Genomic DNA, 144,179 nt, shown 5'->3' on the forward strand with positions numbered 1-144,179 from the left:
ACAATAGTATACCCGAAGTATTGTGACAAGAGTACAAGAGAAGTAATGTACTATGACAAGAAATTATATATACAAAATTTCTTTAATGAAAAAGGACTTCAGATGTAATCAACATACATACAATGATACAAAAGCAGCAAATACAGTGATCATATACATCACTGACAACGTCTCTATGTGCTTCACCGACTACGTGGTGTGATGGCCTGTGAACTGGATGAAGCATTCGGAGCAGACAACAGAACTGGAGCGGATAGGGGACGGGTGGTACCACAAAGACTACTATCTATGCTGTTTCCTTCTTGACCGAGGACATCTGGGTTCCTGGTCATACAAACAGGTTGACATGAGGACAACATAACCTGAGTAAGAGGGGAGGCCACGTTGACCACAGGGGTCACAGGGATTTACTTACAAAAAGTTGAAAATCAAACAACAGTCAAACAGCAAAAAGATGTGGTGTCGGACAAAGTTAGAAGGCAAATTGACCCAACCTGGTTTTTGCCAGTCGTGTACAGTGTCCGGTAACGGACGGATGCGGAAATACGCTTTCGGAAAGCTTCGGATGGCTTTGGTTTGCATGTTTGCGTTCGTTATCGCTTACGGAATGAACAACATTTGTTCGCGCGATCCAACGCATTTTAGCGAATAACAGTAACCTTTCGTCACACTTTGTAAATCATTCGCAACAAATAGTTCCCCTACGTTTACCTTTCGTTATATTTCAAATTGTGTAACAAATTTTCAAACAGTTTCGGTCAATTTTAGCCAGAATTGACAAAATTATCCAATTCGCCAGGCTGCGTTTGATGGATTCGCCTATGTGTGAGGAGGCCTTAAGAAGGATGACAGATGGATTAAAAACACAGAATGATCTGAAATGCTTGTCATAAATGTTATAAGTTATGAGCCAATTGTTTATGGAATCATTGTACTTTGTTTGTGCTGAGGGATCTCTGCCCATTTGTCTATCTCTCTTTCAATTTTATTATCTAAACTATTCAAAGAATAAAGAGGGTTTTTTGCCATCAAAAACTTCAGTTAGATAACTAGATATAACCCTAAAAATAATTTTGGCTGTTAGCTGACCCGGGTAGTTTTAGGACGTCCATTTACCTGCAACACCTTTTGTTCTATTGACCTGAAGCTTCACACAGTTGTTCAGGACCATCAGATAATTAAGGTAGACAACGGTACATGATCCTTAATACAAATTATGGCACTTGGTTGACTTTGTTTGGTTAAAGTTTTAGTCCAAATTTGGAGTTTTAGCCTTATCTCAAAAATAATTCCTTCAGTTGACTTGATACTTCACACAAGTGTTAAGGTCCATCAAACAATGAAGTTTGACATCTCTGTCATCTTAATACAAATTAAGGCCCCTGATTGACTAAGGAAGTTTGGTAAAGTTTTGTTTGAACCGTGGCACTTTTTACTGTATCTCAAAAACTGTTCTTACAATTGATTTGATACTTCCCTAGCACTCAGATCAATCCGGCAATTAAGTTAGACAACTCTATGTCATCCTTTATACAAATTATGGCCCCTGGTTGACATAGAAAGTTGTGTTAATTTTTTCAGCAGGTTTGTGCATTTTGTCATATCTCAAAAATTGTTTTATGTTGCACTGACTAATACTTCAACTTATTGTTTAAGGCCACAAAACAATTATGTTAGTTAACTCCATAAATAATGATCCTCAATACCAGTTACAGCAGTCTAATGGGATGTTGTCTTTTAGTCTGTCTCTCTGTCTGTTCATCCCATGTTTATTTGGATATGTTTTCTTTAAATAAAAAACATAAAAAATACAGGTTATAATGGCTATTTTCAAAGAAGGAAAATCCACAATAACAAGAAATGTAGGAGTGTCCATCCATCCATATTCATTATTTATTTATTTATTTATTTATTTATTTATTTATTTATTTATTTATTTATTTATTTATTTATTTATTTATTTATTCATTCATTCATTCATTCATTCATTCATTCATTCATTCATTCATTCATTCATTCATTCATTCATTCATTCATTCATTCATTCATTCATTCATTCATTCATTCATTCATTTATTTATTTATTGATAAGTTTATTATTGATAAGTTTATTAATTCATTAATTTTATTCATTAATTAAATGTATGTAATGATTTTTATGCTCTGTGGAATATGTATTCATGAGTTTATTTTCACTTCCCTGTAAACCGTTCATAACCATTATACAACCCTCAAGATGTTACCTATACTTAATTGAAAATCCACAGAAGTGAAAATTAAACGGTATCAATTTTTATCACACCCGTGACCACGCCCCCCGTGAATAGCTCCCATAGTTGACAATAGAGGGCGCTGCGCTCAGACTACACACCTTGACAGGTACGACTAGCGGCCATTTTACAAAGTATTGGAAGTTTTAGAGCCGTGTTACACTGGATTTATTGTGTATTTATATGGACATACGTCGGTTTAGGAATTAATATACATACTTTGGTCCTTCATTGGGCTGCTGAAGCTGGCATTTGTATTTTTGGTGGGTATTAACGTCAATTATTTATTGTCCTAATTGGGACATTGACCCGCTAAAATTGAACGAAATGTCAAATGAAATTCCATATAAAGGACATGTAAATATTTGGTAATTTTGATCATTTTAAGCGATGACAACACAAGCCACTATTTTCGCTTAAGTATTTAAGTATTTCTGACAAATCTGGATATGAATAATGGTTAACTAAAGCGTGTTAATCGAGTTTAAATGAAAATAGTGTACATGTGGAAATGACTATGAAGGGGTGCAACTCCTGGCGCTAATGTGAAAGTGAAAGTAGAAGTAGGATTAGGTGTCGACAAATGTTAATTTATCTCCACTTGTTTCTCTGTTATTGTCTGTTAGGTATTATTGAATAAGAATCTATTCTTAATCTGAAAATGTGCTATTAAAACTTTGATTTTTAAAGCAAAAAAGATAATTAACATTTATTTATTCTAATTTCTATTGCTGTCAATCCTCTGCATCGCTGCAGACCAATGAGTGGTCTTAAAACACTTTTAAACCACAGTTGTATAAACCCTGATACATTCATCAGAACTTAAAAAATGCATAACTTTTGACATTGTTGGTTCCTGTGTTGTAAACAGGATGTTGCACATATAAAAGTATGACATATATACAGGAACTGACAGACCTGACCCAAGAAATACATGTATACTCTAATATTCTGCAGGGTTCAAGATCCCAAACTTTTTATTGCAGACTCCAGGACCAGGGATATTTTCTCTTTTTGGTCCTCATTTCAATGTTGACTTAATTGGAAGTTTGGCTAAATCTCTCAGTTAGGTAACCCCTAGTTCCATCAAGCTAAATTGTAGCTTGTGATAAAAAAACACCCTGTATTTTTAGGGAGCCTGGTTTTTTTTCCAGGAAAATATAGCCTATAATTTCAGGTCAATTGTACAAAATAATGTATATCATGTGATTTTACATAAGCATTGGTGATGTTGTAATCTTTGCCAGTGTCATATTTCGCTTTGACTTTAGACTGTTCTGTTCCTGAAAAAAAGATCAGGTGTTTTAATCATGTGTTTATAGAACTCGAAAGTTGGCTGTAACTCCAACCTGTATATAAATATTATATACCATAGATTAAACGTTGGATGGATGTTGATTAAGACATCTAACACAAACATGTCCCATCACTCTGGTCAAAAAGGTTTGTTGATATTAAAAGTAAACAGTGTATATATCATTGTAAGTATATATAATTGAGATTTTTTGTTCAAGTTCATGTAGGATTATCATTTTGTTGAAATACTTCAGGAATTTATTTAAGAGCCTTCAAGTGATATTGTTTGTATCATTATTTAATACCCGAGTCTATGTTATGGAAATTGAAATAAAAATTCAATTCGAATTTCAGTAAGTCTTGAAACACTAAAACAATTGTGACATAATTGAATCTTTCTTTAGCAATTGTTATATTGAAAAGAATGGGGTGTGTGTATAGTTGGGGGATGCCCATTGACCGGTCACTTGTTTGTTTGGTTTAACTATTCAGCCGAGTGTGATCTAATATATTCAGTTTTGAAGAGTACTACCATGTTGTGGAACATAATAATATCCGACATGGTTTGATAAGCACCCTTTGTGGAAGGTCTAAGGCTTCGCCAGTATTCAAATTTCAGCCTTATCCACTTTACAAAGAGTTGCAGGAGATTAATGCCATTTACACACAAAACTGTAAACACTGAGCCAACTTCTTTAAATAGACTTACAAGGCACTATAGTAAAGCTTTATTGCGTACCAGTATTTCAATTAACGCTGCATTGCATTCACTCATTGATATTGAATTCACCTGTCATGAATTAACAGAGTTGAAACATTCCACAGTTTGGTGACCTTAAAATGTAGAGTTTAAATAATAATAAATGTTACAATGCTACTGTACTTGGATCAAATCTGAATTTCTTGAAGAGACACAGAGATCATCTATTGTTGTGTGTGAATAATAGATTGTGGTAATCAATGTTTTGACTGATAACATTTAAGAAGATATTTTAGTTTCACTTGTGATTAGTGTACCATGTTCACATAATTGTTATACCATTTGATTAATTATTGATTTAATGTTTCAGGGAAACTAGATCCTTGCAATTTCTTACATGTCAATAAGTGAATCAAAGTTTTTAGGAAATACAAGAAGAGTTGCGGAAATACTAGACAATTCATATCGTATGTCCATTGCATACTTCAATAACCTATTGAAATATACCATACTGAAATTGAACTTAAAAGAATTGTTAATAGCCATAAGATGAGACCAATGCCCATGAGGTGCCCCATGACACCAATGCCCTTGACGTGCTCTTTGGGACCAATGCCCTTGAGGTTCCCCGTGAGACTCATGCCCATGAGGTTCCCCATGAGTCCAATGCCCATGAGGTTCCCCATGAGAATAATGCCCTTAAGGTGTTCCGTGAGACCGAATGCCTTTGAGATGCACAATGAGACCAATGCCCTTGAGGTGCTCTGTGGGACCAATGCCCTTGAGGTGCTCTGTGGGACCAATGCCCTTGAGGTGCTCGGTGGGACCAATGCCATAGAAGTTCCCCATGAGACCAATGCCCTTGAGGTTCCCCATGAGAATAATGCCCTTGAGGTTCCCCATGAGACCAATGCCATTGAGGTTCCCCATGAGACCAATACCCTTGAGGTTCCCCATGAGAATAATGCCCTTGAGGTTTCCCTTGAGACTAATGCCCTTGTGGTGCTTGGAGAGACCCAATGCCTTAGAGATGCCCCATGAGACCAAGTTCCTTCAGGTGCTCTATGGGACGAATGCCAATGAGTTTCCCCATGAGACCAATGCCCATGAGAATAATGCCCTTAAGGTTCCCCATGAGGCCAATGCCCTTGAGGCTTGGCATGAGACCAATGCCCTTAAGGTTTCCCATGAGAATAATGCCCTTGAGGTGTTACGTGAGACCCAATGCCTTTGAGATGCCCCATGAGACCAATGCCTTTGAGATGCCCTTGAGGTGCTCTGTGGGACCAATGCCTTTGAGATGTCCCATTAGACCAATGCCCTTGAGGTGCTCTGTGGAACCAATGCCTTTGAGGTGCTCTGTGGGACCAATGCCTTTAAGTGATATGTGGGACTGCCTTTAAGGTGCTCTATGGGATCAATGCTGTTGAGGTTCCCCATGAGACCAATGCCATTGAGATGCCCAATGAGATCATTGGCCTTGAGGTGCTCTGTGTGACCAGTTCCCTTGAGGTGTTCCGTGGGACCAATGCCTTTGAGGTTCTCTGTGAGACCCAATGCCTTTGAGGTGTCCCATGAGATCAATGTCCTTGAGGTGCCCCATGAGATGAATGCCCTTGAAGTGCTCTGTGTGACCAATGCCCTTGAGGTGGTCTGTGGGACCAATGTCTTTGAGGTTCTCCTTGAGACCCAATGCCTTTGAGGTGCCCAATGAGACCAATGCTTTTGAGATGCCCCATTAGACCAATGCCCTTTATGTGCTCTGTGGAACCAATGCCTTAAAGGTGCTCCTTGAGTCCAAAGCCTTTTGTGTGCTCAATTAGACTAATGCTGTTGAGATTCTCTGTGAGACCATAGCCCATGTTCTGTATTTGTTGCCAGGTGTTTAATATATCAATGTTTTTAACTTTAAACTTTGGCACTTATTTAAAATATCTTAATACCCTCATGAAACAACTATATTGATTTTTTGAACTTTGCTGGAATGTAAACATTCTAGTTCATATTAATTATAATTTCATTACATATTGCTTCAAAAAAATAAATGCTTCAGTTTGAAGTGCATGTGTTGCGGTTAAGGTTAGGAACATTTGTTTGATGTGCATCACATTTTAATTTGTATGTTTTCAGTCCCAATGCCAGTGTAGGGGAGAGAAACGTGACAATGTCGACTCGGGACGTTCAGAATTTCGAGTCTGGCAGGATTAATGCCCTGCGAGATGAACGAGTCTACATACAAAAGAAAACTTTTACAAAATGGGCGAATGCTTTCTTGGAAAAGGTAAATCTTTCGTAGTATAGGAAAGAAGCTTGAACACATTTGTTCAAGCCATCATTTAATTTGGGAAGACATGTTGTGGCAATACAAACTGTACCAAGGTGATGTCATCAGAGCCTGACCGGTCTCCTGTAGCCGAGGTTAATCCTCCGGTCTCACTTCAATGGTGTGTTACACAAAGTGCTAAAAAATTTGGCCTTCAGTTTCACCAAAAGCCTTCTGAATGGGAATATGCCTGAGTTATAATTGCAGAGACATGAGCGCAAACACCAAGACATTTGATCCCTTCTCTGTTTCAATAAGGGAACAACGTGTCTGGGTACACATACTGAACTGTACTGGCACATTTAATATATAACAATCATATCAAGATCACTTTCTTTGTTGAATTTTCATACCTCTTTATGTAGTTTTGAATAAATATGCCTTAAACACATACAATTATTTGCACAAGTAAACATAGGCTTTTCACTTGGATTGAAGGTGATATTGGTGTGAAATTTAGCGTGACAGACTGCATATGGAATGTGATGGTCACATGGTTAATAACACAAAAATGTCTAAACGAATAGTTTTGAATTTTTTAAATGAAAATAAAATGAAAATAACTGGCAAAAAGAGTTGGTTACAAGTATCCCTCCAGTTTTTGAAGGACGCATGATAATAGCTATGCTGAAATAACAAACCAATTATATATCATGAACTATGGCTGAATATGCCAAATACTGTACTGTCATTTATTGCAATTTATTGCTTTTAATTTTCATAATAACATAAACCAGCCATGATAAGAAAACTGTTTAAGGGTCTTCGACAGTGCATAATTGAGTTTTGAAACCCCAAAATGAAAACTTTTTAAAAGTTCATGTTTTATGTAGTTGTGAGGAACAATTTGTTTCATTAGTAACACTAACATCCTTTGCGACATGTTTTGGGGTAATGAGGAGTTGACCAAATTAACAAATGCAGATTTTGGATCAAAAAGCATATACACATTTTTTTGTCGGAAAAGTTGGATATTAAATATTATTATACCCAATCCACAATGTCTTGTGGGTTTTTGATGATATCTGTTCAAATATTAAAGATATCCATTAAAATATTGAAAGATAGTGGAAAAAAATAATTTTCCTGGTTACAAAAATGCAAATATCTTTCTCAAAAATTCTTATTCATTTTGTAAAAATACAAATGCTTTTTGATTGCAAATCTGATAAAATAATCTTTTGTAGAGTTTGCTCACATTCTAATTACACCTACAGATTTAGCAATGGATGTATGTATTATGCTTGCTAATAATTGAACCTCAAAACTAAACAAAAAATAAAAAAATAAGCATTTTTTGTTTTGGTCCTCAAAATGACTTTTGCACTGTGGAAGGCCCTTAACTTGAATAAGGATAACAAATCCAAGACTATTAGCTCAAATGCACAAACCATTAATGTTAAAGTTATTGTCTGTTACCACTTAGAAATTATTAAACATTAAAAAATAAACAGTAATAAATGCTTATGAACACTACAGTGTTTTAAAAATGATGGTTATGAAACAGAAAGCTGTTATCAACTTGGGAGGAACTTTATAATGATTAAAGGAAAAATCATCTTTCAAAAACATATTGCTATAAATCGATATTATATATCATGCTGAAATTCGTTATCGTCGGACAGATTATCGATATTTATCAATATATATGGACATATCATGGACAGATTATCGATATTTATCAATATATATGGACATATCGTGGACAGATTATCGATATATTGTTGCAGCCTTAGCCTGAGCCTAGTGAATGTTTGTTGACCAGCAAAATATGAAAGAATACATCATAACAGTTGTTAAAATACCTTTTTGACCTTGTGTTTTGATATTTGCTACAAAAGTTATGATCATTTGATGTTTCTCTTCTTGTATTTTGACTAAATATGTGGAAATTATTTGTTCTGAATATTTAAGAGGTGTTCATTATATAGGCATAAAAAGTGGTGAAATGATGTTTGCTTATTGACAATTGTGTTTCTATCTAGTCACTTATTGCCTACTGTCCACTCTGCCCCCTTAAGACAATAGAGTGATCGATCTGGTCATTTTATACGCTACACTGTGTGATGGCATGTGCCACTGCTCCAACAGCGTCACTAATTTATGACAGTTAAATATCAAAAGTAAACATTAGTTATGATACATTTGGTATGCAATAACCCACGGGCACTTACTCGTTTGTGTGTTATCTATATGGCTTAAATGCTTCTCGAATGATTACAGCATTTTCAATCAGTAATGAATTTCTCATGGGTGACCCATATAAACAGAGATTTATTTCATTGCATATAAAGGTAAATAGTCAACCTATTGGATCAAAAACCAATGATAATCAGTGCCTACTGAATAAAATATTTCATGACCATAGTAGTATTCCAAAGTGGCAGAGTTACCAGCAGTGCGATACAAGGTTTCACTGAAATAATGTGTCATGAATGTTCCTGTATTACATGTGTTCCGTTGTTTTTCTTATGTCAAAGGGTGACTTTCTACAGATATTTCTCTGTTAAACATATTGTTTGAAGTTTTTTGTTGATAACAGTAACATCCATGTTCAAATTGTGAATGACAGAGTAGGAAGGGATCAAAACAAGTTTTCTTTTGGGGAAGAGCTTTTTTTGCTTACTGGAAAAAGCAACTTCAAACAATTGATTTGTAGACAAAATTTAATGCCAAAGAAATGGGACCATGAAACTTCACCAGTTATTCAAATGTCACTGTAAAAATATGTTATTACTGCATATAAAAGTAATAAAGTATTATGTAAAACTGACATTTTACTGTCATAATTAATGTTTCTGCTTTTAACATTATCTTGTGGCTTGAAGGTTTTATTTGACACAACATGATCAGTTATATTTTCATCCTCGTCAAAACTGTAAGAAATTAAATTTTGTTTTGAGGCTTAGATGTTTTATATAAGCTGGTCTTCAGGTTTTTGTCTGCTGAAGAAATTAATTTTAAAGCAAAATGTGGACAAAGTATTTTGTGCCAGGCTTTCATACGTTTTTTGGTTATAGCAGGTGCACTGTGTTAATTCGATCTCCTACCTTATGAAATGTGAATATTGACGGTTGATGAAGATTACTCACTGTTCAATGGGCTAGGCAAGCTGTTGCCAAATTGTCAAAGCCTGATCATCTCAAGAATAGTCCATGGAAATCCATAATGTCTTTAACACATTCACACCTGCACTATTAATCGATTTAATTGCAACTTAAAAGTGGGATTATTGTTATAAAAAGTAAATGTATGTTGATGATAAATGTTGTCCAGAAAAAGAATGTCTTGGTCATGTTTAGCTTGTCTTTCTAGGTATTGTTGTAGCTTTTACGTCAAAACTGTCATCGTCGTTGTTGTTGTTGTGTTGATGTGTCAATGCATTAATATGAAACTTGGTCCACATGTTCACTATGATGATATGCCCAGCTCAGGCTATAAATGTATACCTTGTGTTCGGTGGACATTCATTCCACTAGCTTGGATCTGCATGCAGTACTTTTGTTGGGTTAATAGTTTTACTTTTAAAGGCTTCATCATTTCAAATAGTCATGTTGTAAACTAATAGCAGTCTGATGTGCTTTAAAAATTGAATTATGCTTCATTGACCATCAGTCAGTCAATATTATAAAACAAAGAAAACCTTAGAACCTGCAATGGTTTCTTTTAAGAGTGAAAAATGTCAAATGCTCAGAATAAAATGCTTAAGAAGACATTGTGACAAGAAATCAATGTGAACAGTGTCAAGCGTGACAAAATGCCTGGACCATTGAAGAGATTACATTTGCGGTATCGATCAAATCAGCCTCACCGTGACCACAACTGCATTAGGAATTAAGCATGAGTTCATGCAATCAGATGTTGACAGCCAATGATTTCATTGTCATCATGTCAGCATATGTTTTATTGATAATTGAGCTTGCAGTAAATAATTAGTTAATCTTGTTTAATTGTGAAGACCATGAAAACGACTGGTTACGAAAAACTGTGGCATGAAACATAAGAACTGGTTATTAAAATTTGAATCAACACATGCTGTGTTGTTGCATTAAGTTACAAAAGCTCACCGGTTGAAAAATGGTCTGTGTCTGGATGTTTATTCTACTGACAGTCCTGTATCCCTAGTAATTGTGCGGATCTCCGATGTCAGATAAGGACTTCCCCCGACCCTGTCGACTGTGGAATTCCCCTCACTGCACGTCACATTGTCTTCTTGCCCTGTCCATAATACATGAAATAATTAATCATTCCATTCTTAAAATGATCATTTCATGATACCTCGTAACAGATTGATCTGTTTTTGATCAAGTAAAATGTAGCTTTTGTTAATAGTTCTATGTATTATTTCATCTTCCTGATTTGTTAATTTAGTGAGGTTGACCTTTACCTACATTTTTCATGGTTACTTTTTTAATTTATTTTAATAAATCTATCATATTTTGATCTGCTTTTTATTCTTAATCAAATATTTGATTTCAATTTGAACTGTCAGCAGAAATTTAACTTTTAAATTTGAAAAATGTTTGGTAAAGTGTATTGGAGTTATGCGCAAGATTGTACTGATGAATGGAAAGCCTCGATATTGTCAATAGTCATACCGATTATCTGAATAAACATTCAGTTGAAGAGATAATTAGTATAGTAACTTGATGTATAACAGCTCAATATTTGAACATGATTCATTTAATGTGAGGAAAGGGTGATCTTGGTTTATCATAAACTTTGAAGTAACTTTTGTACGATAGTAGTCCTGAAGGCTACTGGTGTTTGATCCATGATAAATACCCACCACAATGTCTGCTATTTCAACAATTCTTCCTTTCAAAATGAGAGAATCTTTGCAAAAGTCTCTTGGTCATATATAGGAATGGATGGTGATATTGTATTGGTGCCTTCGATCTAAGTACTGTATGACCTATCATAGCTGTTGGTCTTAAGCTGTATTCAGACTATAAGTATCTATCATATATTTTCGGTACTGATAGAAAAATCCGACTAGAGGGCACGCGTGTGAGCCAGTAACGACATGATTGATATTTTTTCTTGCATATCTAACATTGCCAATTTGTGGAAACATCGACATAGAGAACACACTTTTGTACATTTTACCAAAAAGCGTGTGCCATGCTGTTTACTGACATCATAAAGCGCAGTAATTTTAAAACACTATTGGCGTCAAATAGTTCCTCTAAAAATCACATTTATATGATTATCTATTTTAGATTTTAATTAAAAGTCTTGCTTGCAAACTTGTTTATTTGATTGCTCTTAATTAAAATGGCATAGTATACTTTTCATAAACCATACAGTAAAAGAAATAACACAGGGGTGTAGGACGTTTTTTTCCAGCACTGGTCACACGATCTGAAATACACGTCCAGTATGCAAGAATGTCCTAACATAGCCGTTGGTCTTAAAGCTGTATTCAGACTGTCGCTTGCAATAAAAGCCTAAGCTTGCAAATTGCAATCTATATTAGCTTTGTTTATGAACAATTTGACAACCATATTTCTGATATTCTTAGCTTTCTAAAATATGTTTTGAGTATTTCAATTGGTGATCGGCTGCATTTTTTTTTAAACTTTCACATTTATTTTTTCATATCACACTGTTATAAGTTCCTTGCCTTTAGGTGTCAAGAATATCATCTTCAGAGACAAGGTTTGACATAGATGAAAATATGTGTGTATTAAACTTGTGGTTTGGCAATAAATCGTAAACACATTCCCTGGGGCTCTTATGTTTCATGTTTGCAAGCTGATTATAATATATCAGTAAAGATCTATATGATATCTTGGTATTATCTCTATTTAAAACCTAAACACACAATAACTGTTGAAAGTTGTTATAATAGAAGAGATCTTCACCATATATAATGTATACTGCAGTGTTACGCTACGTTGGTTCATTGTGATCTTGTAAACAAGTGTCCCGGGCGTAATATAATGAAATATAAACTGGCGTATTGCTAAAAAAATGCTTCTAAGCAAAGTGTCAAATTTCTAGCCCTGAATTTTAGATAAGACTTGTAAGGAATTTTCGCTATTGAGAGTAAATATAAATGAACGTAGAGGAAGTGTATTTGCTATTGCTTGATCTTGTATTCTGGTCGACATGCTCTTGTATGTTACTCTCGTATATTATTGTATTAAGGGTAAAAGTTGATTCTGAACAAGTTTGTCATACAAGAATCTGTATTTACTAGTTTTTTCTATGGCCTCTTAACCTGTAATTTGTTAAATCTTGTAGTAATTTTTGAAAATGTGTTTTCATTTTGTATGAGACAATACAGTTATCAGTGTATGTATCCGTGCATGCTGATACAAAATTTTCTGATATGATACAGATACTTGAACTCAAATGCATATATAGACAAATACAAGAAAAACTAGAATAGTTATATTTTGAGTAGCCATTTTGTTTCCAAAAATTATAAGTAACTATTGAAATTTTGAAGGACAGTTGTAGTTTTTCGTTTTTTTAAACTAATTTTTAAATCAATGCTTTAACCACTTCTGTTGTTATTCTTACTACCATGTCACGCCACTGTTATATTCTCTCCTAGTATTGTTGTGGGTGACATTGTCAGAACAAAATCTCCATTCCCTTTAGTGTGCCTCGTTTGTCGTCGTTACACTTTCCATTGTTGTCACTGCAGCTTCCTTGTCTTTGTCAGTGACCAATCAATGTTTGAGACTTTTGTTATGGTCTTTTGTTTCGATTGATCATCAATAATAGTTTAGTGCGATTATACATGAAGTACACTATGTTTCTCTTGTTGAATATTAAAGAAATGTTCATATAATCGTACAGTCAGCACAATTTTGTTCACGTTCATGACATGCATACAATTAGGACGTGGCTAATTGATAAACACAAATACACAAATGTTTTTTCCTGCTGCAGTTTACTAAGAGATGCAAACGAATTATTCTTGTCAGATGGAATGCTTATGTAAATGATGACAATGCGCACACATAAAGCATATGGGTTTTTTTGCATACTCATGATATTATGTAAACTAAAACATTAATGCTCTTCTATGAAATAGACCTGAATGAACAGTAAAGCTGCACTCTCACACATTGAATGTTTTTTGACAATTTTTGCAAAATTAGTAATGGTTTAAGTCTTAAAACATCAGTGTTCCATCTTATATCATTGGTTTTGCAGATATTTATGCAAAAATTTGCTCTTTCCAAGACAAAAAATAAGTTATTAAAATAGTCAATCTGTGAGACTGCAGCTTTAAAGGATGAAAATAAAAAAAACCCATCTTGTCAGTATTAAAACCCTGTGATGTTGTATAAAAATGTATTGTTTCTTACTTTTATTAATATCTTTAATATGCCTAATACACGCCGGGTAATCTTTGGAACCATAACATTTTGTTATGTGTGGAAAATGCTCCAACGTGTCTCTCGTTATAGTGCCAATGAGTGGAATATGGATGTAAACAGTGAGTATGGTTTCTTATTTTTTATTTTTAGAGGTTTATACGAGTAAATTTAAAAAATTTGGAGAATGTAGTTCCACATAGGATTATGGCCATGAGTTGTTCTAAAGGTAAAAGTTCTGAATAAAATTTAAAATTATTTTTTTCTCGACATGAATATACCCGCCTCTTTTTCCCTTTAAAGACACCCATCTGAAAATATATAAACACAATCGTTAGATTTTTGCCTTATAATACCTGGAAATACAGAATTGGAATTACGACGATCATTTGCTTTTAAGTATTAATTTATTAGACACAAAATGAACCTTAAAGTCCGCGAAGCAGTGTGGTAGTTGGTCATACTTTAAAAAGATCAAAAATGATATTAATTCAGTTAATTGTTAATTTTCATGTTATGAAATTGCTTCAGTTTTTTCACAATTCGTTTCCTACTAAATTACTATTCATGAGCACCACAACCTATTCATTGGCACCACAACGTTCAGAAAATCGAGCGTAGTGCAGCAAGTATAACAAATAAAGTTCTAAAATTTGTAACGCGGCAACCATTTGTCAATAAAAAAGCCACACACATGTATAGAAAATGCTTAAACCTAAGGTATGTGAACAATTCTCACGAAAATCAAGATTTTTACGTTGTCAACACTAACGTCTAGCAAGTTATGTAAGTTCTAGACGATCAGATATTTAATTTTATTAAGAACTTTTACCTTTAGAACAACTCATGGCCATTCCTATGTGGAACTACATCCATATTCCACTCATTGGCACTATAACGGAAGACGCGTTGGAGCATTTTCAACACATAACAAAATGTTATGGCTCCAATGATTACCCGGCGTGTAATAGTATCATAACAACTTTATATGTCTATTTTCACATAACAAGTAAAACTTTTGATTTGAAAAAAAGTAAAAATTTTGTGGTTGTTCCTATGTCATTGCTGCAAAATTCATCTGCAATTAAACACGGGAATGTTTTTTAACTAGTTTTTCACATAGTGGTTGGTTAATAGAATGACAAACGTCCTTGTTCGGGCAGGTGGGCAGGCGGCCGGGCGGCGTCAAACTCACCTATGAAACTGAATAATTTCAGTAAGGGTTGACATATCTTGACCAAACTTGGTCAATAGAAAGTGTTTATAAATACCTTTCATGTGATTGTGTTTGGGGTCCCTAGAGTCAAGGTCAAGGTCACTGTTACTAAGAATAGAAAAATGGTTAATTAACTGAATAACTTTGGTTTGGGTTGACATATCTTGACTCAACTTTGTATAAAGGAAAGGTTTATGAATACCTTTCATGGGATTGTGTTTGCGGTCCTTAGGGTCAGGGTCAAGACTTATGTTACTAAAAATAGAAAAACAGTTGAAACTGAATAACATTAGTTAGGGTTGACATATCTTGACCAAACTTGGTATAAAGGAAAAGTTTATGGAGACCTTTCATAGGATTGCCTTTGGGGTCCCTAGGGACAAGGTAAAGGTCAGTGTTACTTAAAATAGAAAAATGAATGCGTATAGGGCTTCTAGGGTCAAAGTCACTGTTACTAAAAATAGAAGAATGGTTGAAACTAAATAACTTTAGTCAGGGTTCACATATCTTGACCAAGCTTGGTATGGGTGGCGTCAAACTCACCAATGAAACTGAATAATTTCAGTAAGGGTTGACATATCTTGACCAAACTTGGTCTATAGGAATAGTTTGTGAACAAGTTCCTTTAAAATCATTTTCATTTTCCAGCAACAGAGTTTGATGATTTACTAAAATCACTGATGATAACAATATCTATATGTGCCGTCAGACAAAGTAACATAATCATCTTTATTAATTGATTAACTTTTCCCTTTAATATTCATTTCCACTCTTATGCATGCTTCCTGTCTTCTGTGTATATCCTCTAACCAATTCGGTATGTTCTTATACATACATACAACACACAACAAATCAACTTAATTATAATTCTCACAATACAGGCTGAAGTTCTTCTGTCAATCATTGAAAACCTGGTTTTGTCGCATTGCAGCATTTCTTGTTTTAAATAATTTCACTGATACTGTTTATGCATTACGTAATTTTGGTTTACTGAAAAAACATCAGCAAATAAAACGTTGTTTTACAAATGATAACGGATCTGTTTAAAGTTTTGACGGAATAATGGGACAGTATAGTCTCAGCCATTTTGTAGCGTCTGCTTGTGTATCGATACACAATAAAAAAAAGAAGTCATTTTGTAGCGTCTGCTTGTGTATCGATACACAATATACATTTTGTAGGGTGTGCTTGTGTATCGATACACAATATACACAATAATGATGGCAAATATCTATACAGTATTGATATTCTCTGCATCGTCTCAGCCCCATTAATATTCATGCAAATTTTAATTTTGATTGACCAATTCCTGCCAGTACTCATTAAATCAAGCAGGCAGTCCCAAGATTCATAACACATCATGGAACTTGGATACATTACCCCTTAAGTAATGGTCAGTGTTTGCTCTCATGCTATTTCATGCTGTATAAGGGGTTAATCCAGATCAAAAGATCTCAAAGAACAGTCTTAAAATAAATTTTGGAGGGAGTCAGGAATGGTGGGTTGGAGTTTTGGTAGCTTTGCTTCATTACCTTATTTATGATAGTCGGTTTGACATTTTGCTGTTATGGGTTTGCTTCGTCTGGCATCAATGTCACTCTTTCATTTATGAATGAGTTTCAGACTGAGCCATACCGCGAAATAGTGATTTTGTTAAAGCTGCACTCTCACATATTGACCATTTTGACAGCTTTTTGTCTTGGAATGAGCCAATTTCTTTTGTGTAAATGTGTGGAAATCACTGATATCAGACTGCTGACAAAGACAGAATGGCAGTTTTTTTTTGTATTTTTGTTCAAAAATTGATGTTTAATGGCATTACTAACGCTAAGAAAAATAAAAGTTTTGGTAGTAATTTTAAACTATTGAAATCTGTTCTATTGTGAGTTATTTTGCATAACTAAATTGAAGGAAATGATGCCTAAATAAGTTGATGGATTTATATTAGCTTTGCCTAAAATCTGTATTATAAACGTATCAATACTTTATTAAAATACAAAAGTTTACTTTGTATATCCTTTGTTTATTTCAGGCACGTCTGGAGATCCACGACCTGTTCAAGGACCTGGCGGACGGCAAGATTCTCATGAAGCTGTTGGAGATTATCTCCGGGGAGAACCTGGGCAAGCCTAACAAGGGAATCCTCCGTGTACAGAAGGCGGAGAACATCAACAGATGCCTCACTTTCCTCAGGACTAAGGTACGACTGCCCATCTAGGGATTGAGTTGGCTTAAACAAGGTATATTGGTCTGCAGGACATTAAAAAGTCTTTCAATCAGTGTCCAATGACTAACATTTTAGGACATAATATTTAAGCAAAGTTCAAGAAATCTGTGTGATCCAGATGGTCTGGTAAAATTTGAGTGGGTTTGGTAAAAAACTTTACATGTTGCCAAATGTACTATACACAGAACAAATAAAAAAACAAAAAAGTATGCAGAGCAAGTTTTAGGTCTTGCAAGAAGTGTAAGTCAGTAGTCTGGTTGCTTCTCTGGAATTAGTACTCAACTTCAGACATATCAGCTTATAGCTGTCTCATCCATCAAGTTAACTTAATTGTATTAACTAAATATGACTGTAAATTTCATATTCGGAGCAGTATTTCTTGACATTAAAGGTAGTGTGTTTTTTCTGCTTCAGGTGTATTTTGAGAACATTGGAGCTGAGGACATCATGGACGGAAACTCACGTCTCATTCTGGGCCTCATCTGGACCATCATTCTGCGCTTCCAGATCCAGGAGATCGAGATTGAAGTGGTATGTACATATATGGTAAATGGTTCATTCAGGTTTGGTGCCTGAGGTGCTCTATATATCCAGGTCTGAGCCTGAAATGGCAGAGAGAAGGTAGGATCGGAATATATACTTTGAAAAGTTCATTTGAATTCAGTTCTAAAATCCAGGAACAAAGATATAAGATGACTTTTTGTATTTGTATGTGTATGTAAATGTATATATGTTTGCAATACGCTGGTGGCATATATAGCAATAAAATTGGTCATAAGCTTTGTAAACTGGCTGACATAGCCAGCTTTCTTCTTAAATAGACACACAGATATGTTAAGAAAATAATCTGGCAACATTGCTCATTACAATTCACAATGTTGTGTTTTAGGATGAGGATGATGAAAGCAGTGAGAAAAGGTCGGCTAAGGATGCCTTGTTACTCTGGTGCCAGAGGAAAACTGCCGGGTAAATATCAGTGCGATGTAACCTAATTCTTCTGAGTTTGTAGACAGTAGGATCCATGTAATAGTTGATGTCTTCATAAGTATCCGGTCTCAAATATCTATCTTGTTGTACTGTATTTCTAATGGGATGTGACCTATTGCAACATTCTTTTGAAGTTTTATAGTTAAACTCATTTCAATGTTATTTCATTTGTAAACATTCCTTTAATGCAAATGCTATTCTTAAATATTAACCAGGAAAAGGTAACAGCTATTTCCATCTTTTAAATCATATGTATTCATGGCAGTGGAAAATATTATGTTTCAGTTATAATCAAAGCAATTTTAAGGATCATCAGAATTTATGTATATATGTATAAAAAAATATCAGTGTTATAATTGCTGCCATGTTCTATCTTCTTATAACCATGACTGTGCATACTAATGACAGTTTGTATGTTTAACTGTTTCAGACGGTAAAGGGTTTATAGAGTTTTTGCTAACCAACTTTGCATAACATGCTTATCTACGTAATTGTAAATCTTTTCCCCTTATAAATAATATGTGCCTTCCTTCATGTATTGCTAGCTGCATTATATCACTCCCCTCTTGTACGCCTACATCAACCAATCCCGAAATTGCTACAAACAAATTTCGCTACATTACCCTGCATATTTTGAAATGTTGCTCTCTTTTTTAAATTGCATCATTCTGATATCTGGTGAAGTAATTTGTTTTATATATGTTCACTTTCTAACACATTTGAAATTCTAGGTGCTCTTTATTAGGATTTTTAATCCTCCGGTTGTTGGCCTGCAGTATGTGAGATTTATGAAATAATCTCACATTCCTTAAATTGAATAACTGATGAAATACTGTAAAAACATGCTGTCAAAACACACTTGAACAGTTTAATTTAAGAACCTCTTTAATTTGTAAAAGGCCCCACTTGAGTGTGAAGTTATCTGTGGCCCCACCTTATTCAGGGATAAATGCTTCAATATGCTTGCCCATACTCATGTTATCTAAATGGTAATGCTATCTTAAATTGATAAACCGTATTGAAAGAGGCGCAGGGTTCTGTTAGAAGTTTCGGAGTTCTTGAAGTAGTTTCACAGTTACATTTTCTCTGTACAGTCTGTCAAGTTCAACCCACAACTCTGCCCATGATGATAATTATCTTCATTGGAAATGATTTTGACATGAACCAGTGATGTAAACATGTAAATTATTCATTATGTAATGTAAAACAGACATGATGTCATTTGAGTTTTGCATGAGAAAATATTTGTGTTGTTATTTATGATTTAATATAGAAGTTTTATAATTCAGAAAACGCACATTTGATTGATAACATTTAAATAGGAATGTGAAACCTATTAAAACTCATTAGTAGCATTTGTAAAGCATGTTTGCAGCTTGGGTCCGTCTTGGTTGTCAATATTGCGTCGTTTATCATACTTACTCATGATAACTGCAGGGAAACAGGGGTACATTCATACAGTCGGTTACACTGAACCGATTGGCATGCAGAACAGATATGTAATCTTCACATGAAAAGCTCATTTTAAAAGTTTGTCACCTCATTGTTTAATATCAACACCAAGGTTTAATGAAAACATTGGGATTTTTCCCCCACATTGACATTAAAGCTGTGGAAAGAGACATCTCTGTAAGGCGCTTAATTTAGGTTGATACACTTTTTTCAGTGCAAAACAAATTTTTTTAATGCATTATCATGTTTAACACATTTGACTTAAATGATAAAAACAAAAAAAGCATATGATATAAGTACAGATAGTGTTAAATGAGTGAAACATGATAATGCTTTAATTTTTGTTTTGTTTTGCAACAACCTAAATTGTGCACCTTTAAGACAAGGTTATGTTTCCTGTGGGCTCCAGATTTCCTACCTACAAGGTTCTGAAGTCCAGGGCCCCGTTTTGATAAAGATCGTGAGGCTTAAGATTGTAACTGTCCAGGCGTAACTGTTCCTTTGGCATAAGCTGCATTTTTATAAAAATATTGTAAGGACATTTATCACATGGATTCAGCCTGAACACGAGCACTCTTAAGCAGCGTAAGGTTTAAGACTAACCTATCTTATTGAAATGGGGCCCAGGATGGAGAGTTTTTACTTTTTGACCATTGTACATTTGTTAAGATTTTTTTTTGCTCGGACCTTTGCATCAAAACCAGTAGAAAGTATCTCGAAATAAATATAAATGTTTTTTTGCATTAAAAACAGTAGAAAGTATCTTGAAATAAATATAAATATTTTTGGAAACCAATTTAAAAAGGGATCTTGGCCCCTTTACACTTCTTTGAGCATGAACCCCACATACTCAAACAGACCTAAAGCGATTTTTCCATATTGACAATTATGATCATTAGAACCGCTGTGCATAGTTTGAAGTGAAACCTGTATGGCTTATGTTTCTTTCTCAAGTTGTTTAGCATATATTTAGCAAGACTATTATATTTATATTAAAGTTAAAAAATACACTAGAGTGTAAGATAACAGTAACAAATGTTAATTCATGTGAACTGCTCTCACTGATACAGCTGGACATTCTGATGCTTGGGATGTGTTGGCTACTGTGGTCAGCCAGCTGTGATCCCTCCTTGACTTTCTCCTAGGCAACCCTGGAACCCAGCACGCCAACATAAGACCCTTGTGTGGCAACGAGTCTGTTCATTCCCTTCACACTCTCACTTTCCTTTGCTACTAAACCCTTGCATGGCAACTGCAGTCTATTCTTTGCTCATGCCATGCCACCATGGTTATTTATACATCTGATGTCTTAGGTATTTAAAATTTTCACATATTTGTAAGAAGGTGTAAAGTTTAATGTGATGCATTGCATTAAATACAATTTATTATTCATATCTCAGGTTTTCTTTTCTATGCTTCAACTAGTGTGCGTAAAAGTTGATGTATTTCTTCAGAACACAGAGAAGTCTTAACTTTTAATATTCTCATAAATAAACACTTAAGGGATTCATACTTAAGTAAAACCATACCATCACAATTCATCAATAAGTAGCTGCATTCATGAATTGTTGACATAGTTAACTGCTAGACAATTACTTAACTGAGGATCATTTTATAAAGTACAAATAAATCTTTTGCCGATTGTAAGGTATCTGGTTTGACACAGAAGGCCAGGGCTGTGTTTTACTGCTTTTGTGTTTGTTCAGCCAGTTTGAAATGTTTTTTGTTCACTGTGAACTAGTTATGAATCCTTGATGTATATATATGGTTATCTTTATTTTGGGGAATGTCTGTAATGTATTACTTAGTCCTGCCTCACCTGTCAAAATTCTACCTCAAAATCTTGATTCATTGGCATTTTGTGTAGTAGCTTGTTTTCATATAAAAGTTGAGACAGCAATATTAAACTGTTTCAGCCATTCAATTAAAGTGAGGGAAATATGATGACAGATTAATTGATTTGAGTTCATTTTCTAATAATTTTGCTGACCTATTTATAGCCATTTATATAAGCCTACCTGCGTGAAGTAAAAAAAAGAAAGAAAATTCATGTTTTGCTAGTAAATTCTACTGTCACTGGAGATTGTTTATCTAAATTTAATATGGGTTGTTTTCGAAATTAAATACAGTTGTCTGTTCAACTTGTCTTATTCGGTTCATTCCGGCTTAAGAAATTGAGTTAAATATGACACATAAATGTAATTAGGTTGTAGCGTAAATGCTTTGCTAATGTCAATGTTATTATTGAGTGTTAAAATAGTTTAACTTATTTTTAGGTGTATGATAGCTATTTCAGAACAATCATGTTTTCCATCCTGAACATTGTAAGATCTAGCCTTATAATGTTAACACCTTACAAAAGAAGGAGGTTCCAGTCATCAAAATTAGATAATAAATAAGCCTGAATTCTTACACTTTGTTTGGCATCAAAAGCTTTCAACAAGCTCTGATGTTTTAAAACAAGAAATTGAGCAACCCTGGAAATCATTTTACAATTACAGGGCTTGCAGGCTTGTGCTTATTTTGGTCACTGAGATGGGCATTAGCCAAACCTTCAACAATGTAGTTTAAGTAGAAATGTTGTACTTGTTTATAGACATTGATTGTTCTGTTTTATTACCATAACCTCACTAACTGTTTTGTTTGGTAAATCTTTAAATGTCCAAGATACGGCTATGTAACTACACTAATAAGTGCTGACTATTTCTCCATGTGTTTGCAGATATCCGGGCGTTCACATCACCAACTTTACAAAGAGCTGGAGGGATGGACTGGGCTTCAACGCCCTCATACATGCACACAGGTTTGTATGAATATCACACAGTCATGTTTGTGAAGAAAATATATGTTTTGTCAAGTCATGATAGATTTATTTCAAGATTTGTACATTCCATGTTTATGTTGTGATACCATTATTGGCAAAAACATACGATTCCAGTTGTTGATACATAGGCAATACAATTCTGAGTATTAGACAATAAGGTTCCTTGAAGACAATATGTTAATGGCTCTCCTTATACCACTTTTTTCACCATTGCAGACCGGACTTGATCAAATATGAGCAGCTGGTGCCGACAGAACACATTGGCAATCTCAACAATGCCTTTGATGTCGCTCGAAATGATTTGGGGATTGCCAAGATCCTTGATGCTGAAGGTATGATAATGTCAGAACATGGATTGAGTTTGGGTTATGATTGAGATTCTGCATACTCTTATGGCCAAAAACATGTTGCGGTCTCATATGTGTTTCCCTGTTCATAATAGCAAATAATGGTTTCCCAGTTTAAATCATATCTGTTTATGAGTACAGATAACTAAACGGATGCTATTTTTAAACATAATGGAAGACAACCCTAGTAAATTTCAAATTGGAAAAATGCGCAATAACTGTGAAAGATGCATTTGTCTTAAGCGATGTGTTAACAACGATGTCAATTTTAAGTTTTTGACAATTTTCTTTTTGTCTTGCATTTTTATCATCTACTCTCTAGCCCCTTTAAGTTATATATATATACATGTATGGCAATGATAAAAAAAATGTTGATGATATAATAAGCGACTTAAGTGTAAACAAATTATTCTTATTTGTTTCTCAGATGTTGACATAGAGCGTCCAGATGAGAAGAGTATCATCACATATGTGGCCTCGTACTACCATTACTTTGCCAAGATGAAGAGTGAAATGACTGGTGGGAAAAGAATTGCAAAGGTATATAGTATGCTTAAACACAGTACAGAACAAAAAAGTGAAACCACCCATTATGAGTACTCTTTAAGTTTTGGTAGCATAGAAGTACTGTGAAATCATATGTATTTGTCACCATGATATATTTATGTTTTTCAAATTATACATTTTCATATAAAAAGTTCTGGATTTTTTATATTTTCCAAAAATAAAAGAATAAGATACTAAGTAAAATGAACTATAATAAATTAAAATTTTGATTCTACTTTAGCATAAAATCTTACATTCTCACCTCACTGCCAGTCCCCTGTAGACCTTCGCGTATGTCACAAGGTTTATGACACTGTCCTCAGTGTGACTAGATGTGAAATTGTACAGCATTTCGAAGATTTACAGTTAAGGGTAATTCTATTAGGATTCCCCATTGTTCATAGAAATAGTGGCAAAGACATTCAATGTCAATTATGTGTACATGTATTTTCAAGCTGGGAAAGACATGTGTTTCATTTGCTTGTGCGATATATAATTCAGTAGAAATAATAAGCTGATTCAATAGACTAGCTCGCCACTGTAAAATAATAATTTCTTTATTGAAGAATTTCAATAACAAGTATTCGGACCATTACAGATTGTTGGCTCCATGCTGGAGCTGGAGCGTATGGTTGACGACTACGAGTCTCTGACCTCAACCCTGCTGGAGTGGATCAAGGCCAAGGTCATTCGACTTAACAACAGACAGTTCCCTAACTCCCTTGTCGGCATACAGGAGGAACTCATCAACTTCAAGGAGTACAGAACTGTGGAAAAACCTCCCAAGTGAGTAACTGTAACAGGTGAACCTATCGCAGACTGTTATTACATGATTTGCAGACACTGAATTGAATAAACACCTTTAGCTGGATATTACAGCATAAATGATATTGAAATAAAAAAAATCTGCAAGCAATAGTAAGTCAACATACCAACAGTTTTGAATTAAGTATGAAGAGGAGAAAAAATACTTGGTTTTATAGTACAAATTTGTGAAGGATTGATATCAATACTTTCTTTATTTCCACAGACTAAAAAATATGTTTTTTTCCTCAGGTTACATGATAAGGGAAACATAGAAGCCACTTTCTTCAATATCCAGGCACGATTGAAAGCTAATGGCCAGAAGACGTACCAGCCCTCAGAGGGCTTCCTAATCCATGACATTGAGAGCGCATGGGGTCGTCTAGAGAAGGCAGAACACGGGCGGGAGACGGCACTGCGAGATGAGCTGATACGACAAGAAAGGCTAGAACAGCTCGCTCAGAGATTTCGGAGAAAGGTATGGGATGGATACTGTCGTTTAATAAGAAAATTAAGGATTGAAGCCAAAATGAGAGATGTTTGATATTTGGGAATTGTGTAACTTCGTATCAAATGAATACAATAAAAAATCTTCATTTTCGCAATCAGAAGTCATTTTTCTTTCAACACTCTTACCAAAATCAACCACCTTTATTTGTGAATTGTTTTTCTAGGCTGAGATTCGTGAGTCGTGGTTGATGGACATGAGCCAGATTCTTGAGGAGAAGATGGTGTGTAACAGTGCCGCTCAGGCGGAGGCTGCGATCAAGAAACACGAAGCCATCAGCGCTGAAATACTTGCTAGGGTATGACTTGACAGCTTATCAAAGTCCTTTTTTACCTAATTTCCTTCTTAGTAGTGACAATTCCTTGATCTATGCTCAATGAACATTGCATGCAAAATTTAAGTCTAGCATTTTGGTTTAGGGTTTCTCGGTTTAACTTTTTAAAATGAAATTTGTTTACAGAAAGACAGATACAAGGCCCTGAACACACTGGCAGTAGAGCTTGTACAGGGGAATTATCACGAGAAGGAAGCCGTACAGAAAAAGTAAGAACCTTCCAATATAGGTAGTTGTGTTTCAATGCAGATCAGATGTGTAAATCACGTCAACATGCTTTTAAGATTGACTCTTCAAATAAAATATAATACTAACCCTAGTGTCGGAATCATACCTTTAAGCTTTTGCATGTAAGCACCTTTATGTCATTATCTCAGCAAATATATTATGTTTTGCATTGCAACTTAAGATATGTGTTTGTTCCTGACAGGCTACTATCCAACCTACTTAATAAATGAAGTTAGATAACAATATTTTGAATATAATGCACATTTTTGGCCTTTATTATACAACTAAAAAATTCTGTTTTAGGTTTTGCATGTAAGCACTCATAATTTAATATCTCATCAACTACTTCATACTTTTTACAATGGTTACAACCTACTTGTATAACCAAGTTAGATTATCGTAAATGACTGATTATAAGACACACTTTTTTTCCCTCAGATATCGTTCTAAAAAAATGTGAGCGTCTTACAAACAGTAATAAGTTTTTTACATTTTTTTCTGAAGTTGATTTCAGGCCGAATTTGGCTCTTTAAAAAGGGATGTAACTCACATCAACATGATTGAGTTAAAAAGGTTAAAACGGTAGTTAAAAATCGGGATACAGTGTCACCAAAAAAACGTTAATTATTTTAAAGTTTCATTATTGGCGGATTTAAATTATTCAATACTATTCTGTATGAAACAATAATTAAACATGCATGTTAATTAGCATAGCTGTACACTGTCATAATACTTTTTGTCAATGGAGTGAAATAGTGTGAAAAACATGCACTGCCTTTAATTAGATTAACATACCAATAGTACATACTGTTGCAATAATAGTCTTGTTTATTCGCACCTTGCCACATTTTTTATACTTGGCTGAGGGTGTTGACATCTTGAGAACAAACACATACAGTATAAGGTGTTTGCTTTACAAAAGTCCTTTATTCTCGACAGGTTATCGTAAAAGGTGTATTCAGTGCCTAACTTACTTGCTTCCCATTTTTATTATAACATGAAACAAGGAAACATATTTTGCTTTGTATTTAATATTGCATGGTTTACAATTACCATCGCCATTTTCATGAAAATCTTTTATTTCATATGTAAACAAACATGGTGGCCAATGGTGGCACACGATTTCAACATTTTTTCAGTCCGTCCTATAACCCGTAACAGAGATTAAATGTTTTTTCTGGAGTTTTCACAGATTTTTTTGCCTGCGTCTTATAAACACTAGCGTCTTATAATCAGTCATTTACGGTACTCTTTATTATTAGACTTCTTATTGCATTTAGACTTGAGAAATGCATTCCCAACTACCCAACCTACATTATTTTTAGGAGAAAGATAACTCTATCTTCCATTATTCTTGCATATTATGAGAATTATTGCCCTTTATTATTCAACTTGAAAATGCTGGTCAAGGTTTTGCATGAAAAGCACACAGGTTAATATGTCTGCAAATGCTTGATGTATTGCATCGAGTCCTTATGCCATGGTACCCAACAATCAAACATTCTTAAATTATCAAGTAAGATAACTAGCTTTGCAATCCTTAAACATGAAAGGGGTCGAATAGTGGAACTCGCTGTCTCTTTGACAAACAAAAACCCAAAATACATTTGGTACCAGTCTTCTGTTTTAAGCATAATAAATAAATAGTTTGATACAAATTTTTGATTTACCTGGAATTTCATGATTCAACATAATCATGTCAGTCAACAAATTTATATATGTTCCAATACTGTCCATTTTGAGCTCACTTGCAATGATGAAAGACTGGATATTTAACATATTATTGAGTGTTGTTTGACATGTGTATGTGATTGCATTGTGTTGTGTGTTATAGGGATGACTACATCCGTCAGAAGTGGGAAGAGTTGCTGGCCCGGCTAGAGCAAAGAAAGGCTACACTGGCGGGGTTTAACAACCTCATGTCCATGTTTAGAGAGATTGAGACCATACATGATGAACTCAAGGAGGTCGAGGTAGGCATTTGCCGCATGTGTTATGCATGAATGGTACATGTCAAGTATGTATATGCATTGAATTAATTGATAATGAATGAGTAGATATAAACTGATCTGATATGCCTTTTGCGAGTACTTTTCCAACTGAACGAAATACAGGAAGTAAATTAAATTTGCAATAATAAGTATGTCATTAGAAACAAGATTTTAGATGAAGATGGTTTTAAATCTATCCTGTTTATGAACATGGCTTAACAAGCACTTTAATTAAACAATAACACTGTATTTAAGATAATTTCTACCTCAGAACAAAGTGTCTGTAGATGCGGAGGGCAAGCACCTGCAGGCTGTGGAGGACTTCCTGCACCAGCACCTGCTCCAGGAAGCGCAGCTCCACACGCTTGCCAAGCGTGTCCGCCAGCTGAACCGGCGATCCAAGCAGTACAGTGACCCAAACCAACAAGAGATGAAGATGCTTGAGAAACGACTGGACGACCTCAATGCTGAACTTGAGAGGTAGACATTTTGTTTGCTGTTTTTTTTAGGGTTTCAATTTTGTTGTAATACTTATGTTGTTAAAGCAATCATGAATGATCACTGATAATGAAACTGATTTGTTTATATGGTGAGACTGGCCTTTCTTTGTGACCAATTGGAAGAGAAAGTATCAAATTATTGAAAACGATTTCTTCTGGTGTTTGCAGAGTGAAAAACATGAGCAGTCAACGCAAACGTAAGCTTGAAGAAGCAAAGCGTTACTACCAGTTCCAGCAGGACGCTGAGGAAGAGGAGAGATGGGCCGCTGAGAAAATTGCCTTTGTTAAACAGACGGACATCGGGAAAGACCTCAATGCTGCATGTGTGTTACTGAAGAGGCATGAGGTAAGGATTGTTACTTTGTTCATTATACTAATGATGGTAATGTAACTTAATGCTTTATCAGAGCCGTCTGATTTCACCTTTAACTATTACAGAATGATCCATTAGCCTTTAGTTTTTAAAGGTAATTGATATGAATTGATAAACAAAGTTTTTATAAAAAATAGTAGGGATTGAATATGGTTGAATGATTTTGGTGTGAATGTTATTTAAATATTACACGAGTAAAGACGTCAGTGTTAAACCTTTTACCCTGTAGCAAGTTGAGGCGGAGATGTCAGGTCGGTTCCCAGTGTGTGAGAGCGTGTGTGGGGTGGGGCAGGACCTTGTGAACCAGAACCACCCTGACCGAGCAGGAATCGGATCTCGTATCCGGGCCCTTATGGACTGCTGGAAGCAGCTACAGGACCTTGCCAAGACTCGCAGGATCAAGCTAGAGGATGCCATAGAGGCCCACCAGGTATGTCTGACTGATTTATGTCAAGTGATTGATTTGACTTACTTCCCTTAGATTGCAGGGATACATGATTTGCATGCTTCCAAATACAATTTTTAAAATTGAAATCAAATGGATATCTTTAATTACATTGTAATTGAAAAATACTGTTTGTTGATGAATGATTGATTTTGTGTTAATTATTCACAACATTTTGTCAATTGCAGTACTACACTGATGCAAATGAAGCTGAGTCTTGGATGAAAGAGAAGATGCCGCTGGTCACGTCCGATGACTATGGTAAAGACGAGGCAAGTGCACAAGCCTTGCTGAACAGACACAACAGACTGGAGGGCGAGATCAAGGCTTTTGGCAGTGAGATTAAAAGGCTTGATGAGCTAACTCAACTCATGACCAAGGCTGCCACGGAGCATAATGTGAGTGTAGAGCGGGAAAACATATTCCACAACTTTATTAACATTTTTAACACCTTTCATTGGTTAAATGGTAATGAATATTCCAATTAGGGAATATTAAAGGTGTAAAAGTGGTTAAGATGCTCGTCCCTCACCCTAGAGATTGTGCGTTTTTTATGCCCCCACAAAGTGGCGGCATATAGGGTTGCCCTTGTCCGTACGTACGTCTGTCTGTCTGTCTGTACGTACGTACGTCCCGAAGATTGTTTCCGATCTAATTCTTGAAAACCGTTTGTCCAATCCTCACCAAACTTTAAACACATGTTTGTGACCATAATATCTTGATCAAGTTCGATAGTCATGGAAATCGCTTTAGTCATTTAGGAGTTACGGCCCTTTTTTGCCAAAAATACTTCAAAAATATATGTTTCCAATCTAATTCTTGAAAACTGTTTGTCCAATCCTCACCAAACTTTAAACACATGTTTGTGACCATAATATCTTGATCAAGTTTGATAGTCATGGAAATCGCTTTAGTCATTTAGGAGTTACGGCCCTTTTTTGCCAAAAATACTTCAAAAATATATGTTTCCAATCTAATTCTTGAAAAGTATGTGTCCAATGTGGATCCAACAAGTTTTTTCCTGCCTGAATGGCGCCATATAACCTATACAGTCTTGCGATGCCGTAAAACCCAACTCAACTCAACTTATCCTATATGTGCAGATTATCCTGAATAATCATTATGGCTTATTTTCTGTGACAAAAAATCGAAGTGGGGGCATCCGTGTCCTATGGACACATTTCTAGTTCCACAACCAAGAAACATTATCATGACCTCCAAAAATGGACGTCAGTTCTGTTGCTTGCCCTAAAATTGGACTTGAGCTTTTGTTGCAGTGAGCGTAAATAGTTATTAAGTAATACTCAAATTGGGCTCGGCATTATATATATATTCAATTAATTTCTCAAGTTTTCATTTATAAGTTTGATCTATTTTATAATATCATATAAAAAGATAATAGTTTTATGATTATTGAGTATGTTTCATTTTTCTCACATGAGATCAAATAAAATATCATTGAAATCAGGGAATATCCTCCACCGCTAGGTTATATTGACATTTTTACACTTTATGAATACAAGAATACAATAATAAGATGTTGATTGATATAGTGTGGTTCAGAAATGGTAATTAGTTGAAGTGCACCAGCAAAGGTTGAGAAGATTGTGATTGTATAATTATAAATCCTATCTTTATAAAGAAAAAAAAGTTCCTTTGATAACTTCTTTTTCTTTAAATATATATGTGATACTCTTCTCAACTTTGCTGATTTCAGTGTCTGGCTTAGGGAGCAGTGTGTAATTTTTAACAAGATGTTTCGATATCATGGTATTGAGCATTGTATTGTTGGCTAAGTCAACATCTCTGTTGTAGACCTTAAAATATATGCTATATGTAGGTTGACATTGCATGTATTGACAAGGCTAAATTTTTCTCTTACAATAATTTTATGACTCAGATTTTACCACCATTTGTTATATTTTTTTTATAAATTCTGGTTATGATGAGCTGTAATTTTGTCTTCATTTATTGTCAAAGTTGTAAGAAATTGTAAATTTTTGTCAAGTGAAAAAGTACCTTTCGTCCAAAGAGAGTTTTAATAAATAGATTCTATTCTGACTTGGTGTAAATGGTTCATGTGAACATTTTTATATACCCCTTTAAAAAAAAAAGGGATGCATTATAGTTTAACCTGAAGCATATGGGTGGGCAGGCAATGTCCAGTGTATTGATCGCTCAATAAGCTTTTGTCCAAATTTGGTCAGAATGTGTATTGGCAAGTTCGATTACCAGTCATATTGTTTTAGTCACTCAAGAGTTAACACACTTTAATTATCCAAGTTACCTAAAATGTGTTTTGTCTACTAAATAACTTTAGAAGCCAATGTCCAATTATTACCAAATTTGGTCAGAATGTGTATAGGAATAAAATCTTGGACAACTTTGTTAGACCAGTCATATTGCATGAGTCACTTGAGAGAAATCCCTTTTTAACAATATAGATTACCTAAAATCGTTCATGTCTGATCAATTACTTTAGATTCATTTTTCCAATCATCACTGAATTTGGTCAGAATGTGTATGGGCAGAATATCTTGGTCAGATTCGATTACCAGGCATGTCACCTCAGTCAGTCCAGAGTTATGACCCTTGAATTGGCAAAAATCGTTTTAACAGTGACTGCTCTCTAAATTGAACTTAATGTACAATATCTTTTCACCATAATTTGTGTCCTAAAATTGTGACGGGTAAATTTTGGGACAGTTGGAGCTCTTGTGAAAAAAAATAATTCTGGTAATATGAAAAAAATATAATTGCGTACATTCTTATAAATGACTGCTCTTATGACTTGCTTGGAGTCTTGTAGGCATATCCTTTTCTTTGGTTGTGTGACCGGGATACAAAACAGTATCTATTGCTATATGTTAATAAATAAGTGATTTGATATTGGCCCTGTTATTTGTCCGAAGGCAGATGTATTGGCACGAGGCCAAAGGCCGAGAGCCAATACGACTGTCCCGAGCACAAATAACAGGGCCAATGGCAAATCACTTATTTATTGACAATTTTATTAAATAACTTCATTCACTTAAAGGATTCAAATTTTAAACACTAAATTTATCCAAAAAAATATTAACGTTTTAATACTGACTTTAAAATAAAATGGCCGCCGTTTCTGAATTTCCAGCTGCGAATCTTTATCCTTTTTTTGCCCTGTTTAATTAGCCAATCAAATTCTTAAAATAAGGGCTTTATAGCTATATCACTTTTCGGCCCCCCGTTCACTAACTGATATAGATATTGGCACTGTTGTAGAGGAGGCCTTTGTATTATTGGGCGAAGCAAATGCTGTGTTTAAGGGCTAATAATTAATAGTTATTTAATAACATGTGTTAACATCACATCTTCTGTTGTTATTTATGAACAGGTACCTTAGTGTACTACTTCGGGGTTGTACAACACCAACATCATTTAGGATGAGTTTTAAACAAAACGTATGATGTGTAGGGGTCTTGAAGTGATAAGCCCGCAGGCTATTTATAAGAATTATGTGGATAGTTATATGTCTGAAGAAACAAATGTGTCATTAATATCACTTAATATGCAGATTTTGTATGCTGAAATGATACCAAGTACAAGATTTTTTCATCCCTGAAAGAATGACTTTTCAAATATCTTTCTTTTTGTTAACTTGTTAACTAAATTTGTTTAGGCTAGAATTGTTTATGATTTCAGAAGCACTGCTGTATTTCTCTTCTTGAATTCTAACATTAAAACCTCTACACTCCACAGATTAACCTGGAGAAGTTTCAACAGCCAACGGAGAATGGGGATGTGTCAGATGAGGATGATTATGACGAGACTGTGGTGGAGCGACCAGAGGAGGTTGAGGTTGAGGAAGTGCGGGAAGTCGAGGTGATGCAGGAGGTCGTAGAGACACGAAAGATACCACAGGTCCATGCCATGTACAATTACCGTGGCCAGGGAATAAACATAGACAAGGGAGAGGTAATTGTAATTATGCTGTTATAGCTTTATACACATTGTTTGTCTGGAGTTTAGGAGAAATATGTCCACTTTCTGTCTGACTGTAAAGAATGGAAAGGTTATGCACTTGTTGCATGTAGAAGATTATAAAGTTAATGGTGCTAGGATGAAATACTGATTACCAATTTTATTTAAATGCCATGGCATCGTCCAGGGAGGGATGGGTTTCGTTTTTTACAGACAGCTGTTTTTCGCCTTTACAACTTCCGATTCTAAATGTTGCGAAATCAGGGACCTTTAAAAGCATTTAATAATCTGGCTACTTTATCTATTTGTAGAAGAATATGTAGCAATGTGCATTTGTTATCATATAGTAAATAAAAGATAATAACTTGAATGAATATTCAAATTTTGAATTGCTACTGTGCTCATTACCATTATTGTTCATTTTGATTCAAGAAAACGAGACACATTTATTTCATAACAGTTTTACAAATTTATTAAAAATAATCATATTTGCACTAACAAGGTAGAAAGACAACAGTTAGTAGAGCATTATATAAATGAGGCAACATGTTAAGTCTTTTGTATATAGTGTTCTTATATACATGAAGAAATCCTTCATTCAGCCTTCTTATGGTAATCCATGTTTATGACTTGGCTCAGCACTCTGTACTTCAATGTGTCGGCAAGATACATGACTCTGCATGCTCATAGACCTGAAAGCATTGTCCCGATTGATGTCCTTGTGCTCTTCAAGGCTTTGTTGTTCTTTGATGGTCACTGTCTTGGCTTGCTTGTGTGTTGTGTCGTACATTAATGGTTGTGCCTGTTTCAATTGCTTCATGGCGTCATGCATGACAGTCATGCAGTTGTTTTCTTCATGGATTGTCACCTGGTTTGCATTGCTTATGGTCGTCACACAATGCATGGTCTCAGAAGTAATGTCTGCCATTTTTTCACATCTAAACAGGGATCTAAGAAGCTGCAAATAGGCTTTTCTAAAATCTCTGCGAAAAATTCCATAAATCAATGGATTAATAGCACTGGCCACATAACCTAACAATGAAGCTACTAGATTGATTTCCTTGGGTAGAACAGACATGTCTGAAACACTAACTTTGATGAGTTTTGTCACACTAAATGGTGTTGTACATACAAAATAAGCAGCCACAACTGTGATTAAACTCCAGATGAGCTTAGTCCGGTCAGACACTTTCCTGTTATGTTTTTCCTGCATCTTCTTGTCTGCAAACACTTGGATGCTAACCATTCCTCTCTGCTTCTTAACTTCTTTTAAGATTTTCAAGTAGCACCAAATGAGGACTATTCCTGGTCCAAGAAAGCACAAAAGGAATGCAATAGTGACATATATCACAGAACTAGGCTTGTACATATGCCACTGTATAGCACAGATGGCCTCCCAGTAGTCATAAGCCACCCAATTCAGGAAAGATGGGGCCATGCCGAATGAAAGACCCTGGATCCACGTATAGATGATGATTGCATTGAGGCGTCGTCGTGTAACACGGAGGCCATAGGAGAGAGGATGCATCACGGCCTGGAAGCGGTCAATACTTATACAGCTCAGGGTGAGCATGGACACAATGATGAGGCAGTAGTTTAGGGCACATATACAGCTGCAGAAAAAACTGCCGAGTGGCCAACCATCATACAGCAGGGAGACCAGGGCACTGGCCATGACGAGCACTGTGTTGCCGAGATCAGTCACACTCAGATTGACAATGAGAAGGTTGGACACCTCTTGTCGTAGACGTCTTTGTAGACAACAGACAGCAATCACTGCTGTGTTCCCAACCAGGCCTGTCACCATAATGACCAAAAGGAAGAAGACTGCTATTGCCGTCTGGTATGTTGAGCGTTTCTGGACATTGTCGTTCCCCAGCTCTGTGGTGTTTACCTCCATTTTCTGCACTGCATCAGTGAACACTAAAAGACAGAGAAGACATTTTCCCAGTTCATTTATTCACTACAGCTGCTACTTCTACTCCCTGTATGGTAGTTAATAAGTTTGATCTCATTTTGTGGCAACAATAATGGTCCTTCTCAATTCTGTCGTGATTACTTTGTTATGTGCATATATCACTTGCTTACTTTGCCTGTATTATTATGTTAGACAACCTTTTATTATTGATTATGCTCTAACCTTGTGTATTCCTTAAAAATGTATCTTTTGAAATAAATATTGTTTAAACCAATAATGGTCCTTTTTTATTTAGTTTATTTAAAATATTATCACTATAAATAACCATGAACTTCACAAAGCTTTTGTTGAATCTGTTTAAGGAAATTAAATTCGAAAAATGCCTTGTGTACTGTAATATTTGTGTTTTTTGACACTTTTATATGGCAATTAAAAAAACAATAGATATTTTTGATAAAATGCCAATAACTTTTGTTGAAAAGTACTTTAGATGTTAGGATGAAGCTAATATTACTAACATACGATATACATATCTGTATTTTAATACCACTCTGGATCTCTCTATTATGTTGCATTCATTTTGCGAAAATGAGAAGGAAATCTGTGTGTTTTTTCAAAAATGATATTGCCACCCTGTCAGAAAACATTGAAACTGTATGTGTTCATGTTTGTTTCATTCTACAAACAAATTAAGAATCAAGAATGTTTTTGAAATTGACATCATCGTTCCAAGTATTAGTTGAAATAGGAGTGTGATCATACAGCTTTTAGAAAATGTATTAAAAGGACTAATACTCCATTTTGATAACAATACCAATCTTAAAAGAAATACCAATTAGGCAAACTTGAAAAACAAAATAATTCAATCATATATGTTGTATTTTAATTATTTTAGTCATCTGCCAATTTTTTTTTTTAAATAATAGAATAAATAAAGTTGTATTTCGTACATTTTTTTCTTTTGTTTTATTTCATTTGTCATCTATTTACTATAGGACCCTGCCAAAATCAAAATATCCGTGGGGGCAAATCAAAGGTTGCACTTATATGATATGAAATACCCACAGAGGTAAATCTCATCTATTAATGCTGCAATTGTTTCACTCTTAAAACTTGTGTTTATTTTTTTCATCACACCCTTTAGCAGTTGTTGTAAATTAAAATGTGTCATTTTATTCATTTTATGCATAAAGGCACCATGGAGGTTTGATACGATTTTCAGCTGACACTGCTTTGTGTTTTATTAGATGTTTGAAACAAAAACTATCAAAGTAATGGGATTTTTTTCCAATCTTATTTCAGTTAAATTATCAGCACAGGTTTAAGTTATAATCAAAAGAACTTTCCATACGATGACATTAAATATCATTATTATAATTTGCAGACCATTTATACTAAGCGCACTTGTACTCGTATATAAAATAATGGGTAGATAAATAGAGGATTCTTATAAATAATATTTCCCAGTCATTATCGGTATTTGCTAATTGGCATATTATACATGTTTTACCGATGTTTCCATTGTTGCTTTTGCACATTTGTAACAAACAAATTTCTTGCCTTTGGCAGGTGACCTTTAGCAAATAAATATTGAACTTAACTTGACTTGAATCGGCATGGTCGGTTTGTCAATACACATTTTAAAACAAGAAATATGTTAAATCATTTTTTATATTCTTAAACAAAATGTAAAATCCTTCAATTCATTCTCACACAAAATAGTCCAAAATCATGATCCTGTGAAAGTTGCTCACCACAAAAAATAAACAATTTCTCAGTATTAGGTAACCAACATGCATGTCTTACGCATTATAGTTGCAGGGAATTTTGATAAAAACATCAGCATTTCCTTGTGTATTTATTAGTTTTCTGTATGTTTTGCTGATAAGGAAACAAAATATGAAAGCCTAATGTAAATGAGAATGGTTTTCTTTCTTAACAATAAAAACAGAAATCAAACAGAAATCTACATTTGAAAACAACTTTCTTTTGAACAAATTTAATAGTTTATAATGTCTGGTTAGATTTTTTATCAACCTCAGATAAAATATCTTGTAAACATTGTAAATCCCAATTACGTCTCAACTTGATAGCGCTTCAAAATAATATTAGCATATTTTCCTAATTGATCATAGATTACAATCAAACACTCTTTTTCAATCTATAATTGATTTTAAGGTGAAAAGCATAAGAAATGTCTTTGTTAATTGACCTGGAAATGTATATACATGCTGTACCTAATGATCTGTTTTCTGTTTGGAACTAAGAAAGGTAGCAGAAATAGTTGGTAAATATATCATCAGCCGAATAGTTTTTCAGGTTGTCCATAGTTTTTCAGGTTGTCCATAGTTTTTCAGGTTGTCCGTTTATTTCTGAAATAAGGGCAATGATGTGTCACTTGTGATGCTGGCAATGTTGTTGTCAAAAAAAACTTTCATATTGCTTCTGGAAACTAAGGGACATATAGCAAAAACCATTCAAGTTAATTAGTTGAAATTGTGTATTGTATCATAGAGTGGTATATATTATATAACTCAAATGCCATTGTGTCAGATTTGTACTTTTACTGTGATAAAACCACATGAAGAAAGTCATGTCTACAATAAAGTTCCTATGCATGTCGCATTAAAAAAGTTTGTGCATTAATAAATAAAGTCAAACAATACAATTTACAACAATTTGCATGTTCTCAAAGGCTTTAAAATTGTACACATAAGTACCAAGTCCATTCACTGTGGCAACATTTCTTCCTGAGTTATAACTTTTAATTATCAGAAAAACACGAGATTGTAGGCAATCTTGTCTTTGACGAATGACAGAAAAGTAAAAAATAAGAGTTCAAAGCAGTATCTGGGCTTTGGAAAAAAAATAGAATTGTATAGACTTAAAATAAATTAATTCATTATATTAAAATTTCTGTTCTAAATGGATGAACTTTTTAAATGACAACATGTTTTTACAAATAAGTAAAGTGTAACAGAAATATAACAACTTACCTGATTATTGTTGTGAGTTCTATTTTTTAGCAGAATTATATCCAGAAATAACCATGCAATACTTATTAAGGTAACAAGACTTATCTTGTTAAATGAAATTAAAAATAATGAAGCATTCAGACTCTGTCTACTAATGTTATTTATTATTTACTTGTCAGACAATTATTGGAATTATTAAATTCTATTTATAAAATGGTGTTTTTTGTATTCCAATCTCCTTTGGCTTAATGCGTGATATACCAGTATTGTGTGATAGTCTTCTTTTATAGCATAATCAAAAACAACAAACTGCCTCCTACTTTGCCTCTATTGGAAATATCTGGTGACTTCTGTGATGTGACAAGGCTATAGCTAGCTATACATCTCCTGTAATGATGTGTTTACTGGGGTTGATATGGTTTGTTTGGGGATTGAGTGTGGATGGGAGGGATATATAAAGGCCCCAATAGTAACTCCCTCGACTAGCACTAATTCGTGATAGTGTCACGGCAACGTCCAGCCAGAATGCAGTCAATAGGCGTATGCAGACATTGATAAACTCCATATATAATTATGAAGTCATACTTACCTTTTAGGCTTAGTTTGACCTTTGTTAGATTTTACAAATTTGAAGTAATCAAATGTGATCTTTTAAATGGCTGTAATTTTGATATGTCCATGTCAGTAAACCAATCTCAATGAAGAAGGCTATTTGATGTCTGGAGGGAGTTCTTTGCCTCACTAAAATTGTCCAAAGAAAATGTGCAGAAATAATCATGTGATGTGATTTGTTGTTCCAATTTTTCATTGCTTAAAAGTAATGGTATATTTACCATTCTGCCAGCTGAAAGTTCAAATGTTCACTCTCTATGGCTTAAAATTGGTATAATAACAGGTAACAGGTGAACTTCTTTGAAGACCAGGGTAAAATAAACTAATCTGTTCTCCTAAATAAACAAAAGGAATTTTCAGCATTGCAAAATACTTTCCTTTGAAATACAACACATATTAAAGTATATCCATGTTGTTGTTTTTTAATCTCATGAGTATTAGTAACATCCATGTATTTGCCTGGAAAAAGATATTTATTCTTTGGAAAAATAGACTGAATCTAAGTTAATTGTAAATATTTCCTTTTCAATAATTCCAGGTAATGCTTCTGGTCCAGAAGACAAACAATGACTGGTGGCAGATCCGGAAATCAAACGGCACGGAGGGCTTTGTTCCGGCTAACTATGTGAAAGACCACGAGCCCAAGGTTGTCCAGAAGATCGTGAAGAAGCCTGTGAAGATTCCAGAGAAGGTGAAGGTGATGAAAACTGTGATGAAGAAGGAGGTGGTCAAGTCAAAGCCCCAGCGCTCAACCAGCGCCCTGCGAAGGGCTCCTTCAGGTAGGCTTTGGATGTGGAAATGGGCAAGATAGAAGGGATTGGGGGTAGGACGAAGAGGACGGGGCAATTAGCTACAGACATTGACCTTTTCCTTTTCTCTGCTGACCTTGGCTTGAGTCTTAGAAGATAACAGTAACAATCCAATAGGTTTTATCCCAAAGTCATCCATGAATTATTAGTTGTACACATTGCAAAGTAAGTGTAAAAGTCAATAAAACAGTGAATGCTGAAATGGTGAAGTTAGGTAGGGTATGAGGCAGGTATTACATAGATTTACATAAGAACTGTGCCATATCTGTGCGGACTAAAAAGCTGTCTTTAATTAAAAACATGGTAACGACTGACCTTCAATGACAAAAATGAAAAACAGATCAAAAGTGAAAGAAGACTTCTCAATTTAGTCTGGAATGAAACGCAATACAAAATACTATTTCATAAGCCTAGCATTATGCAAGTGAGTGCTGTGATTTTACTTGCCCTTTAATGATATTGGGAAACGTGCTTGCCTAGTATAAGTGTCAAATGTTTTGTTTGCAGAACTGTCCTTGAGTGGTTATTCACTCTGTATAAATTGCTGACTTTATTGCAAAAGAGATTTCCTGTCTTTTCATTAAGAAAATGCATAAAGGACACAATGGAGCTCTGCAAATAGGAACCTTGTAGAATCTTTTAAATTTTGGATTGATTTTAGGTTTTATTTTGTAAGAAAACTTCTTTTTTACAATATTGCACAATACGGGGTAGGCTTTGAAAAATCAAATGTTTAATGACTACCAGTGAACATACCCTTTGTATCATTTTGATTCTACAAGTAGACTCAGATACAGTTTATTGCACTATTTTGCAATATTTGATTGCATCATTACTGTTAAAACATGCCTGTTGAAGATAATGTTGCCATTGATAACACGTAACATTTTTCCCTGTTAATGGGGATGGTACCGCAGGGAGATCGGAAGTGCTTTCCTGTTTCTGCTTGTTTCCTCTCTACCTCTCGCTGTTCTCCTAACAGGGCTCTGTGTCTATCAGAGATCTTAGCGGTAAACCTTGCCTTGCTGAAGAGTGCTATTGGACATCCGTTATGTCACAGGCGGAATCTATAATTATGATAAATGCTTTAACGATACTATTATTTAAATAAGCCTGCAAATTTACAAATTAAATCCAAGAGACAAGTTTGATTTTTGATGCAGTGAATATCAACCCTCATTAGTTCAACATGTTTACAAAAAAACCTTTGTAACTTAACGCTATGCTTATCACATACAAAATGTGAAAGACAGGGAAAATGTATAAGACATTAGTAGGAAATTGAAATGTCACATTACCTTTTTCTCAAAGAATAAGTGTACGTGCAGGGATCGAGGAAAAAACTAATATCACTTATGTCTCTTATTACATTTTTATGCATAAATATGTTGGCTTTGTTTCGCACTGATCAGCTTGTACTTCATTGCCAGTTTGCTAAGAGGATATATCCTGGAATATTATCTTTGAAGTCTTGTTAATTTACTGCTGATTTTATGGATGTTTCCAGGCATGCAAATTAATAACTGAGGGTTTATATGTTTGATTAGCTATAAGAGTATTAATTGTAATTCCATTGTTGTACGGTTAGCCAATGGAAACTTGTTTTACTAGCATGTTTCCTAACCTGTTTTATTAGCTCACCTGGCGGCGAAGGCTCAGCATGAGCTATTGTGGTACGTTGATTGTTTGTCACTGTCCATCCATTCTGCTGTTGTCAACATTTTCCTTCAAACAACATCTCCTTCTAAACCACTGGGACAATTTCAAACAAACTTCACAGGAATGTTCCTTGGGTGTCCTCTAGATCCCTTCAATAAAAATGGTTCTATGAAGAACATTGGTTACAATGGCAACCAAAAAGAAAAACTTTGAAAATCTTATTCTCAGAAACCGCTGGCATGGTTTGAAAAAAAATCACAGAAAATATTGTTAGGTGACCCTCTATCAATTCTTATCCCCGTGTTGATTCCTCTAAAAACATGGCAGTCAGGGCGTTGGGTTACTTTCACTATATGTGATTTTTCTGTTGTTTTTTTTAGTTATTTTAGTGTTTTTCAATCATTGAAGATATTTCAAACTTCATGAACTTATTAACATTATTTACCTTCTATTTTATGACAAGGTATAAAACTCTGAATATTGTTAAAGTTATGGCCCTTTGTAACTTTTTGAAAATAAATATTTTTCATTATATTGCGAGTTTCGACAGGTGGCGTCCAACAATTTGCCTGATTAATAACTTTAGAACCCTTTGTTTAATCATGACCAAATTTGGTTAGAATGTGTATGAGCGTAAACCACAGAAGAAATCGCTAACTAGCCAAATCACTGTTGTAACCCAAGGGTTATTGTCCTTAAATTATAGAAGTGTTCAGGGCACCATTCAAGCTTTACAGCGGTGAGCGATATAGGGCCACTTTGACACTCTTGTTTAAGAGTTTAAACCTGTCTTGTAGAAAGGTTACTTCTTAATCCATTTATCCCAGAATGGCTATTAAAGATGGATAGCTATTCAAACTTTGGGCCAGGAAATATGAATAATTCTTTTTTTGGCTAAATTTCTTTGGAGAGAAAATGCCAAAGGTTTCCAGGAATATGTCAAATAGCTCTTTGAAGTCTTTCATTATGATTTACAAAATGTTAATATTGACAACTATGATACATGTAGAGTGCTTCTAGAGCATGTGTATAGAAGAAAGAAGACAACATGAAATGAATCCAACACATTCAAGTTAAAAAGTTGCTGTTTAATGTTAGATACTCAAGTCATTAAGCCCTTTCAAAATCTAATATTGCTAAATTCTCATTGATTCTTGAAAGATGAAATGTTCCAGTTATTAAGTAAAGAATGTTATATGACAGTCTCTCTGGCATAACTATAGTCTTACTAAGATATAGAAAAGCTATTTTCTTAGCTTTAATTCCAAACAGAAATTGCGAAGATCGGAAGTGTCAAAGATGCTTTGATGGGCTAATTGTCAAATTCTCAGCTAAATATGGCATATAATTCATATTTTAGTATAAATTGTCTTCTTTTGGTCTGTTATAGAGGTGTTTATTGAGCAAAACATGTTTGTTATTCAGTAAATTCATGCGATGTTTAAGACCAGATTTTTGTTTTATGCATACCAATAAACCTGAAAAGCAGATGATATGACTACCATATATTCCCGACTAAAAGATGGGGAAATTGGGTCCCGATTTTAACCTGATAGTAAGGGGCCCGTCTAATAAGCGAGGCTATAAGAAATTCTGACAGAATTTGATGACACCCCAATAAAAGTGACAAGATCACACACATCAGATTAGGCCACAATCTGCTTTGTTTTGCTACGATAAACAGGAAATATCTTCTATTTGGCAAACACTTGTTATCGGTCAAAACATTGTTTATCACAGGAGACACATTTTGGTTCCTTTATAACAAAAATATTTTGGATATTGTTCACTGTGTTCGTGTTTCCATGTCCGAAATAAAACACAACTTTTTGCTTAGGATTAGGCCAGACTAACAGGCAGGTTTCAACACACAGTTCATTAATATTTATTTATCTGCATTCATCAATAGTTATTTATTTCTCCTAATTTAAGTCCCATCAACTGCAATCCAAAATTTTTTAACTTATCAACACATGAGTTGGAATGTGTTGTGTTTGTCGGCTGCAGATCAAACGGTACAGTATGTGACATCACAGCATGAGCTGTTTAGAGATCAGAGGCAATGGGTTTATTTAAATCGGGCAGTTGAATACTGTATGATCCCATTTTACTCCCAAGATTGCGTCTAGGCTGGTTAGAACATACCATGCATACGATTGGAAAAATATTAATAAATAATCGTCATCTGAGAACCTCATATCATGGTCAAAACATTTGAGTTTACTACAAATATGATTGAACCTTTGGTGTAAGAAAATAAGATACGTAAAATTAATCTACCTCCACATTAGAGAGCTCACAGTTTACAAGAAATCTTCAATTTTCTTGAAGCAAATGAACAAATTTAGTTGATAATTTACTGTTTAGCTTGAACATTATAACAGACTTGGAAAAATTTAAGTGGTGGATTTGCCTTAAAAATCAACCCTGTCGTATAAACGAGTCTATACAAAAACACCAGATTTCATGGGCAAAGATGGGGGGGGGGGGGGGGGTCTTATAAGCGGATTGCCTTATAGTCTGGAAAATATGGTACATCTTTTGAGTCCTTTTCCAAGATGATAGTAATCCTTAATAATTTTAGCATGATTTTTTAGGAACACTTATGGAATGGCTAAAACCCAGCAGACTGGTGGGTGGTTTGGCTAGTGGTTGGTCTATGTCCTTAAATTCTGTGTTTAAATTTCTTGAACAAGTGTCACCTCAGATCAAATACTAGTTCACTCAGTCAAACCTTAGAAGAAAAGAATCCCCTGGCATAAAATCAATAGATTTTTATCCAATTGTTTTGAAACAAAAATAAAAATATTGTGAACTTAATACATTGACAGATATTGATGCGAAGATGTTTCATAAGAACTAATAAAGACACAAACTTTCAATCATCATCATCATCATCATCTAAAAAACATTAAAAAGTGTTCAAATATTAGAATTCAACCAGTGAGGTTAAATGCTTAAGGTTATAAATCTTTGCATTGGAACAAGGAGTTAAGAATAGCATTGCATTGCCCAGTGAATATACATATCTTAATATACTAAATACTCCTCTGAATATACCTAATAAAAACTAAATAAATAATGTTCTGTCCAAATGTTGCTGTTTTTCATGTTGCTTAACTTGTTGTTTTTCAGTGCGTTCAAAGAGTAACCTTCACTTTGACAAGGACAATGTGGAATCCCGCCAGAGGTCCCTCACTGTCACCTTCAACAAGCTCGTCAAACTTGCTCAGGTAAACTTTGTTATAAGTTGAGGTTTTTGAAGAAGGATAAACATTATATAGCACCAATGATGGAACGTTCTCCTGTCTGTCACAAAACCGTGTTTTGTAGGTACTTACAAACTTTATTAGAAGTTTTGTGCCTGGGGTTTTGTGTGTATCTGCAGTAAGTAAGTGCAGAGTAATAGCCCTTGACTTAGGTAAACAATAGCATTTAGAGCATGCAATCTTGTGTTGTGCATATCTTGAAAAGTATAATGAGCCAGAGACATACAAATTATGTTATGTAGCAAAGTTGTGCACCTAGCCATATAAGACATACAACTTTTGTTATCCAGAAAAGTTGTGCATCTAGCCATATAAGACATACAACTTATGTTATCCAGAAAAGTTGTGCACCTAGCCATAGACATACAACTTATGTTATCCAGCAAAGTTGTGCACCTTGGGTATAGTATATCGCTTCCTTCAGTTGCAATAATGTTTTGGCCTTTGACTTTTTAGGTTAAATGCATAATTATGAAGCATGGAATCTTGTGTCATTGAAATCAGAAGCAAAAAAGGTCTGAAGCCTGTTTGAAATAAAACCCCTAGAAACACCTTCAAATTTTACAGAAAACATTCACCTTGAAAGTTAATCTGTCCAGAAACAAATCTATGGCAGATCAAATTTTATTGCATGAATTAAGCGGACAGTCAGTCGTGAAATTAAACTCAGTCCAGCTCAGTCCCCTCAGTCTGTCCCTACATTTTCTGATAAATAACCGAAGAACGCTTGGGCCCAAGAACCTCACATTTAGTAGGCAGGTTGGTATTGACGAGATGATGAACTATATTGATATTGAGGTTAGTAGGTCAACAGTCAAAGGTCTTTTACAAAATATATGTAGATAATAGTTAAACTTTTTAAAGTTAATATTTTCAGCTAAATTTACGATAAACACTCTTCAAGAAAGAAGACATAAAATAGGATAAAGATTTGCAATTTCTCAAAGTATTAAATCTGAATGCAATCTCAAACGGCACCTTTCTCAGCATTAATTTCATGTGTCCTCCAGCGCTGTAGTTGGTAAGAACTGCTTCCTCATTTTCCTCTAACATCCTTTTTCCTTGATAAATGAATATCTTTATTTTTCAGGGGCATTTTTTTCTTCCATTTGCCTAATTGCCACATGCTTTTGCCCTGAAAGATCTGAAATTAGATTTAATTAAGAACAGAGAGGGTTTGTTAATGCACACTTTGCATGTGGGCTATATTGCTGAAATTTATGACTTTGATGAGCACTTGCTTGTTGTGTTGAGCAAATTTTGCTCATTGGGGAAGAAAATCATTGGGGCCATTCTAGATGTTTCTTGGCAAGAAAATATGAAAGAAAATGTTTCTTTTTGAGTACAGTTCTTATTTGGGGCCAGCAAATTAAATTTGTGGGTGTCCTTTACTAGTCTGTTTGTCCATATTTTTTATGTTGTTTTTTTGTTGTTAATTACTTAACTATTCAAGATTTCAATTTCATACTTTCTATACTTTCTCACAGTAACAATAAGTTATTTTGAGACAAGTTGTGTAAGTAATGCTTTGATTTTATCAGCTTTATGGCCCTTTGTATACTAAGAAATTATGGTTTTGTTCATAACCTAACTTAAATCAAGATATTAAGTTCAACCTTTTTTTACTTTACTATGTGGGATCAGGTAAAAGCAAAATGTTAAATGTATTACTAACAATACATGATGAAGTCTAGTTAAAAACATTTCAATATTAGAGTGAAATACTTGAATGTCTGAGCACTCATATACAATTATTTATTAACAAATTAAAGACCAATGAGTGAATAAATTAAAAAGAAAATGTTAATAAGATTTTAAATTATGGTCCGTAAGTTTCTGAATCTGGTCCGTAATGTCCCTAAATCTGGTCTGTAATGTCCCTAAATCTGGTCCGTAGTGTCCCTAAATAAGTGCAGTCTAGATGTGTGAAATTCATCTGTCTGATCAAAAACATTGCCACACATTAATTACCAAGATAGCTATCACAATGCCTTCAAAAACTCTTATTCCCTTACAATCCAAATCTGATACTTTTCACAGTATTAAATCAAAATTGATTCAGAACTAGAATAGCCAGACTGTTACAAAAAGGGAATGCAAATGAATTTCTTATAAAGCAGGTTAAGTTTGTGTTGTGTCACGGTGAGAAAACCAATCACTGATAGGTGATAGTTGAAGCACCAGTTGCAATTGAGTTGTAAAAAATTAAAGCCTTTTTTTTCTGAAAAGCCTTTTAAATTATTTACCTGAAACTTAGGACTTTCATTGCCAGTGGCAATGCACAAGTATGTAGTCCACATGTTGCAAGTGGCATTACATGAGTGTGTAGGTCACATGTTGCCAGTGGCAATACACAAGTGTGTAGGTCGCATGTTGCCAGTGGCAATACACAAGTGTGTAGGTCGCATGTTGCCAGTGGCAATACACAAGTGTGTAGGTCGCATGTTGCCAGTGGCAATACACAAGTGTGTAGGTCGCATGTTGCCAGTGGCAATACACAAGTGTGTAGGTCGCATGTTGCCAGTGGCTATACACAAGTGTGTAGGTCGCATGTTGCCAGTGGCAGTACACAAGTGTGGAGGTCACATGTTGCCAGTGGCAGTACACAAGTGTGGAGGTCACATGTAGCCAGTGGCAGTACACAAGTGTGTAGGTCACATGTTGCCAGTGGCAGTACACAAGTGTGGAGGTCACATGTAGCCAGTGGCAGTACACAAGTGTGTAGGTCACATGTTGCCAGTGGCAGTACACAAGTGTGTAGGTCACATGTTGCCAGTGGCAGTACACAAGTGTGTAGGTCACATGTTGCCAGTGGCAGTACACAAGTGTGTAGGTCACATGTTGCCAGTGGCAGTACACAAGTGTGTAGGTCACATGTTGCCAGTGGCAGTACACAAGTGTGTAGGTCACATGTTGCCAGTGGCAGTACACAAGTGTGTAGGTCACATGTAGCCATAGGAAATACACAAGTGTGTAGGTCACATGTAGCCATAGGAAATACACAAGTGTGTAGGTCACATGTAGCCATAGGAAATACACAAGTGTGTAGGTCACATGTAGCCATAGGAAATACATAATAGCCGTAGGTCACATAATGCAGATAATTCATGAGAATATCCTACATTACCTTCAAGAACATTGCATTTCATGGACCAAGACCTTCCCCTTTGATGAAAACAGCATTAGGTATCACCAAAAGCAAAATTCAAAGAGAATCATTTAGCTCATTATCCGTCCGTTGTTCATCGATGCCTGTACTTTAATGTACATATGTTTGTATTCTCCAGGCCAGACACATCAGCCTGGAGGAGGCTGCAAAGCTGTTCAAGTTTTACCGTGAATGTGACGAGTTTGAGACCTGGATGATGGAGAAGGTAGGAAGGGCATTGTAGTCGTAGAAGTCATGTCAAACTTACCAGTAGAAATGGACCAAAGATGGGAACATGAACTGAAATGTTGTGTTAGATCTTGGGATATAATAGTAAAGAATTGGCAATCTATTTTAGTTAAAGGGAGTGGAAGTAGTTTGAATAACATATTTAACAAAATATGCAAGTTGGTAATTTTGGGTATCTATGCATCAGCAAGACTTTAAATATGTAATGTCTACTAGTGATATATACAGATAACTGCATACGTTTCGATTTTGAGACAATTGTGTAATGCGAAAGTACTTGAATAGAGAGTTCCCGCCTGGCATGTAGCTAGCTATCAATCTCAACACCCTGTGTTCAGCGAATGTCAAGCACAAAGTAGAAATTTATACCTGTCATACGACTGTCTCATTTTTGTGCCAAGCAAATCACTCTATGACAACACTTTTTTACAACTTTGTTATTTGATATGTTCTAGTTAGAAAACCTTGATAACTTTATTATGGTTTTAGGACAATGTTTTTTAATAATAGGCCAAGGGTTAAAAAATAATTCACTTGAAAATTTGAATTATTATTTCAGGAGCTGATCCTCACCAGCAAAGAGACCCTATCTGACAACATGGATGCGGTGAGGAAGAAGTTTGAGGTGAGGACGGAAGTATTGAGGACTTCTAATGCTGTTTTAGTAACAATACTTAAAACTCAACTCCATTTAGTTCTTCACTATCTGCTCAGTGAACTGTTGAAGATCATTTATATTTTCACTGACTCAATTGTATTTGAAAAAGGAAACTAGTAGCAAAATTTGGATATTTCATCAGAAGCAAGAACTATTTCAACCAACTTATGCAGTTTTTTTTGCGTAAAAGTGCAATTACCATACTGATAATAATTCTTTAAAACATAATATAAATCTGAATTTCAAGTTTTAATTTCGGTGTTATTTTGGTTACATAATTTATTTTTAATTCTAACTGATATTATCATCAAAAATATAAACTGAATGTAGCACTTTATGTGCAAATTGACAAATCATTAAATTTTAGCACCTTACAATAAAAAATTAAGAGCAATATTGCTCTTCAACTGTCACTGTAAATTTAAAATAGCGAATCTGATTAAAAAGATGCTTAAACAGTACTCTCAAAAGAATGTTAGTGACATAATTTTTTGCACCATTGTGACGAAAGGGAACATTTAAAGTATTTGTCATTCATTAGCAGTTTCAGATTGCAAATTATTTATCAATTCTTTCATTTCCATCACATTTGTTTGACTTTCTGGGAAATTGTTAAATTGCCAATTACTAGCAGTTATCAGGGTTTTGCAAGCCCACTGGACCTGTGTGAACATTCATTTGTCTGCCAATAGCATGTTTGTTCAGTATTAATTGAAAAATGAACCAATCTGTCAATTCTATTGAACAGACATGATGACTTTATTAGCGCTTGACTTTGTTTCTCAGAAAGGATAGAATATTTATTTCTCATATAGACTGTATGACAATTGTTTGATATAGAAACCATGGAGTAGGAAGCACTTGATACCGTAGGCAGAGCAATATTCTAAAACACGACACAAAAACTCTTCTTATGTAAGCAACAATCCGGTTTAAAAAAGTGCCTTTGGTTAAAAATAGAAAATGTAAACCAACAGAAAAAGAGCTGGAAATGTTAAGCCTCTACTCGAAAATTCTGTATTTTTATTACAGTTCATTTAAGTTACTGATTTTCTAAGCAACAACCTGAATCAAAGTAGCTCTTTCCACGAGGCCGCAATCTTTTAGCCTTTGGAGAGTACAAAGGCCTCTCATGTAATAAATCTCTGCTTAAGATCTGTTCTTAAGAGGGCTTGAGAACTAACAGCCTAAGCCCCGCAGCCCTGGACATACAAATCCCACCTGATGGGATTGTTCTTTAACATCTCTTTGAGAGAACATTTTCATGCTTTCCTCGCAATTTTCCAAATATGAACATCAGGAATTTCAATCCTCTGGAACATGAATTTTCTTAAGGCTGCCTTGATCTATTCATTAAATGATGACATCCCACTCATTAGCTTATTATTTTTTGTAACAAAGGTAATTTTAAATGTCAGATATAGATTAGATGCCTAAAATAAAATAAATGACTGTGTATGTTTTGGTACTCTTTAATTGGTTGAAATACATACTCACAATTGTAGTAAGGACTACCTAACAAATGGCTCAAAATGAATCTTTAGTAATCCTGGTAAAATTTGTACAATTATATTGAACATTAATATGTTGTTGTTTCTGGTTGCATTTTCTTATCTAATTATTACTAGATTGTTGTTATGGTCAAGCACAAAGCAGTCATATATTTTAAGGCTCTTAGAAAGAATAGCATTTATTATATTTCAAAGTGTTTATATCTTCAAACTTGGACCAAGTATTAACTTGTTGGATGCTGATTTTCAAGGATTTTTATTTTGAATTTTTTCATTTGACTAAAATGCAATTTTCCTCCTATAATTTAAACAAAACCAGTGTTTACGATCCAGTTTGAATTTTTTTCTCATTTTCGTGAATGATGTCATATTAAGTCAGTTTTTTTTTTGGCCTTATTGAACTATTGGACAGGTGCATAATCAAGTATATAAAGAATATTGATCTGATAAATGTTAGCATTATTCACACCGTGAAGTTATAACGGACTGATGACCATGCACTGTTGCTGTAATTGACTCCTCAAGAAGAGCAGTTGAGTTTAGAGAATAAAGGAACAGGCATACCCGGAATGTGCATGCAACAAACCTGACAAAGTTCACATCATGGCGGCAGTACCATTCCTGTATCATTTACAAATGGTGAACCAAATTCGCCAACCTACTGTCCACACCTGTTTTCTAGCGTTCATCTGCCTCATTGGCGAGCCTGTTAATGCAACCTCCAGTTCCTTGCCAACCAGCAGTCCCATCACTGCAGTCCCCTCACAGCATTCCCCTCACCACAGCCCCCTCACCATAGATACCAGTTCCTTAGTCCCAAGCCTATAACTCCTCAAAATAGCATGGCTTATTACACCACAGTTGCTAAGCAACTCACTTGGTCCAGGCCCCAAAAGGACAATGAACAGCTCAATGAAATTATGTCGTAATTGTGTTCTATTGAAAATTGCCAAAAAAGTTGCAATCAAAACTTAACAAAATAGAAATTGATGTTAAAACTGTATCAGGCAAGGTAATATTAGTAACAGTGAAGGTCGCCTCATTGAAAACTAAAAATTCTGACGCTGACAAAAATAAGGCAATCTTGAGCAAAGTCTTACTTTTGAGAGTGCAATGCTTGATGATGTCTGAATTTTATAATTCAGAACTATTAAATAGTATCAAAACTCTCCATTATGAAAACAGTTTTGTCCGTGAAAATTATTGAACTGCACATTCGATGTGCAGCATTTTGCTTTTCTCCAACATTAAGGAAGAAAAAAGTTTTGAAGGCTGCAAATCTGAAAACTGGATGAATAAGATATTTCATTTCTGTGACAACTATCGGAACATTGAAGACCATGAAAATAATATTTAGATTGATCGTGCGTGGGTCAATTTGTTATGGGTAATAGGAAATTTGTCATACTAATCAATAACTTGAGTAAGGAATGATGTATATTGATATGGTGTTGTATTTAGCAAGCCCACATTGAGAGAAGGCTGAAATCATATAAAAACAGGGTAGAGGTCAAAATGGGTAAGCTGGGTCAAGGCCAACAGGGAATCAGTTTTAGCTCAAATACTTGGTATATAACAAGCCCATGTGGATAGGAAACAGGGTTGGTAGAAGCAAGGTGAAGGTCAGTGGTTGTATTTTGATACCACAAACTCCAATTGCCAAATTTCCTGATTGCACAAAAAGGTGGTTTGACAAATTGCAGCACTTGCAGATTTACATCAGATACTGATCAATTATAACAGTTTTGTCAATCGTACTTAGAGCTTCCTTGATTCATCTTTTAATCATCTCATCATTGTTTGCAGCAACTGTTGACAAACATAGCAGCAAACAGCGGGCGTGTTGTGGAGGTCAACAAACTGGCGGATGACATTCTCAAGCGAGGAACCAGTCAGAAAGATCAGGTCCGCAAACGCAAGAAAGAGATCAATGACAGGTCAGTTGACAATGATGAATACACAATGATGAAAATCCAAGAGTTTTATCAGCTTCAAATGTAACACCCCAATGTGAACATTGTGATCTAAAAGGCTGTTATTAGAATAGTTATTTAGTGTTTACAATTTCCTTCTTGGATGTTTCATTTGAATGTGCAACTTTTTTATGTTTCTCTAAGATGTGCATGGAAAATGTTATGTAATTGCTTATAATCAAATGCACTAAGTATCATACAGACATCAACATCAAAAAATATTATTTTTCTGTTCCAATGATAGAGAAATAAAAGATAGTGTTTCTTTGAGATTGCTTACTTGATGGCATTTTCCTATTTTTGTCCAGTGTTGTATATATCTCATGATCCTGATGGCTCCGCCCAGAACTGAACTCAAGTTAACTATATTATATTCCTGAAGAACATGTCTGTATTTTAAGATGGGAGAGGCTAAATAAGATGAAGATGGAGAAGGAGAAGAACCTCCAGGGAGCCTCCAGGTATGTGAGCCCCTTCTTTTTATACATTTTGCAGATTATCTGAACACTGATGAGGACAATGATGCAATTTAAAGGGTGTTATTACAAAGTATAAATATGAATTGATATATGTATATAGGGTCATCTGAGTAAATTAGCTAAATTATTATTATAGTGGTATATCGGATTCATCATACGGTCAATCAGTCAGTCAGTCCATTTGTCAGTCAGTCAGTGTGTTGGCAATTGTTTGTGGAATGAAATACACAGTTATAGAAATATTGCTCTGATACCTGGTACACATTACCATCGTGATGGGTAGTAATACCTGACATATTTTTCATTCCCAACACACATGTAGTCTAATTTTTTCTCTTATGGCTATATTGGAGATTGTTAATTGAACCATCAGTTTAAGCAGTATCACTCTGATACTTGGTATTCAAAACCAGCAAGTGTGGTCATGGTGCTGGCTTATTTTTTGTGACCCACAGCCATTTAATCTTACCAGTTCTGTGCCCTTGAATATGAATTTTGTACATTTGGCCATATTGGGAGTTTGTGGAGCAAACTATATTCTTATTTGTATGACCCCTTCGAAGAAATATTGCTTTGTACATGTCAGTTTGGTAGTCGGTAGGTCAGTAGACCAAAATTTGTTCAAGTGATACTTTGACAATGCCTGGACCTATGGTCCTCAAACTTTACTTGGAGGTCGGACATGACCAGAAGATGACCCTATTGATTTTGATGTCAACAGGTCAAAGGTCAAGCTCACAGTGACATGAAATGTGACATGCTTGTTATCAGCTCATTATACATTTTGAGGACATCAGTTCAAAGATCAAGGTTACAGTGACCTTGAATATGAAAAGCTTGTCTAAGTGATAACTAGACAATGCATAGTCCTATTGTCCTCAAACTTAACATGGAGATTGGGTAGGACCAAAAGATGACCCCTTTTGATTTTTGGGTCATTAGGTTGAAAGATTAAGTTCACTTTTGAGTCAGTCAGTAACATCCTGCATGAAGTTGGCCAGGGGAGTTGGGAGGGGGAATGTTATTATTTCTGTTAAAGCTCTTGTTCAAATGTGTTTTAAGAAAAAGTCTGCATTGCTAGGTGCAATAACAGTTAATAAGATATTTAAGGTATAATAAGGTATTTTCATAGGCTTTTTCACTGCATTTTTGTGTAAAAACTTAGCCAGACCTCAATAACCATTCAAGATATTCAAATGAAACTTGGTATACATTATGCTAGAACCATTACACTTATGTATAGCAAGCACATACATGTTACACTGGCCTTCATAATTGTTGAGTAATGCACCCTTGTGACTGTAAAATATCAGATGGGTGTTGGTGGTTTCAATGGGCACTCTTGTTTCAAATATCTTTTCGATCATGTACATTTATACACTGAGTTTTTATGTTTTTTTCTCTGTGTTTCAGTATTGAGCTGTTCCAACAGACATGTGATGAACTTGTTGAGTGGATCAAGGAGAAGGACAATGTATTGTCTGCTACCGACGACCTTGGCAAGGATCTCAAGGCCAATCAGGCTCTCCAGCGTAAACATGCTGTGAGTTGTAAACACTACATTCTGTGGGCCTGTGATGAAAAACATCTAGGGATTAGACACAGGATTAGACATAAGATTGATAAAAACAAATTTGAAAACTTTTTTCTCTGACCTGAACCATATTTTTGTAGCGGCATTTCGCTGCCGTATTTTTTTTTTTATTGTAATTATTATTATTTTATTTTTTTGTTTCTTTGGGCCAATTTCGTGTTTGGTCCTTTGATGCTCTACAGACCAACCGTGTTGTACTGCCAATCTGCAAACCCTGCAAGGACTCTGGGAGACCCATTATTAAAAGACTTCCTAGAAAGAATTAAAGTGTATCCATGTATCTGAAAAATAATAAAATGGTTCTGTCGTTGAATTCTCAGTGCTGTTATCTAAAAATGCATGCCCCTTACATCAGACTGAGGGTCATATAGATTTGCCTTTGTCGTCTGTAAAAAAAAAACAAAAACAAAAAAAAACCTACCTACCCACCCCAAAAAGTGTGGGTAGGAGCGCCGCAAACCAACATTTTTAAATGATGGCCCAATAAAGTGTTATGTGTGTTTGCAGAACTTGGAGAGAGAGCTGGTTCCTGTAGAAGAGAAGATGAAGAGAATGGACTATCTTGCTGGATCGTAAGTCCCCTTGTGCATAAATATGAGCAGTACCTTGCTGGATCCTATATGTACTAGTAGCAATATCTTGCTGGATCATAAGTCACCTTGTGCATAAATACCAGTAGTACCTTGCTTGATCCTATATATACCAGCAGTATCTTGCTGGATCATAAGTCACCTATTTGATTTGTATGGTACCTTGTACAAATACCAGCAGTACCTCGCTGTTTATGAATACCAGAAATACCTTACTGGATGGTTAATCACCTTGTGCATGAATGCCAGCAGTACCTTGCTGGATCATAGGTTATCTTATGTATGAATACCAACAGAACCTTGCTGGATCATAGGTAACCTTATGAATGAATACCAACAGTACCCTGCTGGTGCATAAGAAACCTTGTGTATGAATACTAGCAGTACCTCGCTGGATCATAAGTCACACTGTGTATGAATACCAGCAGTACCTAGCTGGATTGTAAGTCACCTTGTGTATGAATACCGGCAGTACCTCGCTTGATCATAAGTCACCTTGTGCATGAATACCAGCAGTACCTAGCTGGATTGTAAGTCACCTTGTGTATGAATACCGGCAGTACCTCGCTGGATGGTAAGTTACATTGTGTATGAATACCAGCAGTACCTAGCTGGGTTGTAAGTCACCTTGTGTATGAATACCAACAGTACCCTCCTGAAGCATAAGACACCTTGTGTATGAATACCAACAGTACCCTGCTGGAGCATAAGACACCTTCTGTATGAATACCAGCAGTACCTCCCTTGATCATAAGTCACCATGTGTATGAATACCAGCAGTACCTCGCTGGATCATAAGACACCTTGTGTATGAATACCAACAGTACCTAGCTGGATTGTAAGTCACCATGTGTATGAATACCAGCAGTACCTCGCTGGACCATAAGGCACCTTGTGTATGAATACCAGCATTACCTCACTGGGTCATAAGGCACCTTGTGTATAAATACCAGCAGTACCTCGCTGGATCATAAGACACCTTGTGTATGAATACCAACAGTACCTAGCTGGATTGTATGTCACCATGTGTATGAATACCAGCAGTACCTCGCTGGACCATAAGGCACCTTGTGTATGAATACCAGCAGTACCTCGCTGGATGGTAAGTTACCTTGTGTATGAATACCAGCATTACCTCACTGGATCATAAGGCACCTTGTGTATGAATACCAGCAGTACCTCGCTGGATGGTAAGTTACCTTGTGTATGAATACCAGCATTACCTCACTGGATCATAAGGCACCTTGTGTATGAATACCAGCAGTACCTCGCTGGATGGTAAGTTACCTTGTGTATGAATACCAGCAGTACCTCGCTGGATGGTAAGTGACCTTGTGTATAAATACCAACAGTACCTCGCTGGATGGTAAGTTACCTTGTGTATGAATACCAGCAGTACCTCGCTGGATGGTAAGTTACCTTGTGTATGAATACCAGCAGTACCTCGCTGGATGGTAAGTTACCTTGTGTATGAATACCAGCAAAACCTTGCTAGATCAAAAGTCACCTTGTGCAGTACCTTAGGTATATAAAAAATGACACTCAAACACAATGTCTTTTTGTCTACATACAGTGTGAAGTCAAGTTACCCTGAGGAATCTGGCTATGTGGACAAGCGGAAGACAGAGCTGGACAAGATGTGGAAGGACCTCATGGTCAGTGGATTAAAATTATAGTCATTTATTTACTTGTTTTTAATTTGAAGCATGTTTTGCCTATGAAGGTGATTAAATGTATAAAGTTTCTAGCTTGCACTGTAATCTATTTTAAAAATATCACATTCCTTATCATTGTCCTGCTAACAGAACTTTGGTTTCAAGAAATACCGTAAATGACTGGGTATTAGACGCGCTTTTTTCCCTCAGATTCCGATGCAAAAAATGCCTGCGTATAATACCCAGTTACAATTTTTTGAACTTTTTTTCTGAGGTCGATTTCAAGCCGAGAGTTTGTTTAGATTTATGTAGAAAGGGATGTTACTCGCGTCATATTGATCGATTATATACGGGTTAAAACGGCAGTTGAAGATCGGTATACAGTATATCATAAGACGTTTATAATTTTAACAAAAATATTTTTCGGTTAAATATTTTTCGATTAGAGTTATTCAATATTATTTTTAATAATAAATTGAATTGAACAATAATTAAACTTGCTTATAAGAAAGCAAAGTTGGACACTGTCAAAATATTTTTTGTCAGTTGTATGATAAGGTGTGAAAAACTCGCATTGCCTTTTGTTCTGTTTAACATACCAATACTACAAATTGACGGATAATGGTCTTGTTTTTTTCACACATTTACGCGAACTTTATTCTTTTCTCTAGGTGTTGACATTTTGAGAACAAACCCGCACAATATAAGGTTTACAGTATGCATAACTTAACTTCATTCTCTACAGGTTATCATTTACGATATACTGTCAAAAAGAAATCTTACATATTTTCAAAAAAAGGCAGTGCTATCCAGTGCTATCCAGAAACAAATGGTCACAATCAGTTCTTTGACGGTTTTACTTGTTTGTGACTGGTTGCATTGTTATTTTTATTTTGACGGTTTTCCTTGTTTGTGACTGGTTGCAGTGTTATCTTTATTTTTACGGTTTTCCTTGCTTGTGACTGGGTGCATTGTTATCGTTATATTGACTGGTTGTGTTGTGTTCTAGGACAAGGCTGCAGACAGAAAGAAGAAGCTACAGGACCAGGCTGAGAGACTCCAGTTTGAAGACCAGGCTAAGGAGCTGGTAAGAATATACACCGCATGCAAAATTCAATTAATATCTTATTGATAGAATAAACTTTCAGGTTTGGTGTTTGTATAAACTTTGAAATCAGTTGGTCTAGTACACCGAATGAAATATAAAAGTAAATTGATTACTCTTATGATAAAGAATAAGGCAGAAAGATTAATAGAGATTCATAGAGAAATTATTCATGATATACAAAACATAATAAATAGGTATACACTTTGGATCACAAAGACAATATAAACATGTAGTATCAAAACAGTAAAACATTTAGTATCAAGCGACATTAACACAACAACACATATTGGTATATAAACATTTACATGACAAGCCACATATCAAGTAAACTCAAAAATAATTCACACAAGCGACACAGACACACGTCAGATCAAACATGTAATCATTTTCTAATATTACTCATAATGCAAATATATGTGTCAAACTGATATATAATTATTATGTCTCCTCCATTCATGGGGAGACATATTGTTTTTGCCCTGTCCGTCAGTCAGTCCATTAGTAAGTCTGTACGTCACACTTCGTTTCCGCTCAATAACTATAGAATGCTTAGACCCAGGAACTTCATACTTGGTATGCTAGTTGGTCATGACTAGTAGATGACCCCTATTGCTTTTGGGGTCACAAGGTCAAAGGTCAGGGTCGCTGTGACCTTGAGGGGAAGAAACAGTTTCTGCTCAATAACTAAAGAACGCTTGCACCCAGGAACTTCATACTTGGTATGCTAGTTGTTCATGTCTTGTAGATGACCCCTATTGATTTTGAGATCAAAAGGTCAAAGGTCAAGGCTACCTTCAGGTAAAAAAAATAATATGTTGGCGGTGACCTTAAGCTGAAAAATGGTTTCTGCTCATGACTAGTAGATGACTCCTATTGATTTTGAGATCAATAGGTCAAAGGTCAAGGTCACTGTGACCTTGAGGTGAAGAAACGGTTTCCGCTTAATACCTAAAGAACGCTTGCACCCAGGAACTTCATACTTGGTATGCTAGTTGGTCATGACTAGTAGATAACCCCTAATGATTTTAAGATCACTAGGTCAAAGGTCAAGGTTGCCGTGACCTTGAGGTGAAGAAACAGTTTCCGCTCAATAACTAAAGATCCTTTAGGTCCAGGAACTTAATACTTGGTATGCTAGTTGTTTATGACTAGTAGATGACCCCTAATGATTTTGAGATCAAAAGGTCAAAGGTCAAGGTTACCTTCAGGTAAAAAACGATAACGGTGACCTTAAGCTGAAAAAATGGTTTCTGCTCAATAACTAAAGAACACTTGTACCCAGGAACTTCATACTTGGTATGCTAGTTGGTCATGACTAGTAGATGACTCCTATTGATTTTGAGATTAGTAGGTCAAAGATCAAGGTCACCGTGACCTTGAGGGGAAGAAACCGTTTCCGCTCAATAACTAAAGAACGCTTGCACCTAGGAACTTCATACTTTGTATGCTAGTTGGTCATGACTAGTAGATGAACCCTATTGATTTTGAGATCACTATGTCAAAGGTCACGGTTACTGCTCAGTAACTAAAGAAGGCTTGCACCCAGGAACTTCATACTTGGTGTGCAAGTTGGTCATGACTAGTAGATGACCCCTATTGATTTTTTTATCAGTCCATTAGTCAGTCAGTCAGTGCGTTAGTCTGTATGTCACACTTTTTTTCCGCTCAATAAATAAAGGACGCTTGCACCCAGGAACTTCATATTTGGTATGCTAGTCGGTCATGTCTAGTAGATGACCCCTATTGATTTTGAGATCAGAAGGTCAAAGGTCAAGGTTGCCATGACCTTGAGGTGAAGAAACGGTTACCGCTCAGTAACTCAAGAACACTTGCACCCAAGAACTTAATACTTGGTATGCAAGTTGGTCATGTTGATGATCCCTAATGATTTTGTGATCAGTAGGTCAAAGGTAAAGGTCACGATGAAAAATGGTTTCTGATCAATAATTGAATAACGCTTGTACCCAGGAACTTCATACAATGCAAACTTTGTTAACATTTTCCAAGATTAATCAACAACACTTTTTTCTCTTCACTTTTTAATATGGGTGAATAAACCAAACCTCACTGTTGGTTCGTCTCCAGTCCAAAATTACAAATTTCATGTCCCATCATTTATTTTTTCTCAGCTACGACCACACAATAGGGGAGACAAGCGCTTTTTCAAAAAAGCAATCTCTAGTTATTCTTTTTTTCCAATAATAAAATTTCAATGGGTGGGATTTGTTTTCAGACAAGCAATCTGATATCAAACAGAGTACAGAATCTAGCGCTTGTATGATATGAACATTTAGCTGATTTTTCCCAATTCGTAAAAAACAAAGTTGCACATCACATGGGACATTTTTACACTGGCTATCAATTGGCAAGATGACTGTGATTAACATTATAAATATAGAATGGAACTTTGAAATTTAACTAAAATGTTTCTTAGGCCACACCAAATTAATGTTTAGTTCCTCGGATTTTTGCCAAAAAAAATTGGAGTGAGCGAGCGAAAAATATATTTTTCCTTATATTCAATATAAACAAGAAAGATTGTTCAAAATAATTGCCCTTAAAGCCATTTTAATGCCATCTTGAACTGAACCTCTAATGGACATTGGGAAAATGTCGGAAAACATACTATTTATTCATCCGTGTTTAGTACAAACATTATATGGATAAATCTAATTTCTTATATAATTAAAACGTACTTTAATATGACGATCATGCATAATAATAAATAACCCTGCTTTTAGTAAAGTTTGAAACGACTTATATAAATCTACCTGAATCAGTTTAACATAATATGCAACTGTATTTAGACATAACTTAGGATTGATTTTGGATTTGTAAGAAATGATCACTTACACACTGGCATCATCAAACATCAGACTCCATATAACATAGACTAAATTTTGTTTTTATTATCACAGGAAATGCAATGACATGTGCTTATTAAAACAAAAAGAACAAGGGTATTTTTCAGAGTACTTATTTTGGTTATTTAGATGTTTTTATGCACCAGCCAATTGTATATGCCCCCCCCTCCCAGGTCCAGAATAGCGGGGACTTTGAATTCCGGTCTCTCAAAACCCGGGTAAAATACCCGACCTGCAGGGACACACTGCTGGTAAAATCTCTGCCAAATGGCCCCGCAACCCCGAATACCTATGTGAGGCCCATTCCCGACTATTTTCAATATGTCTCTGCTGTCCCTGGTATACCCCTGGAACAAGGGCGAGGGGTGGGCGGGGCAGTGGTTACAATTGACAAGTGCATTACAATCCCGGATTATGTTGCAAATAAAAACAAAATATAAGGTGATAAATTTAGGCTTACTTATGTTGAGGTATATCCAGACCAGTGTTTATATCGCTATTTGTGAAAAGATATTTGTTCAAAACTGTTGCCTTGTCAGAATTTGATAAAAAATGAGCTTGATACATCAATTTGGACCAAACAATGACTCCTGTTCCAGTTAAGTTGACCTGTGACATCTTCAGCATCGTCGTAACGAGGTATGATGTTGGTCCCTTGTATTATGACTTGAATAAAATGGTACTAAGTTGATCATTCCGATTTCCATTCAAAACGAGTCACTAATTACGCAATATAATCGCTACTAGTCTCAGATACATATGCTTTATTGCATAATGATTGCTTTAAATAATGATCCTTTAGTGCATGAGACGATCAACAATGACTTCAAGCATGCTCAAAACATATTTATTGTCAAAAATAAGATTTAATTTCCAAACTTCGAGCCACATTGTTTATACCGGAAGCGGCCATTTTGATTGAATTTATTGAACCCATGCTAAACCGATCGATATACAGTATAAAAACACTACGCATTGGTAACTTCCCTTTACAAAAGCACGAAAGCTAGCGTAGAAAAATTAAACTTGATTATTTTTAGCCTGTTAATAAGTTATTACTTGAAAAAAATCTGCTTGGCGATCAAAATGGAGGTGCGGGTGCACAAAAAAATAAAAATATTTTTTTTTACATTTTCAAAAAAATAGGAGCGGTAAATCCGCGGAACGAAATATCAATTTGGTGTGGCCTTATGGTACTTTGAATCCCAGCTTGTAACTGAACACTTTGATGATATTTCTATTAACATTGTTACATTTTAAGCTGTTCTTGTTTATCTCGGATTGCCTTGTAATTAAATCAGTGTTAAAGTTAACACCAATAGTCTCCCTGTGATTAGGTTCTAAGTAATATTTACTGCACTCATAACCAAAGTTAATGAGTGGATTTACATAACAAGCAGATAGCACTAATTAAACTTTTTTGTACCGTATTGTCATGGTTAGCTTTTAATAAGTAACGTGCACATATAGAAATATTATTGCTATCTAACAACATGTTGCTTATTGGACAGTAAGAGCTCTACCTACTGGTTATTGTTCTTATATGAGAATGAATGAATGTAAGGAAACAAAGAAAAATACTTTCCAATATGGTACAAGGTGGTAAGATCCTGCCAAGGTTCCTCTTTATCAGAAAAAATGTTTTCCAGCAGTTTCAAGCTCATTCATTGTACACTTGTAGTTAAAGATGGGTTTCCCCAAAGAAGCTGAGGCACATTGCACTGGCAAAGCACTCTGTGCCGAGCACTGGCCAGCCACAAAATTACAGTTCTACCTCATACTATGACTCACATTTTATCTTGCCTGAAGATGCTTTGACGGAAATGTAACTTCCCTTCCCATTATCATTTGTTATATAGTGTGACAGAATTTATGCTACTTGTACCTTGTATAAAATCCATTGATAATTATCATATTTATTCAGCTTGGCTGGTCGGCTGGTACGAAGGCGAAGCTGAAAAACGCAGAGCTGCCTCGGGATGTACAGACAGCGGAAATACTGCTCAACGAACACAAGGACTTGGCTGATGACATCGAGGCTCACAGGCCAAAGTAAGCCAAACAATTTATTAAGAGTGTCTCAACTTAAAAAGCTGTTCGTATTAAAATGGCCCAAACTGGCTCTCCAAAATAGCTTGTCTTTAATAATGAGCCACTGGTAGATATATACATTAGATAGTTTTAATTCCTTCACCAATAAAGAGTTTAAGGAATAAATAAATACAATACTAACACACATTTAAAAATAATAGGGCATATTAGCGTGCATGATTGTAACAGAATGTAGCATTATGAAATATATGATTAAATATGTTTACTCAAGCATGAAAAATATAGTAACATATACACAAAGTGATTAGTCAATTGTCCTTTCCCATAACTCATTTATCTGCCCCTGAAGTGCACATTAACCTGGAGATTTAGTCACTGGAAGTATAAAAATTATATTTCAAATGATATGCTTCAATTTTGGCCTGTTTGGGTGTAGCCAATGTTTCTTGTATAAGTTTTTGTTTCTTTTTCGTGAAACACAGTGGACTCAGTTGAGTCAATACTTGAGGCTGTTTGTGAAACTAGGTCCAGGGGCCATGATTAAGAACCATCTCAAGTCCAAGTCTAGACTCAGACTCAGAAAAGTTTTTTTAGGAAGAAATAAAAAATCGCATTTATTTCATTTCTTTTACAAAAATATATGTTAATAATAGTCCAACAATCAAATAGTAATATATTTCAACAAAGTTCACCATCAATGCTGCTCTAGAAGGAAAGTTACAATGAACTGAAGATTTTCAATTTTGAGCCTTGAGTCTGAACTCAGACTTCAGACTGTTCGTAATCACTCCCTCAGGTATCAGCCAAAATGCCCATTGTCGGTATACAGGCAGAAATTTTAATTGTCCTTTCTGATAACTCACTCATCTGCTCCTGAAATACTCCTAGTCCCTAGAAGGAGAACTGAAATGCTCTTAGACCACAGATGGAGACAAGTTAGCACATTTTTCAAATGTCATGCCTAACTTGTTTGGTTGTAGCCCATGTTTCTTAACATAGTTATTGAAAACCCAATACAACCGTCAGAAACAAAGAATTATACAAATAAACATTGGCTACACCCCAACAAGCCATAATTGAAACATAGCATTTGAAATTACTTTTCTACTTCTTGTTACTTAATCTCCGGGTTCATTCAGGGACAGATGAATGAGTTATCAGAAAGAACAATAGCCAAATTACACTTCATGGCAGTATTGAAGTGTGGAATATATAAATAGTTATACCATAAGGAGAAAAGTGGAGACAGACATGCTAAGCACTTATTGTTAATTCTTACACACACAAAACAATGTGGTACATTTCATTAAGGAGAAAAGTGGAGACAGACATGCTAAGCACTTATTGTTAATTCTTACACACAAAACAATGTGGTACATTTCATTAAGGAGAAAAGTGGAGACAGACATGCTAAGCACTTATTGTTAATTCTTACACACACAAAACAAAAATTGTTAATTCTTACACACACAAAACAATGTGGTACATTTTATTAAGGAGAAAAGTGGAGACAGACATGCTAAGCACTTACTGTTAATTCTTACACACACAAAACAATGTGGTACATTTCATTAAGGTGGACAATAAAGGTTCATGCAATTGTTTAATATCTTTTATTCTAATGCATTACAATATTTTACTCATTAAAGGCCCACAATATAAGTTGTTGCAAAAAGGTATTTTCAGTTTAAATGCATTATCATCATAATCATGTTTAACTCATTTGACTTAAATGATTAAACCAAAAACACGAGGAAACAATTCTTAATCATAAGCCAGAAGTAAATCTGATAGCAGCACATGATAAAAAACATAAGCAGGTGTTTTTATAAAGCAAAATATATTACCTGCGAATAACCCTATTGTATATTGATTTGTCAGTGCTCAAGGGGTTACCTGCCAATATGGCATTACAAGGATAAGCGCTTTGTTTACAAATGAAGCTAATTCCATCTGATACAATAATATTTACACTCTGTTCAACCAAGTAATTAATTTCAGTTGGTTTATTGTCATCATTATGTAACTGAAGTAAGGCAATGTGTACAGTGTATCTACTAAGTCACTTATGTATCTCAGTACATACACAATACTATTAGTAAGTAATTAGTGAATCACTGTACAGTGTGTCCAGGTACTTTAATGAATCACTGTACAGTGTGTCCAGGTACTTTAATGAATCACTGTACAGTGTGTCCAGGTACTTTAATGAATCACTGTACAGTGTGTCCAGGTACTTTAATGAATCACTGTACAGTGTGTCCAGGTACTTTAATGAATCACTGTACAGTGTGTCCAGGTACTTTAATGAATCACTGTACAGTGGTCCAGGTACTTTAATGAATCACTGTACAGTGGTCCAGGTACTTTAGTGAATCACTGTACAGTGTACTTTAATGAATCACTGTACAGTGGTCCAGGTACTTTAGTGAATCACTGTACAGTGGTCCAGGTACTTTAATGAATCACTGTACAGTGGTCCAGGTACTTTAGTGAATCACTGTACAGTGGTCCAGGTACTTTAATGAATCACTGTACAGTGGTCCAGGTACTTTAATGAATCACTGTACAGTGGTCCAGGTACTTTAATGAATCACTGTACAGTGGTCCAGGTACTTTAATGAATCACTGTACAGTGGTCCAGGTACTTTAGTGAATCACTGTACAGTGGTCCAGGTACTTTAATGAATCACTGTACAGTGGTCCAGGTACTTTAATGAATCACTGTACAGTGGTCCAGGTACTTTAATGAATCACTGTACAGTGGTCCAGGTACTTTAATGAATCACTGTACAGTGTGTCCAGGTACTTTAATGAATCACTGTACAGTGTGTCCAGGTACTTTAATGAATCACTGTACAGTGTGTCCAGGTACTTTAATGAATCACTGTACAGTGTGTCCAGGTACTTTAATGAATCACTGTACAGTGTGTCCAGGTACTTTAATGAATCACTGTACAGTGTGTCCAGGTACTTTAATGAATCACTGTACAGTGTGTCCAGGTACTTTAATGAATCACTGTACAGTATGTCCAGGTACTTTAATGAATCACTGTACAGTGTGTCCAGGTACTTTAATGAATCACTGTACAGTGTGTCCAGGTACTTTAATGAATCACTGTACAGTGTGTCCAGGTACTTTAATGAATCACTGTACAGTGTGTCCAGGTACTTTAATGAATCACTTGTACAGTGTGTCCAGGTACTTTAATGAATCACTTGTACAGTGTGTCCAGGTACTTTAATGAATCACTTGTACAGTGTGTCCAGGTACTTTAATGAATCACTGTACAGTGTGTCCAGGTACTTTAATGAATCACTGTACAGTGGTCCAGGTACTTTAATGAATCACTGTACAGTGTGTCCAGGTACTTTAATGAATCACTGTACAGTGTGTCCAGGTACTTTAATGAATCACTGTACAGTGTGTCCAGGTACTTTAATGAATCACTGTACAGTGTGTCCAGGTACTTTAATGAATCACTGTACAGTGTGTCCAGGTACTTTAATGAATCACTGTACAGTGTGTCCAGGTACTTTAATGAATCACTGTACAGTGGTCCAGGTACTTTAATGAATCACTGTACAGTGGTCCAGGTACTTTAATGAATCACTGTACAGTGTGTCCATGTACTTTAATGAATCACTGTACAGTGGTCCAGGTACTTTAATGAATCACTGTACAGTGTGTCCAGGTACTTTAATGAATCACTGTACAGTGGGCCAGGTACTTTAATGAATCACTGTACAGTGTGTCCAGGCACTTTAATGAATCACTGTACAATGGTCCAGGTACTTTAATGAATCACTGTACAGTGGTCCAGGTACTTTAATGAATCACTGTACAGTGTGTCCAGGTACTTTAATGAACTGTACAGTGTGTCCAGGTACTTTAATGAATCACTGTACAGTGTGTCCAGGTACTTTAATGAATCACTGTACAGTGTGTCCAGGTACTTTAATGAATCACTGTACAGTGTGTCCAGGTACTTTAATGAATCACTGTACAGTGTGTCCAGGTACTTTAATGAATCACTGTACAGTGTGTCCAGGTACTTTAATGAATCACTGTACAGTGTGTCCAGGTACTTTAATGAATCACTGTACAGTGTGTCCAGGTACTTTAATGAATCACTGTACAGTGTGTCCAGGTACTTTAATGAATCACTGTACAGTGTGTCTAGGTACTTTAATGAATCACTGTACAGTGTGTCCAGGTACTTTAATGAATCACTGTACAGTGTGTCCAGGTACTTTAATGAATCACTGTACAGTGTGTCTAGGTACTTTAATGAATCACTGTACAGTGTGTCCAGGTACTTTAATGAATCACTGTACAGTGTGTCCAGGTACTTTAATGAATCACTGTACAGTGTGTCCAGGTACTTTAATGAATCACTGTACAGTGTGTCTAGGTACTTTAATGAATCACTGTACAGTGTGTCCAGGTACTTTAATGAATCACTGTACAGTGTGTCCAGGTACTTTAATGAATCACTGTACAGTGTGTCCAGGTACTTTAATGAATCACTGTACAGTGTGTCCAGGTACTTTAATGAATCACTGTACAGTGTGTCCAGGTACTTTAATGAATCACTGTACAGTGTGTCTAGGTACTTTAATGAATCACTGTACAGTGTGTCCAGGTACTTTAATGAATCACTGTACAGTGTGTCCAGGTACTTTAATGAATCACTGTACAGTGTGTCCAGGTACTTTAATGAATCACTGTACAGTGTGTCTAGGTACTTTAATGAATCACTGTACAGTGGTCCAGGTACTTTAATGAATCACTGTACAGTGTGTCCAGGTACTTTAATGAATCACTGTACAGTGTGTCCAGGTACTTTAATGAATCACTGTACAGTGTGTCCAGGTACTTTAATGAATCACTGTACAGTGTGTCCAGGTACTTTAATGAATCACTGTACAGTGTGTCCAGGTACTTTAATGAATCACTGTACAGTGTGTCCAGGTACTTGGAAGTAAAAAAAGATATGCATGTAGTGTTTCCAGAAAGTTACTAATGATAATTGTTTTAATGTTTTCAAGAAGTCACTAATTGTTAACTTTGCTTCAATAAAGTCACTGATGATACACTGTAGTGTTTCTTGGCAGTCATTGATGATTCTCTGTAGTGTTTCCAGGCAGTCATTGATGATTCACTGAAGTGTTTCCAGGCAGTTATTGATGATACACTGAAGAGTTTCCTGGGCAGTCATTGATGATTCACTGTAGTGTTTCCAGGCAGTCATTGATGATTCACTGTAGTGTTTCCAGGCAGTCATTGATGATTCACTGTAGAGTTTCCAGGCAGTCACTGATGATTCACTGTAGTGTTTCCAGGCAGTCATTGATGATTCTCTGTAGTGTTTCCAGGCAGTCATTGATGATTCACTGTAATGTTCCCAGGCAGTTATTGATGATACACTGTATAGTTTCGAGGGCAGTCATTGATGATTCACTGTAGAATTTCCAGGCAGTCATTGATGATTCACTGTAGAGTTTCCAGGCAGTCATTGATGATTCACTGTAGAGTTTCCAGGCAGTCATTGATGATTCGCTGTAGTGTTTCCAGGCAGTCATTGATGATTCACTGTAGAGATTCCAGGCAGTCATTGATGATTCACTGTAGTGTTTCCAGGCAGTTATTGATGATTCACTGTAGAGTTTCCAGGCAGTCATTGATGATTCACTGTAGAGTTTCCAGGCAGTCATTGATGATACACTGTAGTGTTTGTTTCCAGGCAGTCACTGATGATTCTCTGTAGTGTTTCCAGGCAGTCATTGATGATACACTGTAGAGTTTCCAGGCAGTCACTGATGATACACTGTAGAGTTTCCAGGCATTCATTGATGATACACTGTAGTGTTTGTTTCCAGGCAGTCACTGATAATTCACTGTAGAGTTTCCAGGCAGTCATTGATGATACACTGTAGTGTTTCCAGGCAGTCATTGATGATTCACTGTAGAGTTTCCAGGCAGTCACTGATGATACACTGTAATATTTCCAGGCAGTCATTGATGATTCTCTGTAATGTTTCCAGGCAGTTATTGATGATTATCTGTAGTGTTTCCAGGCAGTCATTGATGATTTACTGTAGTGTTTCCAGGCAGTCATTGATGATACACTGTAGTGTTTCCAGACAGTCATTGATGATTTACTGTAGTGTTTCCAGGCAGTCATTGATGATACACTGTAGTGTTTCCAGGCAGTCATTGATGATTCACTGTAGTGTTTCCATGCAGTCACTGATGATTCACTGTAGAGTTTCCAGGCGGTCATTGATGATACACTGTAGAGTTTCCAGGCAGTCATTGGTGATTCATTGTAGAGTTTCAAGGCAGTCACTGATGATACACTGAAGTGTTTCCATGCAGTCACTGATGATTCACTGTAGTGTTTCCAGGCAGTCACTGATGATTCACTGTAGTGTTTCCAGGAAGTCATTGATGATTCATTTTAGTGTTTCCAGGCAGTCATTGATGTATCACTGTAGTGTTTCCAGGCAGTCACTGATGATTCACTTGTGTGATTCACTGTATGTTTCCAGGCAGTCACTGATGATTCACTGTAGTGTTTCCAGGAAGTCATTGATGATTCACTTTAGTGTTTCTAGGGCAGTCACTGATGATTCACTGTAGTGTTTCCAGGCAGTCATTGATGATACACTGTAGAGTTTCCAGGCAGTCATTGATGATTCACTGTATTGTTTCCAGGCAGTAATTGATGATACACTGTAGTGTTTCCAGGCAGTCATTGATGATTCACTGTAGTGTTTCCAGGCAGTCATTGATGATTCACTGTAGTGTTTCCAGGCAGTCATTGATGATTCACTGTAGTGTTTCCAGGCAGTCATTGATGATACAATGTTGTGTTTCCAGGCAGTCATTGATGATACACTGTAGTGTTTCCAGGCAGTCATTGATGATACACTGTAGTGTTTCCAGGCTGTCATTGATGATTCACTGTAATGTTCCCAGGCAGTCATTGATGATTCACTGTAGAGTTTACAGGCAGTCACTGATGATACACTGTAGTGTTTCCAGGTAGTCACTGATGAATCATTGTAGTGTTTCTAGGCAGTCATTGATGATTCACTGTAGTGTTTCCAGGCATTCGCTGATGATACACTGTAGTGTTTCCAGGTAGTAACTGATGAATCATTGTAGTGTTTCCAGGCAGTCATTGATGATTCACTGTAGTGTTTCCAGGCATTCACTGATGATTCACTGTAGTGTTTCCAGGCAGTCACTGATGATTCTCTGTAGTGTTTCCAGGCAGTCATTGATGATTCTCTGTAGAGTTTCCAGGCAGTCATTGATGATTCTCTGTAGAGTTTCCAGGCAGTCATTGATGATTCATTTTAGTGTTTCCAGGCAGTCATTGATGATTCTCTGTTGAGTTTCCAGGCAGTCATTGATGATTCTCTGTAGTGTTTCCAGGCAGTCATTGATGATTCACTGAAGTGTTTCCAGGCAGTCATTGATGATTCACTGTAGAGTTTCCAGGCAGTCATTGATGATTCACTGAAGTGTTTCCAGGCAGTCATTGATGATTCTCTGTAGAGTTTCCAGGCAGTCATTGATGATTCACTGAAGTGTTTCCAGGCAGTCATTGATGATTCACTGTAGAGTTTCCAGGCAGTCATTGATGATACACTGTAGAGTTTCCAGGCAGTCATTGATGATTTACTGTAGTGTTTTTAAGTGTTCATTGACTGTATTTGCAGGTTTGAAAAGACACAGGTCCTGGGTAATGCTGTCCTGGAGCAAACACCTAATGCTCAGGATGTGAAGGATAAGATGAAGAGGCTAGGAGATGATGGTCGACTTATTGATGATCTGTACAAGAAACGACTCAAAGACCTGCAAGATGCATATGATTTGGCAGTGAGTTGGCTTTTCATTCTTTTGTTGCTAGTAAAGGTTCAGACAGAGAAAACTAAATGTATCTGATGTACATATAAGCTTGCAGATTGCCATTGTCAGAAATGTTACATGTGGGTGTCTGGTGACCCCATATAGTTATGGTATCTTTTGGTATGAAAATGCTTGGTGATAACTTATAAACAAAATAATTGACAGTAAAAAGACATTATTGATAAGTTAAATATAAGTTTGTATTTTTGTTCTTTATTTCAACTGATATAGGATGTGAAAGGATTTATTGCACAATCTTTTGAATGAATATCAGCTTTGCATCATCTCCTACATGCAGGTTATTTCCTTGAAAAAATGCTTCAATATTTCTTATTCAAAACTCTTCAGAAAATTTTGATGTTTAGATATTGTCATCTTAATATTACGTAATTAACATACTCTTTGATAAAAGAAATCACCATCTTTGATAAAACACTTTCATTAAGTGCTCCTGAAAAATTGCATACTTCTATTGAAATAATTGGGTGGCAAAAAGCTGATGGCCTAAAGCTATGTCATTGAAACTTTGATGTGAGATGTTATCAACGAAGATGTTAACTATCTGCGGGGAGATTGTTTCAGGTGTTCAATAAGGAAGCTGACAACATTGACTCTGTGACAGGAAATCACGAGAAATTCCTGGCGTTGAATGACCTTGGGGTGAGTGACATGTTACCTCCTGGTGAAGCCCTGTTTGTATGGCCTTATTAGTCTTTTTGATTTTACAAAACCCTTTGGTGGTGAATAAAGGACATACTTTGATTTTGTAATTAATAAATTGTATATAATTCTGAACACTGACTTAAGGCTAATGAACGGAAGTTATTGAGCTCATTTAATAATTCTTTTCAAAATAACTGTAAAATAATGCATAAAGGCAAATGACTATTCCCATTAATTTTTATGTAGTAAAATAATATCTTGTTAACATCCTGAAAACATATTTAAATCTTGGCTTTATAATTTTCGCTTGTTGGGAAGTAAATTGTGCTGACAACCAAGTGAAGATTATTAAATATTAGACTCAAAAAGCCATTGTTCTTTTAGTATCATGTTACTGTGTGTTTGCAGTCTGATGTTGGTGGTGTTGAAGCCCTGTACAAGCGCCACGAGGACTTGGAGAGCACCTTGCAGGCTCAGGATGAGAAACTCAAGGGCCTCAATGATCTCGCTGACAAACTCATCGCGGACGGTCACCCAGATAAGGACAAGTGAGTATTTTAGTGGCCCTCCGGCTGCTTAATTGTGAACCCTTACAGTCAGTTTTTACTTGTTTATTGTTTGGATAATGGTGACTTCTGTCAAAGATGTACAAAAAGATGATATAGAAGAATAGAAATGATCTTAACTTCTTGGCCATCTCTGTCATGAGAAAAGTATACTTGTAAAACATGTCTGTATTTAAATTGATATTTTTTATTCTTTTTGAAGCTATCATAAAATCACCTTTTATTTGCTAAAATTTTCTTATATCAGAAAATAAATCCTCTTGAAATCTGTTTGTTTTTACCAATAATGTTTGCCCATCTCCTCTGCAGTATTGATGCACGTCGTAACGAGGTGTTGGCAAGGAGACAGAAGATTAAGGACCTGGCGGCAGAGCGACACAACGCCCTGCTGGGATCACAGGTCTTCCAGGAGTTCAAGCGAGATGCTGCAGAGGTGAATATAACTTTTGCTTTTTATTACATCTCATCTTCTTTTTTGGTTGAGATATTTTTATTGGTGTTGTCATTGTTGGTGATAAAAACTTTAGGCAATAACTCAAAAACTGTTCCAGATATTTAAATGAAACTTGGTACATACGTCACAAGAAGCGAGACAACCCTATATAGCAAGAAATAGTTGTTGAGTTATGCACCTATTTTGACAAAGAAATGAAAGGGGGTCAAAGTCTTGCATCCATTTGCAGTGTTATTGATACATGATATAAAGGATGATGGACAAAGTACATAAACAGTGAAAGACACTGTTGGTAGCAGGACTGATGTTTATAATCTAGGTTCAGTGTCATTAATGGGCCTTTTAACTGAAGTGAATGGCAATGTTACTTCTTATTCAAATGGGACTATTTTGTGGATATCGCGTGCTATTAGCAAGATATAGTTGTCCCAATGGAGGTTCTGTGTATGTGCATGTGTCCTTGAGTGTGGTAGTGCGCTGTCCAAACTAGACCTTGTCTGGGCTGTATCTTGACTATGCAGTATAGTATTTCAATAAACTTGCCATGAAGGTTCATAATGATGAGGTGGTGTGTTGCACACAAGATCTAGGTCTGTACCTTAAAGCTCAAGGTCAAAGGGGTTCAGTCAATCCTTGTCCGGGCTGAAGTTTAACCATGCATTATAGGATTTAAAAAAAAATTCCATATAGGTTCATCATGATGAGATGGTGTGTTACGCACAAGACCCAGGTCTGTCCCTCTAAGGTCAAGGTTACGCTTAGAGGTTAAAGGTTGAAATGATCCTTGTCTGGGATGCATGATACAATTTACAAAAAACTTGTTTTTCATTGCTAACAGTTTTATTGGTAGTGTTAGTTGTAATTATCCAAGTAATATTCTATTTCAGCATTCTGTACATGTGTATCTGTTTTACTGAAAACGCATTGTTTAACTTGAACCTATATGTCTCATTCTCATGCACAAAATGTAAATTTCTTGTCCCTCAGTTGTCCCAGTGGATGAAGGAGAAATACAAGACGGCGACAGACGAGTCATACCGCGATCTTGCAAACCTCAAGGAAAAGCTAAAGAAACACGAGGCCTTCGAACTCGAACTCAAGGCCAACAACTTACGGCTCAACAACCTGAACAAGGTGAGTGAACCAAACCAGTGGACAACATGGCTTTTAAATTGGGAAAAACGGTCAAAAATCATTATCCTTGATTAATATGGTCAGTGCCTTGATAGTTTCAGATTAATTTTGTTGTATTGTTACATGAATATGTAGTTTATATTCAGTACTTCATTGTTTAATGATCAAGTTCCAATGAAGGTGACATGGATTCATTGAAGTAAATTATGGTTTCCCCCTGTTATATATTCAGGAATTTTTTAGAATGTTCTTGAATTCAGAATTAGGTTGTACGGGTGGGCAGCTGTTAACAATTCTGCCTGAAAGTCAACATTTTTTATCCAGTTGTTATGAAACTTTGTAAAAATACTAATGTCTACATGTTTTCTTGAAAATTTGTGAATATGAGTCACCTCAGGTCAAAAACTAGGTATCTAGGTCAAATTTGAGGAAATATTTCCCCATGTCATAAATTCTTTTTTTTCATGAAACTTTTAAAGTTTTTTTTCTGCAGGAATATTCTAGTCACATTGAAGTATAATAGAATTTTAGCAAAAAATACAGCTTTTCTTGTAGGTATTTAATATAAATTCTCAAATATTCATGACATTTAGTTAGTTTACATACATATAGGCACACATGCTTTCACATTGGCACACCGACCATTGACCATTTAGCACCACAGTCTATGATTGCCTCATTGCTGTTGCTGCACTGGCGTCTTGTTTACATTTGTTTAACAAAAGTAAATGTGAATAATTGTACATTTTTGAATAGTAATAAAATTAAGCAAATTGCATCATCAGAAATCAAATGGGAAGAAACGTACAGTGAAATAAAGATTTGCAGTTTTGGCGCTGTTTGTAATCATGGCCACAGATGTTGTTGTTGAGCAGGTTCTAGCCTGGTTGTAAAGTACATTTAACTTATTATTATTGTAGGTGTGGCATGGTTTACTCATTTGAAAATATTCTTCTTTATATGTTTTCAGTTGGTCTGTTTTGATGTTTAGAAATTGCCTTAATTAAAGTCTCAGATGTGACTTTGATACAGTAATTTGGCTTAAATGCTTGTGACAATAAACCTAATGAAATAAGATCTGCCTACTCGTATTTCTAGTCTGTACGAGTGTAAGGTTATGCCAATGTGGGGGAAGACATGTTCAGATAAAAGTGCAATTATCAGTCTATTATATGAGTCGCATTGCACAATTTTGAGCCTACGGACATTATTGTTACAAATGAAATAATCATTAATACAAAATGCCTTTTTTTTTCTTTGTGTGTAAATTTCTGTCCAATTTTAAAAGGATTTGTGCTGGCATTCATTTTCTTGACAATTTATGGCAATAACTTAACTTCCTCCTGCATTTATAGCGTCTGTTCGAAACAGCCTGATTGTTTAAATGCTTGGAATATTGTTATGTTATTTAAGCAAGTTATTTCAATAAAATAACAGTGTGTTTGGGCTCATATGTTAAATATTTTTTGTTGCATGCATGGCCTGGCATTTGCAAAGGGATTTCTTTGTCGACGTTGTTTGCATAGGGGACACATTTCCATGTCAGATCAATGACCTGTGGTGATAAGTCTTCAATCCTTGTATACACATCTTACCACAGCTCTTGTCCAAAATAGCCCTTAAAGTGGCCCCTGCTGAAAGCCTAGAAAAATAATGGACAGATACATACAGGTAAATAATCAAAACATCAAAGTTTGCGGAATTCTAGTAATAACAAGTCTGTCTGCTATCCTTACATTATGCTCTCTTTGTTCCAGCAAGGGGAAGCCCTGATAGCCGAGGAGCACCCTGCAGAGCCAGAGATCAAGAAGACTCTCCGGGATGTTAACACACAGTGGAAAGACTTGTATGAGAAGTCAATGGACAAGGGGAATAAGCTTCGCCAGGCTTCCCAGCAACACACACTCAACAAGGCTCTGACAGATGCACAGGTACATGATCTTCATCTCCTACAATGTAGCAAATAATGTATGTCAGAGATTTATTCTTAAACTTGATTATGACATTTATGTTATACCTCCTAGCAAGCCCTGTATTATGTGGATTTAGATAGAATCCTTTGGGTAATCAGTTTAGAAGTTTAGACTTCAGAATGAATTGGAAAAGAAAGTCCATCATTTAATTTTGACATCAATTTCATTTGTTTACCAAACGTAACTGCAATGTTGTAGGATAAGCTGGATGAGATGGAGAAGTCTGTGGCCAACCCGGACGTGGGGTCTGACCTTCGTGGCGTAAAGGACCTTATGAAGAAGCACCATGGGCTGGAGAATGACCTCCTGACCTTGGACGACCAGATCAACACCATTGTGTCCCAGGGGCAGGCCATGGCAGATGCTGGCCACTTTGACAGAGCTGGAATCCTCAAGGCTGTTGACCAGTTCAATAAAAGGTGAGATGTACTTCTTAGTTGGCTTAGGTTGATAAAAGTAAGATTTTCATTACACTCACACAAAGATTACATTCCTAAAATATTTTGTCACTTGTGAAGTTATAAACACAGATGTATTTACATATTTTGTCTAAACTGAATTTCTCTAAATGTTGAGTGTTAATGTGTTATTTGTCATTAAACATGCAGAAACAAATTAAGATTTGTCTAGATGTATGTTTAAATTACCTTTGCAGGTTTGAGAGGTTGAAGCCCCAGGTAGCGGACCGGAAGACTCGACTGGTAGATTCCCTGCACTTCCACCAGCTGAGGTTCGATGTGGATGAAGAGCTGCAGTGGATCAAGGAACGCCTGCCTGCGGCCTCGGCCACAGACTTCGGGAAGTCTCTCACAGACGCCCAAAACCTTCAGAAAAAACAACAGGTAAAGAATCTAGCAGTGTCGATCCTTTGAATTTCATTATTTCTAACTTTTAATAATGAATATATTTCTCAAATATTAAAGTCTCAAATTAGCATTTAAGGCTAAATGACTAAACTTCCTTCCAAAGATCCAAAGTTGAATACAGTATGGTCTGTTTGGGTGTAATTTTTTAATGCTTCTTTTGTTGAACACACTTGTTCTTGACACATTTTATTTTCAACGTTACTTAAGCATAGCTGTAAACACAAGAGTTGAAAGAACTTCTGAAATTGGCTTTGTTTAATATCCTGAAGCTTCTTGATCATTTTTTCATATTACCTACATATATTCACGAGTGAAAATCATAACTGTTAGTCAGAATAATGAGCTGTTTGAATTTCAGCAGTCGTTTGGTGCACAAATAAAATGTTTTATGGAATTTATCCAGTGAGTTAGAATTGTTATCTTTTATCAGACAAACTCTCTCAGTGTCACAGATACTCAAGTTTTATCAATGTTTTCCCTTGTCTAAACAGAAGCTAGACCTGGAGATCCAGGGCCACCAGCCAATCATCGACAAGGTTCAAGGTCGCGGGGACAAGTTGATGGAGGAGCGTCATGTGAACGCCAAGCAGATCAAGGACAAACTGCAGGAGCTCCAGGTCTCCTGGGATGACCTTCTCAATAAGGCCAAGGTCAGGAAGAAGAACCTTGACCTCTCCGTGCAGATACAGAGGGTATGAACAAGATTTCTTAGTTTTAGGTTATCTTCATATAAAATTAACTAAAAAGCACTTTAATAATCCTTTTCTGAATGCAAAAGATATTACTACAAAAAAGGTCATGTAGTTCAAGTCAGAATTACCAACTTTTTATTGCATTTAAGCAAATATGCTTAAACATTTAATATAATGAAGCCTATTTAGCCTACGGGTTTCAATAAAATGCAAAAAAAACAAGAGTTTAGCCTAAAGTTCGACAGATGAAGTAGGCACTACTTTAACTGCATGGGATTTAATCAAACAGTAAGGTTGAGTTACACCAGCAGAAGTTTAAAAAGGATGTTGTATTTTTTCCATTAGTACCTGTCAGAGGTAAATGAGATAGAAAACTGGATAAATGACAAGATGGCGCTGGCTTCGTCCACCGACTATGGCAAGGATGAAAATGCCGCGGACAAACTTCTTGCGAAGAACAAGGTGTTGGAGACGGACATACAGACATACCAGGGCATTGTTAATGGGGTGGACCGTGAATGTAAACGACTCTTCAAAACTGGCTGTCAGGACCCTGGATCTCTGAAAAAAGCTCAGGTAAAGCAGCAGATCACAAAGGCTATTAAATACGTTTTTGTTGGCCAAAAATTCCAGTAGTAAAATAATTTTTGCCTAAAGCTTGCCATTGAAGTAATAAGAAGCCTTGCGAAAACTAAATGATTGGTTACTTATTTTTGCTCTTCGGACTAGAATTTATATTTATCTGTTAAATACAGGACAATTTACAAGAACACTTGAACAAACTAAAGAGATTAGCAGCAGAGCGAACAAATAACCTTGAACAGTCTAAGTGGATGCATGCCTACTTGCGGGAGTCGGGCGACTTTGAGGACTGGATAAATGAGCAGATGCAGACAGCACAGTCAGAGGAGTATGGACAAGATCATGAGCACCTGCTCATCCTCCGGAACAAGTTTGATGATTTCAAGCGACAGGTGGACTCTAACCAGGAGCGGTTCAGCCGTTGTGAGCGGATGTCTAAGTGGCTGCTGGAGGATCGGGGGCCGTATGCGAGCCAGGTGCTAGAGAGACAGGACCAGCTCGGACAAGCCTGGAACCAGCTGTGTGAAGCCATAGAGGCCCGCGATCAGAAACTGTTCGGGGCTGGTGAGATTCATAGATTCAACAGGGACGTCGAGGATGCCCTCACAAGAATACAGGTTGAATAACATGATTAACATGTGCATATAAATTTATACAAATCTGCAGATCGTTCTTTGTTTTGAATAGACACCATTGTTTTTGGTATAAAATATTTCATTGTCTAATGTTTGGCTTTATGTATAAACAATTTTTACAGATTTTGAACTTTTCAATGTTAAGACCATGTCATTGAGAATCTCTTGTTATATTTGTACAGGAAAAATACCAGAGTATCCCAGATGACCTGGGCAGGGACATCAGTGACACACAGACCTACCTCAAGAAACATGAGGGATTTGAGAATGAGCTTATTGCCCTAGAAGCTCAGGTCTATTTTAATTCATTATCAAGGCATAACTTGTGGAATATATTTTTAAATCACTTTTATGCATCATACTACAAACTTTGGTGAAATATTGGAGCAATTTTATAAACAAATATTTTATATATTTTGTATTGAATGATAAATTTACTAACATGTATTTTCAATTTGATGTTGCAGATCCAGGTGTTGAGCGATGATTCTACTCGTCTCCAGGAGACGTACCCCGGTGAGAACGCTGAGCAGATTGAGCACTTGCAGGCCACTGTGGACGAGAACTGGGGCATCCTCAATGAGCGCGCCCATCAGAGAAAGGGTGAGCTCCAGGCGGCTGAGGACCTCCACAGGTAAACAGATTGCTATTTAACCTTTAAAAGTATAGCATCACTTTCTGGGTTCCATTTCTTGTCATGTAGATTTTTCATTTTTTCCCATAACATTGTATCAGAATTTTTTTTTTTTTTGAAAGATAATGCCTTCAAGCAATGCTGTTTAAAAGAGAATTGACTGTAAATATTTCCTTTTTTGATAGATAATATAAAACATAGAAATGAATTTCGAATATTTAAAGCTACAATGTGCATGTATACACGGTATTTCAGATTTAATTCTGATGTGCGAGACCTTTTGAGCTGGGCTAATGAGATTGAGCGCGAGATGACCTCAGAGAAACCTGTACGAGATGTAAACAGCGTTGACAGGCTACGAGCCAGGCATGAGGAACTCCGTGCTGAAATTGAGACCCGCCAGGACACCTTCAACACTGTTATCAGAACTGGCAAGAACATGGTCGAGAATGATCACTATGCCAAGGAGGAGGTGGGTACAGATAAAACAATAGTCTCATAATTATGTCAAATTTTACATTCACAGAAGATTAATGATGACATGGAAGATAATGTTCTTATTGCACTGATTATGAACAATTATTCCAACATATCTGAAAATTCTTAAAATGTCAAAAGAATATTTAAGGATTCATGTTGCCTGTCAATGGAATTGTTTATTCATGTATGTTGAGCTTTGGTTATTTGGGAAAAAAAAACCCAGAAAAAATAGTTAAGTCCTACTGCTGTTTATTTTTTTTACAGATTTCGGAAAAGGTATCTAATGTGGAGGAGGTTCAAGATCGCCTGAACAAGACCTGGGAGGACCGGCGGGAAGTCCACGATCAGCTGTATGACTTCCACATCTTCCTGCGTGATGCTCAACAACTCGACAATACATTTTCTTCACAGGAGGTGGGTGTGGTAAAATAAGAAGTTTATAATATTGTTTTAGGATCTTGCCAGCCTTAAAAATATATAATATTTCAAATGTAAATGACCTGGCTGCTTCTTTGAAAAAAAAAAATTGTATAATATTTTGTCTTTTCTATGATACACAAAAATGAACAAATTAAGGTACCAAAGACTGTCCAATTTTTCTTGTGTTTCGGTTTAAATTAAAAAAAGAACAAGAAAACACAAAAAGATTCTTTTTTATTCTAACCAATATCTCTTACTTACCAGGCATACTTGGGAAGTACAGATTTTGGGTCGACGGAGGACCAGGTGGAAGCCCTGATCAGGAAACACGAGGCCTTTGATAATGTGCTCGCCGTACAGGAGGAGAAGGTGGGTGGTGGCCATTGGGTTTTATTATTTCTGACTTTCTTTATAAGACAGCTTATAATTGTTATGAATTGCAATTTAATGATCAGGCCCCAGTTTCTCAAATATCAATGGTCTCGTATAACAGGATCAAACAAACTCACTATTTTTGCATTGGTATAAATCATGTAATTTTAACTTTTAAAAGAGTTTTGAGACTTTTAAATGACATTGTTCGAAAGATTATCATGATAAACTATGTCCTTATTTAAAATATCAAGTTTAAGCAAGTCATTTAGCTAAACAATATATGATACTAAAACTTGTGTTGCTCAATATTTCAATAAATTGGGGCATTAACATGTTAATTTGTTGTAGTAAGTTTCTTATATGAAGAATGCTAAACACATGAATGAGTACATGATTGTGTTTCATATGAGAATGTGTATATATTGCCAGGATAGTAGGGCTCACTTATACCATGAGTAAGTCGCATATAAGCAAGTTGGTAGGGCATTATCATAAGCATTTATCTCTTTTAAATTCCCTTGTATGATTAAATTATCATGATGTGTGTAAAGTCAGATTGTTTGTGATATATACTTGAATGCAAATTGTATATACATGCATCTTGTATTAAAGCTGGAAGCAGTGAAGGAGCATGGCCAACAGCTGATGGCGGCCAAACATTTTGAGGCCCCAAAAGTTGAACAGACCCTTAACAATGTGGTAACAAGGTTAGTAGGTCAAATTTGCATACTTTGCCAGGCTTGTAGGTCAGATTGTGCTTATATTGCCAGGTCAGTAGGTCAGATGGTATGTTTTATCATTGGTTATGTTTTTAAGTTGATGAGATTAAGCCAATTATGTGTTAATCTATAATTAAGTTTTCTTACCATCAGTAACTCGGGTACAAAATCATATGTAAATATGCCATTGTTTCAGGAAGCATTTAACTAGACAAAGTATATTTCAAATGCTTTAAATGTTCTTATTATACCCCCACATACGAAGTTTGAGGGGGTATATAGGAGTGAGCTTGTCGGTCGGTCGGTCAGTCTGTCTGTCGGTCGGTCGGTCTGTCGGTTTTCATGGTTTCCGGACGATAACTCATGAAAGGCTAGACATATTTGAAAAATATTTGGTACACAGGTGTAACATCAGAAGATACAGGCCAAGTTCGATATTGGGGCTGGTGGGGCCAAGGTCAAAGTCACTGTTACTAAAAATAGAAAAACGGTTTCCAGACGATAACTCATGAAAGGCTAGACAGATTTGAACAATTTTTGGTACACAGGTGTAACATCAGAAGATACAGGCCAAGTTCGATATTGGGGCTGGTGGGGGCAAGGTCAAGGTCACTGTTATTAAAAATAGAAAAACGGTTTCCGGACGATAACTCATGAAAGGCTAGACAGATTTGAAAAGATTTTGGTACACAGGTGTAACATCAGAAGATACAGGTCAAGTTCGATATTGGGGCTGGTGGGGCCAAGGTCAAGGTCACTGTTACTAAAAATAGAAAAACGGTTTCCGGATGATAACTCATAAAAGGCTAGACAGATTTGAACAATTTTTGGTACACAGGTGTAACATCAGAAAATACAGTTTGGTACACAGGTGTAACATCAGAAGATATAGGTCAAGTTCGATATTGGGGCTTGTGGGGCTATGGTAAAGGTCACTGTTACTAAAAATAGAAAAACGGTTTCCGGACGACAACTCATGAAAGGTTTGACAGATTTGAAGAATTTTTGGTACACAGGTGTAACATCAGAAGATACAGGTCAAGTTCCATATTGGGGCTGGTGGGGCCAAAGTCAAGGTCACTGTTACTATAAATAGAAAAACGGTTAAACCTTGGAGTTATGGCCTCTTTTCAAAGGAATGTTTGCCATTCCTGTGTCCAGGCGGCATTTGGGGGTATTCATCACTCCTGTGACAGCTCTAGTTGCATCAGTAGCCTTTGTTTTCACTATTAAAAATAATCAATGATAAAAAAAGTGTTTTGATAGACTCTTAATCACTCAAAGTACTTGCCATGTAACAAGAACATTCTCCCCTGTAGACACGATCAGGTGAAAGACCAGAGTGGCCAGAGAAAGCAGAACCTGGCTGACTCCCTGCTTTACGCTCAGTTCAACAGAGATGTTGTTGAGGTATACACTTGTACATGTGTTGAGTATGTTAGTCAGTTATTGTACATATAAACTTAAGTAAGCGATTTTAAAGTAACATTGTAAGCCAGTTTATATTGCATCTTCAGTGAGCTTTTACATTGCTGAACTTAACTGATTGCCTGAATGTGAAAATGAAACCTTGACATTTCTTAATTGAGAAATGAAGTAGGCCAACCTTAAGTGCACTGTCTAGAAGAATAGGCACTTTCATCTAATAACTATTCAAAGGTTGTAAAAGATCATTTTATTTTCGTAATAAACATCAACTTCATTTGTTTGAAACAGGATACTAATTGGTACAACAATATTTGTAACTGAACACAATATTTATGTAATATCTTGATTTTTCTAGTCAATAAAAGCACGATTACATCCAATTTTCTTTTTCATATTTCAGATTTATTGTCAATTTAATGTCATAACTAGAAAAATGACTTTGATATTATTTCTTTTCCTTGGTGCCCATGATTTGCAATATTCACATTCACAAACTCTTGTTGCTATGACATTGTGTGTGCTGTTGTGATTCTTCAGCACTCTGGCAACCAGATATGAATAACTTACGATGGCTCAACATTTTCATAATCCAGTACACAATGCAAATGTTAATACAATGTAATAGAACATCACAAGTAACCCAACTCTTCTGCAGGCTGAGGGCTGGATCGATGACAAGCTCAAGGTCGCATGCGAGGACAACTTCAAGGAGGTGTCCGACTTGCAGGGCAAGATGAAGAAACTACAGAAGCACCAGGCATTCGAGGCCGAGATTGTGGCCAACACTGACCGCATTGACAAGATCAAACAGGTAGTGATTGGAGTGGGAGGTGGTGAAGGTTTTGTGTGTGGGGGTGTGGAATCATATATACATGTACATGTTGGTGTGAAATACTTAAACATGCCGAGGAAGTCTTGTGCATTGTTGTATTTGATTTAAGTGTTAATAATGTCCTCTTCTGAAAAAATCAATAGTTTCTCTGAAAAAGGACACTCAGTCTTTGTTTCCATTTTGTACTTCTTTATTTCATTTGCATGAATGGTGAATAAAGATTAATCAAGTCTCCTAATTTATTACTAATTCTATTTCTACATTAATTTCAAATGATTGTGTCAGCCGTGTGTGAAACTAGTTGAAATAGTGCCTTTTATTTAATCAATTGCATGAAATTTGTTTGTTGTATTATTTTAAAGAGTTTAATGTAATGATTGAAATTCATTTGGACCTCTAGATTCTCCTGAGTCTGAAATGACATAACTGCATGCCGATAGTCAAATATATTGATGGTAGCTTGTAGGGTTGACCAGTTTGGTTCCAAGATGTTAAAACTATTGTTATATAAAAAATACATCTCAGCAGTAAGAAATTAGTAGAGTTTAACCATCAAGTTGTTGTACATGTATCAGGCAGCAGCAGAGTTGCGGGCACGCAAGCCGAGAGTAAGTGTATTTCTGGGGTAGCCCTGTTGTCTGAACAGTCTGTAGGTCTAGTCTTCCATTAGCATTACAGTCCATACAGTCTTATCAAACAGACACACATAGTAAAATCATTATGGCTTCCGCTGATGTTTGGTGAATACAGCTGTTATATAGATCACATGCAGCTAGTATTGTGGTGATGCATTGATGTAGGTCTTCTTGCCATTTGATTTCAATAATTGACCAAATCGATAGCTGTTTTGAGGAACTATTAAATTATTTTTGTTTGGAACATACTCATTCACTGAAAACGATGAAAAGGAATGATTTCAGTTATACATGGTCTAACTTAAATACAAAAAAAGCATTTGGTTGCATGATTTATGCCACATGTAGTTTTTAATGAAACTAATTTCAAACAATAGTCACCGTTTGATAAGGCTAAACACATTTTCAACTACCAAAAATTGTCAATATAATAAATGCCATTCCAACATATAACAGACTTCATTAAAGCCCTTTTACCCTTCCACACTCATCCCTGAATTTGTTTAATGCAACATGCAAAATAATTCCCCATGTTTTACATGTTTTCCGTAACCTGTATTCATCACATATATTTATATATATGTACATATACCCATGGTATCATTTTACTGTTTGTCAATTTTTATAATGATTTAGGAATTTGCAGTTTATCTTATAAGTATCTTATTTTATGATAAGAAATAATTGATAGAATGGAAAAATATACAACATTAATAATAGTATACTAATGCCATTAACCATGCTGTCCAAACCATGGTTACCTCTGGTTTGCATGGTTACCTCTGGTTTGCATGGTTACCCCTGGTTTGCCATAAGCTTGTCTGTATTTAGAAGAAAGAAAAAATTGTAAAGTATTAAAATGAGTTATGCCTCTCTGTGGATGAGCGGTGGCATCTAAGTGTGCTGCTGCTGGTTATGCTTTTGATGAAATAAGTGTTTAGCTTGCAAACATCATGCGCATTTGAAAAAAATCCAAACTCGTTCTGAGCTGAAGACTTTGGTGAATTGACTTTGATTTCTCTCTAGAATAATTAAACAACTCTTAGAATATGACATAGCTGATCTATTGCTCTGAAGTGGTTTGGATCTGTAGAAAGTAGAGGAGGAAATGATAGAAGAACTTCACCAGACTTTGTTTATGTGTCTGTTGATTTATTTGACATAAATTGTGTAGCATGACATTAAGCAGAGATTTCTCAAGCATTATCTTTATCATTCCAGATTCTTGTCATTTTAATGGCTCTGCATAATGTAATTACTTGTGATTTTTGTCAAAATGGTCAATGATTAATTTCAAGATACTTTTATATTTTTATTAATAGTTTGCAACACCAATATAACTTTTGTTTAGATATTTTTTATCTAAACATGTTTTAATGAATCTGTTAGAAGTTAAAATCCATTAAATAGTACTTAGTACAGAAATGTAGGAACATGTAATTTGTGTCTTTCTGCATGCAGACAATACTTCCCTACTGGTTAAAGATTTTAAGTAACATGTGTCTGGTTGTCTGGTGAGCGCACTCACTTTTTACCTAGGCGACCCAGGTTTGATTCCCTGCCTGGGCACATGTGAGTTTGGTTTATTGTCACCAAGGCGGACATGTTTTTTTTTGCTGAGTTCTCCGTTTTCTCCAACAACCCAAACTCTCACGTAACATCATGTCAACTTGTTTCACAATCATTGTAAAATAAATAAGTTTAAACATAAGTAACATGTGAATGATATTTTAATGACAAAATCTTCTTCTCGTAGCACAGTAGCCACCCCAGATCAATACTAACATTGAGTTTTCAGGCTTACTTTCCTTTGTTTATACCCCAACTGTCCTCCCAAGATTTACCTCCCATGTATATTGCAGCTTGGTGAGAACCTCGTACAGAAGCGTCACATGGCATCAGATGACATCCGCCAGGTGGTCAAGCGGCTCATGGGCAAGTGGAAAGAGCTGCTCCAGGCCTCCGAGGACCGTGGTAAGGGCCTTGGCGAGGTCAAGGACATTCTAGAGTTTAACGAACAAGTGGACAAGGTCCAGGACTGGATCAGAGAAAAGGTAGAAAATTGTGGTTGATTTGCATAGTCTTAAGTAATTGTCTCTACACTTGGATATATGGGTGTTGTTAACAGTTTTACATTTTTTCCTTGTCATATATATACCGGGACAACAATTTCTATGAGATTGTCGAGAAACTCATTTAGAATATTTCTTAGCATAATATTTAGCTACCAGCTAGTGTATATGGGTCATTTTTAAGGTCAAAATCTAGGTTGGACCAGGGTGAATATGGGTCAGCAGTATTTATTTTTTTCTATGTAAACATACATCCTGCTGCAAAATGACCTTTGTTAAAACGAGAAATCTTGCTTTAATGCGGTTTCTTTTTTGTTCTATCTTGCAGGAGGCGTTGATCCATGCAGGAGATCTGGGTCGGGACTATGAACACTGTATCGAGTTGCAGAAGAAGGCCAACGATCACGAGTCCGCTGTATGTATTAATCATGTCATTGTTACATAGAATATGATATATGGCCGTGTGCACACTCAGCCAATTTTAGTTAACCTAGGATCAAATTTGAATAGTTAATGGCAAACATGTGATAGCTTTAATCCAATAGGTCGCTTGTCCTAGCATTGAATCAGTTGGGCACACAGCCATCAGAGTTACTATATTGCATTTCCTCAATGACGACATTTTCATTTAAACTGGTTTCAGGCAAACAAAGTATAAATGTACTAACTAAACACACAAATATTTGCATATTCATGTTTCATAATGATATACCATGATTGTATAACTGGTAATCCTGACATTGTCAATGTCTAACATTGTTTAATGTACCAAACATAATTATGTATCCTTGATTTATATTGCGCCCATAGCATATGGTGAGTTATTCCATGTCCCTATCACTCTCCTCAAGTATATATCAGAGCTGTGACCTTCACAATATTTCCCTATTCTGCTCTATTCATGTTCCAGTTGATCAATTAATCATTTACTTTATCACTTATGTTGAGTTTTTCTTCTCATTCATTTTGTTAAAAAATAAAGAAAAAAAACACTAATTTTGTAGAAACCAAATTATTTAATATAACAAGACTCAAGTATACAATTATAATGCTTTAATACTTTCTGCTTTATTTGAATTGTGTCATATACAAATTATGTGGTATATTTGTTATATTATTTTGTGTGCAAGAAAAACAATGGCCTGTTTTTATAAAACATCTCATTAAAGTCATTATACAAGTGTTACACACTACTCTGTTCTACACTTTTGACAGTCATTTATTTATATCTAATTAAAACAAGACAAATAAAGACTTTGAACATCATTTCAAAAGATATTTCAAAATTTGTTGATCTACATATATGCTTTGAATACTTTGAATAAATTCCTTTTACTGAAGCTTTCAAAGTAAAAACAAGTGTTTATGTAAAAGTGCAAATGGCACAGGTGTTTTCATCCAAATGAATTATAATTTAACCTTTCAATTTTATTCATTATGTTGTTTTTTTGTTGTTGAAGGATTTGGTATGTTGGTTATATATTTCTTTATACATGTTTTTGCCAGGAATGTGCGTGTATGTTTAAATTAGTCATTAGTGGATAGCTCATGTTATTGTATAGATACATGTAATGTTTTAACTCATTCGCTTATGAAGTTCCATAAATATTGATTATCATAGATAACCTCAAATTAAACATTTTTATAACTGTTTGATCATTCTAAGTCTTTGTCTTCCTTTTTAACAAATGTACATCTATATGGTTATAACATTTTTTTCAAACCTAGACCTATTCATGCTGCAGGGTATCACAGTGGATGAGAAGCGTATCGCAGCCATCAACGCCCTTGCTGTCAAACTCATCAAGCAGGGACGGACAGACACCAGCGCTGTCGAGGAGAAAAGAGACAGCATGAACAAGAAGTAGGGCTTATCAGTAGATTCAGATTGAGCGAAAATCTTGTTAAAAAAAGTGTAGGCCAAAGGGTAATTTTGGGGACTTTAACATACATTATTCAAGTATTCATCATATTTGACGTGAATCAAATGTGTATTATTATCACACTTTTTCATGAAATAATCCATTACACAAATACAATTTTTGTTTGATTTGAATAACAATCAGGAGAAGAAAGGATTAGCATTAACCTTTGTGATCAATAAGTGACTACATATTTGCACTCATATGCTGATGGTATGAAACAAACTATAGAAACATTAAGTTAAATGCATATTGGGAAATTGCTGATTATGTGAGATGAACGTTGTAGGTGGCGAGACTTGCAGGGAGCTCTTGACACGTACAAACAAAACCTGGCAGCTGCACTAGAGGTACACTCATTCAACCGTGATGTTGATGACATTGATGACCGCATCAATGAGAAGTCTGTTCTGCTTTCGTCAGACGAGTTAGGGAAAGACCTAGAGGCTGTAGAGGCCCTACAGAGACAACAGGAAGCCATCGAAAGAGACATGACTGCCCTCCAGAACCAGCTAGAGGTATGTTGCAATTTGGGTTCATCAAGGATGAGAATGTTTTGAAACAGAGCTTATAATATATCTGTTTACAATTTCTTTCTAATGAGTTACTCTTTTTAGGATTTTTCTTTTGAGAAATATAACTCATTTCAATGGTTACGAAATAAAGTTAGTCAATAGAGAATCGCAAAAGATTGTGAAATTACTCATTAGCCGTTACATCATCTTTGTTATTTATGAAAAGCTGCTTATAATATCGCTTTTAATTTGCAGAAAATTGAGTCCCTGTCAAGCAAGCTATGTAAGAAGTACCCGGAGCGAGCAGGTGACATCATGGTTAAGCAGAACGAGGCTCAGGATAACTGGGAGAGACTGGAGGAGCTCGGCGATGCTCGGAAAACACGCCTCGCTGCATCGTACCAGCTCCAGAAGTTCCTCTCAGATGCACGTGAACTGGTGCGTGAACTCCTTTTTCCAAATGTATCAAGTTAGTTTAAAATATATGTACGTTGGCTGTATGTTGCCTGTAATAGCTGATAATATTTTAGGAAATGAACTGTTGTAAGGTTAGTTTCATTAGATAAATTGATGCATCCAATTTTCATGTAACACATTGGACACCTGAATTAATTTCTTATCCTTTTACAGATCTCCTGGTCAGATGACATGGTTGCCCGGATAATGTCAGGAGAGCTTGGTAAAGATGTGGCAGAGGCGGAAACACAACTCCAGTTACATGCTGAACGGAAGGCTGAAATCGATGGCCGGACCTCACACTTTGCCACGGTTAGAGACCATGGAGAAAAACTTGTCAAGGAAGATCACTATGCCAAGGAAGAGATAGAGAACATGCAAAAACAACTGGAGGGGTCGCGGAAGAACCTTGGCTCAACCTGGGAAAAACGGCAGCACCTGCTCAACCAATGCCTGGACCTGCGTACGTTCCAGGATAAGGCAGACCTTGCTGAGGCTTGGCTTGCCAGCAAGGAAGCTTTCCTCACCAATGAAGACCTTGGGGTGAGGCAATATTTGAATGGTTTACTCAGTATATGGTAATAACAACAAAGTTGTACATGAATAATTTTTTTATTTTTCTTTATTCTGAAGTGAAAAGGATGTTAAAGATTTAGTTCTCTGAATTTATATATTGTCACAGCAGAAAATCGCATGTTATAATTGTGATATGACTCATTTCTCATGTGTGGATTTCATTCCAGGACTCCCTGTATAGTGTTGAGGCCCTGCTAAAGAACCATGAGAGGTTTGAACGGCTGATGGAACAGCAGGTGGAGCCTGTGGATGACATCAAGGCCCGTGCAGCGAACCTGGAGTCCCAGCAGCACTACGCCCATGATGAAATTGCTGCCCGCAGACAGGCTGTGGAGGACAGACACACCGCCCTCCTACAGTCATCAGAGGCCCGGCGGAACAAACTTGGAGACTCTAACAACTATCAGCTCTTCCTCAGGAACATTTATGAGGTATGGTTTGACATGCTTCTTTGAATGATAACATCAGAATTAGAGCCTGTTGTTGTCTACCACTATCAATGTCAATTCAAGATAATGGATTATACAAGATTGACATTTATGAATGGGTTCCCACTGTTATGCTTGTGATATAATGATTAAAAGAACCTTCATGTAATATCTTTAAGTCAATAACATTATACTTTTGACATAAAAAACTTTTTTTACAATACCCTTGTTATACAGGTGTCAAGTTGGATCACAGAAAAGCTACAGATTGCCCTGGATGAATCATATCGAGACCCAACAAACCTGCAGGCCAAGATCCAGAAGCACCAGGCATTTGAGGCTGAGGTGATGGCCAATAGGAACCGTGTAGACGCTGTCATCACTGAAGGCCAGGAACTCGCTGATAGTGACCACTACCAGGTACTTTTTTAAACAATGCATGACTGTTATTATTCTAAATGTTGATATTGAAATATTGGAATTAGAAATCAGTATGTTGCAAATATTGATTATACAAACAAGAGATTGAAGATACAAGTTGATACGGTTGTTTCAATTTGCTTGTTTTTATTCTTGCTGAGAATCAAACTGTTTTCGTCATTTTCTTATAAACATCCTTCAGTTGGAGGACATTAAGCGTCGCATGGAGGATTTGGAGACCAACTGGGATGCCCTGCTGGCAGCAAGTGAGACAAAGCGGGACAAATTAAAGGACGCGTATGAGGCCCTGCAGTTTAACCGTATCGTAGATGACCTGCTGACCTGGATGGATGAGGTTGAGAATCAGCTTGAGTCTGAGGACCATGGCAAGGACCTTGCATCTGTCAAGAATCTACTAAAGAAACATCAGGTCAGCAATCACATAAGTATTGTTATTTTTTATTCATTATTCCAGCATGTGCAATGTGGTACCCTGCATGCACCATGTGGTTCCCTGCATGTGCCATGTGGTTCCCTGCATGAGCTGTGTGGTACCCTGCATGCACCATGTGGTTCCCTGCATGCACCATAAGGTTCCCTGCATGAGCAGTGTGGTACCCTGCATGCTCCACTAGGTACCATGCGTGCGCCAGTTTAACGAGTGTTCCAAGTTACACCACATATATAAAAAAAGTGTTTTTTACTGTATGATGGGTGCTTGAAATGCAATATACTGTAAGATATCTAAATAAATGCATAGACGCTACTATAATGTTGCACGAAGTTTCATAGACAAGTCTTCCACCTGTTAGTAATATGCAATGTTGTTCAAGGAAATGCGGCACTTGATACCTGATAAGTAAATCTTGATTTCATTCCAGCTGTTAGAGGTTGATATTCAGACACACCAGGAGAAGGTGAGTGACGTCGAGGAGGCTGCTGCTGCCTTCAAGGAGGCCAAGCACTTCATGAACAAGGACCTACAGGCACGTGCCAAGGAGGTGGCTGACCGCTACGTCTCCCTCCACGAGCCTGCTAACATCCGCAAAGACAACCTGATGGAGGCTCTCTCCATGTATCAGTTCTACCGTGATGTCGAGGATGAGCTTGCATGGATTCAAGACCGGAAACCTGTTGCTGAGTCCACAGACCTCGGCACCTCCCTTGTCAGTGTACAAAGCCTCATGAAGAAGCATCAAGCCCTTGAGGCGGAAATAGTTGCTCATGAACCTCTCATTGATCGAGTGGCTGGTGCCGCTAAGGCAATGATTAAAAGCAAACATTTTGCATCTGGTGACATTGAAAAGAGACTGGATGAGTTAAAATCAGAACTGCAACAGCTGAAAGAAGCATCGTCTGTGCGTAGGATTAAGTTGCAGGATGCTCTAGAATCTCAGAAGGTGAGATATTCTTTTTATAACCCTGATAAAATTTACTGTGCCAAAAGCATGTGTATACTACACTTTTTGGAAAAAAATAATGGACGTTCATCCTTTTTGGATTTTAGCGTACATGGTAAAAGTTAAAAGCAATCTTAATGATTTTGCTCAAAGCAATGTTGTTGTTTTTAAAGTGAGGGTTTTTATTCGGTATTTGAGAAAATCATTGACAACCTTTTACATTGATCAGGAAGTGAACTAACTGAAAAAATGTAAAATTTCTTCATTGGAATCATAAAAAAATATAGGTTCACATAGACCAAGGGCATGTTGAAAGTGTGCTAAACATAAATACTATTTTTTACCATTCTTTTATGGGCTTTTATAACTTCAACAACTTTTATGTAACGTATGGAACTTCTTTAATAGAAAAATCAGTAATTCTGCATGTAAATAATTATTTGATAAGATCAAAGGTGTAAATGTTAAACAGAGGCTTATATTTCTCTGACTGTTGCAGTTTTACACGGAGATTGCTGAAGCAGAGGTGTGGATGAAGGAGAAAGAGCCAGCACTGACGTCACCAGACCTCGGGAAAGATGAGGACAGCGTTCAGGTCCTCCAGAAACGCCTTGATGCCCTTGAACGTGACATTGACAATTTCCAGAACAACATCACAGAACTAGCCACATTGAGCAAAACACTCATAGGCAAGGGACACTTTGACTCAGAGAATATCAAGACACAACAGGTTGGTGCATTAGACTTGAGAGTCACTTTTGTGTTCTAGAAGAAATAAATATTGATTTCGTAACTCATGAAAGTTAAGTATTGCAATAGAACAGTTAAATTTACAGAAAAATTAAACATCTAAAAAGTTATATATTTTTTTCATAAAAACAGTGCTTTGACAAATTTTCCAGGCCAACATAGAGGGCAAGTATGGTGAGCTGCAGGAGATGACGGTCAAAAGACGTCGCCTGCTCATAGAGAGTATTCACATGTACGAGTTTTATCGGGAGGTGGAGGAGGTATCGGCCTGGATTACAGACATGGGAGTGATTGCAGCGTCAGAGGACTATGGACAGGACCTGGAACATGTTGAGGTACGTGGTTGAAAACCTGAGATTGAAATGTTTGAAGTAAAGGTTTTCTTAAGGTTATGATTTTAAACAGAGGATAATTTATCAATGCCAATAATGTCAGTGGTTCTTGTTTTAAATGGTCTACCTTATAACTTTTTCCATAAAACTTCATTTAAGTTTTAATTTTATTAATTTCCATGTGACTTCAGATGTTCAACTGAAGAACTGTGATGTGTTTTAAGACCAATATCACTTTGTTATATTTCAATTTATGTATGTTTGCAGATTCTGCAGCAAAAGTTTGATGACTTCAAGCATGAGCTGATGTCCAGTGAGGACCGTGTGACAAGTTTGTACACCAAGGCAACGGAGATGGTGGAGAGCGGCCATTTTGAGGCTGACCAGATTAAACAGCGGCATGGGGAGCTCGAGCAGATGTGGAACGAACTTCTGGAGGTTACGAATGCCAGACAGGAGGTAGAGATGTCATTAGTTGTGATTGAGTTGATCATCCGTAACTAAGATTATGTTTTATATATGAAAGCTATGTAACATCATAGTTATCTGTGTGCAAATTTAATGGTAAACAGTTACTTTTAAACTCACATACATCAGTATTCAAAATATATATTATTCCTGTATGCCGTAATGTAACTTCAATATGCAACAGTAGATAATAGTTATTTTGTGTCCTGTTATAAATGATAAACAATATTTAATCATTGCTGTCCTTCTTTATTCAAGGCCCTACAAGCAGCCAAGATTGTTCACATCTATGGTCGTGATGCCGATGACACACTGGAGTGGATCCAGGAGAAGGAGGGCGTGGTCTCCCGGGAGGACTACGGACATGACCTGGAGAGTGCACAGACCCTTGTCTCCAAACATGAAGTCATGGAGGTATGGGGATGAATGGCTGTATGGGTGGGATTGCAACATGATGTGTGCATTTTTGACATGGACCAAACTTCATATAATGTACTATGGCTTTTACTGTCTGAATAGAATCTGATACTTTTGTCCAACCCTGCTAATATCATGTTTCATGGGCATAAAATCAGTTTCTTTTTCAATTGCATTCATGAAGGTGCAACGTGTGATATTATATTTCAACTTTGCAACATACCGATGTGTAATGGTGTCTTTTATCACCTAATTTGACCCCTTTCAGCGTGACCTAGCAGCCATCAGTGAGCAGGTGGAGACAATAACAAAGGAAGCAGAGCGTCTGATTGGTCAGTTCCCAGATGCCCAGGAGCACATTGCCGCCAAACATGAAGAGATGGTGCAGTCCTGGAATACCCTTGTAGAGAAGGCTTCACTCCGCAAAGAGAAACTCAACCAGGCTGAACAACTCCAGCTATATTTCAATGCATATAGAGAGCTCACGTATGTGTAACTGTATTATTGCCAAGTGGTTTTATATTGATGAAGTCTAAAGTATGGATGTGTCATTGAATTTTTTTTTTGAAAATATACTTTTAAAGCTGCACTCTCACAGATTTACCATTTTTACAACTTTTTAATTTTTATGCCCCCACAAACGAAGTTTGAGGGGGTATATAGGAGTGAGCTTGTCGGTCGGTCTGTCTGTCGGTCGGTCGGTCGGTTTTCATGGTTTCCGGACGATAACTCATGAAAGGCTAGACAGATTTGAAAAATTTTTGGTACACAGGTGTAACATCAGAAGATACAGGTCAAGTTCGATATTGGGGCTGGTGGGGCCAATGTCAAGGTCACTGTTAATAAAAATAGAAAAACGGTTTCCGGACATTAACTCATGAAAGGCTTGACAGATTTGAAAATTTTTGGTACACAGGTGTAACATCAAAAGATACAGGTCAAGTTCGATATTTGGGCTGGTGGGGCCAAGGTCAAGGTCACTGTTACTAAAAATAGAAAAACGGTTTCCGGACGATAACTCATGAAAGGCTCGACAGATTTGAAATTTTTTAGGTACACAGGTGTAACATCAGAAGATACAGGTCAAGTTCGATATTGGGGCTGGTGGGGCCAAGGTCAAGGTCACTGTTACTAAAAAAAGAAAAACAGTTTCCGGACGATAACTCATGAAAGGCTAAACGGATTTGAACAATTTTTGGTACACAGGTGTAACATCAGAAGATACAGATCAAGTTCGATATTGGGGCTGGTGGGGTCAAGGTCACTGTTACTAAAAATAGAAAAATGGTTTCCGGACGATAACTACGAAAGGCTTGACAGATTTGAACATTTTTTGGTACACAGGTGTAACATCAGAAGATACAGGTCAAGTTTGATCCTTCAAAAACTAAATGAGCAAATATTTACCTTAAAAATAATTGACACTTGGAAAGATGAACAAACAAAACAAATCCAGCATGCTTCATTTGAACCAGATGCCAGTGGAATACCAGCAGAACTTAAGTATGGCATATTTGCCACAGTAGTGCTTACTACAAATATTGACCTGTCAGATGGACTTGTTAGTTCGGCTACAGGAACAGTCCCAGGATTTATTCCCAGGTGGATAAGGATGCATTCAAGCCCAAATATGTACTTGTAAAATTTGATGATGATCGTGTTGGAAGAAAAGCTCGCGAATGCTCTAGATGTCTTATTCCAGAAGAGATCAGCTAGAGCATCAGCTAGTTTTTCTTGTCAGCAGTGTAACTTCTAAATTACTCGACAGATTTAAATAAAACAATACATGCATGATAAAAGAAGATGCAGTGTGCAGTAACCTTGGAGTTATGGCCTCTTTTCAAAGGAATGGTTTGCCATTCCTGTGTCCAGGCGGCATTTGGGGGTATTCGTCACTCCTGTGACAGCTCTAGTTTGTCTTGGAACGACCCAGTTTTTGCGAAAATTCATGGAAACCAGTTATATAAGACTGCTATCGAAAAGTTAGATCGCAGATTGTTATATTTAAGTCCAAAAATTGGTGTTTTATGCTTTTTTCTTAATAACGGTTTAAGCCATAAAACATTAATTTTCGAACGGAAATATGAAAATCTGCGAACTGATCTTTTGTTAGCAATCTTATATCATTGGTTTGCAGATATTTACGCTAAAGTTTGATCTTTCCAAGACAAAAAATAAAAAAATTACAAACATGGTAAAACTTTGAGAGTGCAGATTTAAGACCAAAATTTAGTAATATTTATCATCTGTTTGCTGTCATGATAAGAAATCTTAAACGGGCGCATGTAAGGAAACTTGTTAGGAGTTGTACTGTAGAATTATAGACAATATCAGTGATGACTTCTTTATGCATTGCCACAGTGCGTATTTTAGTGAAATTATGGTGGTGGTCACAGGCTGGAGGGTTAGGAGCCACATTGTGGATATATATGTATCTGTTTTATCTTTACAGTGTGTGTTTCAGTGTGATAATGGCTGTGATTACAGGCTGGAGGGTTGGCAGCCACATTGTGGATATTACATATATTTCTGTTTCTCCTTACAGTGCCTGGATCAGTGAGATGATGGCTGTGATCACAGCACTAGAGTATCCCCGTGACCTGCAGGCAGCAGAGGCCAGCTCAGCCCGCTGGAAGGAACACAAAGCGGAGGTGGACAGTCGCAAGGACGCCATTGCTGCATTCCTACAGACGGGACAGGCCATGATCAATGACAAACACTTCCTGAGTGATGAGGTACTGTTACTGATCTTCATGAAAGAAATAAGACACAAGCCTTTTTATTGGACAGTTTATTAAGTGCCATAACTCTGAATCGGCTTTACTGAGGCCTTTCCAAGGATAAGGACAAGTACATTATTGAATACAAGCCTAGATCACAGTCAACTATACATACCATCTACATATACTGATGAATTATTGCCTATAGTATTGCATTAACATTGTGGTCTTATACTTGAACCTTTATCCACAGATCCAGAGCAAGGTAGCAGACTTGAAGGCCAACTGGCACCTGCTCCTGGCTACCCTGGAACAGACACGCATCCTCTGTGAACAGAATCTAGAGGCCCAGGTAAAGGCATAATTGTGGAAATGAATATTAAGAAAGATGTGGACCCAACTACTGTTGCTTATCCTGAGATAAATCTGTTATAACAAACTACTCCAACCTCTTTATATATGCAATTTGTTGCTTACTCAAACTTAAAATTCTTGGTAATGAAATATTTAATGTGATATCTAAACACAAGGTTACCAAGACTGGGAAGGTAACTGGTGTATAACAGTTTGACTGTGTACAATGAGTGGTTCTCTCCCTTGACAGCAACTGAAGAACGAGATGGAGCAGCTGGAGGGCTGGATGTCGGTGCGTGATGCACAGGTCACTGACCGTAACTATGGTGACACCATCACCATGGTAGAGGAGTTACTAAGACGACAGAACGACTTTGAGAAGACTGTAGAGGCACAGACAGACAAGTTTAGTGCTATCACCAGGGCAACACAGGTACAGCCTTATTACTCTGCCAGATTCTACCCTATCAAATATACATCATTCCTTAAACTGTAATGTTAGGCCACAGTTAATAAATAGTTTGTTTGGCATTTCCTTGCCCACATTTTCAAGTGATGGTAAAGAGTTTTAAGCTCGACTATTCGGAGAATAGGTGGGCTATACTACTCGTCCCAGCGTCGGCGTCCGGTTAAAGTTTTAGGGCAAGTTGGGATTTTCACTTATAAGTCCAATACCCTACATTCAATTGACTTAATACTTCACACAGTTGTTCAGGGCCATCACATGATGAGGTTAGATAACTCCATATTATTCTTTACAGAGATTATGGCCCCTGATTGACTATGGAACTTAGGTTAAAGTTTTAGGGCAGGTTGGGATATTTATTAATAACTTCTATACCCTTTGTTCAATTGACTTAATACTTCACGCAGTTGTTCAGGACCATCACCCAATGAGGTTACATAACTCCATATTATCCTAAATACAAGTTATGGCCCCTGATTGACCTAGGTAAAAGTTTTAGGGCAGGTTAAAGTTTTAGGGCAAGTTGGGATTTTCACTTAAAACTCCAATACCATTCATTCAATTGACTTAATACTTCACACAGATGTTCACAGCCATCACATAATGAGATTAGATAACTCCATATTATCTTTTATACAAATTATGGCCCCTGATTGACTATGGAACTTAGGTTAGTTTTATGGCAGGTTAGGATTATAATAACTTCTATACCCTTCATTCAATTGACTTAATACTTCACACAATTGTTCAGGACCATCACCCAATGAGGTTACATAACTCCATATCCTTAATACAAGTTATGGCCCCTGATTGACTTAGGTTAAAGTTTTAGGCAATAAAAGTTAAGGGCAAGTTGGGATTTTAATAAAAAAACTTCTATACTGTTCATTAAATGCACTTAATAAAATTCAAAATTATTTGCGACCATCTTACAACAAGAAACATAACTCCATTTTAATCTAAATACAAATTATGGCGCTTGATTTTTTTTGATTTTTTTTAAATTTCTTTTGAAAGGCATATTAGTATATTCTTAACCACATTTTCATAATGGTAAATCAAGTGATTTGATGGGCGGGCTGGTGGGAGGGCAGCATCAAAGTCACCTTATGTATCCAATAATTTTAGTAAGGTTTGACATAAAGAGACCAAACTTTGTAATATTACATCGTTATTGTATTCTAAGTCAAAGCGGCGTAGTCGAGCGCGCTGTCTTACGACGGCTCTTGTTAAGATCCCACTTCCGATCCCCATAATTTCTTAATAAAAAATAAATACATATGACCACCCAGTTCAAAGGCTAAAAAAACTTGGTGTGTAAACACCAAACAAACTATTTAATAATTAATACTGTAAATAATTATGATTCGCCAGCTGATTTCTTTTGTGAAAAATGTAGTTAAATATAAAATAAAGTTGTCTACTATGTAAGTTTAATGTTGATGGGTATATTTTTTCTCATTATCTTTTTGGTTCTTCAACATAACAGGTAGATGTTGAAATATGACTTACTTGCTGCTGGTCTTATTGACCATGACATTGTTATTTGTTACAGCTGGAGAAGGCGGTGTTGAACAAGCGGGCGGCCCAGGTGGAGGCAGATGCGGCACGCCGCGAGAAGGACCGCTTTGAGGACATGCGACGCAAGGAACAGAACCGTATCATGGAGGTACGGATCCATGGCTACTATCCTTGGCTCTTTGTTTCAGTTTTGTTCAAATTGTTTTGAGGTCTTCTGGAGGAAAAGCCAGAAATACTGGCCAGCTTCAAATGTTCATACTTATGTTGAATATATACTATATAAATGTAAGCAATGCAATATACATGTATTTGAGATTATTGTAAAAGGATATGAAGATGCTGTGCATGCCTGTTTGGTATGGGGGTATTATTATTAATGTAGAATAGAGACATGCTTGTACATGTCAACTTGAGCTTGTAAAGGTTTTGTTTTAATATTAGATATATTAATGTTATTTTCATATGTGGTTAAATGATAACTCTTGCATAGACATAACTCAGGGGTTCTAAAGTTCTGGATTGATCCTGAAATCACGATTGGAAGCTTTCGTCTTCAGTCTATTATACAGTTGTAAAACCTGCCATTGATTGGACATTTGCATTAAAAACAGTAGGAAGTTCTGTGAAATAAATAAAACTAAATGACTTTGGAAATATTTTAAAAGGGTTTTAAGCCCTTTTTCCTGGGTTTGGCCATGATTCCTTCATACTCAAACGGACCTCTGGCTGTTTTTCAGGATTGACAATTATGAGCTGTTAGAACCCCTAATAACAGCATATAATGATATTAGACTGCTTATGTTTTCAGTAGAAGATACGGGATTGAGCCTGTAGTCATACTAATGTAACTGAATGTTTTCCATTGTTTCAGTCGGCCACCCCGCCTGTATGTTACGGCATAGTTTCGCTATCTCTCTCTCTCTCTCTCTCTATCTCTGTGTGACTGTGTATTGTATTCAAGCAGAGTGGCTTTCTAGTGCAGGATCCATCACACAAACAACACCTCTTCATATGCTTCACACTGAAAACCATTCAAATACGTTGTTTTGTCACTGATATTTTGTTGAGAAAAAATCTAATTCACAATGTTTTCATTAGGTTGTTATCTATTAAAGTAGATGTTTGCCGCTCACAATTTCAAACGCATGTAAAGGAACAGTTGTGAAGCATATGCTAATTTATAATTCAAGGCAACCATCCAGACTGCAGATTTTGCCCAACATGTTTACATTTGATTTAAAGATTCATTTAGGACAAGTTAGGGAAGAGTTAAACAAAAATATAAGACTTAAGCCACATGTCTAAAGTAAATTTAAGAACTAAATGATAGTTGATAAACACCTTGGACCATCAAGTTCTGGAGGAAATGAATAAAAATATTCTTCAATATATTTGCTATAACATTTCCAATTTCCTGTGTCTTCATTTTGTGATTACTCATCTTGAGTTTTTTTTAGAGCTCTCTGTACCATTTCTGCAGTTGATTCATAGATAATGAGATGAGTGTGGTGCAGCCTGATGTCTCTAAATCATGCAAAATGAATGTCTCTAATATTAAAATAAAGTCTCCTGGCAGAAGTCTGCATGTCTGGGTTGGTTACTAATATGAAAAACTTGCTGAAAACTGTTGTGTATGCAAAATGAGACATTCTTAACAGCTTATTTTTTACCTTGTTGATAAAATATGATGATAATAAATATGCAGAGCTACAGATTCTGGTCATAATTGGCGTTAACACAGTTTGAATTGTGGTAAATTTGGATATGAAATAAAACATATCAGTTCGAATCAGATTGTTATAAGGTCATACTGGTACTACAATTATTTAAGGAACATTTCACGAAAAACCGTTTTGACCAAATTAATAGTGGCTGCTAAACTGGTGTAGAATCACTTAAAATTCAGTAAATGCAACCTGTTTTTATTTCCCTTGGCAAACATTTAAATTTATAATGCAAAGGGAAGTATGTGTTGTCCACTGTTTTAATCAATTGAGTTCTAGACTTTCATGTATGTTAAATGCATGTTTGCACTTCAATGTGCCAGTAGACTTAAACAATTGTCGTGCTGTTTTATTGAATGAAACCAAGGTGTACATTACACTTGACACAATTACATGTGGGCCTATAATACACTTTAAGTAAGATGTTATCTGTAGCCCTGTTTGTATCATTTATGCATGTTAATCACTTCAGCACTAATTCAGTAATTGGTTTACAGTTTAATCTGAATTCATAACTCTTTTATAAATGAACGATTCTCTTTACTGTTGTCCTGTAGGAGCTGTATTAATTAGCTAACTTGAATTCTTAAATAACCAACAGTTACTGCTTTATTGAGAGGTTTTAATGCTAATTAATAACTAGCAAAGTTATTGGGATTCAGTTATTGATATAGTTACTACTAATTGAAAAAGTGTTACCTTAATGGAAGAAATATTCTCAATCTTCTCTATACTACACACTAACATTAATTACTTATACTTTTAAAAATAGACGAAGGCCCACGAGGTAATACTTCACTTGTATAGTCAGACAATGGGCAAGTAGGAGGGGATTGGACATCAGTCTTTAGATCATGCAGATGGGAATATAATTTTAGTTAGATGAATGTGAATGGCTTATTTTATGTATCTCACTGCAGAAATCTAGTTACCCAACAATAATTATGGTCGGTAAAACCTCTACAAGTCATGGATCCTTTACTTTGACAGTTAAGAGTGTAAATAATAGTATTTAGAATTTGCTTTGGAATTTTTTTTAGATTTTTTTGCAATTGTGTATGTTTTTTGATCCCAATAGTTAAAATAATTAGATGGAGGCTAGCACCATGTGATGTCCAGCTATCTGTGTTTGTAGTCTCAGACACCATAATGTGGTCATGTGATGTCCAGCTATCTGTGTTTGTAGTCTCAGACAACATAATGTGGTCATGTGACGTCCAGCTACATTTATCTGTGTTTGTAGTCTCAGACACCATAATGTGGTCATGTGTCATCCAGTTATTTTGTGTGTAGTCTCAGATACCATAATGTGGTCATGTGTCATCCAGTTATCCGTGTGTGTAGTCTCAGATACCATAATGTGGCCGTGTGTCATCCAGTTATCTGTGTGTGTGGTCACAGACACCATAATTTGTTCAAGTGACATCCAGCTATCTGACGTCCAGTTGTCTGTGTGTGTAGTCTCAGACACCATAATGTGTTCATGTGTCATCCAGTTTTCTGTGTGTATAGTCTCAGATACCATAATGTGGTCATGTGTCATCCAGTTATCCGTGTGTGTAGTCTCTGATGCCATAATGTGGTTGTGTGTCATCCAGTTATCTGTGTTTGTGGTCACAGACACCATAATGTGTTCAAATGACATCCAATTATCTGTGTGTGTGAAGTCTCAGACACCATAATGTGTTCAAGTGACATCCAGTTACATGTATCTGTGTGTAAAGTCTCAGACACCATTATGTGGTCATGTGTCATCCAGATTTCTGTGTGTGAAGTCTCAGACACCATAATGTGGTCATGTGACATCCAGTTATCTGTTTATGAGTCTCAGACACCATTATGAGGTCATGTGAAGTCCAGCTTTCTGTTTGTGAAGTCTCAGACACCATTCAATGTTCATGTGACGTCCAGCTATCTGTGTGTAAACTATTAGACACCATTCAGTAAGCATGTGACATACAGCCATCTGTGTGTGTAGTCACTGACACCATACAGTGGTCATGTGATGTCCAGCTATCTGTGTGTGTACTCTCTGACACCATTCTATGGTTTATAAGGAAGCACCTCTGTAGGATAGGTGATTGATTCAAAACACGATGCTTTAATTCTCTCATGATAGTGAATTATCATATAATTGTGTTATTATGGAACTTTTTCTGAAAATTCCACTACTACTTCACTATAAATCTAACTACAGTTCACTATGAATTAAACAACACACACTAAAGCACCATTGTTAGTGAGCCATACCTTTATTCTAAGTAGAACAAAATCAAAAAAAAAAAAAAACAGATTAAAAAATATTGAATAGTTAAAATCTGAAAAATCCAGTCTGCTCAACATTTCTCATATACTGATGCATGTCTTCGCCATAATTATGTTTTAGGAGCGTCGTCGGGAGAAGGAGATGTTAAAGGCACAGGAGATTCTTGCCCGCCGGCAGAAGTCATGTGAAGGTTCTGACAGCGAAGAAGAGGCAAGGTGAGTGGGCTACCATATATCAGCTTTTATGCAAGGCTTAACTGGTTTGTGCAGAGTATATCAAGTGAATTTTCCTACTAATTCCTGTTGTTTCAGTGTTTCACTGATGATTTTTTAACAATTAAGTTGAAAATAGAAAACTTTGTAGCCTTTTTCTATTGGGAATATTATTGAGTAATTTTAGTGTACATTTGACATCATAGCATTTCTGTTTTTTACAAATTTGTAGTTAGATCATAATTAATGTAAAGCCCAGAGGACTATATATGGCCTCCAGGGAAATCAGACTTTGTAATTTGCAGTTTGTTTTCCTGGAAGAACTATATATTTTTCTTGAAGAAAGTACACAGACATACATCCCCAAAGCACTCTGGAATGAGACAAAAAGAAAGTTTAAAAAGTAGTTTAAAAGTTAGCATTGTATGAATTATTTTTTTAATCTTGCAGAGATGAGAGGCGTCCAGTCGGTCGCTCAAGCAGCACAAAGGAAGAAAAGGCTGGGGGAAAAGCAGTACGCCGGGCATTTAGCTTCAAAACCCGGGGTGACACAGAGCTGCAGCCGGTTCCCGTCCTCCAGAAGGCTAAGGAATTTCGACAGGCGGAGGGTGTTGTCACCCCACCCCCCATGTCTGATGAGCCAGTCCCTGACCTGCCCTCGGCCCCTCCCCCGGAAATTGCGAAGGAAGCTCACCTCTCAAAGAAAGAAGCAATATCTCCACCAGTTAGCCCTAGGCAGAAACATTTAGAACATGTAAAAGGTGATGATAAGAAAAAGAGAACTCCCAGTTTCAATTTACGTAGAAGAACTCGTAGTTTTAAAGACAAGCATAGATTACCCGACAACCTTCCCCCGCCGGAGATGGAGGGGAACCTGGACAGAAAGCAGGAGCTGCAGAGTGGCAGGAAGAAGGCAACCATACGATCCTGGAAAAACTACTATGCCGTCTTGTTTGGCCAGCTTCTCTGCTTCTTCAAGGATAAGGAAGGTAATGGGATCTAGCTCTTTTCCATATAACTGATTTTGCTTTTGGTAAGAGGAACTAGTTTTTAGCATAATATTACTTTTGATAGTTTGCTTATTTTATTTTATGGCGTCATTCATGATTTCCATATCTGTTTACATGCTTTTTTTTACTGTAAATAATGCTAATGATTCTTTTCTTCACTCCGTTCAATTTGATGGTTTGGATTACCTTTGTTACTTATGCAACAGTATTGTAATTTATGCATGTTAGGTAACTAATGGAACTGTAAATTAATTTCTCCTCATCAGGTTACCTGGAGAAGTTTGCAGCAGCCCCGCCTGTGAACATCCACCAGGCTCACTGTGAGGTTGCTGCTGACTACACAAAAAAGAAGAACGTTCTCCGACTGCATCTCCATGACGGTGCAGAGTTCCTGCTCGAGGCCCCGAGCAGTAATGAGATGAATGAGTGGCTCGCCAACATCAACAAGTTTGCCGGTACGTCATCGCAGTGTACCAAGACTCGTGTAACTCTTCTCTTAACATCTTGTGACACACTGTGCATCATTAATAGGAATAATTGATATAAAAAATATCTGCCTACAAGGCCTTCCTAATTGATTTGTTTCAAGTTTGGATGATTTCTTTGATGGTTAATCAGTTTATGACAACACTGAGAGCCTTTCATTGTCATTATTGCATTTTATGGCATGCAAAGAATCACAAAAGAAATAAGATTCACTTTGATCATGTTATTTTAAGATGATTCTCAAAAGTTAGATATTAGCAAACGCCTTTTATCTCAAGCATGTATGTGGAATGCTATCAACTATGGACTGATTAGAAATAAATTATTCAAATAATCAAGTAAATTTCACACCAAGATATATCGATCCATTGGTCCCTTGTGGCTTATATGTCACATTTATTTGAGAATTTGCAGTATGTTTGTAAGCAGCCAAGAATGATGTATCATTAAACAAGTTTTCCGGTGCTACTCTCTCTTTGAAAAGACCACAAATTATATCCATTTGATTTCTGTGAGAAATACCTCAGCATAATAGCAAGTTGCTATCTCATTTCTGTAGGGTTAAAGGTGTTATTCAAAAGTATATCATTAGCATCACTAGAGCACTGATTAGCACATGGCTGTGTACATACATGGATTTCTGACAAAGTGCATGTAAGCTTGTGGTATGAGTTAGGGGAAGCCCAGGTAGAGGGTGTATGGGCATGTCATGTAGCTCAGTGTGTCACCCTCTGTAATATCTACATGTACATAACGTTTCACCATGCCAGTATCAGTATATTCAAGACCCCATATCATACTCCAGTGACTTATAACTGTACCTGCCTTGGGATGGAGAAAATACAAATTAGGCTTACTATAAAGTTTTCTTTTGATAAAGTACAAGTACATTCATTCTTCTATTCCTTTCTCTCTCTCAAGGCACCTACAAATCATTATATTTTAATAATTCACATTTTGTACTCTTTGATTCACTTTCATGAACTTCATAACGATACATTGTCTGATTTTATTATTTACCTCCATCCTCTAAAAATGCTGAAATGTTGAAGGCATTCACAAGGTCCCAGACTCTATGGTTAAGTACAATAGACAATGTATGCGTTATAATGTGCAGTATAATCTCGGAAGCAAATTACTGTTCATGGAACTTTATTGATGCTTTAACTAGGGTACTAAACTTGAATACATAATTGATTTATCAGACAGACCATTATTGTAGCACAGTTTAAATACTTTAATGTGAATGCTTTCAACATTAACACTGTTTTAGTGCATCCATTGTGCCTGTTATCTTAACATGTCTTATATGCATGCTTGAAACTTGTAGACAGATATGTAATATATAATTATTTTCAGGTAAATGAAATGTTTACAAATTCACATACAAAGCTGTGTAATCATTCTCATACTAAAAAACCACTATTTACCATATTTAGCAATATTACAAATATTTTTGAAATTATTGAACTTTAAAGGTATTTTCAGAGGCTATTTTTTTCAAAGGAAGTGCTAAGGTAGTTGATTGCTTTATTCTATTTGTAACAATGCGTGTGATTGGTTGTTTCCAGTGGAGTCAGCCATGTTTCCTGACATAGAGTATTCCCATAATGAGGAGGAGGAGGAGAGAGGTGAAGCACTGAACACTTTCTGTTCTCCATGGTTCAATAACCCCAGACAAGTCTAACCCTTTCATTTTGTGTTCATACCCTCCAAGCCCACTTGCCTCACAGTATGGTCTGCCTACGTGTGTACATGTCTGCTTGAAATCACACAGAGAAAGCACAAACAGAAACAATTATGAACACACAGTACAGCAGCTGTAAAATACACAGAAGTATTGTGAATCACATCATATATTCGGAAACATTGTTAAGATGCATGATTTTGCCTTTCACTTGCATTTTGGATTCTTTTACATGGAAACAAAGGTCTGTGAGAAGAGTGGCACTGACTTTGTAAGCTTTACCTTGCTCCACCATGGAGGGGTTGTTTGGAGCCCTGTACAGTCCATGTAGGAATGACGCTTTGCCTTGTATACCTTACGTAGGAGTGTGATCCTAGTCTGCCTTATATAGTTGTCAGAGTGGTCTCTATGCATAGTCCAATATATTGTAGAATATATAGGTTTTCATTTACATATCCCATGCAAATATGATATCACTATTAATTATCTACTTTACAGAAAAAATATTTCATATTTCCACTGTTACAGATGTACAACAAATTAATGATGTAAAACCCAGTTATTTTGTATTATGTGATGTCTGTCATGCCATAAAAGTATTTAACCTAAGTGTTATCATTATGAAGCAAATCCTGCAATTATGAATGTTGCCCCTGGCATCTCCGTAGAGCACTGCATAGAGCTGTGTGTCAGTTTCGCGTTGCCTCAAGGGGATATAACCTCATTAAGTTTAAGTGCACACAGTTTCCCCGCCATGTGTCTTGCAAACATTTCCATGTAGACGGCTTACATTATGGTAATCTTGCCCCCCAGACCTTTTATAAACCAATTATCTGCCTCTCCATAAATGTAGAGGACAAACCTCAGTAGACTTCTCCTGGCTTAGTTTTCACACAAATTCACGCAGCATTAAGCGTTATTATGGGGCAAAGGGAATTTTGTCTTATTTGTTTTTGCCGCTGTTTTTTTTTTAAACAATGGCACTCAACTGATTGTTTTTATTTTGCTTTAACATTTTCAGCTTCTGATTTTTTATGGTGTAGAGTTAGCTATTTGTGTGTTTAGCTGTTGTGGTGATTGGTACTTTTCAGATGGATGTTTTTTTGTTCTGATTTTCTCTCTTAAAGAAAAATAACAATGAAAGAAGTATTGACAGACTTAAACATAATGATTTCATCTATATACTTTGTGATTATTTCTTCTTTATGCTTCTTTCTTTTCTTAATGGTAAAATAACTTCATTCACAGTAAACGATTGATCTTAATATTGTATAGGAAATTCCATTTTAGATACTTGATATTGCAATTTTATTGTACTTTGAAAAACATATTTTAAACATTTTTTTGTTCATATTAGATGTAAATACAACAAAATGTATTCTTAAAGCAGAATAGCTCAGAAATAATTACATCTCTTCCCCTGTGTTACAGACATGCCCCCTCAGGTTGATAGTCAGTTACACCCAGAGACAGAGCGTTCTCCCTCCCCCCCAGGCCGGGGCCGCAGTATCTCCCCCACGGTGGGAATGCGGGTAGAGCCAATCCCTGAGAATGCGCCTGCCACTCAGACACCCCAAAGGTGGTCAGCCCCACCCCCAGCCTCCACCCCAGGGAGGTCAGCGACCCTACCACCCACAGCCTCACCCCGGGGTCAGGAGCAGGTTACCCGTACAGATAGCCTAAAGGACAGGCATGTTAAAAATGGAGGTACAATAGCAAAATGATTGCAATACTTTCTTTGATGTTTCAAATAAACCCCTGAACTATGCTTTCCCTAGTAACATTTAACCTCAGATTGTAGTATTTTGATTGTTAAAAGTGTACATGTAATTATTGCAGAGCCAGGCAGCCCGCAGGAGAATGATATGGTGAATTACTCTGCTGAGCCCAAGGTACGTAATATGATCTAATTAATGTTTTCATGAATGGGTGAAATGAGAGATATATGTCAGTCATGCAGTGACACAATTCAATAAAAAAGTAATTGACGATGGAAGACAGATTCTTGTTATCATAGCATTGTCATAGTTGTTAAATTCATTCCCCGCCTTTAACCAGTTTGTTATCGAAGTGAACATGCCATCACCACCATTAGCCATTGTTTGTTGTCATTTGTCATAGCATTTACTTCGTAGTGAAAGTGCCATCACTGCCCATTAACCAGTTTGTTGGTTGTCATTTATCATAGCGTTCACATCGCAGCAAAAGTTCCATCACCACTATTAATCAGTTTGTTGGTCACCTGTTCCAGAAGCGTCAACATGGGTCCCCGAGGAGTCAGCAGCCCCGCCCTCTATCAGAGCCAGTCCCGCCCCCAGGGTCGGGCCAAGACGAGCATGAGGACAAGGACAAAAAGAAGAAGGGCGTGTTCAGCTTCCTGAAGAAAAAGAAAGATAAAGATCATCATGATGGGGATCATCATGACAAACACAGGGACTCAACCAAGAAACACAAGAAAGAAAAATAGCAGAGCTACTTACATAACCATTAATTAAAGAATTACTTGTTGGAGGTCATTAGGAGTTACCTTATTAACCGTTACTATAAAGGACCGAATATGGGCAACCACCAGTTTTCATTCCAAAGAGTGGTGGCAATGAGCACAATTATCTCTAACATATGTCCTATTGTTGATGATGAATGTTATAAAGAATTATGGCAAATTAATTTTGGCAACATATATGAAAGTAGGGCTGTGTGTGAAAACAGGATTCAAAGATATTTGGACAAACCACATTTGTTGATTCAAAGATATTGGACTATCCACATCTGTTGATTCAAAGATATTGGACTGCCCACATTTGTTGATTCAAAGATATTGGACTATCCTCATTTGTTGATTCAAAGATATTGGACTATCCACATCAGTTGATTCAAAGATAATGGACTATCCACATTTGTTGATTCAAAGATATTGGACTATCCACATCTGTTGATTCAAAGATATTGGACCATCCATATTTATTTTGAGGTATGGTACTGTTAAGAATACAGCATGAATAGAATGAAGTTGCTTTTATGGGGAATTGACAGGTTTCCATATTATATTACCAGTACATAATCAGTTATGACTAACCTTCCTAAATTATTATATGTTGAAATAGATTTTATAATTTATTTATATATAGTTAATAGTTTAATATTGATAGTCTATATTTTGCACCCATGACACAACTACAATGCTAGTTTTTTTTCAGACAGTAACAGTTACTTATGTAATTCAGATCCTTTCATAGAATAACTTGCAAGACTATATTTTCTGCAGAAAAATCTAAAAAACTTACTGAAATTTTAGTCTTATGTGTGGTTGGCTTGTATATACAAATCACATTTTGTTTGCACAAATGATTTTGTACATACTAGTATAATGTGTAGTTATCTATAAGAGAGAAACTAGGTTTTTTTATTACCATAATTTTATAATAAAGTGAAGTGTGTTCAAAAATAGAAAATAAAGTTAGATAGCTCATAGTACTAGAGATTGTTTCAATATGACGATTTGTGCCAAGTATTCAGTACATATTTGTGTAGAGTTGTATAATGTTTAGTATTTATTCATTACAAATTGAATGTCCCCTTGTCCCTACGCAGTACGCTTATTGGCATACATCACATGAGACAGTTACAAGTATTGTGTTGTTATTTGTGTATTATAGCTATATCAGTGTGTTATAGACAAGGCACCATATATACCTGTGGTTTGTGTGTTTGTTAGAATCCGTACTAATGGTCCATGTAAGGGATTGTGTTTATTTTACATTTGTTGATGTTATTGACTGGTTTATGTTATTGACTGGTTTACGTTAGTGACTGGTTGATGTTATTGACTGGTCGGTGTTATTGACTGGTTGATGTTATTTACTGGTCGGTGTTATTGACTGGTTGATGTTTTTGACTGGTTTGTACCTCCTATATCTTTACAAATATATGCAAGCTTTTCCATATCACAGCTGCTTTCCTAGTGCTTGTGGGTTTAATACAGAACAAAATGTATACATTGAAGTGCTTTCGTTTTTGTAAACAAATGTTTCGAAACTGTTATTAAGAACTGTTCAATATATGTTTTGCTTAGCTTATTAGGGTAAATGAAATTAAATATGGAGGCTTTGTAGTTTATGTTATGCATTATTTAGTATGTCTTGTACAGGACACAAAATGACACAAATCCAGAACAAAAGGCAGTCTTAATCAAGAGTTAATTGTAGCTGTGTAATTTATAACCCTCTCCATATTGATTTCATAGATGTTGTTTCCAACTCAATACTAAATTGTTTTCAAACATTCCGGACAAAACCAAATTGTCTTTCAAATTCTTTAAATGATAAGGTTAGCATTCAAAAATCATGTGGTCCATATTTTTATACAGTGTGTTTAATTTCAGAGCTATTTTGGCATTTTACATATTATATACATTCATGAACAGTTTCATTCCTATGCATCGTTTGATGATCACATACTTATGTTGTTGTCTTTATAATGAATATATCGTATGCAATAAACATATTTTTTATATGCACACTTCTTTTCATATATTCTGTCACATCCCCACTCAGCAAAAAAAACTCCAGGTATTAAATCTTGGTGTAAATGAGCCACATGAAAGGATATTTAGCAATCAATGTCAGATATATATTTCCAGAAGAGTTGAGTGAGAATGGGGGATTATTATATGAAGATTAGAGCATCTAATCCACAGATGGAGGAGCAAAATATTTTCATGTCTGCACCCTAAATTTCAATAAGAATATATTAAGGACCTTTTTTCTCACATTTAAAGGGTTGACATCAAGTAGTAATACACAGCCGTAAAATATTTATATCCAACCTTGATAGAAGTTGGGAGCACGGACGGTTGAAAATTGCATTTTGTGGTGTCTGCGGTAATGGCATCAATGCCATATAATTGAGAGGCTTCCTTAGGGAGTTTTGTCTGAATACAAGGTGATTTTGATATTAGACCAGTTGATAATTACACAGCGAAATTAAGTGCAATATTGACATTTATAATAAGACTAAAATACAAAAATCTGAATGAGCATGAACTTATATTTATTTTTTTATCTAATAATATTCAAGATAATATAAGAATTAATAAGATATAATGAAAATCATCATCATGTCAATTCATAGTAATAAATATATGATGCATCAGCATTATATAAAGAAAAACACATTTTGAATTTACTGATTAAGAATGTTTATCAACTTTACTTAGCACATTGACTTAAGTCAATTTTTATAGCATTCAGCAAGATTATAAATATCTTCCATGGCCGAGAGTGTAAGATAGGTTCATTCCGACCCAAGCGTAGGGTGTTTTGCGGAAAGGAGTTTTTTCCGCAAAACACCCTGCCCGATGGTCGGGATGAACCTATCTTACACGAGCGGCTATGGTAGATTTTTTTCTCCCAACTCCGTTTAACAAAATAAGTAAAAAATGTATTTTTGCTGGAACTCTTTTGTGCTTAGTGTAAATAATTGCGTATGGATATGCGATAATTCATGGTTGTCCTTGATATGCGCACATCGATTCAGATTATGTTTATAGTAAAATCGGTCTTTAAATAGTTCTAAAGAGAGTGAAGCATTATTTCTTAAAAGGTGCGTGAAAACTTTTCTGGTGTCATTTGAAGCGAGAAATAATTAATTAACGTTCTAAATATTGCCACAAGACAAGATTTCCATGATGCTACAGACGACAGTCTTCAACAAGGGAGGTAATTACAATGTGGTGACCATTAAAAAGAAGTTCCATACGGGCATTTTATCTTCGCTCGTGGGCAAGATAAGAATTTCTAGCATGGTTAAATTATAAGCCCTACTAATCGAACTAATGTTATCAAAAAACGTAAGCATACTAAGTAGCTTAAGTAAATTTATAAATCAAGCATTTATGTTAAGAAATTCCTTAATAAATAACACCGTTTAGATCTTTCAAGTATTATGACATTTGTGAATAGCCTCCCATAATGCTTCATTACTGTATTTAATATATATCCCACAGTTTGATTTTGATATGTATCTTGTTTCCCTTTTTTGATACCTTATTTTTTTTTGTTCTTTAATTTAACTTACTTATAGTATTCTCTTTTCTTTGTATTTAGGCCATGAATCGTTGTGACCATACTGAATATTTATGTGTGTTTATATTTTCTATATTTTGTCGACAATAAACATTTCTGTCTGTCTGTCTTATCTGAGGTAGGAGAAAAGAATTTCTAACATGGTTAGATTATTGGATCTACTTATCTGAGGTGGGAGAAAATAAACTCTGCACTTTTGATTTTATCATTCATAAATTAATTCCAGCAACACACTTATTACAATTTTTGGACTTAGTCAACATGGTCTTTGAAGTTGCAAAAATGATACATATTGTTGGTTCATTGAATAGTACACATCTAATATTTTTTTATGCTTTACAATGTCAACCATGATGTAGTTGTTTGTTGTTGTTCTTGTACATTCCAGGGGACCAGGGGTTGTAATTTCGGGGGACTTCCCCCAGCGGTAAATATGTCATGTGTGTCATGGGTATACAAACTATACATTCTACAAATATCAATTTTCCACAGTTGCCAAAGAGGATTGAAATTCTGCCTCAAAATCATATTTCATGCTAGGTTCAATTCGAGCATGCTTTTTCTCCGACAGGGAAATTTGTGACATATAATAACATTGGTTGGAAGAGGGGCTTGCAACCAACTTCTAGTATATCAATCCGACTAATGGACGATGGGCATTTATGTGATATAAAACAAAACACATCTTTGGAGCACAAAATTTATCCATTTGCAATTTTTAAAAATAAAAACAACACCATGTTTACTCACACGCACAAGAAACAACGATAGGAAATGGAAATCAATCGTTAATAGATTAAAAATAATCACCATAAGGTAACGTATCTGTTGCTAACAATGACGAAAGTATAATAAGTGAAAATAATAATTTTCACCGAAAACAGGACCAATGTTTGGTCCCTACTTACTCCTTTATCCGTAGAAAGGACGAGACCTCGTGTTAAAAAAATGTTCATATGTGTGTTCAAATCTGTTTGGATCATACATATAGGTGGCATTTATTTAAGTTGCTCCTCGGTGATATTTTCGTACATGTTTTTCATTCGGCTGGAATTCTCCCATTTAGATAAATGCATTTAACACAGTTCGGTCATTAATCCCAAGGTAGTTTCCCTATGTAAACATGTAAACATACACTTTACACACAGTTTCGCTTTAAGTTAAACGGGCATTCATCAATTAAGACAGACTCTTTATACACAGTTTGGTCATAAATCCAACGGGCATTCTTCCATGAAGACAGACGCTTTACACATAGTTTGGCCATAAATCCAACGGGAATTAATCCATCTAGACAGACGCTTTACACACCGTTTGGCTATTAATCCAACGGGCATTCATCCATATAGACAGACGCTTTACACATAGTTTGGCCATTAATCCAACGGGCATTCGTCCATGTAGACAGGCGCTTTACACATAGTTTGGCAAATAATCCAACGGGCATTCACCCATGTAAACAGACGCTTTACACACAGTTTGGCCATAAATCCAACGGGTATTGCACATAGTTTGGTCATACATCCAACGGGAATTTTACCATGTAGACAGATGCTTTACACATAGTTTAGCCATTAATCCTACGGGCATTCATCCATCTAGACAGACGCTTTACACATAGTTTGGCCATTAATCCAACGGGCATTCATCCATGTAGGCAGACGCTTTACATATAGTTTGGCCATAAATCCAACGGACATTCATCTATGTAAACAGACGCTTTACACATAGTTTGGCCATAAATCCAACGGGCATTCTACCATGTAGACAGACGCTTTACACATAGTTTGGTCATAAATCCAACGGGCATTCCACCATGTAGACAGACGCTTTACACACAGTTTGGCCATAATTTCAACGGGCATTCGACCATGTAGACAGACGCTTTACACACAGGTTGGCCATAAAATCAACGGTCATTCTACCATGTAGACAGACGCTATACACAAAGTATGGCCATTTATCCAACTAGTTTTCTCCCTTTTAAACAGACGCTATACGCAAAGTGTGAACATTTATACAACGGGTTTTCACGTAGACAGAAGATATACACAAAGTGGACATTTATCCATCGGGGTTTTCTCCTTTGTAGACCGACATTTAATAGACAAAGTGTGGCAATAAATCAAACGGGTATTCCCCCTTAAAGACAGATGCTTTACACAATTTGGCCATAAAGACCACGGGAATTCCCCCTGTAGACAGACGCTTTTAACACACTTTTCACACTGATCGTTTACATTTTTATGATGAAGACTTATTGTACGTAAGGAATTGTAATTATTCTATATATTTTAAACAACATGGACAAGAATATACGTCTTAGCGTGGGTTTGAGAGAAACGGAAGAAGAAATTAATGTAATGCAATGCTTGGACTAGTTGAATATAACTCGTTCTGGTGTTTAGGCAAGATATAAGAAAGGTACCAGTCTAACCGGATGATCATTTTTTAAAGAAGTCGAAACAAGAGAACATGCTTGAAATGCAGATATATAACATGAACAATGAGGCTTAAGAACACAAAAGGTTGGAAGCGGTAGGGATATAACAAATATGTCACGGGCAGCAAAGCTTAAACAAAAGTTACCAAAACATCTACGTTGTTTTATTTCATCTTAGTGATTACTACATGTACACGTTACATGTTCATGTTGCATGTGCACATACTTTATATGAACTCCATGGGTCTAGTAGAGCCAATATAATGAGTTAATGAATGCACAACATCTGAGATACACACTCCCTCAGTCTTGAAAACTGTTACACGTTATTCTTTCAATCAAAATTACGTCCATAATATCAGTTAGAGCAGATTTTCAAGCAACATTTCCTTCTAAACCAAACTTGCTGATTGTTGACGTTTTGGTCATTTATCAATTGGACCAAAGCTAAGCAATCAATATATACATGACAAGCATGTGTCTTCTAACCAACAATTTTGAAGGTCAAATCTAATTTTGATTTTCTTTCGCCTTGAAAATGACCTTCGAAAAGTCCCTACCATTAAAACAGATAAAAAAACCCATTTAGACTACATTAAATATAATGAACATAAGATCAAGATGGATTTAGGTGTCACATTGCCAACAGTATGCACACACTAATCCACTCTAGATGTATCTGATGTTGTTTTATTCGACAACCTTTTTCAAACTCTTCCCTCCCCTCTTCAGCGATAAATGAAGGTTTAGACACAGTTCTAATTTAGAACGTGAGATGCTGAAATGATAAACGACACATCCTCATTTCTGAATTAGATATCTCTAGGATTGTATTTGAAAGTCTGGAACCAGATCTATAGAATAGACAATATTTAACATTAAAAATATTGTTAAAATCTCGTCTTAGAGGCAAGATTGAACATTAAGAATGTTTCAAATCTTAATTAACCATAAGCCAGTAATAGAATTAGCTTAAAATATCGCAATGTGAGTCTTATTAAGGACAGTTTCTGTAGTCATATATTCAGGTAGTATACACGTGATTAAATATACAGCAAACATGATATCATTTGTTAAATTTATTAGATTAAAAAGTGAGGATAAAGCATTAAAATGTATTCAAAACGAGGTGCCAAAATACATCAATTGCCGTCTCAGACGATAATATAAATACGATTTGTGTAAAAATGATCCAGAATAACAAATCAACAACATCAATTGCCGTCTGACGATAATATAAATACGATTTGTGTAAAAATGATCCAGAATAACAACATCAATTGCCGTCTGACGATAATATAAATACGATTTGTGTAAAAATGATCCAGAATAACAAATCAACAATGTATTTTGGTTTCTTGATGATGGAAAGATATTAAATAAACAGTGAACTAAATTCATTTTCTGGATACGAAACTGCAAATATCTTTCTTAAAAATAGAAGCAATCATCACCTAGCCACAAATCATTGATTATGGGATAGTCTTTATATGGGATATTCATTTTGCAGAAATACTTAAAAATAAACCAAACACCATTTGAGTCAAATTGAATAAGCTCTTCTTTCGTTCAATGTTCTCAGCTCATTATTTCACCTACACATATCCAATATATGATTTAGAAAAAAACAATGTTTATGTCCTTCAAGAGGTCTGTTCACAATGAGCTAGGGAATCGCATCCATATTTTATTATATCTCACTCTGTGTCTTCAACTCTAAACCATATGGATTTGCAGTCACGTCTCTCTCGTGTAACTTATGGCATTCAAACGCACTTGATGTCGCGATGGCGTCACGGCGAGGTCAAAAATACAATGAATACTACAGGGACAAATCTAACCATAATTCAATCAATGGACTCGTGCAGACTTTTACAAACTCAAGAAAATACAATAAATAAAATAGAATGGACACTTTGAGCTTCTGTTTCAATTTATTAATAAAGTTTATCTTAAAAAAGGTAAGGCCTCTTTGTATTTGTTTGTAACATGATTGAATACATTTTATGGAAAAGAGAAATATAAAAGACTACTGCACGGAACGTTTAACCTTCTGATGATCGCATTATGTGTGAAAAGTGAGCTTCTAGCAACAGTGAAGCAGTTCTGGAATACGGAGCATTGCGTACGGTCTTTAAGCATTTGCAGGGAGGCACCATCTACTGGAAGCTGAGTCATAGAGATCGCGAGGCGGAGCTACAGAGAGTTACAAATACCAGATGTTTGGGCTCGTGTGTATATAGCTTTAAACAAATATTGCTTCAACCACAATGAAATATTTAAAATACTGTTATCTAAGTCACAAACATCTTACGGCCGACCCAATACAACTCCAAAAGCATCGGGCAGCTCCGCCGCATAGCTCCAGCCATAAAACCCTGAAAGTCTTATAGTTATTATGGTTCCAGAAAGGTTTAATACTGCTTTGTCACCGTAGTAACTTATGAATTGGTTTTAATGTTATGTGACTCATTTAATTTTGTTTGTTTTTCAAAATCAAACAAAATAACAAATCGTTTTGTCAGCATACGCAAAAAGACATTCATTAGTAAGTTTTGCTTCTTTGGAATCATGAAGACATGTAATGAATTTCAGATTTTAGTAATTAACCACAATATTGGCTTTGTATCGCGATTTTCCATTTATTTATACGTCCGTTACGGTGATATGTGGCAGTTTCAGTCAGGGATTGTGAAAACTATACTTTTTCGATATAATTATTATTGCAAGACTTTGAATATTTCAAAAACCGTTTTCTATTTTTAAACACGGTTTAGCGGAAGTCTTTGTGCGCCAAATGCATGTATGTGCCTTTGAATTGTGTTTTTATAAACATCATTGAACATTTCAGGTTTACGGAGCAAGAGTGAAATCAGTCCATGAAACATTGGAACGGTCAGTGAAACGCGAGTTCACTGGAACACAAGATCATCTCATCGGAACCGGTTTCAACACAAAGAGCCTCATTACATGTTAGAGTATCAAATGTGCCCAACTGATCCAACAAGAACAGGCGAACCATAAACGGACTTGAGCATTCACTGCAATTACCAGTCATTTCCAAAATCCGCCAGCGGAGAGAAAAGGAGACAGAAGATCAATTCTTGTTTCTTAAGTAAAGTAATTCGTGCTCATTTATTGCCAATATCGGGCCAGGCTGTTGCTTAATTACAGCCCGGGTGTCTGGTATCGAATCTGTGTTCGACCACATGCAATAATTTGCTTATTTTACTACTGCATTGCGTGTCAACAACTCGCAATTTGTACCATGGATCATACATAACGATTTATTAGCCTGCTCTCTTTCTGTTTATTGACGACGCGCGGCGACGTCAGTTTGGAATAGGTCTCAATGTTTTACCACGGATGGTCACGTGATCAAAATGGACCAGCCAAATTATTATTGTAAAATATAACAATAAAATTTGTTTGAAAAAAAACAACCTTTACCAAAAAAACAATTGTATAAACTGATTAAAGAAAAAGGAAACATCAATATTCGTATGTCTCATACCGTTATAACAAACCTTTGGGAACATTTAATGGGTATTAATAACTCGCCCCCGAAATCGTAGGCTACGTTTTTTTACGGCTTGGTTTACGAACCTTAAGACCCGATTCATCAAAGCTCAGAAAAATGTTTCGGAGGATGTTTTGCTTATTTAACATAATCTCATTTTTAAAATGTAGGTAAACTTGAAAACTCAAGGACAGTTCATTACATATAACAATATCAATGATAAAAATGTAGGAACTGTACGTAACCCAACAATTACTTAGGCTCACACGATAACCCGTCATCCAATCAAATCGCAGGAATTTCAGTTAAGATACTTCCGGTGGGGGTGCTAAACCCCGATACCTAATGTGTTGATATTAGGAAAAGCCGGTATCACAGTTTATGGTATTTGATTATGTTGATACCGGGTTTTTCGTCAAAGTCGGTATCGGGTACTATAATATTTCATTAAGAAATCCCGGTATCGATAGGCCCGGTATCAATGTCCACAATAATGAATTTGAATATGTTAAACAACGTAATACGCATGTATCAATAGCTGAAATTACACACTTTAAATATACTGTTAATCTTGAGTATAGTAGCTTTTAATTTCATAATTATTGCTTTTTTGTGTGTTTTTTAATGTGACACATGGGGAATATATTTGAAAAAATATAAATTATAACACTCAATGTTTTGATTCATGTTTCAACAACATTCGCGACGTCTTTAAATACTAACATACATTTCCCAGTTTATTTTAAACTAGAACATATCATGTTTGTTGTAAATAGTAGTGTATTTAATATTTTGTTCTTTTATGACCATTTATCTCATTTAGATTAAATGAACAAAAGATGCGGTCACCAGCAGAATACCTGTCTAACTTTAGTTAATCTTTTATACCATCTTTGTTCGGTAAAGGATTCCCGGCTGTGACAATAAGGTGACCTTAATTTATTAAAATTACAATAAAGACTATAGGGACAAGCCCAGGAGGTAAAAATATCATTTAATAATCATGTTAAATCGTCGTTATCATTTAACACAATGCTGAATAGTTTGATAACACAAATTTACTATTTTCGCTACGTCTCTGAAATCTATGAAACGTGTCTTAGTGTAATTAAAATAACTCCACCAGTATTTTCGGTTGGAAAATAAATATTTGTTCATGATTTCTGAAAAATGTATACGTCAAATGCTCAAACATAAATTCGATGGCTTACCATATCTTTAATTAATTTTCAAACAGTTTGACTTTGAAATACGAACTTCCCGAAAAATTCACACAACAATTATCAAATAAATCAGCTGAAATACCCCCATCTCATGTCAATCGATAACAACGAAGCATGGTATTCACCTTTTTATTCTGAAAACGACACGTTTGCATGATAATCAGACTATTCTGACAATGACTGACTGAATACCCATGAATCATGAAGCCATGTATCATGAAACAAACTCAAAAACTCGATAAAATGTTATGCAATTATGTAATGGCGAAGTGTGTAATTTTATCTATGTTTGCATTCGCTATTTAATTACAAGAAATCGTGCATTAAATACCTGTTTTTATTTGGAAACTTTTATTTTTCTCCACAAGCCGGTGGTTTGAAATTTTAGCAAACATACTTTAAGGAGCATTTCCGTGAAGATAAATAAGAAATAAGAACAACTTTTTAAAAAAGGTTCCCCACAATAGTTAAGTAAAATTATGACAGTTTTACCAGACAGGAAGAAGGTTTTATAAAGACATTGAATGAGTGCAGGCGGGTGCAACTGAAAGAACTGCTCTTTAAAATCATGTTTCTGGGTTTCTGGAATGATGTTTGAAGTTTTCTTTAGAATTATTAGCAAAAATAAGCCTACCCAATGTCTGTTGGTGAAACACAGTAATTGTAACAATTGTTGAAAATGATAATTTCATGAACAACAGTGTTTAATAATTTCCAAATTACGCCATCATGTTTTCTTGCGACCTTTTTTAACGAGTCACGATAGCTTAAGCAACGCTTTGCAAGGCTAACCCAGATATTTCTCCCCACAATCATTTAAAAAAAGTCGACTATGGCAAAAGGTTATTACAATGTTAAAAGCGTCTACTAATGACTATTTGTTATTAATACTCGTGGTAGAAATTTCATTTTCGCTAGAAGATTTTAAGGACGTTTCCCCAACAAAACAGATGATAAAATGTCATTATCTCGATCATAGCTTCAGTTTGTTTTAAATGTACATCTACAAAATATGCATACACTTTTTGAGTTTGCATTTGTTGCAGAAAACAGAATTAAAACGTTTTGAAGTTTCCTGATTGTTTAAAATTCAAAACTTTTTGAACAATGTTATTTGAATGAATCAATAGTTTTTGGATCTTAGGATCTAGTATAACAATAAAGCTTCGAGGCTTGTTGGTAAACTGGGTTGCTAAATAACACCATAGTCCGAGACGAGCGGAAGTTTACGGTGTGGAATTCTACTGTTTTCTCATATACACTAAACAAATTTCCTAACCGGCCACCTAAGTAATCTTCTAATATTCCTTTCCCTGTGAAATAAGCCTAATTACAAATTAGTTTCACGAAAAGACCATTACATCGTACACATGATGTGAAAACTTGGTTCACATATTTCGCGTTGTCAAAACGATACAGTGTCTCAAATGACAACACCCTCAATCATAAATGTCAAAACATCTAACATAGCGTGTAAAGGAAGAAAAATAAAAATACCACCCTTAGTCACTTTAAAATGGTATTACATCATATGTGAGACTGAAACACGGTCATCAACGGCTTAATTAGTTCAAATGAATGTTCAACTTTAACATAACCATCTATGTGAAACAAAGCCTGAGTCGAAAGATTGCTAAAAATACAAAAACAATGAAAATTTTGATTCCCTATGGAATTTGCATTGTTATTTCTTTTCCTTGTGACTTTTGGATTTAGGAGTAACCGCATATGAACTGTGTTTTCTCTGCCGTTTTTGCTTCGATTTAGCTGATTTTTTTTCAAAGAATATTGCCACGAGAGGGCGGATATCGAATACTGAACCGAATATTGATTATACTTAATGCACTTTTCAAGAAGGTAACTTTACTAAGTGACGGGTTAGGAATTTTGTTTAGTGTATGTCATCTAATCTGAAGGCTACTGTTTTCTGTATCTGTCATTAAATTTCAATCAATTTTGCGATGAAATTAGATTTCCATTAATTGTAAACTGAAAAAAACAACATTTTTTTCATACTTATGTGGACAACTATAGCTATCATTGTTTTGGGAATGATTCCCTCCTAGGAAACTGCTTATGTAAGATTCAAACGCCCAGAGTTATCCAGAAAAATGACGGGAAGAAACCTTGGAACTTCTTGTGCATCATCGATCCCATCTAGCACGTAAGTTCGATGAGTCTGGACACTGTCATTAATTCTCAATTCGTCTTCCGACTGTTACAGAATTTCTAAAAATAACAACTAAATGGTACCTTTGTTTGCTCAAATAAATTCCGAAAGGCATAATTAAAATCTAACTCCGGCAATTTAGGAAGGACATTCAGACTGCTTGATACATGCAGCAGTAAGCGAACCTTGTCTAATCTATAAACCAGCTTAGTTACGTTTGGTTGGGTCTGGTAAAACACGACAATGAAAATATAATGAACATAACAGACGCGTTTATTTAGACAACAATATATGTTTTTTAAACATATTCCGTCAGAGTGTATATACAATGGAAATATATACATAGTAAATGCTTCTACAAACAATTCATATATATATATATGTCTAACATCTATGGAGACTAAATAAGTACAATAAGTTAAACTAAAATCATATTACCAAAGTTCAATTGTTATGTTATTATTTAACGTATAATGGAAATTTAATTATTGCAGCCTTGTTATTTATTCACAGCTGTTTAAGAATTTCTTTCTGAAACATTCATTTTCAAACAGGTAAAAAATGATGTTTGAATGGGACAGCTAATGCATTGTATGTATTTCCATTTTAGGGCTCCTGTCTTAATATATAAGACATTGCATCTTTCACGATTGCATTCATGAAGGAAACATAACAGAGTGGGGTATATCTTGCTCAAGTTACAACGCATACGAATATGGTGCCAACAAGTTTTCTTTTTGCCAAGAACTAAAGATCTTGTAAACATTAGGATGTACAATAATACTGTGCTGTATGTGTGCCCAAAATATCTGCGACTCTAAACGCTATGATTTATCTATTGAGTTTTTGATTCTATGAACATGTCAGTAACATATGGTTCTTTTTTTATCATAAACTGGATGGTTGACCTAATTATAAAAATATTAACCTCAATACTTATGTGAAAAACTACAGATATAAGCTCAGTAAACAAGAGTTCAAACCCCGTTTAATGGTACAGGGTAAACGGCAAAGAAATAGAGCACAAAAACAAAAAATCACAAACTAAAAACATGGAACAACAGCACACAACTCCACAAACAGCACAGTGCATATAAACTATATTAAACATAGGTATGTTTATCAAGGACTGTTAGGAACCGCCTTGGAACGGTCAGTAAAATGTATTCAACATTACAAATGCTGACCAATGTTCATAATTAAGATCACTCCAGACAGTGTGTTTTCATTGTATATCTAATCGAACATTGCGTATCTATATGACAGTTTAAGTTATTTCTAGGAAACTAGGAAATTGCGCAACGTATGGGACTGATGTCACTTGAAATCAATGGTTAACCTAATGACGAGTTTAAACCCCAAATACACACAACAAATGTTGATCAATGTTCATATGTTGACAAAAGGCATATAACGGTATCTGGGTATGGTGTGTAAAAGAACACACAAGACCGTTAATCTTTCACTAGTATGCTGTTAAATATGTTTGGCTGAAAAAAAATACTTCAAATATATGAAATACACGTTCTCATTGCAACGATGTTTTGCAACAACTGTTGTAGGTAATATAAATAGACAGTGAATACATGCGCAGATCTGGCCTTTACTAGCCCATTTTGGATCAGCAACCCACTATTGTCTTTTAGAAAAGATCTTTAAAATATTCGATAGGTCGTAGTGAACATATATCACATCTGTCGTGTCTTTCACTTTTACAATACCCGAGTTCTTTTAGATGTTTTATTTTTTGTGTCACAGAAATGCATAGTTATTTTAGTTTTTGTGACATATTAAGCAGATAAACGTTTTCAGACCGATTAATTGCATGATGGAAATTACTCCGGTGTTCTATGACGCTGACAGAGTTGCAGCTACCAGTGCTGTCAACAGTTTTAGTCAAACCGAAATTTATATTTTTATGCTTTGGATTTGAGCATTCACTGCAATTAACAGCCATTTCAAACATCCAGCAGCGGAGGGAAAAGGAGACAGGATATCAATTCCTGTTTCTAAAGTGAAGTGATTCGTGCTCGTTTATCGCTGATATCGGGCCAGGCTGTTGCCTAATTACAGCCCGGATGTCTGGTATCGAATCTGTATTCGACCACTTGCAATTATTTGCTTATTTAACGTCTGCTTTGCGTGTCAACAACTGGCAATTTGCACCATGAGTTATACATAAACGATTTATTAATCTGCTCTGTTTCTGTTTATTAAACACTTTGGATCGTGGTCCAATCGGAACTCATGCTTAGCTTTGAATACTAGCATACATTTCCCATTTTGTCTTAAACAAGATGATACCATGTTCGTTGTTAATAGTAGTTTATTTGATATTTTGCTCTAACAAAGCCATTTATTTAATTTAGAATGAATGAATACAGAGATACGGTCATCAGCAGAACACCTGTCTTATTAAAAAATACAATGAACAAAAAAAATGCAAGCTCAGTATTCAAAAGTTTATATATTACAAAAGGCTAAACAATTCGATAACAAAATTTCAGTACTATTTGCTACGTCTCTGATATCTGGGTGTATGAAAATCTTAGTGTGATTGAAAAATTTTACCTCTCTTTTCTACGCCGCTTAACAAAAACAAAACAAAGTACATAGTTAAAAGCGTCTCCAAATGACTATTTGTTAATTAATAATCGTGGTAGAATTTTCATTTTCGCTAGAAGATTTAAAGGACGTTTCCCTAACAGAACGTGTCTGCAATCGCTCTTATGTTTAATAAAGTAGTTTAATTTGTTTGACTCAGTTAAAGGATCTGTTTATGTCTTTGTTATCTTAAAAGGCTGTCCCGATTAGCACAATCACTGCCAAGAGAGTCAATTGAAGGAATATATCAACGTTAGTTCTGTTAATATGTGTTCGTTTTCCAATTGAAGTGTTTTGGAAATTTGCAAAGCACCTTGGTGCCTTTGTTGCCCGTTTTTGAGAACAATACTTCAACAGAAATTAATGTACAAAGAATATGATTGATTCTGGTGTGCGGTGGAGACTTCATTATGTGTAATGGCACCTGGTTTCGATACAAACAAGAATATTTCATTGCAATTCAATATAAAGTGTGGCATTACATGTACACATACTTTTTTAATGATGGTTCGGAATATTAATGACAAATCAGATGGAATTATTATTCATAACAAATTATCTGTGTGTGTTTTCGGACAAGCATAATTTACAAAACATAATAGAAAATGCTTGCAACGACTAACATAGGATGCTATATTGCAATGTCCGTTATGCTGACATTCATGAGCTCGAGAGGAAGAATATTGTTGATGCATTGTCAATTCTTATTGTCTTGCCAATAACAGAAAACATCGTAACATGCAGATGGCATAACATATCGCTGGCGTCCTCAAACAAAAACATTCTAAAGGATTATGTATCCGTGTGAACCAAATTGAAACAGGTGTATTACTTTCCATAACACCATTAATGGACTTATACTACAATGGGAATATCAGGGATCAGGCGAGTGGTAGAAATGTTAACGATGAGCCTGGTTACATGTAGAAGGTTCTAACAGACACTCAATGAGAAATACACAACGTAACAGTTACATTCGCACACACATAGATACCACATACACTATATCATTTGTCGGGGTGACCGTCTTTAACATGAGTTTACTGGTTATGAAATCGATTTACATATGTACGAGTAATGCGCAATTGATACCAACCACACAATACTTAGGCACATAATAAGTATCAGTGTAACAAGCTGTCTACCATCAGCGATAAATAACAGAGTACCGCCTCGGAACGGCCAATGAAACACTCAACAACACTGAACACTGAAACAGAAGTAAACAAGCATTAATAGTTCCTAACTAATAAATAAATATATTAAAAGGAAGAAATGTAGGAACAAGACAGCCAAGATAATTCGTTAATTAATATTCGTGAAAATAAATGATAAAGCCATAAATGACTTGGTGGAACTATTTCTGAAGGATCACTATTTCGGAATGAACATTAAAACTAAATAACACACATCAATTTTGTTTGGTACACACGCAATCTGTGCTGTCGAAATGAAGGTCTTCAATAGTGGATGTTCAGAATAAATAGCTGATAAGAGAGTTTACCAACATAGCTTTTATGCTCCCAGAAACATTTTGGGTGAGCATAATAGTTGCCGACTGGGTGTCCTTTATCCTATCCTAGTATTGGTGTCCGGTCTATTTCTCAGAAGCCATCGGCTTGTATTCAATGGAACTTTACGGGAAGCTTAACTAATATGAGGAAGTACGCATATTTTTCACAGAGCTATGGACCATGTAATTATTATATAGTATATATAGAACCATTCCGTCTTGCTATACTTGACCGATCTATTTATCACCAATATCAGGCTCGGTGATTTTATATAAAACAGTATTTATATAGTAAAAAGTCAGTCCACCTATTCTTGCTATGGCTGTTTGTCAGAAACTACATGCTTAAATTTAATGAAAAGAATAACATTTTATAAAAGATAGTTTTCGTGTACATCATGATATCATACCCGACATTATATTTTCTATTATATATGCGAATGGTTGTTGAAGAAGAATGCATCTTCTGCCAATATTGATTCCAGTTGTTCACAAGTAAGGCCTGAGGACATAAATGAGATATTGCTCCGCATATTGCTCTAGACGTTGCGCTTTGATATATTTAAGCCATATGTAGCTCTAAATACCTAATTCTTAAATGCTTCCATTTAAAAGCTGAATCCCCATGCGTCTAGATGCCAATAAATGGAATGGATATTCCAAGGCCGACCATTATCATCAATACATTGATGTCACACTGTCTGCGGCAGAAATAAACACTTTCCGAGATCGCACCAATCTAAAATGCAAAAACATCTTACAAAAATGTCGCTCAAGCCTTCATATCAAATCCGGTTACTCGACATACGCACGACTCCACGACGGCGTGAGAGGCCATATTAGTGTTTTTCTTTGAGTCCGTTCACGAAAGCCCGGCCAGCATAGGGATGCCGAAGAGGAAAGCTCGTTCACGAGGGCTTTCTTGAATACTAAATTGATGAGGGGTCTGCAGATATTAGTCCATAACAGCTACTCGATCCGATAGAGAACAAACCGAGTAAAATAAATAATTGAGTGGTGAAAATGGGGTATGGCAGATTTATTAACGAATAAATATTTTCTGCCAAACAATCTTAGTGAATACATGTAGGACTGCCTAAGCGGAATTGAGTATTGTATAAGAAAGTCTGAGAGACATTACCGCCGCGGCGATATTGTCTGAAAGGATTTGCGTCTTCTTATTGCTAACAGAAAATGAGAATGAGTTTGGGTTTGAATTTGCTTAGAGAAATGGATCGAGTTGTATTGCAATCAATTCCGTTCTGTAAGGTTGTTTCAAGCGGAACACATACTAGTATATATCGCAACAATCTGTTTCTGTCTAAAGCAAATTCTTTACTTTTGTGAGTTTAGCCAGATTTCAAAAATCATGCAAATGAATGATGCTCTTTCGAAATAAACAAACAATAAAAACAATAAAAAATCAGACAATTTATAATGTTGTTTCATTATCAAAGTATAGGCTAATTAATGAGACATATCTCAACCATTTCAACTTCTTAACGCCTTTTAATGCTAAACATGAAAATGAAGTCTGTAGCCTATTAGGAAATGGACGCAATGGTTACTTATTTGGATTATATCGCTTGGCACTCCTTTTCTCTGAGAATAGAATTATATGAAAAGTAATCATGGAAGGTTCAATCTTGCCTCATTAAGTGCATTATTTGTTCTTCCAAATGGTCTCGCTGTAACATTATAAAAACAGACTTCGATGATTTACTCTAGATTGTTATACGAAAAACTTAAATATCGTCCCTATGGGTCAAAATATAACTACTAAAATGAAACCTTCAACTCCTCAACACATTTTAACATTATCCTCAGATGGCATTACACCTAATTATCACTGTGTCAAAAGTAGTTACATAATTACTTTTGTTAATGCAGACACTTGGTCTGGACGTGTTTTTTCCACTTTGAGATGTGCAAATGCATAACCAAACGAACATCTAAAAGTGCAATCCTTTTTCTTATTTCAAGATTAAAAGCTCATGAATTTTATTTTAAAGTCGGGTATATGATAACCAATGAGCTTTTTTCTTACATAATCATGTCGTCTTGTCTACTGCGCTCTCATGCTGAATAATTCTAAATTGTTTAACTTCGCTTAAAGTGACACTCTTATTCAAAATTCATACGTTCTCATGTAAAACAAACATAACTTTGGACTGATGCACCCTCAACTGCTTACTTAATAATGCATTTACGTGAAATATTAATTACTATAAACAATGTTATTACTGTCTATTTAATAGATGAAAGCGCCAAAATATTAAATGATTGGTGAATGCTAAAAGATTCACTGCGATTTACAATGGTCTCATAAGGCAGAAATACCGTATTTTCTGCACATTTCTTTTAGATAAAAAACGGTATCCTTTATAAGAACCATTGTTTTCGACCTTCGTTCATCCTTTTGGGTATATTAAAACAATTGTATTAAATGTGTTAAAGCTGCACTCCCACAGATTTACCGTTTCCACAACGTGTTTATTTTTTGTCTTGGAAAGAGAAAATTTTTGCGTAAATATCTGCAAACCAATGATGAAAGATTGCTGACAAAAGATCAGAGCGCAGATTTGCATATTTCTGTTCGAAAATTAATGTTTTATGGCTTAAATCGTTGCTAACAATTTAAGAAAAATGCATAAAACATGAATTTTTCAACTTAAATAAAAACTGCGATCAAATTTTTGTCAGCAGTCTTATATCACTGGTTTCCATGGATTTTCTCAAAAATTGGCTCGTTCTAAGACAAAAATAAAAAAGTTGTCAAAACGTTAGAGTGCAACTTTAAATATTATTTGGGAGTAAAAGTGCATCTGTAGATTCTATTGATTATAATTAAGATGCATAAGGTATCGAAATATGGTTAGAAAAACAGTTCATAAAACGATACTACACTGATTTCAATAGGCAAGGCTGGGTAACTGAATGACGTTTTTTGTAGCGATCCTATGAGAACTTTCACAGGGCGTTTGGTCCCTAATTGTGAACTAAACCGGTACCAGTAAACTGCAACTTAACGGAGAGAAATGTAAAATGAATTATTAAAAAACTTTGGCTTTTGTCTATCATCAAATTGCAATCAATTTTGCGAGGGATTTATACATTTCTTAGCTTTAAACTGAAAATAACGCAACTTTTCATATTTATGTGGAAGATTGCCATTGTTTTCACGATTGGGATATATTCCTTCTGATCCAGAACAGTGATGGGAAGAAATCTTGGAACTTCTTTTGCATCTCTCCTCTGGGATTAAAATCAATGCTTATATAACTTCATCGATCCAATCTAGCACGTAAGTTCAATGAATCTTGAAACTGTCATTATTTCTCTATTCGCCTTCCGACTGAATGTTTCGGAATTTCTCAAACAGCAATTTGGTACCTTTGTTTGCTCAAATAAATCCCGAAAGGCATAATTCAATAATCTAATTTAGGTAGTTTAGGAAGGAAATTCAGACTGCTTGATACATGCGACAGTAAGCGAACCCTCTCCAATCTATAAACCGGCTTGGTAAGATTCTATTGGGGCTGATAAAATGTGACAAAAACAGAAATAATGAACAGACATGTCTATTTAAACCCGTCAACAATACATGTTTTAAACAGGTTTCGTCAAAGTGTATATACAATGGAAACCATTCATATAAATGTCTAAAATCTATGGAGACAAGTACACGAAGTTGAACTTATATCATATTACCTTTCACTTGTTATGAAAGTATTTTTAAAATTTAATGGCAGTTTAGTTATTTCAACCTTGTCATTTAATCTCAGCATATTCAGAAAGTATGCTGGAAAATTCGTTTCCAAACAGATAACAAATGGCAGTGATAAGTGATGTTGGAATGTGACACCTAATGCATGGTATATATTTCCATTTTACGGTTCCTGTTTAAATATATGACAAATTGAATCTTTCACGACTGTATTTATGAGGGAGACATAACAGAGTGGGAAATATCTTGCTTAAGTAACAGCACATAATTATCAATGTGGTGCCAACACGTTTTCTTTTTGCCAATAACTCAAGATGTTGCAAACATTAGGATGTACCATAATACTTCTGTATGTGTGCCCGAAATATCTGTGCTTCTTAACGCTTTTATTGATTCATTGAGTTTTTGATTTTATGAACATTTCAGTAACATATGGATCTGATTTAACTTAAGATCGATGGCACAGTGTAAACGCCAAAGATATAGAACACAAAAACAAAAACAAAATCACAAACTAGAAACATGGAACCACAGCACACAACTCCACAAACAGCACAGTGCATATATACAAAAACTAGTTATGTTTTTCAAGGATTGTTAGGTACCACCTTGGGACGATCAGTAAAATGTAATCTACATAACAAATGCTGACCAAAGTTCATATTTAAGTTGACTTCAGACTGTGGGTTTTCATGGTATATCTAATCGAACATTCATACAGGCACCATTGAGAATCTATGACAATTTAAGTTATTTCTAGGAAACTAGGAAATTGCGCAACATATGGCGCTGATGTCACTTGAAATCAATGGTTAAACTAATTAATGAAAATATAAACCCCAAATCTACACAACAAATGTTAATCAATGTTCATATGTTGACCAAAGGCTTATAACGGTATCTGGGTATGGTGTGTAAAAGAACACACAAGGCCGTTAATCTTTCACTAGTATGCTGTTAAATGTGTATGGCTGACAAAAAATACTTCAAATATATGAAATACACGTTCTCATTGCAACGATGTTTTCCAACAACTGTGTAATATACATAGACAGTGAATGAATACAAAGATCTGGCCTTTACTAGCCTCTTCTGGATCAGCAACCCACAATTGTCTTTTAGAAAATATCCTTAAAATATTTAGTGGGTAAGTGAACATATGTCACATCTGTCACGTCTCCTTACTCCGAGTTCTTTTTTATGCATAGTTATTTTAATCTTAGTGACAAATTAAGCAGATAAACGTTTTCATACCGATTAATTGAAACATCTGCGACACACCGGTGTTAGAGGACGCTGACCGAGTCGCAGCTACCAATATTGTCAATCAACAGTTTTAGTCAAACCGAAACGTATATTTTCATACTTTGGATTTGAACATTCACTGCAATTGCCAGTCATTTCGTAAATCCATTATTGGGGGGAAAAGGAGACAGGAGCTCAATTCTTGTTTCTTGAGTGAAGTAATTCGTGCTCATTAATCGCCAATATCGGACCAGGCTGTTGCTTAATTACAGCCCGGGTGTCTGGTATCGTATCTGTGTTCGACCACTTGCAATAATTTTCTTATTTAACGTCTGCCGTGCGTGTCAACAATTCTCATTTTGCAACATGAATCATACATAAACGATTTATTAGTCTTCTCTGTTTCTGTTTATTTAACACTTTGGACTGTGTTCCAATCGAAATACATGCTTAGCTTTAAATGCTAACAAAGATACAATGATTGGAATAAATAGAAGTTTATTTGAAATTTTGCTCTTATAAGGCCATTTATTTATTTATATTTAATGGACATAGATATACGGTCATCAGCAGAACACCTTTTTAACTATATTTGTATATAGTTATAGTTGATATATATTTAAAGACCCATCAATACAACATATTGAGTTGCAATGCATGTTTTAAGGTACATTTATTATATACATATGTATATAATAAATGTACCTTAAAAACATTTATTATATATATGTATATAATAAATGTACCTTAAAACATGCATTGCAACTCAGTGTATGATTTATAAGAGACTATAGCACACAAAAAATAATAATATGCATTACTTATACAACACCTTAAATCGATAAACATACACAACACATAGTATTGCACACATATTGGATACCATATATCTATTTACAAGTAAGAAACAAGAAACCAAAGGTAATCTTGTTTTAAAACTTAGTTTAATCAAACAAAATAAAATACTGAAAACATTAACGCACACATTCGTGCATACTTAAGAAATGGGTGATAAAATCGATTATCACCCCGGTCAGACCGTAGTTGAACTGATTAGCACTTATTTCTAGCTATACATAAAATAGCACAATAATTTATGTTTAAAATAACAAATGCATTACTTACACAAATAAAACATCCTATAATTAAGAATATCGTTGCAGGTTTTGGAATTTAGTCTTGACAACTTGTTATTTGCTAAAATATAAGACAACTTATCTCTATCGGACATACTTTGAAATAATGGATTAATTGTGTTTGCCTTTTCTAACAATGGCATTCGTATATTATTATACAACATACAATAGAAAAACACATACATTTCTGATTCAACAGAGTTGTAAAAAGGGCAAAGACGATCATTTAGGGCAAGTTTTTCATATCGGTCCGTTTTCACTCGAATAGGGCTACCCCGCATCTAAATTTACTTAACGCTGTCCTATGTTTTGGCGGCATAATCAATTTACAATAATTTAAAACATAATGGGTAGTTTTATACTTGCAATAATTTCTTAACTTATTTCCACCCCTTCCATGTATATATTTTGGTCTATTTATTGAATCGTGCCTATCATTGACATACGCTGACATTATTTTATCATATAATTAGCTAACAACGGTGGATTCTGGTACATTGTCATTCATATTAGTATATATATCTAAGTCAAGGCTTAACATTTTCTCATTTACATAATAAAACCAAGATTTGTATGTACTGCATGTCTTCTTGTTTGCCCAAAGTGCTATTCGTTTTTTTTGTTACGTGTCACTGGTGTATTACACAACCTAGACCAATGTCCGACTATAGACTTCCACTGACGGATAATCGGTGGTACCCATGCCTGAAACAGCATAATTAGATGTGTATTTCCCAACGCCGAGAAAGAAACGCATGTCTATATTATGCACGGCGTTGATGCAGGAAAACGATTTTACACCCCAGATAGATGCACCGTAACTTAAAATCGGCCAAACAACAAAGTCATATAATTTAGTGTATGCGTCATAAGGTATACCACCAACGATTTTACATTTAGCAATACGAAGACCAAGCGCACCGCTAGTACTCTGAGCAATGGCTTTAGCAGTCACATTATAATCAAGTAATTCATTGATAACAATGCCAAGGTAAGTATACTTACCAACTTTTAAATTTGTACGTTGTACAGATTGAGCTGTATGTCATCTATGTACGTTATAGAATGCCCGGCTGTGACAATACGGTGATCATTATTCATGTCCAATGACGTGCATTTGTAGTTTAATTTATCAAACTCAGTTAAAGGATCTGTTTATGTCATTGTTATTTTATAAGGGTGTCCTGATTAGCACAATCACTGCCAGAAGAGTAAACAAAGAACCGGGGAAATTATGGGGAGTAAAAGAGTCGATTGAAGTAATATATCAACGTGAGTTCTGTTAATTTTTGTTCGTTTTCCAATTGAAGTGTTTCGGAAATTGGTGCCTTTGTTGCCTGTTTTTGTGAACAATACTAAAACAGAAATAAATGCACTAAGAGTTTGATTGGTACTCGTGTGCGGTGGAGACTTCATTATGTATCATGGCACCTGGTTTTGAAACAAACAAGAATCTTTCATTGCAATTCAATATAAAGTGTGGCTTTGCATGCACATACATTATAATAATGGTTTGGAATTCCAAGTACTAAACATAATAGAACATACTTTGCAACGACTAACAAAGGACTTCTGTAAATGTTATTTTGCATTTTCTGGTATGCTGATATTTATAAACTCGAGAGGCAGAATATTGTTTCTGCATTGGCAATCCTTATTGTCTTGCCAATAACAGAAAACATTGTAACATCCAGATGGCATATCATATCGCTGGCGTCCTCAAGCAAAAACATACTATAGGAGTATGCATCTGTGTGCACCTTATCCATTATATCATTTGTCGGAATAACCGTCTCGGAGGGAGTTTTCTGGTGATTTAATCGATAAACATATACGAGTAATGAGCAACAAATATCAACCAAGACTTAGGAACATAATAAGTATAAGTGTAACAAGCTGGCTACCATCAGCGATATATAACAGAGTACCGCATTGGAACGGTCAATAAAAGACGTAGCAAAAGGTACGAATTATATTGGACTGACTGCAGAAAAACAGAAGTAAACAAACATTAATATTTCCTAACTATTCAATAAATATATTGGACGGAAGAAATGTAAAAACAAGACAGCCAAGCCAATCCGTTAATTAATGTTCGTGAAAATAAATAATACAAACACAAATGGAACATATAACTGTTTCTTAAGGATCTCTCTTTTGGAATGCACTTTAAAACTCAGTTGCCGATTCGTCCATCCGTTCTAGTGTTCGGCCTTTCCACTATTCCTGTCCGGCTTTTTCTCAGCAGCTACCGGCTGGTATTCTATGAAATTTCATGGGAAACTTAACTTATAAAAGGAAATACGCAGATTATCATCACATTCCGAATCGGACTTTTTCATAGAGCTATGGCCCTTTTAATTTCTATATAGCAAATATAGAACCATTCCGTCTGGCTTTAATGGTCCAAGCTTTTTCTCACGAACTGAGTGAAATTTATTGAAAAACTTAAATTACACCAGGAAATGTGCATATTATAAGCACGTTCTGGCTCGCTTACATTCCAAAGCGTCAATGCCCCTTTAATTTCCATATGGTGTGGTATAGTGCCAGACCGACCAACTATTCGTTTCCGAACTATTTCTCAACAATATTCTGTTTTAAATTCAACGAACTTGTATGGAAAGCTTTACTAAAGAACATCAGATGTTCATGTTTTCAGCACGTTCCGGCTCGGTGAATTTTATAAAAATAAAACGCTGCTTATATAGTATGATTTTGAACCAGTCAGTTCACTTATTCTTGTTCTGGCTGTTTCTTTTTTCAGCAACCACTTGTTTGAAGTTGATTAAAATGTTTTAATCTGATCTATGAACGACAAAACCGTACATTAATTCCCGGCCCATAAATCACATTTCACATGAGTTTAGTAAAAACTGAACCATGGAGGTAAGTATAAATAGTAATGGTATATAGAAAGACTTTAATACACAGTAAGATACAAAATGCAGTTAGTTCAAGTTACCAACGAGTGAAGGGTATCTACTGAAGTACCAACCGACAAAATAGAGTATATTACATTACAAAAATTATAAGATGCAGAGAGTCATGTCACGTGTTCAAGAACATCATTTTATCAGAGATAGTTTTCGTGTACAACATGAAATCATGCCAGACAATCTGTTCCACATTTAATATGGAAGTGATCGTTGAAGAAAAATGCGTCTTCTGCCAATATTGATTCCATGCGATTAAAGTTGTTCACAAGTAAGGACTGAGAACATATATGAGTTATTGCTCCGCGTTGTGTTTTGATTTATCAACGCAATCTATAACTCTAAAGAACTAATTCTGAAATGCTTCCTCCTTAAAGCTGAAATCTTATGCGTCTAAAATGCCAATAAATGAGATGGACATTAATTCAATACTTCGATGTATCACCGTCTGTGCTAGAAACAAACACTTCCGGAGATAGCACCAACGTAAAATGCAAACACGGTATAATGTGCATTACAAAAATGCCGATAAAGCCTTAATACAAATTCCGGTGACTAGACCTACGAACAACTCCCCGACGGCGTGAGAGGTCATGTCAGTGTTTGTCTATGAGTTCGTGCACGGTGGCCCGGCCAGCATCGGTGTGCCGAGAAGGTGATTTTCAAATCTTTGATGAATGGCTCATCGATCCGCCTTAATAGACAATTAAGACAAATAATTGAGAAGTAAAAATGGGGTGTAACAGATGTATAACCGAACATAACGTGGCCCTCTAGCATTTTTTTAATTCTTATTTCTTGTTTCAAATTGACAGGTATGATCGTCAGCGACAAACGCCTTAGCAATAGGGAATCGTCCCCTTGAGAGTTTAGTTTCTTAAATAAATTCGACAAACTTTTCGCAATACGGTCGTCTGACAGGCAGTGTGTGTATACCACGTGATAATTTACGTCATATATGCTACGCAAGAAGGCAACATTTTGCTTAAAATGAAGACATAAATCAAAGATAACTTTTCTTCTCTTCACCATTTTAAATGAAACAAAGGGCAATCTATGCCACTATAAAAACCACGCCTTCGTTTTATTACCGGAGTTTGATAATATGATTAGTTTCATCAAAAACTTCGACAAACCTGTTTCCAAAGTAATGTTTTGACAGTGCTCCGTCCGACGGCCGTATTGTGAAAAGGTTTGTCGAAGTGTTTAAAAAAACAACATTCGTGATCAAACTCTGGTAAAAGACCGAAGGCGGGGCTCCATATGCGGCGTAGACTGTGCTATGTGTCATTTAAAATGGTGAATAAATAGGAAAGTTATCTTTGTTTAAAGTCTTCATTCGAAGCAAAATATTGCCTTCCGACGTAGCATTTATGACGCAATTTATCACGTGGTATACACACAATGCGGAGCACTGACAAAAAATGTTTTGGAAACAGGTTTGTCGAAGTGGTTAATGAAACTAATGACCTTATCAAATTTCGGTAATAAAACAAATGCGGGACTCTTGAAGCGGCATAGACTTCCCTTTGTTTTATTTAAAATGGTGTTGTAAAAGAAAAGTTAGTTTTGATTTAAGTCTTCATTTTAAGGAGAATGTTGCCTTCCGACGTAGCATATATGACGTAATTCATCACGTGGTTTACACACACTGTTAAGGATAAGATTGTGTCGCGGTTGCCTGATAAGGATACCTCAGTTGAAGTTGAACTAAAATCATATAACCAAAGTTCAATTGTTATAAAAGTATTTATTTAACGTATAATGGGCAGCCTAATTTGATCTCAGCAGTTTAAGAAAATATGCTGGAAAATTCGTTTTCAAACAGGTAACAAATGGCAGTGATAAGTGATGTTGGAATGTGACACCAAATGCATTGTATATATTTCCATTTTAGGGCTCCTGTCTAAATATATGATATATTGCATCTTTCACGACTGGATTCATGAGGCAGACATAACTGCGTGAGGAAATATCTTGCTAAAGTGACAGCACATATGTATATGGTGCCAAAACGTTTTATTTTGCCAATAACTACATGTTGTAAACATTAGGATGTAACAAATACTGCTGCATGAGTGCCCAAAATAACTGCGACTGTCAACGCAATGATTCATTTATTGAGTTTTTGATTTTATGGACATTTCAGTAACATATGGATCAGGTTTTACTTAAAATTGATGGTTGGCCTAATAATACAAATATTAACCTCAAATCCACACAAAAAATGAATGATGAATGTTCATATGTTGACACAAGTCTTATAACGCTTTCTGGGTTTGGTGTGTTATAGAACGCCTAAAGCTTTAATCTTTCACTAGTATGCTGTTAAATATGCATGGTAGAAAAATTACTTCAAACATATGAAATACATCTTCTCATTGCAACGATGATTTGCAACAACTGTGGTAATTAATATACATATACAGTGAACGAATACGGATATCTGGCCTTTAATTAAGTTAAGATCCCTAAAATATTCAGTGGGTCGTAGTGAACATATGTCATTGCTGTCACGTGTATTTACTTTTACATTAGTTCTATTTTACTTTTTGTTTTACAGTTATTTTAATATTAGTGATATATTAAGCAGATAAACGTTTTCATACCGATAAATTTTATAATGGAAACTACTAAGACAAGCCGGTGTAAGATGACGCTGACATATTTGCAGCTACCAGTGCTGTTAAACAACAGTTGTAGTCAAACCGAAATTTATATTTTCATACTTCGGATTTGAGCATTCACTGCAATTACCAGCAATATCCGAAACCCAAAAGCGGAGGGAAAAGGATACAGGAGATAAATTTTGGTTTCTTAAGTGAAGTAATTCGTGCTCGTTCATCGCAAATATCGGGCATGATTGGTGCTTAATTATAGTCCTGCTGTCTGGTTTCATATCTGTGTTCGACCATTTGTAATAATTTTCTTATTTTACGACGGCTTAGCGTGTCAACTCGCAATTTGAACCATGAATCATACATACACGATTTACTAGTCTGCTCTGTTTCTGTTAACTAAACACTTTGGATTGTTTGACAATCGAAACTCATGCTAAGCATACCTATCCCATTTTGTCATAAACAAGATGATACAATCTTCGTTGTGAATAGTTGTTTATTTAATTAAGAATAAATGAATATGGAGAATTTAGATTGTATGAACAAAAAATACGGTCGTCAGCAGACCACCCGTCTAACTCAAGTTTATCTTGTATGCCATCCATATACGGTATACGATGCCTGGATAAACTTTGATCTTAGTCTGTTGAAAATACAATGAAAACTACAGGGGTAAGCCCAAAAGTACATGCCTGGAAAAACTGTGATCTAAGTTTATCAAAAATACAATGAGAAATACAGGGACAAGCCAAGTAGACAAAAATTAATATATAAATACTGTAAAAAAGTCGTTATCATATTACAAAAACGCTGAACAATTCGATTACACTAATATTTGCTACGTCTCTGATATCTGGGGGTATAAAAATCCTACTGTGATTGAAAAAGTCCACTTGTCTTTTCTACGCCGCATAACAAAAACAAAACAAAGTATATAAAGTAAGTATATAAGGCATACACTCTTTATGAAGAAGCTGGACGATATCCTTTAGAAATTCAAATAAAATAAAAACTATTAATTTCTGGAAATCTATAGTCACAGGTTATGATGACAAACTAAGTTTTAAAAGCTAAAAATCCATGACTTTATCAACACATCATATCATTATGTCCGAGCTATTTCGCACTTACTACACACTTGAATTGAGTGAAACTTTATGAAAACCTTACACTCCACCAAGAAATTCACATACTATAAGCATGTTCCGGCTAAAGAGTTATTGCCTTTTTATTTACATATAGTGTGATATAGGGCCAGACTGACCCACTTTTCGTGACCGAGCTATTCTCACCGATAACTTGTTTTGAATTCAACGAAATTTCATGGGAGCTTTACTAAAACAGGATATGTGCATATATTCAGCACGTTCCGGCTCGATGACGGTTCACTTTATGGGCGTCTTTGGGCGCTTCGTTCTTCATGTTCTTCTGTGTCCGATTCTAGATACAATCGCCCTAACGACACGAACAAGGTCCAAGAACATTGTTCTCGGGTCAAAATTCCACACTACCTACAAACCGGGAGGACCAAAAACTACACGAGAACAAAATAGCGGAAAGTAAAGTTAAGAACGATGCGTGCATGATTTACAGCGAACAACTCTACTACCGATTCCGGTGTTAGGGCGTTTTACGCGAGTTACACGTTCCGAATCGACTCGATTCTATCCTGGAAACAAGCACCCAAAGACGCCCATACAACAAGTTAGCTCCACTTGTATTTCTCCGGCTGTTTCTCAGCATCAACATGCTTGAATTTAATGAAAATGTTTTAACATTCATTTCATGACATACCCTACCATTAATTTACGGCCCATCAATCACAATTTAAGACAATTTTAGCAAAAAATGAACGATTAAGATCACATTCGACAAGTATTAACTCATATAAAATACATTAATTCACTTTTAAAAACTAAATGCAGTTGGTTCAAGTAACCGACGAGAGAAAAAGTATCAACTGAAGAACTTACCGGCAAAATACAGTACAAAACATTACATATATTATAAGATGCAGAGGTTCATGCATTGTGCTCAAGAATAACATTTTATCAAAGATAGTTTTCGTGTACAACATGACATCATGCCTGACATAATATTTCCTATTTAATATATGGGAATAGTCGTTGAAGAAGAATGCGTCTTCTTCCAATGTTTATTCCATGTTGATTATAGTTGTTCACAAGTAAGGCCTGAGGACATATATGAGTTATTGCTCCGCATATTGCTCTGCACGTTGTGCTTTGGTTAATACAATCAATCTTTAACTCTAAAGAACTAATTTTAAAATGCCTCCATCTACTTCGATGTAACACCGTCTGTGGTAGAAACAAACACTTTCCGAGATCGCACCGATGTAAAATGCAAACACGATCTCATACGTGTTCTTTGGGGGGTAAGCCTTAAAATCATGTTTACGCTCAAATCCCCGACAGCGTGAGGGGCCATATCACTGTTTGTCTATGAGTTTCTGGACGGAGGCCGGGTCAGCATAGGGATGTAGAGGAGACAAATTCGTTCAAGAGGGCTTTTCGAAACTCGAAATTGATGACGGGTGTGACATTAATCTATATTGTCCGTGTACGTGTTTCCCAAGGTAATAAGAACATCCTCAATGAACTTCTCCTCGATCCGTTAGAAATACAAGTAAGACAAATAATTTAGTAAATAAAATGGGCTGTAACAGCTTTTTATTAACGAACATAATGTATCCCTTATGCATATTTTGATTCTTTTTTTTTCAACTAGAAGTATGGACAAGTATACAAGTATCATCGTCAGCGACAAACGCCTTAACAATAGCAAATCGAAATCCGAGAAAGTTTGAATTACATGGCTTGGTCGTTTAGAACGGCCTTATCCAATAACCCAATTTTGCGGACTTTGATGCCCCGTTGTTTACGCCTGCTATTGATTTTGCCGCTGACGATAATACAATTACCATTTACATGGATATATAAAGATTTTCTGCCAAACAGTCTTAGTAAAAACATGTAGGACTACCAAATCTAACTTAAGTATGGTAAGTCAGAAAAACATTAGCGCCGCGCCGATATTGTCTGATATGATTTGCGTCATTTTATTGCTTACAACAGATGAGAATTAGTTTGGGTTTGAATTTGATAACAGAAATAGATCGAGCTGTATTAGGGTCTATTTCAATGCCTATGAAATTAATGTGCTGTTTTGGTGCTTATTTCCAAGGTACTCCAGTGGGTCAGTACTTTTCAAACTTAAGTCAATTTAGATTTTTTCAGATTGTTACCATTGTTTCGCGGTTGCATGATAAGGCTGCCTTAGTTAAGGCATCTTACTGCTAAAAACAGCTAACAAAGAAGCATGTTAAACAAGTATAAAAGAGTCTTGTACGGGACGCTAACTAGACATTTCAATGTGTTTTGTTCATTGAGTTATACACATTTATTACTTTTAAGCTGTCCTGATAAACCTGAGATATTAAATTCTACTGATTAAAATTAAGATACAGTCAGTATTGAAATATGGTTCGCAAAAAAAGAGTCTACAAACCGAAACTACACTGATTAAGCAGACAATATTGGGTAACTGAATGACTTAATTTTGTAACGATGAGAACTTTCACAGGGCGTTGAATCCCTAATTGGGAAGTTTACCTGTACCACTTATTTGCAATTGAACGTAGACAAGTGTAAAATGAATTATTACAATACTCATGTGTGTCATCAAATTGTAATCAATTCTGCGATGAAATTAGATTTTTATTAATTTTAAACTGAAAACAATGCACGTTTTTCATATTTATGTGGTAAACTACCATTGATTTTATTACTGGGAAAGATTTCCTCCGAGGGAACTGCTTATGTAAGGTAAAAACGCCCCGACTTATTCAGAACAGCGACGGAAATAAGCCTTGAAATTTCTAATACATCTTTCCTCTGGGTTTAAAACCAATGTTTGCTATTACTTCATCGATCCCATCTAGCACGTAAGTTCGATGAGTCTGGAAACTGTCATTAATTCTCTATTCGTCTTCCGACTGAGTTTAACATAATTTCTCAAATAGCGATTTGGTACCTTTGTTTGCTCAAATGAGTCCCGAAAGGCATAATTAAAATCTAACTTAATGAAGGACATTCAAACCGCATGCATGCAGCAGTAAGCGACCCTTGGCTAATCTATTAACCAGCTTTGGTCGGGGCTGGTAAACATGACAAAACACAGAGATAATGAACCTAACGGACGCGTTTATTTAGACTCGTCGACAATAGAAGTTTTTAAACATATTTACTCAGAATGTATATACATTTGAAATATATACATAGTTAATGATTCTACAAACCATTCATATATGTTTTACATCTAAGGAGACTAATTAAGTTCAAGAAGTTGAACTGAAATCCTGTAACCTTTCACTTGTTCTGAAAGTATTTCTTTGACATATAATGGAAGTTAAATTATTTCAGCCTTGTCATTTAATGCATTGTATATATTTCCATTTTAAAGTTCCTGTCTAAATATATGATAGATTGCACCTTTCACGACTGTATTCATGAGAGAGACATAACAGAGGGGGGAAATGTCCTGCTTAAGATGTTGTAAACATTAGGATGTACAATGATACTGCTGTATGTGTGCCCGAAATATCTGCGACTCTAAAGGCTATGATTTTTTATTGAGTTTTTGATTTTATGGACTTTTCAGTAACATATAGATCTGTTTTAGCTTAAAATCGATGTAAGACCTAATTATAAAACTATTAACCTTAACACAACAAATGCTGACCAATGTTCATAATTATATTGACTCTAGAATAGTTACGACTATCAGAACTGGATGGTTTTTTCAGTTTTGAACAGGCTATACTAAGTCTTATAGTTGGACGTGACTGTGGGTATTTATGGTACACCTATTCGAATATTCATTTAGGCACTATTGATTATCTATGACAATTTACGTTATTTCTAGGAAAATTCAAGGGGATTGCGCAACATATGGGGCTGATATCACTTAAAATCAATGTTTAGCTAATAAATGAAAAATATAAACCCCAAATCAACACAACAAATGTTGATCAATGTTCATATGTTGACCAAAGGCTTATAACCGTATCTGGGTATGGTGTGTTATAGAACACACAAAGTCGTAAATCTGTCTCTAGTATGCTGTTAAATATGCATGGCAGAACAACTTACTTCAAACATATGAAATACACGTTCTCATTGCAACGATGTTTTGCAACAACTGTGGTAATTAATATACATATACAGTGAATGTATACTGATATCTTGCCTTTACTTTAGTTATGATCCCTAAACTATTCAGTTGGTCGCAGTGAACATATATCACAACTGTCACGTCTATTTACTTTTACATTTCCCGAGTTCTTTTTGATTTTTTATACGTTTTTGTTGCAAAAATGCATAGTTATTTTAAGTTTAGTGACGCATAAAGCAAATAAACGTTTTTATACCGATTAATGGTATAATGGAAACTACTGTGACAAGCCGGTGTAAGAGGACGCCGAAACCGAGGACGAGTTGCAGCTACCAGTGCTGTCAATCAACAGTTTTAGTCAATTTTTATGTGAAAAACTAGCTCAGTAGCAAAAAAATTGTATTTTCATACTTTTGATTTGAGCATTCACTGCAATAACCAGCCATTTCCAAAATCCAGCAGCGGAGAAAAAAAGGAGACAGGATATCAATTCTTGTTTCTTGAGTGAAGTAATTCTTGCTCACTCATCGCTAATATCGTGTCAGGCTGTTGCTTAATTAAAGCCCGGTTGTCTGGTATCGTATCTGTGTTCGACCACTTGCAATATGTTTCTTATTTAACGACTGCTTTGCGTGTCAACAACTCGCAATTTGCACCTTGAATCATACATACACGATTTATTAGTCTTCTCTGTTTCTGTTTATTTAAAACTTTGGACAGTGTTCCAATCGCAACAATAGCTAAGGGTTAAATACTTGCATACATTTCTCATTTTGTTTTAAACAAGATGATACCATGTTCGTCGTAAATAGTAGTTTGATTGATGTTTTGCTCTTTTATTGCAGTTTTTTAATAACATAAAAAATATAGAATAAATTTATAGAATAAATGCATATAGAGATATTGCCATCAGCAGAACACCTGTTTACCTTGAGTACATAAGGTATGCCTTCGATGTACGGTATAGGATGCCTGGAAAAACTGTGATCTAAGTTTATAAAAAAGACAATGAGAAATACAGGGACAAGCCAAGTAGACAAAAGTTAATATATAAATACTTTAAAAAGTTGTTATCATTTTACAAAAGGCTGAACAATTCGATAACACAATTACACTAATATTTGCTACGTCTCTGATATCTGGGGTATGAAAATCCTAGTGTGATTGAAAAATTCCACCTTTCTTTTCTACGCCTCAAAACAAAAGCAAAACAAAGTACATAAGCATACATTCTCTATGAAGAAGCCGGAAGATATCCTTTAGAAATTCAATTGAAATAAAAACTATAAATTTCTTGAAATCTATAGTCACAGGTTATGATGACAAACTATGTTTTATATGCTAAATGTCCTTGACTTTATCAACACAACACATCATTATGTCCGAGCTATTTCACACTCACTACACGCTTGGACTGAATGAAATTTTATGAAAAGCTTACATTACACCAAAATATTCACATGTTATAAGCATGTTCCGGCTCGAGAGTTATAGCCTTTTTATTTACATAAATTGTGATATAGGGCCAGACCGGACAACTATTCGTGACCGAGCTTTTCTCACCGATTCCTTGTTTTGAATTAAACGAAATTGTATGGGAGCTTTACTAAAACAGGAGAAGTGCAGATTAACAGCACGTTCCGGTGCTTTGATATTGCATATATTGTATGATATAGAACAAGAAAGCCCAACAATACTGTGAAAAACTACAAAAACAAGCTCACTAGCAGAAAGTTTCAACATAAACCCGGTTTAATGGCACTGGGTAAACGCCAAAGACATAGAACACAAATACAAAAACAAGTCTTCTTCCGTTTGTTTCGCAGCAACTTCATGCTTGAATTTAATGAAAATGTTTTAATCTTATTTCTAAATGACTTAACCTAACACTAATTTCCGGTCCAAAATTCATAATTTATACGATTTTAGTAAAACATGAATCCTCACATAAAACAAGTATTGACTCATATAAAATACTTTAATACACAGTTAAATACTACATGCAGTTGGTTCAAGTGACCGACAAGAGAAAAAGTATCAACTGAAGAACTTACCGGCAAAATACAGTACAAAACATTACATATATTATAAGATGCAGAGATTCATGCATTATGTTCAAGAATAACATTTATAAACGATAGTTTTCGTGTACAACATGACATCATGCCCGAGATTATATTTCCCATTTAATATGGGAATGATCGTCGAAGAATGCATCTTCTGCCAATATTGATTCCATGTTGATTCAAGTTGTTCACAAATAAGGCCTGAGGACATATATGAGTTATTGCTCTAGACGTTGCGCTTTGCTATATCCAAGCAATCTGTAACTCTTAAGAACTAATTATCAAATGCTTCCATTTAAAAGTTTTATTGTCATGCTTCTAAATGCCAATAAATGGAATGTAAATTACAAGGCCGACCTTATCCTCAATACATCGATGTAACACGGTCTATTGCAGAAACAAACACTTTCCGAGATCGCACCGATGTAAAATGCAAACACGATCTCCTGTGTCAAATCAGAATGTCGCTAAAGCCTTAATATCAAATCTGGCATCAGGATGCTGAGAAGGTAAGCTCGTTCACCAGGGCTTTCTCGAACACGAAATTAATGAAGGGTTCGCAGATATAAGTCCATATTGTCCATGTACCTGTTCCTCGAGGTAATTATCAAATTCTTTATGAACAGCTCCTCTATCCGCTAGAAAAGACAAGTAAGACAAACAATTGAGTGATGAAGATGGGGCGTAACATCTTTGT

At 35.7% G+C, this 144,179-nt stretch overlaps 2 protein-coding genes across 9 annotated transcripts; one reads left to right on the forward strand and one right to left on the reverse strand.

The window, feature by feature from the left end:
- Nucleotides 1–2,380: 2,380 nt before the first annotated feature.
- LOC128209239 (spectrin beta chain, non-erythrocytic 2-like) lies at nt 2,381–109,514 on the forward strand. Of its 4 annotated transcripts, none has more exons than XM_052913182.1 (75): nt 2,381–2,533; nt 6,397–6,547; nt 17,175–17,342; nt 17,784–17,900; nt 18,259–18,335; nt 22,531–22,611; nt 22,849–22,964; nt 23,407–23,519; nt 24,124–24,311; nt 24,582–24,807; nt 25,004–25,135; nt 25,298–25,380; nt 27,234–27,372; nt 27,662–27,870; nt 28,059–28,236; nt 28,493–28,693; nt 28,897–29,106; nt 32,444–32,659; nt 38,709–38,949; nt 43,774–43,871; nt 47,195–47,281; nt 47,864–47,929; nt 51,280–51,410; nt 51,848–51,907; nt 53,339–53,468; nt 54,027–54,091; nt 55,683–55,764; nt 56,774–56,851; nt 61,661–61,788; nt 69,523–69,682; nt 70,295–70,372; nt 70,784–70,923; nt 71,251–71,374; nt 72,383–72,529; nt 74,287–74,460; nt 74,701–74,921; nt 75,158–75,344; nt 75,860–76,060; nt 76,406–76,636; nt 76,816–77,259; nt 77,460–77,570; nt 77,745–77,911; nt 78,167–78,383; nt 78,656–78,805; nt 79,076–79,180; nt 79,799–79,893; nt 81,225–81,315; nt 81,989–82,144; nt 84,663–84,854; nt 85,201–85,287; nt 86,618–86,736; nt 87,084–87,312; nt 87,565–87,747; nt 87,940–88,308; nt 88,509–88,772; nt 89,007–89,189; nt 89,392–89,619; nt 90,071–90,589; nt 91,089–91,319; nt 91,492–91,674; nt 91,939–92,130; nt 92,398–92,553; nt 92,825–93,042; nt 95,102–95,291; nt 95,530–95,628; nt 95,881–96,063; nt 97,652–97,765; nt 98,489–98,503; nt 101,728–101,822; nt 102,270–102,808; nt 103,096–103,284; nt 104,887–104,946; nt 106,434–106,709; nt 106,842–106,894; nt 107,254–109,514. In XM_052913182.1, exons 2-75 carry the CDS (start codon nt 6,431–6,433, stop codon nt 107,467–107,469), a joined length of 12,318 nt encoding a protein of 4,105 aa, XP_052769142.1. In that variant the 5' UTR covers nt 2,381–2,533; nt 6,397–6,430; the 3' UTR covers nt 107,470–109,514. The 4 variants fall into 4 exon arrangements, with proteins under 4 accessions (XP_052769142.1, XP_052769143.1, XP_052769145.1 ...); XM_052913183.1 differs by lacking the exon at nt 98,489–98,503 and adding an exon at nt 100,114–100,128; XM_052913185.1 differs by lacking the exon at nt 104,887–104,946.
- Nucleotides 33,126–37,691, reverse strand: LOC128209241 (octopamine receptor beta-2R-like). 5 transcript variants are annotated; one of them, XM_052913191.1, is made up of 2 exons: nt 37,580–37,691; nt 33,126–34,588 (listed from the first exon to the last, which is right to left on the reverse strand). In XM_052913191.1, the coding sequence occupies exon 2, from the start codon at nt 34,563–34,565 to the stop codon at nt 33,273–33,275; it is 1,293 nt and encodes a 430-aa protein (XP_052769151.1). In that variant the 5' UTR covers nt 34,566–34,588; nt 37,580–37,691; the 3' UTR covers nt 33,126–33,272. The 5 variants fall into 5 exon arrangements, with proteins under 5 accessions (XP_052769151.1, XP_052769149.1, XP_052769147.1 ...); XM_052913189.1 differs by lacking the exon at nt 37,580–37,691 and adding an exon at nt 36,338–36,434; XM_052913187.1 differs by lacking the exon at nt 37,580–37,691 and adding an exon at nt 36,297–36,374.
- Nucleotides 109,515–144,179: the final 34,665 nt, after the last annotated feature.

Source organism: Mya arenaria, chromosome 11, assembly GCF_026914265.1.
Source record: "Mya arenaria isolate MELC-2E11 chromosome 11, ASM2691426v1".
Taxonomy (NCBI): Eukaryota; Metazoa; Mollusca; class Bivalvia; order Myida; family Myidae; genus Mya; species Mya arenaria.

What these genes read in the sequence shown, in the direction of transcription:
- LOC128209239 (XM_052913182.1), top strand. Translation starts at nt 6,431, where the DNA reads ATGTCGACTCGGGACGTTCAGAATTTCGAGTCTGGCAGGATTAATGCC. An exon ending in GCCCTCATACATGCACACAG is followed by an intron (nt 22,612 to 22,848) that starts GTTTGTATGAAT and finishes TCACCATTGCAG; the next exon opens with ACCGGACTTGATCAAATATG. An exon ending in GCATTGACAAGATCAAACAG is followed by an intron (nt 82,145 to 84,662) that starts GTAGTGATTGGA and finishes TGTATATTGCAG; the next exon opens with CTTGGTGAGAACCTCGTACA.